Source organism: Dasypus novemcinctus, chromosome 25 (genome assembly GCF_030445035.2).
Source record: "Dasypus novemcinctus isolate mDasNov1 chromosome 25, mDasNov1.1.hap2, whole genome shotgun sequence".
NCBI lineage: Eukaryota > Metazoa > Chordata > Mammalia > Cingulata > Dasypodidae > Dasypus > Dasypus novemcinctus.
In genome coordinates, this window is record NC_080697.1 from 886,424 (window position 1) to 1,030,602 (window position 144,179).

Sequence of the window (144,179 nt, forward strand, 5' to 3'; positions counted from 1 at the left end):
AAACCCACAACTTCACTAATAAAAAATAAATATGCACACAACAATATATGCATTATAAATACAAAATAATTTCTATTTTCTAGAATTTCATATAGGTTGAAATATGCAGTATGTAAAAAAAAAAAAAACTGCATGAGCCATGGTACAATCTGACAGAGATCAGAATGTCAGGAATCAGGTCTTGGTAAAAGTTTGCCACTAAGTGCTAAGATAGTTTCCCTTGTTAGCCTCTCTGTCTGTGGGAGAATTGAGCCCTCCGTGCCCCCACACTGTTCACCACTAAGAGTGGAGTTGGTGTCTGGAAGCTGAACCTCCTTCTGAACATTGATATGGAATTTCAAGAAGAATTAATACAGCAACAGCTTTTTGTATTGAAGAGCCTAAGAAGTAAATACTTTTTATAATCCTGTGTAATGAGCCCATGATTCTGAAGTATCTGTCAAGGTACATCAAAAAACTGAGAAAATGTATCTTCAATCAGCAACAATCACTACCACTTAAGGGATGATAGAGAATGTTGAAGGTGGTGAGTTTTTTTCTGCCATTCAGAAAAGTCATTTATTTGAGCTGTTCAACCTGAAAGATTTGCCACCTCCCTTGTCATCCTCTCATCTGTCCCATTCTTTCATAAAGAAGAAAGTTGTGGATGCTGATAAATATTTATGCCATCAGGTATTTTTTGTTCCTCCTTTGTTTTCTTCAACTCCAACCTGTATTAATTTTACATTGGAATATAGAGCTTAGCTGTGGAATATGTTGTTACATTTCTTCTTTTTAGTGTTTCACCCAGCATTTCTTTAGGAATCCTAATACAGGTTTTCTTTCTATCCTACATACAGATATTGGAAAATAAAACTCTGTAGAAAACTCAAGTTATTTCAGTAAATGCATCAGAAGTGGCCAAGCTACAGCTGCCTGAACTTGATGCAGGGTTTTTGTAGTACACTTTAGCTTTATTGAGGAACAAATATTTCATGTCTTGTAATTTTAAAATTACATGATGTCTCCTTGGAATAATGTAACTCTTTTTGTTCTTGGGAACTAATTTAACAATGAGATTGTTTGGCTTTAGAGTTAAATTTCCCTTCAGGAAGCTCATGTCAGTGTTATGAAAGTGAAGTTGAAGATCAGCAGGCACAAAAGGAAAGTGCTTGGCTTAAGATCCAGAAGGAGCAGCTGAAGAGCAGTTACTTCCATAGATTGTGCAAATTGGGAAACTGAAAATCAGTAATTTTTGAATGGCTTTTCTTACATCTGTTTTGAAGGATTCTGTTCTCAGGTTTTCAAACCTTGAAGTGTGGCCCCAGGACCAGGTTATAATAAAGTATTTTGTAGGAATGATTAACATCTACAATTAGTTGACTGTACCTAAGGTAGAATATTTTCTATAGTGTAGGTGGACCTCCTTCAATTGGGCAAATGCCTCAATAAAAGTGAGATTTCCTAGGGAAAAACAAATTCTGCCTCAAGACAGCAAATTCAGCTCCTGATGATTTTCCAGGCTGCCAGCCCAAGGCCAGCTCCCACATCCATAGGAGCCGATACCTTACAATAAATCCCATAACATACATGCCACACACAAATATGCATATCTATCCATACATATACACATAGATATATGTATACATGTGTATATATACATTCACTTTCATATGTGTGTGTGTATATATGGTCTGTGGAGGACCTTGACTGAAACAAGAATCTTCATATAAGCCTACTAACTTAGCTAGTGATTATTTCATCAAATATGGTGATCACCCCTTTAGAAGAATGTGTGAGAGAAAGCATATGGTGAGAGGGACATGGAGGAAAAGAGCCCGTTCCCCTTCTTTCACATTATGAGAAATTATTTAAACTCTAAATAGCAGTAACATCACAAAAGAATATATTTGGAAATATGGATACAAATAGCAGAAAAATATGTGAAAGACTTGAACATGGTAAACTCAAATTAGGGGTTGAGAGGTGGGAATAGGGCCCTCCTGTTTTTAGTGTAAGCCTTCTATCTGTGTTTTACAAGAGATCCATATTATTACTTTAAAATGTGATAGTTATTTAAGGCCACATACAGTATGATCCCCTTTATATGACATTACAGAAAAGGAAAACCAAAGAAATGGTAAACATATCATTGGTTGGCAGAGGTTTGGGGTGGAGATGACAGGTTGAATAGGCAAAGCATCTGTAAGATACTTTATTTTTTTATATTATCTTTATTTTTTAATGTTACATTAAAAAAAATGAGGTTTCCATATACTCCCCACCCCCCTCACCCTACTCCTCCCCCATAACAACAATCTCTCCATCATCATGAGACATTCATTGCATTTGGTGAATACATCTCTGAGCACCGCTGCACCTCATGGTCAATGGTCCACATCATAGCCCACACTATCCCACACTCCACCCAGTGGGCCATGGGAGGACATACTGTGTCCTGCAACACCACCCAGGGCTATTCCAGGTCCCCAAAATGCCCCCACATCACATCTCTTCCTCCCGCTCCCTACAATAGAGTATGGATAAGATTGGACTTACTGATATTCTATTCATGAACTATTGTGATTAGTAATCAAAGAAAGTGTGACATTAATGTGGAGAAAGTGGCCATGGTGGCTGTAGGATACTTTAATGGTAAATAATTGTCATTAAGCATTTTCAAAAGCCATAGAATTTCATGGCACACACTGTGAATCTTAATGTATGTAAAATAAAAAAAAAATACTTTTGGGAACTGGGGATCCCAGGATGGAAGGTAGGTCATGACAATAACATCTAAGTCTGTAACAAATCTCTAAAAGTGACTCTGCAGGTGATGAGATCAGTGAGTGAAATCTGTAAATTTAAAAGGACCTGTACTAAAGCATTGAATTCTAGTTGATACTATTACTTCCCACAGGGCCTTGGTTAATTAACTCTAAATCATTATACTCACACAATCAAACACCTGAGTTGGACCTTAAATAGATGGCAGTGAGTGGAGCCAAGTTTCTTGCTGCTGGAGTAGAAGGTTACAGAAAAGCAAAATTGGAGAAGGTAGAAGATCCATATAATAATGGATTAGAGTTGAACACATGCTTAGCATAATGTACACCCATAATGATGAACTTTGTTTAGCATAATGTACATCCAGATGGTTTCATGAAATCATTTTTATTTGCATATACACAATTTAGTATTCATTTCCTTATGCCATCTCTTAAGAGGTGAGAGAAACAAGGTTACCTGTGTAGCAAAGAGCACACTTAGCCTCCTGATCTAGGTTTTTAATATCTTCATCCAGTGAAAGGATCCAGGGATCCTTGGAGAAACGGCTGATCCTAGGACTGATGAAGGAAATATATAAAGTGACCCTGCATATCTTAGAGTTCAAGAAAGAAAGAAAGATGGTGCTAACCCAAAAATAAGCCCTGTGAGGATATTAGGTAAGTGCAACATGGAAGTGAACCAAAGAGCTCCCAATGGCCAAAGTGGGAGGGATGTGAGTAAAAAATTGAAATAATATAGTAAAATTTAAAACCAAAATGTAAAATAAATAACCATGAGTCAAACAACATAAATAAGTAAAAGAAGTTTATTAGGGTAAACATCTAGGAAAGTTGAAAGGAAGAGGAAACTGGATGGCACAGGGAAGACCTTCAGACTGTATCACAGATCTGACTCTTTTTCAAACTATTATGGTGGCAGCCTGCTGACTGCTTTGAGAGGCCACTTCAAATATCAATATAATTGTCCTGTAAGGCAAAAGGGTCTTGATTTATATCAATTTGATCTTATTTTTCCCCATATACATTTTGTCTTTACCACATTTCTCTGGACCCTGATTTATATTTCAGTGTGTTCTACAGCTGTGTGTCTATATGTGGTGAAACAAATTGACTTCTGATCTCAGCTAGAGAGCTCTGAATTTAACTGTGTGCACATTCTCACAATTATTTCTTTACCTGGTAGAAGCTGAATGTTAATATAATAGGAAGTCAGCACCTTAATGTTTGAAACCAGATTTGAAATCTCTAGGCCCAAAAGCTCTCAGCCTTTGTTTAATTTCTGTAATTGATGAAACATTGTGAGTGTCAGAGTGCAAATCATTTCATTTGAACTCTGAGTAAGGTGAACATCCAACATAGAGCAGATGTTTTGCAAGATTCATTCTTCATGTACTTTATCTCTTCATCCCCAAATAGAGCTTATAAAACCAATATTACCCCTGTCTTGTATATAACACAATTGAGGTTCTTGGTAGCCTCCAGAAAAATGTGGTGTTAGGAGCTGAGACCTAGGAACACGGGCAATGAATAGGCTCCTGCGTGACATGTTTGTGGGCATGAAGCCCAGAGTCAGGGCTGCCTAGAGGCTGTAGGGGACGTGGTGATGGAGGTCCAGCTGGGGCAGTCCATGAAGGCCCTGAAAGACCCACAGAGTCTCACTCATTCTGGAGGCCAAGGCAGCCTCTCATTTCAGCCAGGTCCTGCCTTCACTTTTGGCTTCACTGGGGCATAAGAAACCCAGGCAGACAAAATATCCTGTCAGAACCAAATTAATTTTCCTAAACCAATAGGGAATTCTTTCACACTGATCCAAAACCTTCAGAATCCCAAGGGAAATAAAAATATTTATTTCAGATTATGAACTAAAGCCTTTAGAGCAACAATGAAATTTTCATCAAGAAATTTCTGGTTTTGAATCTTGCTATTTGAACATCCAAACAGCAGCTCTAACTGGTCTTCATGTTTGCCTCTAAGCTTCTTGCTCAAGCAGCTTCCCTGACAGGGATCACCTTCCAGGTTCAATTGCTTGAATTAAAGAAACATCCATTCACCTGTTCAACTCTTCCTTCCCTTCAATACCCTGTTATTTCCAGTGCAATTACATCTCCCTCTTTTGCACTCCAGGGCCTTCAACTGGTGCTTCCACTGAAGGTGATCACATGCTCTGTGCATGGCCTTGGCAGTGTCTCTCTTCTGAGGGTCACCTTAGGCTCTTAAATTTAGGGGTGTGTCTTATCCCTAGAACTGGGAACAAGGCCAAGTCGCCATACACAGCTGCAGAATGGATATTTCTATAATCAACCTTGTTTCTTGTTGTCATGAACACCTGCAGTATTGTGAGGAAACTGCCATCATGTGTCCTAAAACACTTGAGGAGAGTTACAATGTTATCAGCCAGATTGACCCCTACATTGGAAAACCCGAGTAGCAGCTGCCACACTTGCACACAAAGAATTCATATTGTTCAAATCCTCTTACCAAAGGCAGAGGGGGAGGTGGTGGGGGAGGTCTGAGAGGCCCCCAGGGTGGAGGAGGTGGCTCTGTCTCAGCATTGGTGGTGGAGGGCCTCCCACACAATGGGGCAGCCTTAATAACCAGCAGAGCAGAATGATGTGACATTTTGAAATACACTCACATGACAGATGAAAAAAGACACCACCAAATCTGAAACCCAGTAAAGCAGGTCAGTGACTGGCAACTTCCCCTCAGCCAGGTCCCAGAGAGCATCAGTCCCAGGAAACTGGACCCCCCACTTAGTCCCATGGACAGCTTAAGGCAGGGGTTCTTAACAAGGGGTTCATGAGCTTGAATTTAAATTTAAAAAAGTATTATTCTTGTGGGGACATGTCGATGTGGGTGTGATATATATATATATATTAAATAATACACAGTTTAGTGTGGACATTGTAAGAGGTCCCTGGCTTTTGTCCACCTGGCTGAGGGGTCCATGGGAACATAAAAGGTTAAGAACCCCTAGCTTAAGAGGAGAAAGACTAAAGGGAAACAGGGGAGAGAAATACTAGGATCACACAGCACTGCCTGTGTCTGCAAATGTAGGAGGGCAAATGGGCTCTCCTAGAGCCCTAACAGAGGTCATTCCAAACTAATAAAAGCCCACAGTCCAGGCAGACAGGTGTCGACTTCCAGGGCCCTCCAGCCTCCCTTCAGCAATACAGAGAAGCTCACTCTTTGCATATTGAAAACAGAGAATGAGAGAGGATGAGAGGGCCGTTCTCTACACAAGGAATGGAAGCTGTTCTTCAGAGTCTCTCTGCAGACCCCTCACTTCTCACCTCCCATTCTAGAACTCTGAAAGTTAAGTCTGACCAGCCTGCTCTGAGTCTCAGGGACAGAAACCCTGAGAGGAATGAGAGCCTCTGCTCGGGGTAACAGCTTGGATGAGGCAAGATGAGTTTCTTTTCCTTTCCATGAAATTTTCAGTACTCTTTTTTATTATTATTATCTTTATTTTTTTAATGTTACATTAAAAAGATATGAGGTCCCCATATATCCCCACCCCCCTCAACCCACTCCTCCCACCATAACAACATGCCCCTCCATCATCATGAGACATTCATTGCATTTGGTGAATACATCTCTGAGCACTGCTGCACCTCATGGTCAATGGTCCAGCTCTGCCTCCCAGGCCTGCTCCTTCTCTCTCTAACTTTTTTTTTTTTTTTTTTTTCACATACATCCTAATTTTATTTCTTCTTACAGCTTTTTTTTTTTAAATATTTATTTATTATTATTATTTTTTAATTACATCTTCCCCCCTCTGGAGCTACTGCCCTGGGGCTCTGAAATCTCTTGATAGACACATTACCTGGAGCCCTGTAGGTGACTGGGGAAAGGGTTTTCAGACAGAAAAATGAGAGGAGCTCAGCTATCATATTTCTGAATATCCACAGGTAACACTATTTTATGTGCAACCCAAGATGTAGGTTTAATTTTGCCCCACGGAAATATGACCTGGAAATTCTCCATGACTGAATTAAATGTACTTTGATTTCAAGGTGGAGAAGTCCCATGAGGATGTTCAGAGGACTTGGCGGCCCTAACAGTCATGCAGGTGTCACTAGAGCACATTGATGGGAACCAAATTTAAAGGTTCTGCTCTCCAGGACATAAGCAACTTTCTCTCCTCACTATTTCACTCATGTACATTTCTACTAAATTGTGTCTTTTCTTGTAATTCATACTAATTTTATAGAGGGAGAGGGAGAAGGGATTCTACAATAATGCAGTTTTCAGAGATGGGGCAATGATGGATTATGACATTTCCAATGAAATTATTTTGTTGACGAGCATTCAGAACTGCATGAAGCACACAGTGAAATTGAAAGATGAGATTTTCACATTTTCTGAGTAATGAGGATAAAAACAGTTTAAACAGAAAAATAGAAAATCAGCTTCTCCAAACGAAGAAAGATGGAAATTAACAGCAACATCAAAAATCACATTTTGGGAGAGGTGGGGCAAGATGGCATCTGAGTGAGTACACCTCATAATCTCTCCTGCAAAGCTGGAGAAGCAGCTGAGTAGGCTTGGAGTCCTGCTGGACCGGGATGTTTCGGGTGTTTGCAGGGCAGGAGGTGTCTGTACATCAATCTGGTGGGATGGTGACAGAGGAGATTCTTGTAAGAGGTAGAATTCTGGGTCTCCTTCACAGAGGTCGGGGTTGTGGGCAGGACCTTTCCCCCTGAGCACGGCAGCCCAGCAGCAGTGATTCCTAAAGGCTTTGCTGTGCTGAGGAGTTCCCAAGCACTGAGCAGGCTGTTTTGGGGGTTTGCAGGATGGGAAGTGTCTGGAAGTCGATTCAGTGAGACAGTGATGGAGGAAATTCTTGTGAGAGGTAGAATTTTGGGTTTCTGACTTGGAGGTGAGAGGTTCTGGCTGGAGCCCCTGCCCCTAGGGCTGGTGGCCAGGCTGTGGTGATCCCTGGGAAATTTGTTGTGTGGGGTGTTCCCAAAATTTGAGCAGGCTGTTTTGGGGGCTTGTAGGGCAGGAAAGGTCTGGATGTCGATTTGGTGACACAGTGACAGAAGAGATTCTTGCAAGAGGTGGAATTTTCGGTTTCTGACACAGAGGTCCAGAAGTTCCAGGCAGAACCCCTCCCCCTGGGGCTGGCAGCCCATCCACAGAGGTCCCTGAACTCTTTGTAGTGCAGCGGCACCCCGGAGGCTTTTTCGGGGACTTGCAGGGCAGGAGGTGTCTAGATGTCGATTTAGTGAGACAGTGACAGAAGAGATTCTTGTGAGAGGTGCAATTTTGGGTTTCTGACTCGGAGGTCAGTAGGCCCTTCTTTGGAGCTGGTGTTTCTGTGTGATGGAGCTGGACTCAGATGGGACTCTTTTCACAAGCCTTTCATGCTACTTTACTGGAACTGTAGTTGGTGCTGGGGTTTAAGATATAACTAGGGGATTTGAATCTCTGGACTGACAATATGATAGCCAGGCCCTGAGCCTCAACAGACTTCAGCTCCTACACTCTGATTTATTGGACTTACCCCACTCAGCTAACATGGAGTTGAAGAATGTCAACAACCACACAATGGAGCCTAGACTGCCTACAACTGAAAGCAGGAGGATTTCATCCAGTATTCATGTGGAATCTAAGCCCCCTCTTGACATAGATGTGGAATGGACACAACCAAACCAAGGTCCACAGGAAGGGGGAATACAGTAAGAATTAGAGTGGACTTAATGATATTCTCTTCATGAACAATTGTGATTAATAATCGAGAAAATGTGGCATTGGTGTGGAAAAGTGGCCATGGTGGCTGCTGGGTGCGGGGAATGGGAGGAAGAGATGAGATGTGGAGGCATTTTTGGGACTTGGAGTTGTCCTGAGTGGTGCTGCAGGGACAATTTCCAGACATTGTATGCCCTCCCAAGGCCCACTGGATGGAACGTGGGAGAGTGTGGGCTATGGTGTGGACCACAGGCCATGGGGTGCAGCGATGCCCAGAGATGTACTCACCAGATGCAATGGATGTGTCATGATGATGGGGGAGAATGTTACTGTGGGGGGAGTAGTGGGGTGGGGGTGGTGGGGGTGAATGGGGACCTCATATTTGTTGAATGTAATATTATTTTTAAAAATGAATAAATAAAATTTAAAAAAATTGAAAAGAAAAAAAACAGAAAAAAAAGAAAAAAAAAGAAAGCACTTGAAAAGATAAACAAAACCAAGAACTGGTTCTTTGAGAAGATCAATAAAATTGACAAACCCTAAGTGAGACTAACAAAGAAAAAAAGAGAGAAGATGCGAATACACAAAATAAGAAATGGGAAAGGAGATACCACCACTGACCCCACAGAAATAAAGGCTATCGTAAGAGGACACTTTGAAAAACTATATTCCAACAAAAATGACAATACAGAGGAAATGGACAAATTCCTAGAAACACATAAGCAGCCTACATTGATGAAAGAAGAAATTGATGATCTCAACAAACCAATCACAAGTCAAGAGATAGAATCAGTCATTAAAAACCTCCCAACTGATACCATGATCACGAAGGTGGTTTTCCCAGGGCAAGGCTTATCCATGGCACTCTGGATGTGCTGACCCCTGTGATTTCCCCAAATGCGGGAAACTCGACTGCATAATTTGTGGTAGTGGGGGACTGCATTCGCGCTCTCCCCTGTGAAAAAACAAAAACAAAAAACAAAAAAAAAACCTCCCAACTGAGAAGAACCCAGGGCCAGACAGCTTCACAGGTGAATTCTACAAAACATTCCAGAAAGAACTAATACCAATTCTAATGAAACATTTCCAGAAAATGGAAACAGAAGGAACATTACCTATCTCATTCTATGAGGCCAACATTACTCTAGTACCAAAGCCAAACAAAAATACCAGAAGAAAGGAAAATTACTGACAAATTTCTCTAATGAACTTAGGCGCAAAAATCCTCAACAAAATACTTGCTAACCTTATTCAACAACACATTAAACGAATTATACACCATGACCAAGCGGGATTCATTCCTGGTATGCAAGGATGGTTCAACATAAGATAATCAATCAATGTAATACACCATATAAACAGATTGAAGGAAAAAATCACATGATTATATCTATAGAGACAGAAAAAGCATTTGACAAAATTCAGCACCCTTTCTTTTTAAAAACACTGCAAAAGATTGGAATCCAAGGAAATTTTTTGAACATGAGAAAGAGTATATATGAAAAACCCACAGCCAACATTGTTTACAATGGTGAAATAAAAAAATCCTTCCCTCTAAGACCAGAAACAAGACAAGGATGCCCACTACCACCTCTTCTATTTAACATTGCCTTAGAAGTACTTGCTCGAGCACTGAGGAAATAACCAGATATAAAAGGCATTCAAATTGGAAAGGAAGAAGTAAAACTTACATTATTTGCAGATGACATGATCCTATACATAGAAAACACTTAGAGGTCGGAGGCAAATCTTCTAGAATTCAGAAATGAATTTAGTAAAGTTGTAGGTTATAAGATCAACGTGCAAAAATCAGTAGCATTTCTGTACACCAATAATGAGCAGGATCAGGAGGAAATCAAGAAACAAATACCATTCACAATAGTAAATTAAAAAATCAAGTATTTAGGAATAAATTTAACTAAAGATGTAAAAACCTTATACACTGAGAAATATACAAGATTGTTCAAGGAAATCAAAGAAGACCTAAATAAATGGAAGAATATTCCATGTTCATGGATAGGAAGACTGAATATTATTAAGATGTCTATCCTACCAAAACTGATCTACACATTCAATGCAATCCTAATAAAAATCAACACAGCCTTCTTTAAGGAACTAGAAAAACTAACTATGAAATTTATTTGGAAAGGAAAGAGGCCCCAAATAACCAAAGACATATTGAAAAAGAAAAATGAAATTGGAGGAATCACACTATCTGACTTCAAAACATACTACAAAGCTACAGTAGTGAAAACAGCATGGTATTGGCATAAGGAGAGACACACAGACCAATGGAATCGAATTGAAAGTTCTGATATAGAACCTCATATATATAGCCATATAATATTCAATAAAGCCACCAAACCATCTCAACTGGGAGAGAATGGTCTATTCAACAAATGGTGCCTGGAGAACTGGGTATCCATATGTAGAAGAATGAAAGAGGATTACCATGTCACACCTTATACAAAGATCAACTCTAGATGGATCAAAGACCTAAATATAAGAGCCAAGACCATAAAGACCTTGGAAAGCTGTGCAGGGAAACATCTACAAGACCTTGTAATAGGAAATGGCTTCATGAACATCACACCAAAAGCACGCGCAGTAAAAGAACAAATAGATAAATGGGACTTCCTCAAAATTAAAGCCTTCTGCACCTCAAAGGAGTTTGTCAAGAAAGTAAAAAGGGAACCTACACAATGGGAGAATATATTTGGCAACCATATATCTGATAAGAGATTTATAACTTTCATATATAAAGAACTCCTATATCTTGAAAATAAAAAGATAAACAAACCATTTAAAAAATGAAAAAAAGATTTAAACAGACACTTCTTCAAAGAAGAAATACAAATGGCTAAAAAGCACATGAAAAAATGCTCCAAATCTCTAGCTATCAGGGAAATGCAAATCAAAACTACAATGAGATACCATCTTACTCCCATAAGATTGGCAGCTACGAAAAAAAAACAGAAGAATACAAATGCTGGAGAGGATGTTAAGAAATGGGAACACTCATCCACTGCTGGTGGGAATGCAGAAGGATCCAACCATTCTGGAGGACAGTTTGGCAGTTTCTCAAAAAACTAACCATAGATTTGCCATATGACCCAGCAATACCACTGCAGAACCGAAAACAAGGACAAAAACTGATATATGCATACGAATGTTCATAGCAGCATTGTTCACTATCGCCAAAAGTTGGAATCAACCCAAATGCCCATCAACAGATGAGTGGATCAATAAAATGTGGTATATACACGCAATGGAATACTACTCAGCTTTAAGAGCAAATACATTACAAACACATGTGATAACATGGATGAATCTTGAGAACCTTATGTTGAGTGAAGCAACCCAGGCATTGAAGGACAAATACTACATGACCTCAATGATATGAAATACGCAAGCTGCCTCAGAGAGGTAGAGACTGGAAGATGGACTTACAGGAAATCGGGCGTGGAGGAAGGATGGGAGCTGACATCTGCACGGGTGGAATCTATGATGAGCTGGCGGTAAGTATGAGCACAAAGAAGTGATAAAATGGGGGGAAGGGGTTGCCTTTGGGTGGGGTTTTGCAGGTTTAAGGGGGGCTGGGGATGGGCGGATGGGTAAAATTGCCCAAAAAATTGGGGGGAGGGAGGGGTAACATGTGAACATAGGAGATTGTCGGGTGTTGGTTGAGAGTAAAATGCTGAGAAAACCGTATCATAATATAATTATGAGGGTTACCTGTTTAGGATGCTCGGAAGGGATGATCTGAAGCAGGACAGACTCCTAGGGAATATCTGAATGCTCATTTTGCCAGAGTGGGCTATACCATTGGGCAGAGACCCATATAACGAGAGTGAAGGTAGACCCACATCCGGGGGGGGGGCGGCCAATGCCATCAAATAGAGGAACTGTATATCTCAAGAGAAAGGGTGGCTCCCAGGGCATTAGGGCAGTTGAGCAAGTCAAGCCCTCAACATTTGTGCAAGTATCTCTGAACATGGCTCCTCAAGAAATGAAGATTGACTGCCACTCTGGGGCCCAAAGGGAGGGGGAAATCGATATTGAATAGATGGAACCAAAGTAAATGTGAGGGCAAAATAAGTGTTTCACAAAAGTACACAAGGATGGATATAAAACATGTAATATTACACCAAAAACATATAGGGCAAGACAGACTAATAATGTAAACCATAATGTAAAATATAGGATAACTAAAAATTTAGAAAATTGTATAGCCTAAAGTATGAACCACAATGTAAACACAAATGTTACCTTGCTTGAAAGCTATTGTCTCAATATCTGTACACCAGTTTCAGTAAATATGATATGAATAAGTTAAAAAATTATCACTGTGGAAGGGAAAAGGTTTTATAATGGATATGTGGGAGTACTGTATATCATATATATGAATTACTGTGATCTAAGGCTCTTGTAGAGAGAAGCTCAATAATTAGGAAAAAAGAAAAGAAAAAGATATGATGTAGAATTTTCCAAATCAGTATGTATTCTATATCTAACCTTTAAACTCATTGCTATATTCCATTTTACTAGTAAGGGAACCTAACATTATATTGGGCTTCACTTTTCAGGAAGTTTTGGATCACAGAGTGGTTCAACAATGGCAGCAGAGGAATACTGGTATGGGATGATTTTGACAGGTGATATATGGTTGACAGGGAGTTATACAGGGCATGTGTCCAGGGTGCATGGAAATGTTGTGATATACTCATAATGGAAACAATTAAAAACAACAGCTGGGGGGATACTGGGTTCCTGGCCCAGGGGGCCTCTGTCGTGGTCCCTAGGGGAGCACCCAGGTGCAACGGTAAGGACCGGTAAGGAATGAGGGTCCAACAATGAGCCCCTGATACTAATGACTATGCTTGTGAGCCTATACACCTGAAATAAGAACAAGGCCTAGAGCAGCACTGTGTCTAAGAGTTCCCTCCTGACAGCCTCCTTGTTACTCAAATGTGGCCAGTCTTGAAGCCAAACTCAGCATGTAAATGCAATGCCTTCCCCCCAGTGTGGGACATGACACCCGAAGATGAGCCTACCTGGCACGGAGGGACCACTACCAAGAAACTTGAAAATGACCTTGAATTAAAGGTTCAATGCAGACCAGCAGAATATCCCTGTCTACATATAATAACAGGAGTTAAAAATGCTGTTTGACCTAAAGTAAGGGGGAAATGGAAAAGACAAATGAGTTCATATGGCTATGAGTCTCTAAAAAAAGAGTCTGGAGGTTGTCAGAAGGATTGCCCTTATGCACACCTGAGCAGAGTCTCAGAGACAGATAAAGTAGATACAACCCCAGGTATTGGTCCTTTCGAGGGCTAAAGAGACCCACAGGTTCTATGGTCATGGCAGATGGGGTTCACTGCCATGTCAATTGGCCCTTCTTTGGAGCTGGTGTTTCTGCGTGATGGAGCTGGACTCAGATGGGATCTCTTTTCACAAGCCTTTCATGCTACTTTACTGGAATTGTAGTTGGTGCTGGGGTTTAAGATATATCTAGGGGATTTGAATCTCTGGACTGACAATATAATAGGGAGGCCCTGAGCCTCAACAGACTTCAGCTCCTACACTCTGATTTATTGGACTTACCCCACTCAACTAACATGGAGTTGAAGAATGTCAACCACCACACCATGGAGCCTAGAGTGCCTACAACTGAAAGCAGGAGGATTGCATCCAGTATCCATGTGGAATCTAAGCCCCCTCTTGACATAGATGTGGAATGGGCACAACCAAGCCAAGGTCCACAGGAAGGAGGAATACAGTAAGAATTAGAGTGGACTTAATGATATCCTATTCATGAACTATTGTGGATAAAAATTGAGAAAATGTGGCATTGGTGTGGAAAAAGTGGCCATGGTGGCTGCTGGGTGTGGGGAATGGGAGGAAGAGATGAGATGTGGAGGCATTTTCGGGACTTGGTGTCCTGGGTGGTGTTCCAGGAACAATTGCTGGACATTGTATGTCCTCCCATGGCCCACTGGATGGAACGTGGGAGAGTGTGGGCTATGGTGTGGACCACAGGCCATGGGGTGCAGTGATGCCCAGAGATGTACTCACCAGATGCAATGGATGTGTCGTGATGATGGGGGAGAGTGTTACTGTGGGGAGAGTGGTGGGGTGGGGGTGGTGGGGGTGAATGGGGACCTCATATTTTTTGAATGTAGTATTTTTTAAAAAATGAATAAATTGAGTAGAATTTGGAAAAAATAAAAAAATAAAAGCCAAAAAAAAAAAAAAAAGATACGACATAGACACTGAGGAAAAGACGGAAGTAGTTGCCTTGACAATTTGCATACAGGGCAACACTTATTGCAGTGATGGAAGGCAAAACATCAAAAACAAAGCTTTTGCATTTTTAAATTTTAGGTTATCCCAATTTATTTTTACTATAATTTTTCCAAATTAATATGTGTTCTATATCTAACCTTTATACTCATCGCTATACTCCATTTTACTATTAATGGAACCTGGCAATATATTGGGCTTTTCAGGAAGTTTTAGATCACAGAGAGGTTTAACAATGGCAGGGGAGGAATACTAGTGTGGGATGTTATTGACAGGGGACACATGGTTGGCAGGGAGTTCTACAGGGCGTATATGCAGGGTACATAAAAATGTTTGGATATTTTCATAGTAGATACAATTAAAAACAGCAACTGAGGGAGTGCTGAGTTCCTAGCCAGGGAGCTCTATCACAGTTCCTAAAGGAACAGCAGGAACAATCCCCCAAGTGCAACAGCAAAGACCAAAAAAGAAGGAAGGCCCAACAATGAGCCCTTGATACTAATGACTATGCTTATGAGCCTGTGCACCTGAAATATGAAGTAGGCATAGAGCTGCAGGGTGCCTAAGAGTTACCTCCTGAGAGCCTCCGTGTTGTTCAAATGTGGCCAGTCTCAAAGCCAAACTCAGCATGTAAATGCATTTCTTTCCCCCCAGCGTGGGACTGTCTCCCGGGGATGAGCCTCCCTCGCACCGAGGGATTACTACCAAATACCAGCTGATGATGTAACTAGAAATGACCTTGAATAAAAGGGTCAACTCGGACCAGCAGAATATCTCAGTCTACATATAATATCAGGAGTTAAAAATGCTTTTTGACCTGAATAAAAGGGGGAAATGGAAAGGACAAATTAGTTTATATGGCTATGAGTCTCCAAAAAGAGCTGGGAGTTTATCAGAGGGGTTGCCCTTATGCACACCTCAGCAGATTCCCAGAGACAGATAAAGTAGATACAATCCCGGGTCTTGGTTCTTCTGAGGGCTACAGAGACCCACAGCTTCTATGGTCTTGGTAGATGGAGTTCAGTGCCATGTCAGTTGGCCCTTCTTTGGAGTTTGTGTTTCTGTGTGATGAAGCTGGACTCAGATATGATCTTTTTTCACAAACCTCTCCTGTTATTTTTACCAGAACTGTAGTTGGTGCTGGGATTTAATATATACCCAGGGGACCTGAATCTCTGGACTGACCATATGCTAGCCAGGCCCTGAGTCTCAACAGACTTCAGCTCCTACACTCTGGTTTATTGGACTTACCCCCTCAGTTAACATGGAGTTGAAGAAGGTCAACCACCACACCAGGGAGCCAAGAGTGCCTACAACTGAAAGCAGGAGGATTGCATCCAGCATCCATGTGGAATCTAAGCCCCCTCTTGATATAGATGTGGAGTGGACATAACCATTCCAAGGTCCATGGGATGGAGGAATAGAATATGGATTAGAGTGGACTTACTGATATTCTATTCATGAACTATTGTGATTAGTAATCAAAGAAAATGTGGCATTGGTGTGGAGAAAGTGGCCATGGTGGCTGCTGGGTGTGTGGAATAGGAGGATGAGATGAGATGTGGAGGCGTTTTCAGGACTTGGAGTTGTCCTTGGTGATGCTGCAGGGACAGTTACTAGACATTTTATGTCCTCCCATGGACCACTGGGTGGAACGTGGGAGAGTGTGGACTATGATGTGGACCATTGACCATGAGGTGTAGCGGTGCTCAGAGATATATTCACCAAATGCAATGAATGTCTCATGATGATGGAGGAGATTGTTGCTATGGGGAGAGGAGTGGGGTGAGGGGATGGAAGTATATGGGGACCTCGTTTTTTTTTTTTATGTAATATTAAATAAATAAATAAAGGCAAAAAAATAAAAAATAAAAAAATATTAAGAAGAAAATCACATTTTGGTAGCCCATAAACTAAAGGATATCAATAAGGAATCAACTGCAGCACGCATTGTGAAGTAGGGGAGTGAAGGGTCTTCCTCCTCCAGTTCCTTCCAGAAATATAACCGTGCAAGCCCTTTAGTCCTTAACCTCTAAGGACTTACTGCTTCTGGAGGCATCTGTAATGGTGATCTCCTGGGACTGGCATTGCTCACACCGACATGAGGTGAGAGGATTTGAATAAAGTGATAAAAGTTTCCTGAAATAGCTGCTTACCGTTCAAAGTAAGACAGCACTTACCTTGGCCTCCTCTGTCCACCCAGCAGGGAATGAGCTTCTGGAGTTGCTGTTCCTCAGGGGAGCTGCACCGGGCTCTGGATTTATGAAGGCAGGAGAACTGCTGGGGGTTTCTTCAGATTTGGGTGGGAAAGAATAGCAAACCCTCCACCATCTTCCTCAGGCTCTTTACCCCCATTTAGGTTCCCACCAGAAGCCCAGGGTTTCCCAGATGCTCAGATGACCCCAAGAATGCAGGGAGGTCCCTTGACCCTTGAGGAGGGCATGGCAGGTCTCCCACACAGGTCCAAGTGTTTTTATAACAAATCAAGCAACTGGAGCCAGGGCAGGGCTCAAAGAGCTGGACATCAGCATGAAAACCAGCACAGCTCATACTCATCAAGCCATGGGGGCTTGGTAGTATATCTGTCTCTACATAACCTGACTTCCATCTGTGATCCAGGATTATATAAACATTTAAGAATTGAAATGGCCTTACAGACATTTACAAAGTAGTAATGGGAAAAGGAAACAACTATGAGGCATTAATAGTAAAATTGGAGGGCTACATTCATTAGGTAGAGTATGATTACCTAGAAATTTATAAAGCACTATCATTAATAGTAAAAAATTAAACCAACAAAGGAAATACAAAGGAACCATTAACAATAAATGAATGTTGGCTGTCTTCGAGCAGATTTTGTACTAGACTGTGTACACTTAGTGTGTGTTCACTAAGACACATCAAGAAAATGCTTCTCTAGGCAGACCAGAGATGCCACATTCTAAGAAGTTTTGTGTGATTTTTCTCAAAAGAAGGAAAAATAAACCCTTTACAAGGGGGAAGTGGGTGCTGACCCAAATTCCCACTACTGCCATCTCTCCAGTTGAGAGTATCCCCAAAGTCGAGGTGGAGGGTGTTTGCTGTCACTTGAGGGATGTGAGCTCACAGTGGATGGACCAAGGAGACCCTGTGGCTGGGGGACATAAGATGATAGTAGCATCTGATCCCCCTGAAGCATGCTGCTCTCTTTGGTAAGTGTGTGGAATTCTTAATTGCAGCAGAAATTAATTAAGGGCTCTCCAAAGGGTGCTTCCTACCTCTCTGTGGAGGGGCAACCACATCGGCATTCCCAGCACAAGTATCTTATTTTTCTGGGATATTTCCAGTCTGGAGTAAGGGAAAGAATACAATGGAATGAAAATCAGAAAACCATGCCCTTAGATCAAGAACATGCTTGGTCTTAAAAACACAAAAATGCATTGAAAAGAAAATGGATGTCAAAATCTTGTACCTGTAAGGTTTATGTGCTCAAGGATCATGATATATACAGCCTAGTCTCAGACATTTACCAAAATAGGTAAATGGATGGAGGGAAGGAAGGAAGGAAAGGAGAATCTTGTACCTGTAAGGTTTATGTGCTCGAGGATCATGATATATACAGCCTAGTCTCAGACATTTACCAAAATAGGTAAATGGATGGAAGGAAGGAAGGAAAGGAGAGGAGCAGGGAGGGAGGAATGAAGAGACAGAGGGTGACAGCAAATGTGCCAAAACATTCAAATTGGTGGGTCTGGGTTGGGGGACATGTTGGAATTCTTTATGTGGAGTTTGTTTTATTTAATTTGAGAGCAGTTCTGAAAGTATGAAATTATTTCAATTTTAATTTTAAAATAAAATCCTGTACCTGTGTTTCAAGTAGGCAGCTTCCTTTATCTGCTCAACCAACGCCTCTCTAAAGCATACATTTTGAGCTATGGGGTGAAACACATCCATGTTGAGTTGTGGTAGACTGTGCTCAGAAGGAAAGAAATGAAAAGAATAAAATCTTACCCAGCTATCATGAGCTTTCTCCTCATGAAAAGCGACCTGAGAAAGACAACAAATAACAAAGAAAACACACAGTTTAGGGTTCCTGAGGGCCATTATAATCACGTGCATGAAGTAGTGAAACATTCTACAACAGTCTGACTGGTGAAAGTTACCTGTTGTCTCAATGAGCTCTCTGCTTGCTGCAGGTTTTGTTCCATTTCTTCAATTCTTTGCCTACAAATGATGATTGATTAAGCAGGTAAAGCACAGGAATGCTGATACCATTCACTGATCTGCTTCTGTTCCCATGACCCACACAGCTGGCCCCTTGGAGACATTATCTCCACATGTACAAGCTCATGGCACATGATTATAAGAGCATAATATGATAAAAGCATTGTTCCACAGTTGCCCCACTTATTCATTACTGCCTGAAAGGTTCCAAGTGGTAGGCTATAATATTCTTACCCAGTCTCAGTATTTTCCTGATTATTCCTGATAGAATATCTTTCATCATAAAGCTTGATTCTTCCTTTACTAATATCCTTAGCATATTGCCTGGGGGTCTGACCACTGAGGCTATCAAAGGCACAATTTTAAGGCTCATGATTCACACTACACCAAGTTGCTTAACTAAATAATTATGGCAATTTACATCACTCCCAGAAATGTTTGCATGAACAACATTCCCATACACTCTAGCTAATAGTGAGGATCAGAAAATTGGGGATAGCTTTATATTCTTCCTTTGTAAGCTTATTTGTGTGTGTGCATATATGTGTGTGAATTCTCTGTGTATTCTGATAATTCATGGTTTGCACTACCCTTCCCAAACAATGTACAAAAGGTTAACAATAAAACATCTCAACTGTGGTTTTCTGAGCCATGGTATCTGGTAGGTGAACTCACATGCAGTGCTTGACTTTCTCTGCCACTACTTGTTTTGTTCTCTTCCTCTAAAAGTTGTATGTGGCATTCATGTCACTCATGTGCTTTGTGTTCCAGCTTCCTAAGATGGAAAAGAAAGGACTATACATAACTGAGGTTTTTATAGTTTATTCTGTTGAAACCACAGCACACAAAAATGCAGAGAAGTTTCTGGGGACCTGGGGGCGCTCTTTGGAGGTTGCAGCTGAGATGCTGGGGAGGGGGCTGCAGGGATGGGGCTGGAGAGGCCACCAGGGACTCAAGGAGGAAAAGAACCTTGTACCCTGCAGAGGGGGCTGGAGTCACTCTGCAGGGAGTGTCCTCCAAGACCTTCAGCCTGGAACAACATGAATTCCAGTGTAAATTCTGGATTGTTTGAGAAATGGAGAGTAGGAGGGAGACTGGGATAGGAAAGACGGGGTCTTTGGAGGGAGAGTAGGGCAGCATATGGGACTTAGGGATGGTAGAGAAACAATCGGTATCAGCAAGAAAACGATAGGTATTTAGGGAACCAAATAACCATATGAGGCAGAGATTAGTTCTTTAAAAACAGTGACTGAAATGAGAAACTTTCCCTCATTAAATGGGAATCTCAACAGAATTTGGTAAGTAACTAGGGGACACACAGTGAGATCAAAAGGAGAAATCAATGAGTGGTCTAGTGTCATGATTTAATGGCATAAGAGAATAGTGACCTAAGCAATGAAAAAAGAGAGCCTGTATTTCCTATGCAAGACTCATCTTCTCACAGACTACTGTATATTCTGAAAGGTAAAGTAGAGGAGCAAACACAAATAGTAATGCCCCCAAAAGCATATTCTCAAAGAAATTCAGTATTTTTGTGAAAGAACTAAAAAGCACAATAAATATGTATATTTCAAACATTAAATTTGAGAGATATATTGTGAGGAGTATTGAATTGCCCTAGTATATTCCCCAAGACTATATTCCTTGCCTAACTGTGGTATAATAATTGCTTGCTAAAGGACTTTGGGGGGTGGAGGAAGGTTATGAGCTGACACCTACATGGGTGAAATCTATAATAAGCTGGAGGGAAGTATTTGTACAGGAAAGGGATAATATGGAGGCATAATGATACCTTTGGGTGGGGCTTTGAAGGTTTGAGGGGGGGTTGGGATGGGAGGCTGGGTAAGATGGCCCAAGAAATTGGGGGAAATGTGGGGGGAACATTTGAACATAGGAGGTTGTCAGATATGTGGATGAAAGTATAATGTTGAGAAAACTTTTTCAAAAATACAATTAGGAAGGTTACCTGCTTAAAGGGGAGAATCTGACCCAGGGCAGGCTTCTAGGGAGTGTGTGAGTGCTCATTTTGTCATAGTGGGTTATATCATTGGGTGGAGACCCATAAATTGAGAGTGAAGGTATACCCACATCCTCCCTGGGATTGATGTTCTCAAATAGAGGGAAATGTATCTCTTGAGAGAATTGGTGGCAAGTATCTCTGAATATGGTCCTTCATGTAATGAAGATTGATTGTCATGGTGGGCCCTGAGGGGAAGGGGAAAGAGGTATTGAAGAGATGAAATCAGTGTAACTGTGGGGCAATGGAAGTATTTCACAAGATTATGCAAAGATAGATATAGAACATGTTAAATTACACCAAAAATGTATAAAAACCTATGGGCTAAAATGTAAATCATAATGTAAAATGTAAGATAACTAAAATTTAGAAAATTGTATTGTCTAAAATATAAGCCATAATGTAAACTCAAGTGTAGCCATGTTTGAAAGCCATTGTCTCAATTACTGTACATCCGTTGCAGCAAATATAATATGAACATGTAAAAAGATCATAGCTGGGGAAGGAACAAACTGTTGATGTTGGATATGTGTGTGTACTGTATATTGTATATATGAATTACTGTGATCTAAAACTTTTGTGAAGACAAAGTTAATAATTAAGGAAAAAAGAAAAAGAAAGGATGTAGACACTAATGAAGAAATGGAAGAAATTGCCTTGCCACTTTACATACAGGGCAATACTTATTGCAGTGATGAAAGGCAAAACATCAAAAACAAAGCTTTTCCATTTTTCAATTTTTGATACCCCAATTTATATTTGCTTTAATTTTTCTAAATTGGTATGTATTCTATATCTAACCTTTAAACCCATCACTATATATTTCATTTTACTATTAATGGAGCCTGACAATATAATGGGCTTCATTTTTGAAGAAGTTTTGGACCACAGAGAGGCTCAACTATGGCAGGGGAGGAATACTGGTGTGGGGTGTTATTGATAGGGGGCACATAGTTGGGAGGGAGTTCTCCAGGGCATGTATACAGGGTACATAAAAATGTTTGGATATTTTCATAGTGATTACAGATTGAAAGGACAACTGAGGGAGTGCTGAGTTCCCAGCCAGGGGAGGTCTATCACATTCCCCAATGGAATAGCAAAAATTCCCAAAGTGCATGCAGAAGACCAATAAAGAAGGATGGTCCAACAATGAGCCCTTGATACTAATGACTATGCTTGTGAGCCTGTGCACCTGAAATATGAAGTAGGCCTAGAGCTGCAGGTTGCCTAAGAGTTACCTCCTGAGAGCCTCCATGTTGCTCAAATGTGGCCAGTCTCAAAGCCAAACTCAGCATGTAAATGCATTGCCTTCACCCCCAGCATGGGACATAATTCCCAGGGATGAGCCTTCCCGTAGCAGCTGATGATGTAACTAGAAAATGACCTTGAATAAAAGGGTCTACTCAGACCAGCAGAATATCTCAGCCTACATGTAATATCAGGTGTTAAAAATGCTTTTTGACCTTGGATAATAGGGGGAAATAGAAAGGACAAATGAGTTTATATGGCTATGAGTCTCCAGAAAAGAGTTAGGAGGTCATCAGAGGGATCACCCTTATGTACTCCTCAGCAGGGTCCCAGAGACAGCCAAAGTAGACACAAGCCCAGGTATTGTTTCTTCTGAGGGCTACAGAGACCCATAGGTACTAGGGCCATGGAAGATGGAGTTCAGTGCCATGTCAGTTGGCGCTACTTTCAAGTTTGTGTTCCTGAGTGTGATGGAGTTGGACTCAGATGTGATCTTTGTTCACAAGTCACTCCTTTTACTGTTACTGGAACTGTGGTTGTCACTTGGGTTTGGTGTATACTCAGGGGACCTGAATCTTTGGACTCTCCATGTGATAGCCAGGCCCTGAGCCTCAAAAGACTTGCATCTCCTACACTCTGGTTTATTGAACTTATCTCAGTCAGCTATCAGAAAAGTGAAGAAGTTCAACCACCACACCAGGGAGCCAAGAGTGCCTACAACTGAAAGCAGGAGAATTGCATCCATCATCCACGTGGAATCTAAGCCCCCTCTCGATATAGAGGTGGAGTGGACATAATCATCCCAGGATCCATGGGATGGAGGAATAGACTATGAATTACAATGGACTTACTGGTATTCTATTCTGGAACTATTGTGATTAGTAATAGAAGAAAATGTAGCACTGATGTGGAGAAAGTGGTCATAGTAGCTGCTGAAGGTAAGGAGAGGGAAGAAGTGATATGATGTGGGAGCATTTTCAGGACTTGGAGTTGTCCTGGGTGGTATTGCAGGGACAGCTGCTGGACATTTTATGTCCTGTCATGGCCTACTGTTTGGACTGTGGGAGAGTGTAAACTACAGTTAAAACCACTGTGCATGTGGTGTAGCAGTGCTCAAAAATGTATTATCCAAATGCTATGAATGTGCCACAATGGTGAAAGAGGTTGTTGATGTGTGGGGAGTGGGGGGAGGGGGATGGGGGATATATGGGGACCTCATATTTTTTTAATGTAACATTATAAGAAATAAATACAAATAAATAAAATAAACAAACAAAAAGATTTATCCTTGATATTTGATTCTTTCAGTTGTTATTGAGAATGGGATTTTTTTCTTGATTTCTTCTTATGCTTGTTCATTGCTTGTGTATAGAAACACTACTGATTTGGGGGAATTGATCTTATACCCTGTGACTTTGCTGAATTTATTTATTTTCTGAGAGCTTTGTTGTGTGTTTTTCAGGATTTTCTTTATATAGAATCACAGCATCTGCAAATAGTGCAAATTTTACTTCTTCCTTTACAATTTGGATGACTTTTATTTCTTTTTCTAGCCTAATTGCTTTAGCAAGAATTTCCAGTACAGCATTGAATGACAGTGGTGATAGTGTGCATCCTTGTTTGTTCCTGATTTTAGAGGGAAAGCTTTCACTTTTTCACTATTAAGTAGAATGTTACTTGTGGGCTTTTCATACATTCCATTTCATGTTAAAGAAGTTCACTTCTTTTCCTACTGTTCTAAGTCCTTTTATCAAGACAGGGTGCTATATTTTGTCAAATGCCTTTTCTTTATCAATTGAGATGAGCATGGTTTTTTTTCCCCTTTATTCTCTTAGTGTGGTGTATTACATTAATTGATTTTCATATATTTAACCAACCTTTCATGTCAGGGATAAATCTCACTTGGTCATGGTGCATAGTTTTTTGTTTTTTTCTTTTTTTAAAAATTTATCTCTCTCCCCTCTCCCCAACCACCCTGTTGTCTGCTCTGTGTCCATGAGTTGAATGTTCTTTGTCCGCTTCTGTTGTTGTCAGCAGCACAGGAATCTGTGTTTTTGTGTATGTGTGTGTGTGTCATCTTGTTGTGTCAGCTCTCCGTGTGTGCGGCACCATTCCTGGGCAGGCTGAACTTTCTTTCATGCTGGGAGGCTCTCCTTACAGGGCACACTCCTTGCGTGTGGGACTCCCCTATGCAGGGACATCCCTGCATGGCACAGCACTCCTTGCAGACATTAGCACTGCATGTGGGCCAGCTCCACATGGGTTAAGGAGGCCTGGGGTTTAAATCACAGACCTCCCATGTGGTAGATGGCTACCCTATCCACTGGGCCAAGTCCGCGTCCCTAATTTTCTTAATATGCTATGGAATGAGGTTTGCCAGCATTTTTTTTTGTTTTTTTTTTTTGAGGATTTTTTCACTTATACTCATAAGAGATATTGGATTGTAGGTTTCTTTACTTCTGGTATTTTATCCAGCTTTGGTATAAGGGTAATGTTGGCCTAATAGAATGAGTTATGGAGTGTTCCTTCCTCTGCAATTTTTTGGAAGAGTTTGGACATAATTGGAATCAAGTATTCTTGGAAAGTTTTGTAGACATCCCCTGGGAAGTCATTTGATCCTGGGCTTTTGTTGGGAGGTATTTATTTTTCCTTTCTTTTGCTTTTTTTAGGAGGCACCAGGGATTGAGCCTGGAACCTCATACATGGAAAGCAGGAACTCAACCATTAAGATACACACACCCATATTTTGGGAGATTTTATCTTATTTCCTCATGAAATTTATTTCCATTGATAGTTTATGTCTTCATCATTTATCACTAGGATTTCTCCAGGTTTCTTAGCATTATATAATAATGCCATCTGTTGTTTTTTTATCTTTTTTTATTTTTAATTAATTTATTTATTTTTAATGTTACATTAAAAAATACGAGGTCCCCATATACCCCCCCTTACCCCACTCCTCCCATAACAACAACCTCCTCCATCATCAGGGACATCCATTGCACTTGGTGAATACATCTCTGAGCACTGTTGCACCACATGGTCAATGGTCCACATTATAGTTTACACTCTCCCCCAGTCCATCCTGTGGGCCATGGGAGGACAGACAATGTCCAGTAACTGTCCCTGCAATACCACCCAGGACACCTCCAAGTCCTGAAAATGCCCCCATATCATATCTCCTCTTTCCATTCCCACCTTCAGCAGCTACCATGTCCACTTTCTCCATCTCAGTGTTACATTTACTTCCACTACTAATCACATTAGTTCCAGATTAGAGTATCAATAAGTCCACTCTAATCCATACTCTATTCCTCCATTCTGTGGACCCTGGGATGGCTATGTCCACTCCACCCCTCTATTGAGAGGGTGCCTTGACTCCACTTGGAGGATGGATGCAATTCTCCTGTTTGCAGTTGTAGGCACTCTTGGCTCCCTGGTGTGGTGGTTGACCTTCTTCACCTCCCTGTTAGCTGGCTGAGATAAGTCCAATAAACCAGAGTGTAGGAGTTTCAAGTCTTTTGAGGCTCAGGGCCTTGCTATCACATGGACAGTCCAGAGATTCAGGTCCCCCAACTATACATTAAACCCCAGCACCAACCACAGGTTTGGTAAAAGTGACAGGAGAGGCTTGTGAACAAAGATCACACCTGAGTCCAACTCCATCACACTCAGGACCACAAACTCCAAAGTAGGGCCAACATAGCACTGAACTCCATGTGCCATGACCATAGAACCTGTGGGTCTCTGTAGCCCTCAGAAGAAACAATACCAGGGGTTTTATCTACTTCAGCTCTCTCTGGGACTCTGCTGAGGTGTGCATAATGGTGACCCCTTTGATGACCTCCCAACTCTTTTTTGGAGACTCATAGCCATATAAACTCATTTGTCCTTTCCATTTCCCCCTTTTATTCAGTGAGGGACGAAACGGGGTCCCTGTTAAGGGACGAGCAGTGTCCCTGTTGCAGGACGAGTGGGGTCCCGTTGTGGGATGAGCGGGGTCCCTGTTAAGGGACGAGTGGAGTCCCGTTGTGGGACGAGAGGGGTCCCTGGTGTGGGGAAGAAAGCCTTGTACGGCGTACGGCCGCTGAGGCTTCCCTCGGGGGCTCCGAAGGCGTGGAGGGCGCACGACCCAGGAAGAAGTCGCAGAGACAGGCTGATGGCACAAGTCTGGTTTATTGCGGAAGGGGATGCAGATTTATAGGATTGGGGAGTGGTGTGGCGGGTTCTGATTGGCTAGGGCAAATGCTGTTTCCATATAAGGCAATGTTCTGGCATTGGGCTAGTGATTGGCCAGTAGAGTATGTGCTAACTCTTGATAGGCTGAAGCTGTTGCTGGGCAAACAGCGTACTAAGAGATTAGGTTTAAGGGAGGGGGGAGGGGAAGTGAGAGCTGGGCTAGGCGGGAGATAGGAAGGGGGAGGGCAGTGCCGGCCAGCTGTTAGCAGCAAAGGCCTAGTCAGGTGTGGTCACCTTGTCTAGGCCCAGTGGGCAGAGGCGGTGTCACCTCTTGCCGCACTGTTTGCCACTGAGGCAAGCTGGGTGCCCCTCCTCCCACAATTCAGGGTCAAAAAGCATTTTTAACTTCTGATATTACATGTAGGCTGAGATATTCTGCTGGTTTGAGTTGACCCTTTTATTCAAGGTCATTCTCCAGCCACATCATCAGCTGGTACTTGGTAGTAATCCCTCAGTGCCAGGGAGGCTCATCCCCAGGAGTCATGTCTCATGCTGGGGGGAAATTACTTGCTGAGTTTGGCTTAGAGAGTGGCCACATTTAAGCAATGTGGAGGCTCTCAGGAGGTAACTCTTAGGCACCCTGCGGCTCTAGGCCTACTTCTTATTTCAGGCCCACAGGCCCATAAGCATAGTCATTAGCATAAAGGGCTCATTGTTGGACCATCCTTCCTTATTGGTCTTAGCCATTGCACTCAGAGGATTGTTGCTGTTCCATTGGGGAATGCGACAGAGCTCCCCCAGGCAGGAACTCAGCACTCCCCCAACCATCATTCACAACTGTAACCATTATGAAAATATCCAAAAACTTTTATGCACCCCACACATATGCCCTGGAGAACTCCCTCCCAACCATGCACCCCCCACCAATAACACCGCACAGCAGTATTCCTCCCCGACCACCATCGAACCTCCCTGAAAATGAAGCCCAATATATTGTCAGGTTCCATTAACAGTAAAATGGGATATAGTGATGGGTTTAGAGGTTAGGTATAGAATACATACTGATTTAGAAAAATTAAAGTAAAAAGAAATTGGGGTATCAAGAAATTAAAAATATTAGAAAGCTTTGTTTTTGATGTTTTGCCTTCTATCACTGCAATAAGTGTTGCCCTGTATGCACATTGGCAAGGCAACTTCTCCCATCTCTTTCTCAGGTCAAAATGTTAGATTAAAAAATATAAGAGGTTCCCAGGGAAATTTTTGATTACTGATTCAATCTCTTTACTAGCAATTGGTTTCTTAATATTTTCTATTACTTTTTGAGTCAGTGTAGGTAATTTGCACATTTCTGGGAGTTTGTCCATTTCACCTAGCTTATCTAATTTATCGGCAAACAGTTTTTGATAGTATCCTTGTATAGTACCTTTTATTTCAGCTCGGTCAGTAGTAATGTCTCCCTTTTCATTTGTGATTTTCATCATTTATATCCTCTTTCTTTTGTTCTTTGTCATCTAGATAAAGGTTTGTCAATTTTATTGATCTTTTCAAAAAAAGAAATTGTGATTTTGTTGATTCCCTCTATTTTTTTTTTCTCTTTCATATATCTCCACTGTAATCTTTGCTATTTCATTCCTTCTGCTCACTTTAGGGTTAGTTTTTTTCTTTTGTATTAGTTCTTCAAGTTTTGAGGTTAGGTCTCTGTGATGGTTAGGGTAATTTTGGTCAAGCAAGCACTGGGCTAATTTAATACAAGGACATTTATGAGCTTTAGTCATCAGTGAGTTTACTGTATAGATGGCTGATTATATCTTCAATCAACCAGGGAGATTGCCATCAGCAATGAGTAACAATTTATCCAATCAGTTGAATGTCTTAAAAGGGGAAGTGATTTAAACATTCACAGATAATTTCCCAGCTCATCTTTGGACAGTTAACCTCTCCCAGAAACTTATCAAAGACCTTCATTGGACTTTCATCAGAGTCCCTGGTTTGCAGCCTGTCTGTGGAAACTGGACTTGTGCATCCCCACAGTCATGTGGGAGACTCTTACAAAATCTCATACTATTTACAGATACCTCCTGTTGATTATGTTCCCTAGAGAACCCTAATAGTCTCTGATTTGAATTCTTTCTTCTTTTTTAATGTAAGCACTTAGAGATATAATTTCATCTCAGCAATGACTTTGCTGTGTCCCATAAATTTTGGTATGTTGTACTATCATTTTCATTTGCCTTAAGATATACCTTAATTTCACTTCTGATTTCCTCTTTAATCCATTGATATAAGAGTATGTTTTTTAATTACCACACATTTGTGAATTTTCCATTTCTACTTCTGTTACTGTTTTCTAGCTTCACTCCATTGTGGTCAGAGCATATATATTATATGATTTCAATATTTTTAATTTATTGAGATTTGTTTTGTGACCCAACATATGCTATATCTTGGAAATGATCCATGTACCTGTGAGAAGAATGTGTATTTTTTGTTGTTGTTGGGTGAAGTGTTCTATATATGTCTGTAAGATCTATTTGTTTTAGTGTATCATTCAAGTCCTGTACTTCTTTATTGATCTTCTGACTAGATGTTTTACTCATTACTGAGAGTGGTGTGTTCAAGTCTCCTACTATTAATGTAGAACTGTCAAGTTCTACCTTTAAGTCTGTCAGCATTTGATTCATATATTTGGGGTTTGCTGTTAGCTGCATACCTAATTGTTACATCTTCCTGTTGAACTGTCCCCTTGATTAGTATATAATGACCATCTTTGTCCCTCATAGCTGTTCTGACTCAAAGTCTGTTTTACCCAATATTAACATATCCCCCCCAACTCTCTTTTGTTTACTAATTCCATGGTATATTTTTTCCATCCTTTCACCCTCAACCTACTTATAATTTTGAATTTAAGGTGAATCTCTTACAGACAGCATATAATTTGATCATGCTTTTTATCCATTTTGCCAGTTTCTGCTTTTTGACTGGAGAGTTTAATCCATTTACATTTAAAGTTACTATTAATAATATAGGACTTTCTTCTGCCATTTTGCTATTTAACCTCCATAAGTCTTATAGTATTGTCACTCATTTCTGTTAATACCGACTGTGGTAGCTTGAGACTATAAATTTCAAAAAGAGAATATATTTGTAATCTGGTCTGTTCCTCTGGGTATGATATATTTTGATAGTATTAGATTCAATTGAGATGTCTTTGATTAAATTATGTTAAGATTAGGGCTTTGATTTGACCACCTCAGTAGAGTAATAACTCAGTTTAAGTTCCTTTCCTCTTGATGGACTATATAAATGGGCACTCACTCAAGAAGATACACAGAAGATAGACAGAAGACGAAAGAGAAAATTTTGTCAGTTTCGATCCTGGGACCCTGCATAGAGCAGAGGCATTCACCTGATAGTTTGCAATTGAAGAGCCCAGAGCCCTGAGCAGCTGAGAAGGCCCAGAAAGAAATGAGCTCTCCAGCCTACAGCTGAGGTCAGGAAGAAGCTGGGCCCATGGAGCTTTAAGAGGAAGAGGAAGACTGAACCCTCACAGAGATCAACAATCAACTTGCTTCAACACGTGGCAACAGTGTTGGCAAAAGTACCTTGAGTTGGACTCTTTAGGGCAAAGTACCTTGAGTTGGACTCTTTAGAGCCTTGTAAATATAAGCTTTTACCCCAAATAAATACCCTTTATAAAAGTAAAAGATTTCTGGTACTTTGCATCAGCACCCCTTTGGGTGTGAATTATTTGTTACAAATTATGAATGAATATCATAAAAATCTTACTACTAACTATAGTCCTACCTTAAATTTAGTGTATTTGCCCTGCCAACCTACCCTATTATTATTTTTAAAATATACTTTTATGACGGAAGATTTAAACTTACAAAACAATCATGCACATGTGCAGAATCCCCAAACAACACCCCTCCATCAACATACCACCCTGTGGTGGAACATTTGTTACAGATTTTGAGATAATATCATCAAATTATTATTAGGTCCACAGCGTACATTTTTGGCACACTTTTTCCACACTCCCCCATTATCAACTCAGTACATCTTTGGCATAGGTGAATGAATATTACATTATTATTCTTAACAACAGATCAGAGGTCACTCCAGTTGTACTTTTCCCATACATCTTCATATTCCCACCACCCTGCAGTAGCCATGTACATCTGCTTTAGCTCACAAAGAACCCTCTTGCATCTGTACCATCACCCACAATTCACATCCACCTCTGGGTTTACTGTGCTATTATTCAGGCCCTAGATTATTCTCTAACTTTCTGTTAACAGTCATTTACATCCCTAGACCACCATTTTCAGGCATATTCCCATTTATAAACCAGTTGTTAATCATTATAATGTGTTACCATCAACTCCATCCATTTAACACCTTTACAGTAATGTTAATTAATACTTCTGCATATATTAAACATTAGTAGTCCATCTCAGTCCTCCTCTTATCTTCTGTAAGAATCCACCACATAACACCAAGTCTTGATATTTTCGTATATTTTCTTCTAGAAGCTTTATGGTTCTTGCTTTTGTATTTAGGTTTTTTTTATCCAATTTGAGGGATTTTTTAAAATAAGGTGTGAGATAGGGGTCCTCTTTCTTTCTTTTGGCTTTGGATATCCACTTCTCTCAGCACCATTTGTTGAACGGACTGTTCTGCCCAGGCTGGGTGGGCTTGACAGGCTAGTCAAAAATCAACAAACAAACAAACAAACAAAAACCCCACCCTGCTGTGATCACATAAGGATACCCAATGGACATCAAGATTAGATACAATCTGGGTACTTCTCAGATTAATATCCATTTTGCTTTCATTCAATACTAACACAAAATATCAAAGGAAGTAACACCTTATACTGAAATCAAGAGTATATTGGTGCAATTATATTACAGATTTTGATGCAACTTCTCTGTGGATAAAGTAAAGACTTCCAAGAAAAATCCTGACAGTTTATAAAGCTGCATGCTTATTCTGTCTATCCCCTTGCTTTCAACAATGAAAGTCATTTTAGAAATGTGTTTGATTAATGTAAAAATTGTGCACTTAGGATGAATATACTTTCCAAATGTGAAAAACAAAAAAGGAAAGATATGGAAAAGGGAGAAATCACTGGATAAAACTATCAATGTTACAGGAAATAGGCATATCAAAAAATAAGGAAATTATAAACATAATTTACCTTTGAGGTGGAGGTAAAATATTGAATTAAATGCCTTCTGCATTAAATTTTTGAGACAATATTTATTTTCAATGAATGCATCTGATTTCCAGCCACAACTGTAAATCTTATATATACTGATTAATACTGTAGAAATTTCATCTTAAGTGGTTTTAAGCAACATGCAGTATCAATAATTGATAGTAAAAAAAATAAAAAATGGATTCATGAAATATTACCAGTGCAATTTATCTGAAATTGGAAGTAGGCTTGATAACTTTTCTTAAAAAAATAAAGGCCCAGAGTGTTTTGTGACAGACATTCCAGTAAGATGAAATTAATTAAAAATGATTTCAGATAGTTAAATATGGCAATTCTCTCAACTGAAAATGAGATAAGGTAAGAAATATACTTTTAAATATTACTGATGAGTGTGCTTATGTTCAAGTCAGAAAGGTTGCATTGTAACAAAACCTGGTTTAGGAATAAGTTAAATATTTAAACTTAAAACAATGTTGTGAGTTTGAGAACCTACTCTTTACTCTTCTAGTAGTTTCCTACTTAAAAACTACTCAGAAAAAACCACCACAACATTAAAACAATGTTCTGTAACTTATGTATGTAGGATGTATAGAATGTGTTTTAATTATTAAAGAAACAGAAAATAAAAAAAATAAAAAATAAAAAAAATAAATAAATAAAAAGAAAAAACCTGTATACAGAGCTGCATCCTCCCCTTCCCTGGGGTCCAAGAAGTCTCATGTCTCTGACTCATTCCCTGGAAGGTCCCATCATTTTGGGGATCAGTTCCCACTGGTTTCCCTTTCTGTGAATTTGTGTCCAGACTTGCCCCCAGAAACAATCCTGAACAAGTAAAAAGACGACATGTCCGTGATTCTGAGGCGCAAGCCCCTCGATCGTGTACGTATTTAATAAAATTAGTCCTGTAAATTATTAAACAAAAAAGTCAACCGTAAAACAGTTGGAAACGGTCCAGAAGGTGGAAGGTTCTGTGATCCCTGTTTAAGTAAAGTGTTTCAAGAGGAGCCGCGGGAAAGTGCCCTCAGCCCTCGGGGCCTGACAAAGCGACTTTTCTTTTTTTTTTTTTCTTTTTTTCTTTTTTCTTTTTTGTCAATTACCATCTGTTTTTTTTTTTTATTCTTTTTTTAAAAAAATATTACATTCAAAAAATATGAAGTCCCATTCAACCCCCCTGCACCCACCCCCCACTCCCCCCCATAGCAACGCTCTCTCCCATCATCATGACACATCCATTGTACCTGGTAAGTACATCTCTGGGCATCGCTGCACCCCATAGTCAATGGTCCACATCATAGCCCACAGTCTCCCACATTCTATCCAGTGAGCCCTGCGGGGATCTACAATGTCCCGTAATTGTCCGTGAAGCACCACCCAGGACAACTCCAAGTCCTGAAAATGCCTCCCCATCTCATCTCTTCCTCCCACTCCCTACCCCCAGCAGCCACCATGGCCACTTTCTCCACACCAATGTCACATTTTCTTTAATTACTAATCACAATAGTTCGTGAATAGAATATCAGTAAGTCCACTCTAATCCATATTCAATTCCTCCATCCTGTGGACCTTGGAATGGTTGTGTCCATTCCACATCTATGTCAAGAGGGGGCTTAGATTCCACATGGATACTGGATGCAATCCTCCTGCTTTCAGTTGTAGGCACTCTAGGCTCCATGGTGTGGTGGTTGACCTTCTTCAACTCCATGTTAGCTGAGTGGGGTAAGTCCAATAAATCAGAGTGTAGGAGCTGAAGTCTGTTGAGGCTCAGGGCCTGGCTATCATATTGTCAGTCCAGAGATTCAAATCCCCTAAATATATCTTAAACTCCAACACCAACTATAAAGCGACTTTTCAATCCACTATCCATGCGCACCAACTTGGTCCAGAGGTGCGGCCGCACCTCCACAGAGGCAGGTCCCGCAGGAACAAGGCACTGGATCCACCTGTGGCCTCCGCGGATGACTCTGACCCCCCCTCCCCCGCGGTGCCAGCGGCCAGAACCGGCAAGTGCGGACGCCCTCCGCCGCCGCGCCCCCTGGCGGCCGACCTGGGAATCGCTCAAACTCTCAACGCCCAGGTCTCTCTCTGCCCGCGGCGCTGCAGGTGCCCTGCTCAGGGCAAGCCTGCTTGCTGGGCTGCCCCTTGCCTGTGAACAGCGCCGGGAAAACAAGGAAATCTGCATGCATTTTAATCATTAGCCCTCTCCCCCCCTTTAGCAGGATGGAATGCCAGGATAGACTTCAGATTTCCACAGAAAAGAAGTGCTGTCACCAAAACCCACGAGACACAAGCGACCTGCTTCTGCCACCAGATTCTCCATCAGAGCTACAAACTCTTCGACAGAGGACTTCAGTACAGCTTGGAATTCGACCGTCCTGGATAAATTACTCTCCAACCTTGACTGCAATCAGTAACCTCCAGCAGTGAAGATGAAAGTAGAAAATCTGGCTTGTCCCGATTTGGGAACTGTTTATCCAAGGAATGTCGAGGGACTCGTTCTCTATCTGAAATCAAAGAACTTCAGCTGCTGTGCCTGAATGTTATCAGAAGGGAAACTGAATTGTGCTTTTTCACGTTTAACATACCCACTGAAAAATTAGGATGTAAAGGAGAAAGTTACCTTCAGGATTCCCTGTAATTTGCTCCTCTAGCCCCAGAAAGCAATCTGGCCTCACACTTCTGGATCAGCTGGAAACTAGCTGAAACCAAAATAATGGGATAATATTAGCAATATGTTGTACATCGTGAGATACAAAAGGTATTTATTGTTTTTTTTTCCCCTCTGTGTGGTCTTCAGTGCTTTCTTTATATATAATTTTTTTCAGTTTTCCCCCTTTGTTCATGCCCTGTAAGCAGGGCATGACCAAAGATGTTTCCAATCTCTCATTCACTACTAAATGTCACTCATATTTTATTGTTGATTTCATGGGTTGGCTGAAGTTTGAGATTCTCCTGATCTCATTTGACACACTGGTTTGTATCATTTGTAGAGTTACTGGCTGTGTAGTTGCATTTAAGTGTTGAGAGATCAGATAACGGCTGAGGAATATTATGATTAAGAAGATAACAAGTGCCCCTATGTTTACATCTCTGAACTAAGGTCCCCATGAACCACAACTCAGACCAATCAGATTCAGGAGGTGTGTCAACTGATTTGGCTGCTTCCCTAGCACGGGCTTCTGCTGCCACTACCTCTTGGTGAACTTCCTTTTGACTGTTTTTTACAAATACACAGCACTGGGTGCCCACCAGTGCACACACACCTCCTTGGGAAATCAGAATATAGTCTAATGCCAGTTGATTTTGTAGAGTCATTTTTGGAGTTCTGTTTCTTCATCAGCTAGTGACCTGATTGCTTGCCCTAGGTGGGCAATAGATTTTTCTAACTCTAAAACTACCTTTTCCAATAATCTTATGGTGTATCTTCCAACATAGGAGGTTGCTCCAGTGACAAGGAATTATACCAAAACAGAACACCCTGTGAGTGTAGCCTGAGTTAATGGGTTTTTCTAGGATCCATTTAGAGCTGTATCTCATCTGGCAATATCTCTTCATTCTAGAGTATGAGAAAATGCCACAAGAGCCCTTATTTGTCTAATTTTCTCCTTTGGAAGTATATCATAAATAGTCATTTGGGGAACAGCATAAGCTATGTAACTGGAAACAACCCAGTTTATGGAGAGTACTATAAGGGAATGGGATACTGGCTTGTTGAGCTAATTGGGTATAAATTCCAAAATGAGGGCCATAATCATCATGTTCATCATCCTCTGATATCTTGGTGCCACTTAACCAACAATTTCCCTTGTCTGATCCTTCAGCCACCAGAAATTTGTGCCTTAAGTGGAATAACTATTTATGTTATTAAAACCATGGAGAAAAATGTGTCTCTAAAGGAAATCTGGTTCCCACAGTCTACTCCTGACTCATGAAAGCCAAAGGAGTCTTGTCATATAGAAATTGAACATTGCCTATGCACTGTGCCATTGTTATCTGCCTGGTTTCTAGTAAAACAGCACATTCCTTGGGTTAAAGAGGGCACATTTTAATTCCAGTCTCAGGCACTCTTTAGTCACAGCCCAGAGTCATTCTGAAAAGGAGATCTAGCTGACTGGGTATGATGTTTCCTGACAGAGCAAAGTCTACAAGTGGAAGGGGTGGTTATTAAAGGACTACCTATTTTGACACTAGTGGAGGATGGGCACAGTCCCAGTAGTTACTTTTGTTCAAGGAAGGGGAATTGGGTAAATAGAAGATAAAAGAAAGTCATGGCAAAGGTAGGGTATTGTTGGGGATGGAGATTGGGCATTGTGAGGGGAATAGGCTGAGTAACAGAATGCTAGGCAGATGACTGAAAATAAGAGACAGGGAATAAAGAAATCCAGGAGGGGAAGCGAACATTGCTCAACTAATAGAGTGTCCATCTACCATACAGAGGGTCCAGAGTTCAATCCCCAGGATCTCCAGACCCATGTGGTAAACTCGTCCATGTGCAGTGCTGCTGCATGCAAGAAGTGCCATGCAATGCAGGCGTGCCCCCACATAGGGGTGCCCCATGAACATGGAGTGCATCCTGTAAGGAGAGCTGCCCTGCCTGAAAAAAGCACAACCCACCTAGGTGTGGCACCACACACATGCAGAGCTGGTGCAGCAAGATGATGCAACAAAAAAGACAGTTTCCCAGTGCCACCAGATAATTTAAGCGGATGCAGAAGAACACATAGAAAATGGACATGGAGAGCAGACAACACAGGGGAAGGGGAGAGAAATAAATAAAATAAATCTTTTAAAAAATCCAGGAGGGTCTTGATCTATAATCTTGGACATGACCTGCTTGTGTAAAAGCTGTCTACCTCATTGCTGTATGCTTCTAGAATCCTCCTTTCAATTTCAGTTTGAGGCCTGAAATGGCAGCAAACTTCCAAGTTCTTGGATCATGTTTCAGTTGTGACATGTGGAGCCAGGGACCAATTCCCTGTAGTTTTATTGCTGTAGTGATGGTCAATAAGACTTGATAAGGTTCTCTCCATCTAGGTCCTAAAACAGTCTTTTGTCAATGTCTCTTCCAGTATACCAGTTCTCCAGGTTGAAGGTCATATATAATCTACTGTGGAGAAACCTTGGGAAAGGAGCCTGGATTTCTGAATGGTGGAGTTGGGTAGATGCTATTAGTCCCTTACAGTAATTAGCAATTTCAGATTGTAATAGATTGGGGTCTGGTAGAGCAGGAGAAATAATGAGCTTCATGTGTATTACCATTATGACTTCAAAGGGGACCTGCTGGTGTTCTCTCAAGAGTCTAGGTTTTATGGTCATCAAGGTTAAGAGAAGAACCTTAGGCCAAGGCAGAGAGAGATTCATATAAATTAGCCAATTTACATTTTAAGATAGCATTCGGTCTTTTTACCTTTCCTGATGATTGAGGGTGTTAGAGACAGTGTAGCTTTTGGCTGATTGGTGAGACCTTATAAGGTTACCTGATTACATTTACAGTAAAGTGGGTGCCACTATCATTTGAGAGCATAACAGGAATTTCATAGTAGTTGTTTTTGTTTTGTTTTGTTTTTTGTTTTTAGCTGCTATGAGAGCAGTAGCCTTGTGACAAAGAAAGGTCTCTATCCATCCAGATATAGACATATGATAACAAGGACATGTTCACATCCCATAGACAGGGGGAGCTGCATAAAGTCCATTTAAAGATGTTCAAAAGGGCCCTGTTACTGGACATTTTTGGCCCAGCCCCAGCTGTACCCTTTTACCAGGATTATTAATTGACAGGTGGAACATGATTCATATACTTGCCTTGCTTCTCAAGTAAAGTCTGTTTGTTCTTGTTTTTTTTTTTTTTTTTTTTTTGCTGAGGTTGATGCTCTCACCTGTAATTGATTCAAGCACTTTCAGGGAAGCATCGTAGTAAAACAATGCAGGAGACAAGGAAATGTGGTTGTTTCTGGGTCACATAACATTTTTAAAGAATAGCTAAAATGATGACCAACACCATGTTGTGATCTAATATCAGGCAGATCAGTATTAGGACACCTCATGGACAGTGAGGACATTGTCAAAGCTCTAGGATATATGATTTCTGAAATATTTCATTCATAACGTTTTCCCATATGAATTTACCCAACAGAATGTTAGAAAATCCTCTTTAATTTGACAGTTTCCATGCAACTCATGACATATCAAATAAAACTCTTTCTAGCATTTCTCTTTATATAAGGTGAAAGAACAAATCCTTTGTGATTTTCTAGGGACCCTTTGGATAACCCCAGAGGCAGACTAAAATAAAAAAGATATTTGGGGCTTGACTTTGAGAAGGCAAAATGCCAAAATTTGTCAGGAGGTTTGAACAATTGGTTAAATCAGATAATATGTCACTGGTAAACCATAGTTGGTTCCCTATTTAACCAAAGTGACAAAAAATTTTTTTCAAAGTAAATGTAGGAGGTAACATGAGTGTAAGCAAAAACAAAACCTTAATTGTTTTAAAAGTGAGGTGACTTCTCTTAATAAGGTCAAATGTAAAGCACAGAATCTTTGCCTTCTGGGAAGATTACTCAAATGGCTAAGAAGTTCTACAACTTATTATCAACAGCTGACCACTAACCCAAGAAAATTTCATCATTTTAACAAACAGAAAACCAAATTCTAGTTTGGACAAATATACTCTTTGATATGAACAATTTTATAAATAAACCTACAAATCTTAGGACTATGACAATGTTCATTTCCACCACCTTCCACTGTTTCCACATCCTTTCAGATTTTGTCCTACACTTTTCTGTTTCTCATTCTGCAACAACCAGTCAACTTTGTCTTTTCATTTTTTACTTTAGGACTCAATTTAGGACAAAAAAAAAAAGTTTTTCCTTAACAAAAGCACATCATGCCTTACATATTTAAGTTCCCAAAAAGATATCGGAAATTGTCTTCAAACTGACATCCTAAAAATGTGCAGACTTTTGAAATAAAGTTTATTGGAGTAATAGCTCAACTTGGTGGGTTCCAGGGCTGCCTGGGCATCCCATAGGCCCCAGGGGTTTGAGTGTGTGTCAGTCTAGGTGTCTGAATCTGAGTGTGTATGTGTGTCCCTGGGCATGTCTCTGTATGTTTCGGTTGTGTAATCTGCCTGCATTTCTGTGTGTCTGAGTTGTGTTTGTGAGTGTGTGAGATTCGTATCTGGGAGGGTATTGATTATGTGTGTGTGCTTTCCCATGCGGCTATGTTTAGGTATCTCTGGGTGTGTATGTGTGTCTGCATGTTGCCAGTGAATGTGTGTCAGTTGTGCATATCTGTGTGTCTGTACCTATCTGTGTGTGTGTGTCTGTGTGTGCTCCTGCTAAAGTGCCTGTGTTTTGTATCTTTGCACGTGAATTTGCCCCTTTGGGAATTCCTGTGTGTATGTGTGTGCCCACTGTGTGTGTCTGCCCTGCGGAGTGTTTCTGGAGCCCTGAGTGTGTGTACCTGTGTGTGCGTGTGTTTCCATCAGGGTGTCTCTGTCCTGCTGCATGTGGGTCTGGGTGTGCATTCATGGGTCCCATACCAGTGTGCCCAGGTATGTCTGGGGGTGATTGTGCATCCAGGTGCATCTCTGTCTGACACAGGATAAAGGTTTCCATCGAAGTCTACTCCCCCCACCCCCACCAAGCTGAATTGCCTCTTCTGCCACAGAAAAGGCTAATGCCATTGGTTTACTAGGCTTCTAGCCAGCAGCCTTAGCAGACTTGTGGCAGTCAAGCCTGAGTCAGACCTGATCCACCTGCCCAGCTCACCTTCCTGGGGTACTCATATGGGGCTGCTACTGACTTCATGTATTGCTGCAGCTCCTTGGTGAGCTGGTCCTGGTCATGGGACAGGAACGGTGGAGTCAGGACAATACATGCCACCACCTGCAGGACAGGAGTGGAGCCTCAGGGTGAGGGCCAATAATTTATATATTTATGAAAAAGTAAATGTTATTGAATGACCAGAGCAGCAAGTTGATACTGAACCATAAAGTGGCTAAGGGCATTGTGGCTTTGGAAAAGAGTAGGACCAGCTTTAAACCCAATTTCCATTCCATACCTTGCAAAGTTACTTAATCTGTCTTAACCTCAGTTCCTTCTCAGTGAAATGGGGACAATAAAATTTCTTCTCTCGCAGTGTTTCTGTAAGAGACTCCATGAAATGATGCATGTAAGATGTCTGATTAGTTTCAACTTAAATTTTATTCCTCTCATGATTATATCACCATCATTCTTACTATTACTGTATGTATGGTTTTGTGTCTGGGACCTGGTGGATGTTTGATATATGTTGGTAGCTTATTATTATAAGGGTCTTGTATATAGTAGGCACTCAATAAATACTTGTTGACTCAATACATGCATTCTCCACAGTCAGATAGCTTACATTTCCTTTCTGACCCCTGCACTTATTAGCTGTGTGATTAGAGCAACTGCTTAATCTCTTTATTCATCTGTGCTCTTATCTGTAAATAGAGTATATGTTTTTAAAATTGGATTGTTTGCCTGCTAGTTTAAAAGAAAAGGGTAGGAAAAGAGTCGTTATATCATTCGGTTGTGGTGAGGGTTAACTGCGTTGACACATAGCAAGCACTCATTAAATATTAGCTGTCATCCTCCTCTTAATCAAAAGCATTTCAGGGTGACAGGTGAGGTCACAGTGCCCCCTCCCGCCCACTCGTGTAAGTGCACACACCCACTTTGCCCTCCCTCTACTCCAGGTCCTAGGCTGGAAGTTTCACCTGCTCTTGGTCAAGGTGGCCTCCCTGTCCTCTTGGTCACCTCCCCCCTAATGGGGTCCGGGCTGCTGCTGACGGCTGACTTAGCCACTGTTGGATGCTCCGCCAGGGCGTCCTCCACCTCTGCCGGCCGGATGCGGAACCTGAAGATCAATTGTTCTTTCCTTCCCGGGAGCTGAGGCAGAGCTAGAGTTGGGGTGACTTGGGCCCCAAATCTTGTACTCTGGGGGTCACATCTTCCAGAGACCCGGGACTTGGCTGTCGTGGGCCTGAGATGGAAGACGTTCTGTGCTAGGAAATACCACGGCTCAATGCTTCCCAGGGCTCCTGCCATCACCACCTCCAATGCTTTGTCCTCTCAAAGTCCTGGTGTTCGGCTCAAGCAGCTTCCACCAGCATGAAATTCCCTGGAAGTCTCAAACTTCATCTAAAATATTTGTGCAAATTCTGCATCCTATTCCCCACTATATCAGCGTTTATTATAGAAACTTTTAAAAATTCAATTTCCAAGAGATATTGTTGCACAGAAATGTCCTTTTAAAAAAAATCCTGGAGTCAGACAACCTCCATTCAAGTCTAGGCTTTGCCCTGTATTCTCTATGAGACTATGCAAAAATTTTTATTGCTCTGTGACTCAGTTTCCTGATCTGCAAAATGGGGGAAATGATAGCATCTATCTTATAATATTGAGGATGGATTAAGTGAGTTAAAGATACAAAGACTTTATCTAGTAGGTACTCCATATATGTTAGCTATTACTTTGTTTCTGTTGTGACATCTTGCACCCTATTTGAGGAGCACAAGATAAAATAAGCTCCCCAACCAATGGGGACCCAAGAACAACCTCCTTTCCCATATCCACCGCTTAAATTACCTGATGTCTTATTACAAGTCTGGCTCTCTTTTCAGTCCCTCTGGGTCCTTATTTTGCTTGATTCTTCTGGACACAGGTTGGGGGAGGTGCACAAGAAAGAGGACCCCTTGGTCAGGGCCCCCTTACATGCTTCTCTGCATGGAATTAGGCTGAGGGTCCCCTCATCAGTCCCGTTGGCATGACTTGGCAGGTGATATCCTATCAGACACGTGTGAGTGACACCCGCTGGTCCAAGGCTTGCCACACCTACCCAGAGGCATTGATGATGTCATCACTCCTCCCCAGCAACCAGAAGTAGCCCTCTGCATCCATACCTGCTTTGTCCCCGGTGTTGTAAAAGTCCCCACACTCCACTTTGGCTGTCTTCTTGGGGTCACCTTGCAAAGATAAGAGCACCCCTGCTGAAGGGGGTCAGTGTAGAGATGACGAGCCTGGCCCTGGAGCTCAGGTCTGGTCTCCACTCCTGCCTCTAGCTCCTTTTGCTACTTGGGCAAGTTTTGTTATCCTTCCAAATCTATTTACTTCCCAGGTAAGCACTCAATGCAGGTTACTGCTCAAGCAGTAGAAGTTATAAAGCTAATTCTCATGATTGTCGAAAAATAATTCACTTGTACATGGCACACCACTAACATTTTCAAGAGAACAGGAACCCTGCTTATTTTATCCACTGCTCTAAGCTCAGCACATATAGAGTTCTGGCATGTGAGTGGTCTCAGTAAACATTTGCTGAATGAATTTTCTTCTCCAAACACTGTCTCATTGATTTTCACAGAAATTCTATGAGGCTGGCCTTTTCTTTCTATTAGAGAAGTTGTGAGTTTGCAGAACCATCATGCATAAAATACAGGATTCCCATATACCACCCTACTAGTGACACCTTGCTTTGGCATGATACCTTTGTCACAGTTGATGAAAGCACATTTTAAAAATAACTCTACTATTAAATATAGTCTTCTAAAAAAATGCTCCTAAAAATAAATAGCCTAGGGTTTTACTTAAGGGTTAGACTGGTATTTTTTAAAAAGTAAAACTTTAAATTTTGAAATAACTGTAGATTTACATGTAGTAATAGGAAACTACAATAAGAGCCCATGTACCTTTTACCTTCTTTCCTCCAATATTAACATGTTGAAAAATATTTCAACATCACAACATAGTGGCATGGAATAGTCCACCAGTTATTCAAATATGTCCATCTTATTCATGCTCATTTGTGTGTGTGTATATTTAGCCCCGCAAAATTGTATCACATGCATATCTTGTTTCCCCCACTATGGCCAAGAATCAGACCAGTTCCAACATCACAAAAATCTCTGGTATTGATCTTTTATAACCACACCCATTATTCCCTTATTCTCTATCCCTTCACCCCCCATCCCCTTCCCTAGCCCCTGGTAATAAGTAATCCTTTCTCCATCTCTATAATTGTGTCATTTCAAGAATATTATATAAATGGAATCATCCAAGATTTGTGATTGGCCACTTTTAGCTCAGCATGATTCTCTGGAGTTTCATCCAGATTGCTACACATATCTAAATGCACATACCATAGTTTGTTTAACCATTCACCTGTTGAAGGACAGCTGGGTTGTTTCCATTTGGGTGTTATAATGATGAATAAATAGGTATTTTTATAGCCCACTTTAAAGAAGAGGAAACAGATGCTCAGAGAGACACAAGAGCTTGCTCAAAGTCACCCAGCTGACCAAATCAAGGGTTGGAATTTGGAGTAAATCTCTCTCCACAGCCTATGCACATGACTATTAAGCTATTTCTTGTCTTCATTCCTTAGGCAAAAGATGACATTGTTTAACAGGTACATGAAAAAACATTTTAACAACATTTAATCACATTCCTTTTGGTATTCTCTTCCAATTCTTCTGATTATATAGAAGAGACTCTGAAAAATTTACTCATCTCCCTTTGTTTCCCCAGGAAGAGGGTAGGTTTCAGAATAAGAGATTTTGGCAGGAAAAATTTAACTAGAATTTAAGAAAATTGTTTTGTTTGTATCACTCTTATGGTGATACATGACTTGAAATTTTGTCAAGTGATACTGTTTCCCATGTAGGGTCATCAGGTAAACTTTTCTTTTTTACAAGTGTTTCCAAGTGAAATAGATGATCTAAAGAGAAAGCTAAGGTAAATAGTAATAAGGATGGCTATGGATAGAGAAAAAAAAATAGTGGAGGTGGATGCGAATGACTGAAATTTAGGAAACATCACACCAAGTGTCCAGCAATGCACCCCCTGATGTGCCCCTGGAACTGCTGTGCAGTTCATTGGGCTGCTTTTTGATACCATTGGTCCCCTGGAAGGAACTTTCTTGATGCCAAGCATGGCAGGTTGGGCATCAGAGTGGAACCTGGAAGTTGGCCTTAAATATCTGCCTCTTTCTCTCAGAGCCTAGATTTCTTGAAGGTTGAGCCTCAGGGCCCCAGAGAAGCTTCCTGGAGGGAAATGTATCTCATCTCCCTCATAGAGTTGGTCAGACTTGACAAAGGTACTCAAGTGAGTGCTTTTAAAAAATACCATTGCTGTGGACTATCCCAGTTCAATTTCACTAGAACCTCTGAGGATGGACCCAAGCAGCTATGCATTTTTTGGTTTTGTTGTTTTAAGCTCCTTGAATATTGTCACTGTACAGTCAGGGTTGAGCATCACTGGTCCTGTACACATTTCTCTGTATTTTATTTTCCCTTTGATTCAAGCTTAAAGTTGTGCTCCTGAGATTGAAGGCTAGGACCTGCATGTTTGCCTTTGGGCAATGGTGTCACTAGAGGAGCAGTGCCCCCTTGAGGCCATGTTGACAGTGACATCAAGATCAGACATCTCAATAGATGGTGCACCAGTAACCATGACTTTGGAGAAAGGGGATGGCTTTAAAGGTCTGATCACCCTTCCATGTTCATTCTTGGAAGCAAAGAATTTCCCCTTTAGGACTACTACAAACTCAGGAAGGCTAAGGTTTGTTTTGATGACAAGTTTCAGCAGGTTTCTTTAGAGCTTGTCACAGTTTCCTATGATCCCTGGGTTTCTTCCCCCAAAGTGAAGAGTGAGGGCTTTGGGCTCAAAAGTCATGGATTTGACTCCTATGCTGGACCTGCCATTTGTATGATATTGGAAGTCTCACAATGCTTCCATGCAGAAGTTTCTTCCTCTGTAAAGTGGGGATAACACTCATGGAGGATCAGTGAGGTTAGTGACTGGTCCACACCCTGTGATTGCTAAGAGAGATGATTTGTACTGGAACCCAATCTACTTGACTTAGAAACAGGAGTTCCTTGGTACCCAAGTCTGTTGGGTCTGAAGCCAGTCTTTCTCCTCCTTAGCTGGCTCATAAGCACCAGATGGGTTGGAGCAAGAAGGGATGCGGGGATGAATGGAAAACTTTGGGGGTAGGGACGTGTCCATCAAAACAGCTTCACTGAGTTGGAGCGATGCAGAAGTCATGGGATATTTGCTTTAGTTTGGAGGCAGTGGCTTGGAGGCATGGCTTGGTCCAGTTATTGTCCTCTTAAATAGCTAATGTCTGGGAAACTCTAAGTCTGATTAGCCCATAATTGGAGAGAGGAGGGGATCTGTCACCTCAGGTCATAATGCTAGACTATTCTGTCTCTCCCCAACCCTGGAGCCACTGACAGGGAAACAATGACTCTGCCATTTGTGTGGCTTGCAGAGTGCCTGCTGCCTCCAAACACATTTCCTCCTATCTTCTGTGAAAGTGTCCAGATACCATAAATATGCCAGCCATCCTGTGTTGTGCCAAGGTCTCTATCAGAAAACACTTTAGGATTCCACAAACTTCACCTCTCAGGCTCCAGAGGTCTGAACCAAAGAAAGTAGGAAGGAGAAGCAGAATGGAGTCACTTTTACTTAGAGCTCCTTCACCAGCACATGCACATGTGCCCATATGGACACACCCACACAAGCCCCTGTCCCAGATGTGTGACCCAGCTTCCCAAGTAGTGTCCTGTTTCCTCCTGCAAAGGGAGGGAGGATCATAAGTCAAGTCCATGGCTGTGTTTTGCCATCTTGGTGTAGCCTGTGGTCCACTGGTGAAGAAGATGGCCATTGGGTCCATGGTTTTTTACTTAATACAGGTGTGTTCTGGGGATGCTGATCTGCAAAGGGATTTAAGACAAAAGAAGAGAAATCACATTAGCTGATTTTACATCTAGGAAATCAAAGTGTTAGAGGTTTGCAATAATTGAGCTGTAGCTCAGTTTCCCCTGAAATGCATTGGGAAAAGGCAAACCCCCTCCCCCATGCCTGAGGGCATGGCACTTTCCCACAGGTTAAACAAAGAAATCACATAGAGACAAGTATAAAGGAAGATAGAGATCTTCACCCTCTGCATATCAGAGGGAGATGGAGATCTTTACTACATCTACCTGCATATCAGAGGGAGAGGGAGATGGAAACCTTCACTATTTACAAACACTTTAAATCCCTACAGATCAAAGGAAACATCCACTCCTGCAGCATTCAGGGAAAATTTTCATCTCTAGGGCTTCCTATTGGTCCCTGCACCTTACTCTGCACCCTAATCCCCTTCCCATGAACTAATATTTCCCCATCTATTGATGTACTGCATAAATTCACATCTGCACTTTCCACAAGGGGGCTGTGGTGGGGGTCTGAAGTCTTCTTCAGGCCCCCTCTGTTGGAAGAGTTTCTCAATAAATACATTTTCTGCCTGTCGTCATTCAGTCTCAGTGTCCCAGTGAATGCCATTTTTCTCCAACAAAAAGGAAGGAACATGAAGTTTCCAGTCAGGAAACTGGAAATTTGCAATACTGGAGGCAAAACTGGCTCTTCTGGTCTTTGGCATCATAATGACCTTATGGGTGATTTTGACAAGTTGATAACCATTTCTTCATTTCAAAAATGGGGAAACACAGGGGTGTTGTTTGATTTAACAAACACTTCCGTGCCTCTTACTGTGTTCCAGACAATGTACTGAGATGGATCCTATGCTTATGGTTCAGATTTTGCAGATGAAAAAGCAGAGGCTCACTGAGGTTTGAAAACTTGCCTAAAAACACAGCTAGCAATTGGCAGAGCCAGGATTCAAACCCAGGCAGTCTGACCCACACTATATGCATTTAACCACACTGCTAAGCTTGTTTGATACACTAATTTTACAGGAATTTAATGGTAATCTTGGTGTTATAGACCAGCGATATTCACCAGACTCAGACTTTTAATAAAGTTCTAATTGAGTGCTTTATTAGCTGCATGGCAACTGCTTCATCCTACACAGAGGAGAGAGCAACCCTGAGTCTAAGGGAAGAGGTGTTTTTATAGCCTTTCAGGAGGGGGGGTTTACTAGCAAGCAAGCAAGCAAGCAGGCACAGAAGTGGAACACTGCAGTTAGCTGACGGTAGCGTATCTATTTTTTTCTTTTTTAAAAGCCCTTTTTTGTGAGCAGCCCCATGTTATTTATTGGTACTCTTCTTGGAAGCAGCCCTAAGCCCTAAGTTATTTATTGGCACTCTTCTTGGGAGCAGCCTAAGCCCTAAGTTATTTATTTATCTGAAGGCACTTGCAATTCCTATTTCCTAATGTAGTTCTATTCCTATTTCCCTAATGTGGCCTTACCCTTACAATGGAAGATGGGCAAAGAGTGAGGGAGAGAAAGAGTGGATGATATATATCTTATATATTTCTTATTATATATTATATAAGACATGCATATATACATCATTCCATATGATATGTTTCTGTCCTGGTGTGAGCTTGAGATGGAGGGCAGTCTGCCTTGATTTTTAGGAGCTTCTCCTAGACTGAGACTTATACAGGCTATGGTGGGGGCTGTTCATCTCTTTATAGATAACCAGAGCTGTGTGTTTCAGATGGTGAGAGCTGTCTTGTCTACAACAAGACCACATGGGATGGTTCTAAATGTAAGCTAGCTACTTTATATGGTGTTCAATCAAAGAAATTACAAACAACCCCAATGCTGTGTCTATTGGTCTTCCTGAGAAAGGATACCATGTGGACTCTGGGAGATTTAAGACATTTTTCAAGAACATTCTTGATTTTAACTGTTTTCACTTCATCTCTGACTTTAGACTCTTGCATAAGATGTGACTTTGCTAAAACATTTGCTTTTGGGTTTGAAGAAAAGAGTTTTAAAAACAGGTGTTACTTCAAGGAAACAAGCCCCACTGGGTGGAATGTGGGAGAGTGTGGGCTATGATGTGGGCCACTGACCATGAGGTGCAGCAGTGCTCAGAGATGTATTCACCTAATGCAATGAATGTCTCATGATGATGGAGGAGATTGTTGTTATGGGGAGAGGAGTGGGGTGAGGGAGTGGAGGGTATATGGGGACCTCATACTTTTTTAATGTGATATTAAAAAAATAAAGACAAAAAAAGGAAGAAAACAAGCCCATTATGATTTACATGTGTAATGTGAAAACTGCTGGAACATTTACAGAATTCGAGTTTTGGAGGTGGAAAGGGCCTTTTCTTTCTCTAATATTTCCCTAACTTTGTCCCTGTACCCAAAGGCAGAGAAGAATAAACACTTGCCACTCTGCCCCTGAAGGTTTCAAGATGCACCAAAGCTGCCTGCAAGCTGTGGCCTCAGTTTTTCTTGAAGTCTCAAGTTTCATCTTAAAAATTCATTTGAATCTTTCACTCAAATTCTTAATATATTTATTTTCTATAAAATTAATGTTTAGAGTATCCACCTACAAGGAAGATGTAACATAACAACCTTAGCACAGCCCAGGAGTGTGTACATTTTAATAAGAGGAACATAGAAGTTCAACTTCTTATTTTACAGATAAAGCAACTGAGACCAAGAGAGGGGAAGGAACTAGCCAAGGGCCACACAGCAAGTCAGTGACAGCTGGGAAGAGATAGTTTCTGACCTCCAGCCTGATGACCATCTCACCACTCACCCCTGGCTTCCCAGTCATTGAGATCAGATGGCTTTCATCCACCTTTCTGCAGAGAGCACAATCAACAGGCCAGAAATTCACTTAATCAGTGATGGAAAATTCTGCCCCCCTTTATGCCTGTGGTCAGATACCAGGGGCTTGACTTTTAGAGCAGGGCATTCAGAAGCCACAGAGTCCACCTCTGGGGCCAGAGTGTCTATAGGTCAGAACACCTTTGGCCTTAGATGCTAGGAGTTGATAGAGAATGTCCCTGGCCCTCATCTGGGTGGTCCCTAGCATGAAGGTGATCCCTGGGGATGAGAAAGGAATTGTTCATTTCCTGGTTATCTTCCATAGCTTTGGGTTTGAAACCTGGAGTGACTGCACAGAAATCTTGTAAGTGCTTGCACTGCAAAATGTTCTTTATGAACCAAAAGCACCAGCATCACCTAGGAGCTTGTTAGAAATGCAGAATCCCAGGCCTCATTCCAAACCTGCTGAAGTGAAATCTTCATTTGAACCAGATCCCAAAATGATTCTGATGCACCTTACAGTTGGAAAGCTCTGTCATAACCTTTTCTACCATAGATGTATCCCAACAGAAGACAGACAGGTGGCTCCTACTTTACACAACCTTCAGCAGGCCTAAGAAAATAGCTATGAGTAGGGCAGTACACCCCACATCAGGACTAGCTGCCTCTCTGCCCTTGGAATTCCTCTTCTCACTTTCCTCTCTTCAGTCCCTTAGTGCCATCTTGAATCTCCTCTCCTCTCTTCATTCCTCATTAGGAGTTAAGTAGTAACCACATTAACATTTGAACTTTCCCTCTATTTCTACCACCAACAATTAGATTAGATCTTCAGATGCCCCATTGGACTCTAGCCTCTCAACTTGATGCCCTGTCCTGAATTTTCCTGCAATCCCACCTTCTGTATTATTGTCTGGTTAATTTCTATGAAGAACTGATTTTTTTTCCCTCCACACTTCTTCCCTGCATTAACACATGTGTCCTCTCTCCAGGAAAACACAAAGCTCCCCATTCCAATATTCAATCACTGCCCACTCTCCATGTTTCTCTCCCACAATTCCTACTTTTTATTTCAAAAGGACAATCCTTCATAGATGTTCTTCCTGACTCTAGGCCTTTCTGTGTGCTGTGACTGTGGTTGGAATGCTTTCCTTTGTTACTGCTCCTTCTAAATTCTCATTAACCCAAAGGGCTTAACTCAAGTCTTGGTTAGCCCATGGGCTGTCTCTTAGTTCTACAGAAGACATGGTTCTTTCCCCCATCCTCCCTCTTCCTTTGCTACTTGCGGTCACCCCTCGGGCTGAAGTGTGGTTTGCTGGCCTGGCAGGGGAGCGGCCGCGGTAGGCCTAATTCCGCTGCCCCCATAATAGGGTGGTTGGTCGGGCCCACCGCCACCCCTGAAGGAAGCTCGGCATGGGCGCAGAGTGCCCTCGGGTCTCCCCTTCTCGGCAGCCATGCTTCCGTGGCCACCCCTCCTCCCAGATGGCGCCACCCGATGCCTTGTGGGGCGGCACCCTTCTTCTTCCTTCTCCCTGCGCGGGCGCAGGATTCCAGTCTGCCCTTTTCCCCTCCCCCGACAGCAGCAACAGCCAGGTGTGGGTGGAAAAATCCAGCCCGCCCTTTTCCCCTCCCCCGACAGCAGCAACAGCCAGGTGAGGGCGGAAAAATCCAGCCCGCCCTTTTCCCCTCCCCCGACAGCAGCAACAGCCAGGCATGGGCGGAAAAATCCAGTCTGCCCTCCACCCCAGCAACAGCAGCCACCAATCCCTAAACCCTGCCCCTTCCCCCAGCAACAGCGACAGCCAATCTCTAACCACCACCCCTCCCCCGTCCAGTACCGCCCACTGACCTTTCGCCGGCAACCAATCAGAACAGGGCGTGGCTTCGACCAATCAGCCTTCCCCAGCCCCTATAAAACTGTTGCCTCTCCCTCAGTAAAGTGGACTTGCGTGTTTACCTTGTCTCCGCGGTAGTTCTTCTGCCGTGCGCCCTCCAGTCCTGAGAGCCCCCGACAAGGGCCTGGCCTCCCTTGTCCCCAGTTCGTCGCCTGCTTCTCCGGGCGACCCCTTCGTCGCCGGTTTTGCCGGGCGACCCCGTCAGCCGAACCGCGCAACCCCTTGTGAGACCGATCCCTCGTCTGCTGCCGGACCGACCCCTCATCCCAGGCGGGACCGACCCCTCGTCCCAAGCGGGACCGACCCCTCGTCCAGAGCTGGACCGACCCCTCGTCCGCAGCCAGACCCCACCTCTACCGACCGAGCAAGCCGCCGCAGCTACTAATTTTTTATTTGACATGATCTTGCCAAATTAATAAACTATTTTAAGTGTGAGAGAATATGAGTATGAGAGAGACAGAGATAGAGAATATGAGCAACAGAGAGCTTGAGTTGTGAGCATGCAAGATGGAATGGTAGAATAAGAGAAGTTATTCAAAAAAGAATCCATGAGTCCCATACTGAATCTAAATTCAGTAGACAATAGATAGGCAGAAGAGACAGGTTAATAGATACTTAAAAAGTAGAAAGCAAGCTCCTCTTTAAAGAAGAATTCTAAGTAGTTAAATATGGAGAGGATGATAAAGATAGAAAATCACTGTTTAAAACCACCATTATAGTATTCAATTCAGTCAGGAATCTTCAATGGATATTAAAACTATTGGGTGAAAGGCAGTTGTGGAATACGGTATGCACAGTTTCATAAACATTACATTCAGATTAGTTATTACTTGCAATGGGCAAAAGAAGGCTTTACAAAGGATAAGTATGGCCAATACTACCTTACTCAAGTGATCAAATGAGATCACTGATGATGAAACAAACTAACTTCCTACACCCCATGATGTGATGCACTGAGAAAGTAGGACAATACACTTGTAGTGCTCTAGCATTGTAACCTAAATGTAATCATGAGGAAAGTCTCATAAATATAAACATAGGATCATTGTACAACTGCTTTAGACTCTTCAAAATGTCACTGCCATGCAGAAAAGACTGGGGGTCTGTTCTAGATTAAAGGAGACTGAAGAGAATGACAACTAAATGCAGTGCATGATAGTTGACTGGATTTTGGATTTAAAGGAAAAAAACATAGCAAATATAGATGACATTAATAGGACAGTTGAGGAATTCTGACAATAGATGAATATATTATTATCATGTTAGTCTTCTTGTATGATAATTGTATTGCCATTATTTGAAGGAAATAACTTTGCTCTTAGCAGATGCATGCTGCAGAGTTTATGGGTAAAGTGACACAATGCAACTGATTCTCAAATGATCCTATCAAAGAGAGGGATAAAGAGAGGAGAGGAAGAGAAAAACACACACACAGACAGAGACAGAGAGAGTGGCCACAAATCTGGCAAAAATGCTAACAATTGATGAATCTTTTAAGAACTGAAAACATCTAAGAATGTGCAAAAGAAAGAATGTAAAAGAGAGAAAGAGAATGCATGAGACTGAGAGTTGATGAGCATGAGAATTTGAGGAAAAAAGAGTGAGATAATGAGAGGGAGTGTGAGAAAGATTGAGAAGAAAAAAGAAAGAGGGAAGATAAGGTATGTTCTTTGCCAAATGACTGTTAATTCCTGGAGGACGGCAGGGAGGCTTGCTCTGTAGTGCCAGCATGAGGAGCTGAGGCCAGATCCTTGGAGCAGGGTCCCAGTGTCCCTGGACCAAAGGGCTCAAGGTCAGCTCTGAATTCCATTGGGGTCCCCTTGAATCACTGACCTGTTTGGATGCAGCCCACAGTCACCAGCCACCACACAGGCACTCAGAGAAGAAGCAAGGCCAGACCATCCCCAGGTTGCAGGCCACAGATCTGTGAGAAGATGTTGGCTACATGGCAGGTTAGATCTGTCATCTCACCAAAGCTCCACTTCACTTCATTCCCTTCATTATTCACCCACCACAGAGCTGGATTGGGAACTCTCCTGCCCTCCTGGTCAATGGCATACACAACATTTTAGCTCCTACTTCAAGAGAAAAAGGCACAGATTTGGTCAATCCACTGCCATGGTCACATTTCAGTGTGAACCAAGCTCAAGGGCTGAGATTCCATTTATAGAGCCAAGAAAAGTGGGAAGCAGGGTATAATCCATTCAACTATTTCTGGACTTGTGTAGCAACCAACCCTTTCCCCCACAATCATGCCAAGCCCCATATGACCAGGAACTGCCTTCAAGTCATCTGTTGAAGGTTTAAAACATCATTCTCTCATATGTCAGTCTTAGTCCCACAGGAACAGTGGGTTCCTCTTTGTGCCTCAGTTTTCTCAATTATGAAGTGGGGACAATACTGCTATTTACAGGTAGTAAAGTTTTAAGGGTTTTAATTAAATGAATAAAGTGTTTATAATTATGCCTGACACATAGTAGGTGCTCAACAATTATTATTATTATGGCAACAAAATAAGATAAAAGAGGGTAACTTAATTTCTCAATTTTAAGGGAATATTTAAAAGTCTTACTTTTGTATGATGAAATATGATAACATCAATACATATTTTCAGAATATTTTTTGTTCACAATATAATATTGTTAGAAAGAAAAAGTAAAACTATATATACAGAGAGACAAGAGCAAGATGGTGGCTGACTGAGCTTGCCTTGCGGTCTCTCCTAGGAAGAGGCAGCTGGGCGCCGCTGGAGGTTCTCCGAGAACAGGCTTTTTCAGGATTTTTGCAGGGCAGGAAGTGTCTGGACATCGATTTGGTGGGAAGGTAACGGAGAGGATTGGTTTATAAGATATAATTTGGGTTCTATTGCCCGGAGGTGAGACCTGCACACAGGTTGCCCCCTCCTTGGGGGTGGGTGGAGCTGCAGTACTGGCTCTGCGGCCTGCTTTTTGGTGGCTCTGTAGTGCTGGGGAATTTGCGAGTCCTGGGCGGGCTGTTGAGGGGTTGATGGGACGGGATGCCTTTGGGGATCGATTTGGGGAGACAGACGGTGTTTTGTGGTGAAGCAGCGGAATTTTTGATTGCGGACACAAGTAATAGCGCTTCCGCCTGGAGCCCCGCCCCCACAAGCCTGGCTGCCGATCTGCAACGGAATTAGATTGTTGGCAATAAAGGGACATAATTGGGAGGTTGTTACAGGGTGCGGCAAGGGAGGGGGACACGTCTGGAGGCCGATTGGGGAATATTTTGTGAAGCCTGGGAACTCTGGTTTTGTCAGAGTTTCCAACTGGAACCCAACCCATTGGCTGGACTTCTGATCTGCGTCATTAAATTGGTCGTGATGTAGAGGCACCCTCAGGTGGCCATTTTCTGGGATCACAGGGTGGGAGCTGTCCAAAAGCTGAATTGACGATATATTCACATAAAATAAATTCTAGTGAGTAAGTGAATTGCAGGGTTCAGACATAATATAGAGTTTGCGGATCTGACTTCCCCCATAGGGCTGGCACCCAGCTGCGGGGATCCCTGAGGGCTGTGTTACACTGTGGGGCTCCGAGTCTTCCTGTTGACCAGATTTGAGGTTGCCAGGTCTGAATCCCCTAAACTCTGGTGGCCCACACCCCAGAGACTCACACCTCTTGAGTCTTCAATATCTCAGACTTTCCACCCGTGAATCCATCACGCCCTGAGGTCCATCTGAGGTCCTTGAAAGCCCTAGCCTTCAACATATGTGTTTTTTCTTTATCGTTTCATTTTGTTTTGTTTTTATTTTCATTTTATCTTATTTTTTACTTTTTTTAATGTCCTAATTGCTAATATTGCATTATCCCCTAGTCTTTTCTCCCAGCGTATCCCCCAAAGTCTTTTTTTTATTCAGTTATTTAGGGTTTTTTTTTTTTTGCTGTTGTTGTTGTTGTTGTTGTAGTGGGTGTTGCAATTGTGATTCGTGTATATCTGGTTTTTTTCTTTCCCCTACCTGTTCCCCACCCTTTGCCCACCCCCTTTTTCTTTCTTCCTTTCTTTCCTTTTTTTTTTCTCTTTTTCTGTTTTCTCTCTCCTTCTTGTCCCTCATTTTCCACTTATTTTATTTTAACTTAATTATACAATAGGTGTTGCAGGGAACACCTCACATTTGCTGGGTTTTCTCATCCTCCACTGCCTCATTTCTGTGTGAAACGATTTAGGCTACCTACACTATCGCCTTTACCCTACATCTTGACATCCACCATCATCTACTGTCTCTCCTATATTCCACATCCCACCTCCCTTTCTTTGATCCACAAAGTGTCTAACTCTTAATTTCTAATACCTTTGTTTTGTTTTCTGTCTCTTATCCACTCTTGAAACTATTACCTTTCTTTTCTCTTTCTCGCTCTCACAAAAACAATAGCTTTTTAGTTCATACCATATTCCTCCCATATTCAGTCATCTACCTCATAATAGATACTCTACCTACTGCTATAACTCTACACAATTTACATGAATCTAACCTTCATCCTCCCAGTTCTCATATTCTTGCTTTGTTAACATATATCACAAATACTACTTTACACTTTTTGCTTGCTTACACAATTGTCTTTCCATGGCACTAATACTTTCCTTTAAAGTGAACTTAACAAGCAACAAGAAATTAGAATAAGAAGAACAAAGTGACAAAGAGAAGATATAACACTTACGCAAAAACAAGAGCTAATTAATCTCCAAGAGTAGACAAAGAAGCTAAGGAACTGATCAAACCCATCAAGATAAAATGATGACAAGACAGCAACAAAAATCTACAAACCAAACCAGTAATCAGGAGAACATGGCTGAATCCAATGAACAAAGTAAAAATCAGGAAGGGGAGCAGAACTTTGCACAAGCAATGAAAGATCTCAGAATATTTATCACCGACAAATTTGGTGAAATAAAGAAAGAGGTTAATAATATGCAGACAACACTTGGAGGGGAAATTGCAGACATACGCAAAAAGGTAACAGATATGATGGGAATGAACTCCACAGTTCAAGAAATCAAAAATACACTTGCAGCAAATATCAGCAGACTAGAAGAGGCAGAACAGAGAATCAGTGGTGTGGAAGACAGTACATCAGAATTCAAACAGATAGTAGAAGGGGTCGATAAAAAGATAGAAAAAATCCAGCTAGGACTTAGGGACCTGAATGATAATGCAAAATGCTCAAACATACGTATTATAGGTATTCCAGAAGGAGAAGAGAAGGGAAAGGGGTCAGAAGGAGTGTTGCAGGAAATAATGGCTGAAAACTTCCCAAACCTACTGAAAGAGACAGATGTACATATCCAAGAAGCACAGCACACTCCACTGGCCATAAACCCCAACAGGCCCACCCCAAGACACATACTTGTCAAATTATTCAATGGTCAAGACAAAGAGAAAATCCTAAAAGCAGCAAGAGAAAAGAAAACCATCACATAGAAGGGAAGCTCCATAAGATTAAGTGCTGATTTCTCATATGAAACCATGGAGGCAAGAAGGCAGTGGTATGATATAGTCAAGGTACTAAAGGAAAAAAATCTTCAACCAAGAATACTCTATCCAGCTAAATTAGCATTCAAAAATGATGGAGAGTTCAAAATATTTGCAGATAAACAGAAACTGAAAGAATATACCAACAAGAAACCTCCCATTCAAGAAATTTTAAGGGAGTTCTGCAGGAAGAAAGGAAAAAACAGGACAGGTAGAGTTGGAGGAGAGTATAAGAGCAACAAAAAAAGACAAAAATAGAAGGAAAAAATACAAACAAAATATGACAAACACAAATCCAATCAAAATATGGCTAACACAAATAATTCCTTGAAAGTAATAACACTGAATGTCAACGAATTAAACTCACCTATCAAAAGATTCAGACTGGGACATTGGATAAGGAAATATGACCCATCTGTATGCTGTCTACAAGAGACACATCTTAGACCCAGAGACGCATGGAGATTGAAAGTGAATGGCTGGAAAACAATCATACAAGCGAACAATAACCAAAAAAAGGCAGGAGTAGCTATATTAATATCAGACAAAATAGACTTTAAATGTGAAACAATTGTGAGAGACAAAGAAGGATACTACATTTTAGTGAAAGGGAAAATCTGTCAAGAAGATCGAACAATCATAAATATTTATGCCCCTAACAAGGGTGCCTCTAAATACGTGAGGCAAATGCTGGAAAAACTAAGTGAAACAATAGATACATCTACAATTATAGTGGGGGATTTTAATACACCACTATCAACTCTGGACAGAACATCTCAAAAGAGAATCACCAAAGAAACAAAACATCTGAACAGTATATTAGAGGAGCTGGATCTAATAGACATATATAGATCGCTACACCCAAACACAGCAGGATATACATTCTTCTCAAGCGCACATGGATCATTCTCCAAGATAGATCATATGCTGGGTCACAAAGAAAGGCTGAATGAATTCAGAAAGATTGAAATCATACAAAACAATATCTCTGACCACAGTGGAGTCAAGCTGGAAATTTGCAAGGGACAGAGGCCCAGATTTCACACCACGATTTGGAAATTAAACAGCACACTCTTAGAAAAACAGTGGGTCAAAGAGGAAATCTCAAAAGAAATCAATGACTACCTTGAAACAAATGATAATGATAACACAACATACCAAAATTTATGGGATGCAGCAAAAGCAGTACTGAGAGGGAAATTTATAGCCATAAATTCATATATCAAAAAAGAAGAAAGAGCAAAAATTGAAGAACTAACTGCACATTTGAAGGAATTAGAAAAACAACAACAAAGTAACCCAACAGGAAGAAGAAGGAAGGAAATAACAAAGATAAGAGCAGAACTAAATGCAATAGAAAATAAGAAAGCACTTGAAAAGGTAAACAATACCAAGAGCTGGTTTTTTGAGAAGATCAACAAAATTGACAAACCTTTAGCGAGACTAACAAAGAAAAAAAGAGAGAAGATGCAAATACATAAAATAAGAAATGAGAAAGGCAATATCACCACTGACCCCACAGAAATAAAGACTGTCATAAGAGGACACTTTGAAAAACTATATTCCAACAAAAATGACAATTTAGAGGAAATAGACAAATTCCTAGAAACACATAAGCAACCCATATTGACGAAAGAAGAAATTGACGATTTTAACAAACCAATCACCAGCAAAGAGATAGAATCAGTTATTAAAACTCTCCCAACTAATAAGAGCCCAGGGCCAGACAGCTTCACAGGTGAATTTTACAAAACATTCCTGAAAGAACTAACACCAATCCTGCTGAAACTATTCCAAAAAATCGAAACAGAAGGAACATTGCCAAACTCCTTCTATGATGCCAACATTACCCTAGTACCAAAGCCAAACAAAGACACCACAAGAAAGGAAAATTACAAACCAATTTCTCTAATGAACCTAGATGCAAAAATACTTAACAAAATACTTGCTAATCGTATTCAACAACACATTAAATGAATTATACACCACGGCCAAGTGGGATTTATTCCAGGTATGCAAGGATGGTTCAACATAAGAAAATCAACGTAATACACCATATATACAGATTGAAGGGAAAAAATCACATGATTATATCTATAGATGCAGAAAAAGCATTTGACAAAATACAGCACCCTTTCTTGATAAAAACACTCCAAAAGATTGGAATTCAAGGAAATTTTTTGAACATGATAAAGAGTATATATGAAAAACCTACAGCCAACATTGTTTACAATGGAGAAATCCTAAAATCCTTCCCTCTAAAGTCAGGAACAAGACAAGGATGCCCATTGTCTCCCCTTCTTTTTAACATTGTCTTAGAAGTACTTGCTTGAGCACTGAGGCAAGAATCAGATATAAAAGGCATTCAAATTGGAAAAGAAGAAGTCAAAATTTCATTATTTGCAGATGACATGATCCTATACATAGAAAACCCTAAGAGATCTACAACAAAGCTTCTAGAACTCATAAATGAGTTTAGTAAAGTCGCAGGTTACAAGATCAATGCACAAAAATCAGTATCATTTCTGTACACCAATAATGAGCAAGATCAGGAGGAAATCAAGAAACAAATACCATTCACAATAGTAAATGAAAAAATCAAATACTTAGGAATAAATTTAACTAAAGAGGTAAAAAACTTATACACCGAGAACTATACAAGACTGTTCAAGGAAATCAAAGAAGACCTAAATAAATGGAAGAATATTCCTTGTTCATGGATAGGAAGACTGAATATTATTAAGTTGTCTAGTCTACCAAAACTGATCTACACATTCAATGCAATCCCAATAAAAATCAACACAGTCTTTTTTAAGGAACTGGAAAAACTAACTATGAAATTTACTTGGAAAGGAAAGAGGCCCCGAATAGCCAAAGACATATTGAAAAAGAAAAACAAAATTGGAGGAATCACACTACCTGACTTCAAAACATACTACAAAGCTACAGTGGTGAAAACAGCATGGTATTGGCATAAGGAGAGACACACCGACCAATGGAATCGAATTGAAAGCTCTGATATAGAATCTCACATATACAGCCATATAATATTTGATATAGCCACCAAAACCTCTCAACTGGGAGATAGTGGCCTATTCAACAAATGGTGCCTGGAGAACTGGACAGCCATATGTAGAAGAATGAAAGAGGATTACCATCTCACACCTTATACAAAGATCAACTCAAGATGGATCAAAGACCTAAATATAAGAGCCAAGACCATAAAAACCTTGGAAAGCAGTGTAGGGAAACATCTACAGGACCTTGTAATAGGAAATGGATTCATGAATATCACACCAAAAGCACGAGCAGCAAAAGATCTAATAGATAAATGGGACTTCCTCAAAATTAAAGCCTTCTGCATCTCAAAGGACTTTGTCAAGAAAGTAAAAAGGGAGCCCACACAGTGGGAGAAAATATTTGGCAACCATATATCTGATAAGAGACTTATAACTTGCATATATAAGGAACCCTTATATCTTGAAAATAAAAACATAAACAACCCATTTAAAAAATGGGAAAAAGATTTAAACAGACACTTCTCCAAAGAAGAAATACAAATGGCTAAAAGCACATGAAAAAATGCTCCAAATCTCTAGCTATCAGGGAAATGCAAATCAAAACTACAATGAGATACCATCTTATTCCCATAAGATTGGCAGCTATGAAAAAACAGAAGAATACAAATGCTGGAGAAGATGTGAAGAAAGGGGAACACTCATCCACTGCTGGTGGGAATGCAGAAGGATCCAACCATTCTGGAGGACAGTTTTGCGGTTTCTCAAAAAACTAACCATAGATTTGCCATATGACCCAGCAATACCACTGCTGGGTATATATACCCATCAGAACTGAAAACAAGGACACAAACCGATATATGCACACCAATGTTCATAGCAACATTGTTCACTATTGCCAAAAGTTGGAATCAACCCAAATGCCCATCAACAGATGAGTGGATCAATAAAATGTGGTATATACACACAATGGAATACTACTAGGTTGTAAGAACAAATACACTACAAACACACGTGATAACATGGATGAATCTTGAGAACCTTATGTTGAGTGAAGCAACCCAGGCATTGAAGGACAAATACTACATGACCTCAATGATATGAAATAAGCAAGCTGCCTCAGAGAGCTAGAGACTGAACGATAGGCTTACAGGAAATCGGGGGGTGGAGGAAGTATGTGAGCTGACGTCTGCAGGGGTGGAATTTATAATGAGCTGGCCATAAGTATGAACACAAGAGATAAAATGGGGGCAAGGGGTTGCCTTTGGGTGGGGCTTTGTGGGTTTGAGGGGGGCTGGGGATGGGCGGAGGGGTAATATTGCCCAAAAAGTGGGGGGAAGGAGGGGTAGCATATGAACATAGGAGAGTGTCAGGTGTTGGTTGAGAGTAAAATGCTGAGATAATCGTATCAAAATATAATTAAGAGGGTTACCTGTTTAGGATGCTAGGAGGGGATGGTCTGATGCGGGACGGGCTCCTGGGGAATGTCTGAATGCTCATTTTGCCAGGGTGGGTTGTACCATTGGGTAGAGACCCAAGTAGTAAGAGTGGGGGTGGACCCACATCCTGCGGAGGACTAATGCCATCAAATAGAGGGAACCATATCTCATAGAGAAAGGGTGGCTCCCAGGGCATTGGGGCGGTTGAGCAAATTGGGCCCTGAACACTGTTGCAAGTATCTCTGGATGTGGCTCCTCGGGAAATGGAAGTTGGCTGTCACTGTGGGCACTAAGGGGATGGGAAAATGGATGTTAAATGTGTGGAACCAAAGTAAAAGTGGGGTAAGAGAGGAGTTTCGGGAGAGTACACAAGGATGGATATAAAACATGTAATATTACACCAGACTAATAGGGGTCGACAGACTAATAATGTAAACCATAATGTAAAACATAGGATAACTAAAAATTTAGAAAACTATATATCCTAAAGTATGGACCATAATGTAAGCACAGATATCACCTTGTTTGCAAGCTATTGTCTCAGAGTCTGTACATCACTTTAAATATGATATGAATAAGTTATAAGAATATCGCTGTGGAAGGGAAAAGGTTTTATGGTAGATGTGTGGGAGTACTGTATATTGTATATATGAATTACTTTGGTCTAGGAATCTTATGAAGAGAAGTTCAATAATTAGGGGGGAAAAAAAGAAAAAGATAGGATGTAGAATTTTTCCAAGTCAACACGTATTCTATATCTAACCTTTAAACCCATCACTATATGCCACTTTACTAGTAAGGGATCCTGACATTATATTGGGCTTCAATTTTCAGGAAGTTTTGGATCACAGAGTGGTTCAACGATGGCAGTGGAGGAATACTGGTTTTGGACACTATTGACAGGTGATATATGGCTGACAGGGAGCTATACAGGGCATATGTCCAGGGTGCATGGTAATGTTTGGATATACTCATAGTGGCAACAATTAAAAACTACAGCTGGGGGGGTACTGGGTTCCTGGCTGGAGGTGCTCTGTCGAGGTCCCTAGGGGAGCAGCAGTAGTCCCCCAGGTGCAACGGTAAGGACCAGGAAGGAATGAGGGTCCAACAGTGACAGCATGATACTAATGACTATGCTGTGAGCCTATATGCCTGAAATAAGAACAAGGCCTAGAGCACTGTGCCTGGGAATTTCCTCCTGACAGCCTTCATGTTACTCAAATGTGGCCAGTCTCAAAGCCAAACTCAGCATGTAAATGCAATGCCTTCCCCCCAGCGTGGGACATGACATCCGGGGATGAGCCTCCCTGGCACCGAGGGATTGCTACCAAGTACCAACTGATGATGCAACTGGAAAATGACCTTGAAATGAAGGTTCAATGCGGATCAGCAGAATATCCCTGTCTACATATAATAACATGACTTTAAAATGCTGTTTGACCTAATGTAAGGGGGAAATGGAAAGGAGAAATGAGTTTATATGGCTATGAGTCTCTAAAAAAGAGTCTGGAGGCTGTCAGAAGGAATGCCCTTATGCACAACTGAGCAGAGTCTAAGAGACAGATAAAGTAGATACAACCCCAGGTATTCGTTCCTTCGAGGGCTAAAGAGACCCACGGGTTCTATGGTCATGGCAGATGGGGCTCACTGCCATGTCAGATGGCCCTTCTTTGGAGCTGGTGTTTCTGCATGATGAAATCAGACTCAGATGGGATCTCTTTTCACAAAACTTTCATGCTACTTTACTGGAATTGTAGATTGTGTTGGGGTTTAAGATATATTTAGGGGATTTGAATCTCTGGACTGACAATATGATAGCCAGGCCCTGAGCCTCAACAGACTTCAGCACCTACAATCTGATTTATTGGACTCATCTCACTCAGCTAAGATGGAGTTGAAGAAGGACAACCACCTCACCATGGAGCCTAGAGTGCCTACAACTGAAAGCAGGAGGATTACATCCAGTATCCATGTGGAATCTGAGCCTCCTCTTGACATTGCAATGGACACAACCAATCCAAGGCCCACAGAGAAAAGGTGGCATTGGAGTGGGAAAAGTGGACATGGTGGCTAATGAGTATGGGGAATGGCAGGAAGAGATGAGATGTCGAGGCGCCTTTGGGACTTAGAGTTGCCCTGGATGGTGCTTCAGGGGCAATCACCGGACATTGTAAATCCTCCCAAGGCCCACTGGATGGAATGTGGGAGAGAATGGGCCATGATGTGGTCCATTGACCATGAGGTGCAGAGATGCCCAGAGATGTACTTACCAGGTGCAATGGGTGTGTCTTGATGATGGGAGTGAGTGTGGCTGGGGGCGGGGAGTGGTGGGGTGGGGGTGGTGCGGTTGAATGGGACCTCATATTTTTTTTATAGTAATATTTTTACAAAATCAATAAAAAAATAAAAATTAAATTAAAAAACTATATATACAATGTAATCCAAATATATGTTATAATAGTCATTCACTCATTAGATATTTATTAAGTCCTCATTATTTGTTAGGCTCTGTTCCTTGCCAAAAAGGATACAAGACTGAATAAGATAAACTTACACACATATATATATATATATATATGGTTTAAAAATCATGGTTCATTCTCTTTTCTTGTTTAATTAACTTTCTTATTTTCCTGACATTTTCTATAATGACCATGTTTTAAAAATACTTCATATTTTTATTCTCAGAGCAAAGGATATTCAGAGTAATAATTTAGGCAATCAAAAGCTTTTCAAGTGGGAAGAGGATTTGGCTCAACTTGTAGAGCATCCGCCTACCACATGGGAGGTCCAGGGTTCAAACCCCAGGCCTCCTGACCCATGTGGTGAGCTGGCCCACACACAGGGCTGATGCATTCAATGAGTGCCATGCCATGCACGGGTGTCCCCCACATAGGGGAGCCCCATGCACAAGGAGTGCTCCCCATAAGGAGAGCCATCCTGCACACACAAAAAAAGGGCAGCCTGCCCAGAAGTGGTGCCACACACATGAAGAGGTGATGCAACAAGATGACACAACAAAAAGAGAGAACACAGATTGCCAGTGCCACTCACAAGAATGTGAGTGGACACAGAAGAATAAACAATGAAGGGACACAGAGAACAGATGGGGGGAGGGGATAGAAATTTTTTAAAAAGCTTTTGAAGTAAAGAGAGAAAATCCTTTAAATGCCTCATCTCGTTTTTCACTCCCTGGAGGTCAACACTAGTAACTGGTGTATATTCTTCTAGATACTTTTTCCACCTATCTGCAAACATGCTTCTATTGTCTTTACCTGAGGTGATTGAAACAAAGAAGTCTATCTTATCTGATGTAAGAGAAGATAAGATTAATATATAAGTACTTTATATAGAGATATAAGATAATAGATATAAGAAAAATCTATTAGGAAAAGGCCCTGCAACATATAAAAAATATTAAAAAGTATAAAGGAACAGTTATGCACTGCTTTTATATGGAGAACAAGGTATGCAGTACTCTTGTAATCCCAGGTACTGGTGCTCCTGAGGGCTACTGAGACACTCAGGTTCTATGATCATGGCAGTTGGCTCTGGAGTTCAGTGCCTTGTCAGTGGCCCCTACCTGAGAATTTGTGTTCCTGAGTGTGATGGAGTTGGACTCAGATGTGAACTTTCTATACATTCCTCTTTTATCACTTTTATGGAACCTGTGGTGAGAACTGGGGTTGGCATATACCTAGGAGACTTGACTCTCTGGACTGACCATGTGCCACCTGGGCCCTGAGCCTCAGCAGAGTTGCAACTCCTACTCTCTGGTTTGCTGGACTTGCACAGTTTGGCTAACAGGGAGGTGAAGATTGTCAACTACCACACCAGGGAACCAAAACTACCTACAACTCCAAGCAGGAGAATAACTTCCATCAACCATATGGGATCTAAGGCCCTTCTCAATATAGAGGTGGAGTAGACATTGCCAACCCAGGGTCCACAGTATGGAGGAATAAAATATGGATTAGAGTGAACTTACTGGCATTCTACTATAGTACTATTGTGACTAGTAGTGGAAGAAACTGTAGCATTGATCTGAGAAAGTGGCCATGGTAGTTGCTGATTGCAGGGAGAGGGAAGTAGAGATGAGATGTAGGAACGTTTTCAGGACTTGGATTTGTCCTAAATGATATTGCAGGGACAGATGTTAGACATTATATATCCTATCATAACCCACTGAATATACTGGGGGAGAGTATAAACTACAATGTAAACTATACTCCATGGGGGGCAGTAGTGCTTCAAAATATATTCACCAAATGCAAATGAATGTGCCACAATGATGAAAGAGGTTGTTGGTGTGGGAGGAGTGGGGGTGTGGGGGTGGAGTATGTGGGAACCTCATATTTTTAATGTAACATTTTTAGTGATTTATGTATCTTTAAAAAAAGACAATTTAATTTTTAAAAATTGGAATGAATCAGAGAAGATTGGCATGGCCCCTGTGCAAGGATGACATGCAGATTTAACAGTTTAGATGAAAAGGACAAGTTGCTCCAAAAATCTTAGTAACCTTGTAGCTATTGAAGAAATTGAATATATTGTTCAAAACCTTCCTACCATGAAAATCCTAGGACCACATGGCTTTACCAGTGAACTATCATAAAATGAAACAGGAAAAATCTTACACTAATTCTTCCAGAATATACAAAAAATGGAAACATTTCCCAATTTTTTATCACTATTATAATCTTGAGTCCTCCAAGGGCATTATCACAAAAAAGTAAAGTTACCAACCAATCTCTTCTACGTATATTGTTACATAAAAGTATAATAAAATATTATCAAATAATTATAGTCATATATTAAAAGGATGAAACATTTTAAAATGGGGTATAGTCTAGATATTTAAGGAGAGTTTAACGTTTGATAAACAATCTATGCAATTTACTAGACTAATGGAAAAAGGGAGAAAAATCACATGGCCATGTCAATAGATGAAGAAAAAGCATTTGACAAAATCCAACACTATTCTCAAAAAATATCATAGAAGACTAAAAATAGATAGAAATTTCCTTGATTTAATAATGAATATCTACCAAAAACATACTGTAAACCTTATAATCAATGATAAAATATTAAAAACTTTCCTCTGAAATTTGGAAGGGGTCAAAGATGCCCAGTCTATTGAATGTCATACTGCTATTCCTAGTCAATAGAATAAGAAAAGAAAAAGAAATAAAAAGTATAAGGATTGGTAGGAAAGGTATAATGTTTACCTCATTCACAGATGCTATCATTATGCATTAAGAAAATCCAAAATAATTAATAGATGAATTTATATAATGAATAAATAGACTCAGGAAGATCAGTGGATAGCATCGATATGCAAAATCTATTGAATTTTTATTTACAAGCAACAAAGAAGTAGGAAATAATATTTTTAAAACAATTTACATATCAAGAAAAACAAATGTCTTGGAATAAAGTTTATAAAGGATTGCAAGATTTTAATGCTGGATATTATAAAGGTTACTGAGAAAAATTAAAAAAGATCTAAATAAGTAGAAGGATATATCATGCTTAGGGATTTAAAGTTTAGTATTATAATGTCAATTCTCCCCCAATTTTTCTATACATTTAATGAAATCCCAATTAAATTCTCAGAATATTGAGTGTGTGAGTGTCTGTGTGTGTAGATTAACAAGTTAAGTATAAAGATTTTTTTTTTTTATGGAAATGCAATGGGCCAAGAATCAGACAGGAAAATCTTGATGAAGAAGAAAAAACCTGGAGATTTAAAGGTCCAGATAATACATAATACAAATTAAATTATTTTGAGAATGTATTAAAAAGCTCCAGCAATTAAAGGTGCATGGTTTAGGCATAAGGATTAAAACTGCATGGTTTAGGCATAAGGATAGACAAACTGACCAACATAACAGAGTAAATGGCTAAGAAACTGTAAAACTCACATATATGTATATATATAAATCAGAGTAAATTGCTAAGAAACTGTAAAACTCACATATATATATATAAATCACACACACACACACATATATATATATATATATATATATATATATAAATCACATATGTATGACAAAGGTAGTGATGCAGTGTGGTAGGGAAGGGATATTTTCAATAAATGGTGTTGGATCAGTTGGAAATCTCATGGAAAACCCCTACCTCAGACCATACAAAAATAAATTCCAGAAGTATTGCAGATCTAAATATGAAAGATAAAACAAAATATTTCAAGGAAAACATAGGAGTGCATTTTAATGATCTTCAAGTAGGCAAAAATGTCTAAAACAAGATATAAAATGTGTTAATGGTAAAAATCCAAAAAAATCCTAAATTATATTACATTAATTAAGAAATACGGTTTACCAAAAGAGATCCAGTAAGTAAATTAAAAGGCAATACATGTAGTAGGAGATGATATCCACAATACATGTTCAACAAAAGTCTAAGATCCAGAATATATAAAGAACTTCTACAAATCAGTAAGAAAAATACTGAGCCCCCAATATAAAGTTGGAAAAATACTTGAATAGAGACTTTATTTAAATGGATAGTCAAATGAAAAGTAAATATATAAAATGGTGTCCAACCTAATTAGTAATAAAGAAAATACAAATTAAAATCAGTCAATGATATCACAATGAATCCACAAGCTTGGCAGATGGAGGAAAAGATAGAGAGGAAGAAGGAGAACATTAAGTGTTGATGAAAACAAGTACCACCAGAAATTCTCATACACTATTGGTCAGAATAAAAGTTGGCACAAACATTTTGGAAAACTATGTAGCAATATCTACCTAAACTAAATGTACACATGTATCATGTGACCCAGCATTTCTGCTCCTAAGTGTGTACTTACCAGAAACTTTTACAGCTTCTGTTTTGAATGTCCATGCAGGACTAAGTCATATCAGCCTTTAGTTGAAAACTCCAAAACTATGCACCAACTGTAGAGTGGATAAATAATTTGTGATCAAGTCACACAATTGGATACTTTATGGCAACAAAAATGAATAGCCTCCACACAATGGCATGGGTGCATCTCTACCAGTGACTAGATAAAGAACCCATTATTTGTCCAAAGGGAGTACATATTGTATCTTTCATTTATATACCATTCAAAATTAGGCAGAATTAAACTATACTGTAATAAGTCTGTGTAATAAGCTACTCTTGAGAGTGTGGGGTAAGTGTAGTAACTTGAAGGATTTGAAAGGGGGTTTTAGGGTGCTAGTGGTATTCTGCTCCTTATTTTGGGTTATGATATTTTCACTACATAAAATTTTTTTCACTATGTAAATATTTATCAAATATGTGCAATCTATGGATATATATTAACTTTAATAAAAGTAATAAAATATATCAAATATAACAAAAAGTAACCAATATCCTTGAAAGAACAGTGATTTGTGTTCCTAAGTTGGAGGCTGATGTATTCAGGAAAGCTTAAAGCCATTTTTCTAGGTAAATGAAACATTAATTACATTTTCTCTAAAGACATTTTGTGGGAGTTCTGTCCACAGATAATAAACATGATAATAGTTAAATATTTGTGTTTGCATTTTATGTGTGGATAAATGTTCAAGTCTAAAATCTAAATGTTAAAATAAACAAATAACTTATTTATTTATTTATTTATTTATTTATATAACAAAACTCCCTTGGCATTTTCTAAGTGTCAATAATTATTCTAAGTGATTTACTAATTAAGGATTACCAATTGGTATAATCCACATAAAAAAATCCCCTGAGGTAGACATTATTGTTATCCTCCTTTTCTGGGACAAAGAGGCATAGAAAGATGAAGTGATTTGTTCAATTCCAGTGTTGGGATTTAAAATCAGTGAGCCTCCAAGGTCAATAGCCTTAACCGTTATAACACGTTGCCTCTCAAATAAGAAAAAAAAAAAAGGTATGTCTAAAAATTTTGACATGCACACTAGTATGTTAAGAGTTTGTCTTAGAAAACTGATGCCTTTTTAAAAATAGTAATAACTTATTTATTTTTTCCAGTCTTCATGTGCTCCCATTTCTTTTTTCTTTCTTTTTTAAAATAATTTTTGTGTTTATTTAATTTTTTTACTATTTTTTATTGTTGTTGCCTATTTTTTGTCTTTGTTTTTTTAATATTATATTCAAAAAATATGAGGTCCCCATATATCCCCCATCCCGTCACCCCACTCCTCCCATAACAAAAACCTCTTCAATCATCATGGAAAATTCATTGCACTTGGTGAATACATCACTGAGCACAGCTACACCACATGGTCAATGGTCCACATTATAGTTTACACTCTCCTCTAGTCCACCCAGTGGGCCATGGGAGGACATACAATGTCCAGTAACTGTCCCTGCAGTACCACCCAGGAAAACTCCAAGTCCTGAAAATGCCCCCACATCACATCTCTTCTTCCCACCCCCTGTCATCAGCAGCTACCATGGCCACTTTCTCCACATCAATGCTATATTTTCTTCAATTACTAATCATAATAGTTCATGAATAGAATATCAGTAAGTCCACTCTAATCCATACTCTATTCCTCCATCCTGTGGACCCTGGAATAGTTGAGTACACTCAACATCTATATCAAGAGGGGGCTTAGATTCCACATGGAAGATGAATGCAATTCTGCTTGCAGTTGTAAGCACTCTTGGCTCCCTGGTGTGGTGGTTGATATTCTTCACCACCATGTTAGCTGAGTGGGGTAAGTCCAATAAACCAGACTGTAGGAGATGCAAGTCTGTTGAGGTTCAGAGCCTGGCTATCATATGGACAGTCCTGAGATTCAGGTCCCCTGAGTATACACTAAACCCCAGCACCAACCACAGGTCTGGTAAAAGTAACAGGAGAGGCTTGTGGACAAAGATCACATCTGAGTCCAGCTCCATCACACAGGAACACAAATTCCAAAGTAGCGCCAATTGACATGACACTGAATTCCATCTGCCATGATCATAGAACCTGTGGGTTGTATCTCCTTTAGCTGTCTCTGGGACTCTGCTGAGGTGTGCATAAGGGCAACCCCTCTGATAATGCCCTGATACTTTTTTGCAGACTCATAGCCATATAAACTCATTTCTCCTTTCCATTTCCCCCTTTTATTCAAGGTCAAAAAACATTGTTAACTCCTGATATTATACATAGGCTGAGCTATTCTGCTGATCTGAGTTGACCCTTTTATTCAAGGTTATTTTCTAGTTACATCATCAGCTGCTACTTGGTAGTAATCCCTTGGCACCAGGGAGGATCATCCCTGGGAGTCATGTCCCACACTGGGGGAAAAGCAATGAATTTACATGCTGAGTTTGGCTTCAAGACTGGCCACACTTGAGCAGCACAGAGGCTGTCAGGAGGTAACTCTTAGGCACCCTACAGCTCTAGGCCTAGTTCTTATTTCAGGTGCACAGGCTCACAAGCATAGTCATTAGTATCAAGGGCTCACTGTTGGACCATCCTTCTTTTTTGGTCTTTGCCATTTTACTTGGGGGATTGTTGCTGTTCCATTAGGGAATGTGATAGAGCTCCCCTGGCTAAGAACTCAGCATTCCCTCAGATGTCATTTTCAACTGTAACCACTATGAAAATACCCTAACATTTTTATATACACTGGATATATGCCCTGGAGAACTCCCTGCCAACCATGTGTCCCCTGTCAATAACATCCCACACCAGTATTCCACCCCTACCATTGTTGAACCTCTCTGTGATCCAAAACATCTTTGAAAATGAAGCCTAATATATTGCCAGGTTTCATTAATAGTAAAATGGAATATAGTGATGAGTTTAAAGGTTAGATATAGAATACATACTAACTTAGAAAAATTGAGGTAGAAATAATTTGGGGTATTAAAAAACTAAAAAATGCAAAAGCTTTGTTTTTGATTTTTGCCTTCCATCACTGCAATAATTTTTGCCCTGTATGCAAATTTCAAGGCAAATTCTTCCATCTTTTCCTCAGTGTCTATGTCCTTTCTTTTTCTTTTTTCCCCCTAATTATTAAGCTTGTCTTCACAAAAGTTTTAGATCACAGTAATTCATATATACAATATACTGTACTCCCACATATCCAATATAAAACACTTTGTCCCTTCCCCAGCAATAATCCTTTTACATGTTCATACTATATTTACTGCAACTGATGTACAGATATGGAGACAGTAGCTTTCAAACAAGTTAACACTTGGGTTTACATTGTGGTTTATATTTTAGACTATACAATTTTCTAAATTTTTAGTTATCTTATGTATTACATTATGATTTACATTTTAGCCTATAAGCCCCTATATATTTTTGGTGTAACTTAACATGTCCTATATCCATCCATGCATGATCTTGTGGAACACTCCCATTGCCTCCACAGTTACATTGATTCCATCTATTGAATATGTCTTTCCCCCTCCCCTCAGGGTCCACGGTGACAACCACTCTTCATTGCTTGAAGGGCCATCTTCAGAGATACATGCAAAAATGTTGAGGGCTTGACATGCTTGACTGCCCTAACCCATTGTGGGTTACCATTTCTCTCAAGACATACAATTCCCTCTATTTGAGAACATCAGTCCTCCCCAAGATGTGGGTATATTTTCACACTCATTGTATGGGTCTCCATCCAATGATATAACCCACTGTCACAAAATAATGAGCACTCACACACTCCCTAGTGTGTCCTGTGTCAGATTCTCCCCTTCAAGCCTCTTAAATAGGTAACCTTCCTTATTATATTTTTGAAAAAGTTTTCTCAACATTATACTCTCAACCAAATACCTGACAATCTCCTATGCTCATATGTTCCCCCCACATTTCCCCCAATTTCTTGGACAATATTACCCATCCTCCAATCACTAACACCCCTCAATCCCACAAAGACCCACCCAAAGTTATCCCTATGCCCCATTTTTCCCTTCCCTGTACAAATACTTACATCCTGCTTATCATAGATTTCACCCATGTAGGTATCAGCTTGCAACCTTCCTATACCCCTCAAATTCCTTTAAGTTTATCATCCAGTCTCTAGCTCTCTGAAGCAGCTTGGTTTACTTATTTTATATCAGTGACGGCATGTAGTATCTGTCCTTCTAGGCCTGGGTTGCTTCACTCAACATAAGGTTCCCAAGATTCATCCATGTTATCATATGTGTTTGTAGTGTATTCATTCTTAAAGCTGAGCAGTATTCCAGTGTATGTATATACCACATTTTATTTATCCATTCATCTGTTGATGGGCACGTGGGTTGATTCCAACATTTGGCAATAGTGAACAATGCTGCTATGAACATTGGTGTGCATATATTGGTTTCCGACATTGTTTTCAGTTCTACTGGGTATATACCCAGCAGTGGAATTGCTGGGTCATATGGCAAATCTATAGCCAGTGTTTTGAGAAACCACCAAACTGTCCTCCGGAATGGCTGGATCCTTCTGCATTCCCACCAGAAGTGGATGAGAGTTCCCATTCCTCCACATCCTCTCCAGCATTTGTAGTCTTCTGATTTTGTCATAGCTGACAATCTTATGGGAGTAAGATGGTAGGTACCTCACTGTAGTTTTGATTTGCATTTCCCTGATAACTAGAGATTTGGAGTATTTTTTAATGTGCTTTTTGGCGATTTGTATTTCTTCTTTGGAGAAGTGTCTGTTTAAATCTTTTTCCCATTTTTAAATGGGCTGTTTGCCTTTTTATTTTCAAGATATAGGAGTTCTTCATATATGCAGGATATAAGTCTCCTATCAGATACATGGTTACCAAATACTTTCTCCCATTGTGTAGGCTCTCTTTTCACTTTCCTGACAAACTCCTTTGAGGTGCAGAAGGCTTTAATTTTGAGGAAGCCCCGTTTTTCTATTTGTTCTTTTGCTGCTTGTGCTTTTGGTGTCAAGTTTATGAAGCCATTTCCTATTACAAAGTCTTGTAGATGTTTCCCTACACTGCTTCCCAAAGTCCTTATGGTCTTGGTTCTTATATTTAGGTCTTTGATCCATCTTGAGTTGATTTTTGTATAAGGTGTGAGATGGTAATCCTCTTTCATTCTTTTACATATAGATATCCAGTTCTCCAGGCACCATTTGTTGAATAGACCATTCTCTCCCAGTTGAGACAGTTTGGTGGCTTTATCAAATATTATATGACTATATATATGAGGATCTACATCAGAACTCTCAATTCGGTTCTATTGGTCTATGTGTCTCTCCTTGTGCCAATATCATGCTGTTTTCACTACTGTAGCTTTGTAGTATGTTTTGAAGTCAGGTAGTGTGATTCCTCCAATTTCGTTTTGCTTTTTCAATATGTCTTTGGCTATTCAAGGCCTCTTTCCTTTCCAAGTAAATTTCATAGCTAGTTTTTCCAGTTACTTAAAATATGCTGTGTTGATTTTTATTGAGATTGCATTAAATGTGTAGATCAGTTTTGGTAGGATAGACATCTTAATAATATTTAATCTTCCTATCCATGAACAGGGAATATTCTTCCATTTATTTAGGTCTTCTTTGATTTCCTTGAACAGTGTTATGTAGTTCTCTGTGTATAACTTTTTACATCTTTAGTTAGATTTATTCCTAGGTATTCGATTTTTTTATTGACTATTGTAAATGGTATTTCTTTCTTGGTTTCCCCCTGAGCTGGCTCATTATTGGTGTACAGAAATGCTACTGATTTTTGCACATTGATCTTATAACCTGCGAATTTACTAAACTCATTTATGAGTTCTAGAAGCTTTGTTGTAGACCTCTCACAGTTTTCTATGTATAGGATCATGTCATCTGCAAATAATAAAATTTACACTTCTTCTTTTCCAATTTGAATGCTTTTTATATCTGGTTCTTGCCTCAGTGCTCAAGCAAGTACTTCTAAGACAATATTGAATAGAAGAGGTTATAGTGGGCATCCTTGTCATGTTCCTGATCTTAGAGGGAAAGATTTTAATTTCATCATTGTAAACAATGTTGGCTGTGGGTATTTCATATATACACTTTATCATGTTCAGAAAATTTCCTCATATTCCAATCTTTTGCAGTGTTTTTATCAAGAAAGGGTGCTGTATTTGTCAAATGCTTTTTCTGCATCTATAGATATAATCATGTGGTTTTTTCCTTCACTCTGTTTATATGGTGTATTACATTGATCGATTTTCTTGTGTTGAACCATCCTTGCATACCAGGAATGAATCCCACTGGTCATTGTGTATAATTTTGTTTAATGTGTTGTTGAATACAGTTAGCAAGTATTTTGTTGAGGACTTTTGCATCTAAGGTCATTAGAGAAATTGGACTGTAATTTTTCTTCTTGTGGTGTCTTTGTTTGGCTTTGGTACTAGGGTAATGTGGGCATCATAGAATGAGTTAGGAAATGTTCCTTCTGTTCCAATTTTTTGGGAGAGTTTCAGCAAGATTGGTGTTAGTTCTTTCTGGAATGTTTTGTAGAATTCACCTGTGAAGCCATCTGCCCTGTGCTCTTCTTAGTTGGGAGGTTTTCGGTGACTGATTTTATCTCTTGACTTGTGATTGGTTTGTTGAGATCATCAATTTCTCCTTTCATCAATATAGGCTGCTTATGTGTTTCTAGAAATTTGTCCATTTTTCCTCTGAATTGTCATTTTTGTTGGAATATAGTTTTTCAAAGTATCCTCTTATGATAGTCTTTATTTCTATGGGATCAGTGGTGATATCTCCTTTCTCATTTCTTATTTTGTTATTTGCATCATCATCTTTCTTTTTTTCTTTGTTAGTCTACCTAAGGGTTTGTCAGTTTAATTGATCTTCTCAAAGAACCAGCTTTTGGTCTTGTTTATCTTTTCAAGTGCTTTCTTATTTTTTATTTCATTTAGCTCTGCTCTTATCTTTGTTATTTCTTTCTTTCTTCTTCCTGTGAGGTTACTTTGTTGTTTTTTTACTAATTCCTCCAAATGTGCAGTTAGTTCTTCAATTTTTGCTCTTTCTTCTTTTTTGATGTATGAATTTATGGCTATAAATTTCCCTCTCAGTACTGCTTTTGCTGCATCCCATAAGTTTTGGTATGTTGTGTTATCATTTTCATTAGTTTCAAGGTAGTTATTAATTTCTTTTGAGATTTCCTCTTTGACCCACTCTCTTTCTAAGAGTGAGCTGTTTAATTTCCATATCTTGGTGTGAAATCTGGGCCTCTGGCCCTTGCAGATTTCCAGCTTCATTCCACTGTGGTCAGAGATATTATTTTGTATGATTTTGATCTTTCTGAATTCATTGAGCCTTTCTTCATTGCCTAGCACATATGCTATCTTGGAGAATGATCCATGTGCATTTGAGAAAAATGTTTATCCTGCTCTATTTGGGTGTAATGATCCATATATGTCTATTAGGTCCAGCTCCTCTAATATACTGTTCATAGTTTTTATTTCTTTTTTGATTCTCTTTTGAGATGTTCTGCCTAAAGTTGATAGTGGTGTATTAAGGTCCCCCACTAAACTGTTGAGGCATCTATTCTTTTAGTTAATTTTTCCAGTGTTTGCCTCACATATTTGGAGGCACCTTTGTTAGGAGCATAAATATTTATGATTGTTCATTCTTCTTGAAAGATTATCCCTTTCACTAATATGTAGTATCCATCATTGTCTCTCACAATTGTTTCACATTTAAAGTCTATTTTGTATGATATTAATATAGCTACTCCTGCCTTTTTTTGGTTATTGTTTGCTTGTAAGATTGTTTTCCAACCATTCACTTTCAACCTTCTTGAATCCCTGGGTCTAAGATGTGTTTCTTATATACAGCATATAGATGGGTCATTTTTCCTTATCCAATCTTCCAGTTTGAATCTTTTGACAGGTGAGTTTAATCCATTGACATTCAATGTTATTACTTTCAAGGAATTATTTATGTTAGCCATATTTTTATTGGACTTGTGCTTGTCATATTTTGTTTGTTTTCCTTCTCTTTTTGTCTTTTTTGTTGCTCTTACACTCTCCTCCAACTCTGCCTCTCTTGTTTTTCTCTCTTTCTTCCTGCAGAACTCCCTTTAGTATTTCTTGAAGGGCAAGGTTCTTGTTGGCATTCTCTTAATTTCTGTTTATCATTTTTGAATTCTAGTTTAGCTGGGTAGAGTATTCTTGGTTGGAAATTTTTTTATTTTAGTACCTTGACTATATCATACCACTGCCTTCTTGCCTCCATGGTTTCAGATGAGAAATCAGCACTTAATCTTATGGAGCCTCCTTCATATGTGATGGTTCTCTTTTCTCTTGCTGCTTTTAGAATTTTCTCTTTGTCTTGAGCATTGGGTAATTTGGCAAGTATATGTCTTGGGGTGGGCCTGTTGGGATTTATGGCGTTTGGGGTGCGTTGTGCTTCCTGGACATGTACATCTGTCTCTCTCAGTAGATTTGGGAAGTTTTCAGCCATCATTTCCTCCAACACCCTTTCTGTCCCCTTTCCTTTCTCTTTTCCTTCTGGGATACCTATAATGCATATGTTTGTGCATTTTGCATTGTCATTCAGGTCCCTAAGTCCCACCTGAATTTTTTCTTATCTTTTTATTGACTAGTTCTACCATCTGTTTTATTTCAGATGTACTATATTCCATGTCACTAATTCTGTCTTCTGCCTCTTCTAATCTGCTGCTATTTACTGAGAGTGCATTTTATTTTTGATTTCTTGAAATTTGGTGTTCATCACCATCATATCTGTTATCTTTTTTCATATGTCTACAATTTCCTTTCCCAGTGTTTTCTTCATATTGTTCATCTCTTCCTTTACTTCATTAAGTTGGTCTCTAATACATATTTTGAGATCGTTAATTACTTTTCCAATGTTCTGCTCCCCTTCCTCGTTTTTATTTTGTTCATTGGATTTGGCCATGTTTTCCTGATTATTGGTTTGGTTTGTGGTTTTTCGTTGCTTTCTGGCCATCATTTTATCTTGATGGGTTTAATCAGCTCCTTAGCTTCTTTGTCTAGTCTTGGGGATTAATTAGTTGTTGTTCATGCTTAAGTGTTATGTCTTCTCTTTGTCAGTTTGTTCTTCTTCCTCTATTTTCTTGTTGCTGTCTAAGTTCACTTTGAAAGAAAATATTAGGGCCAGGGAAAGCAAAATGAGTAAGAAAATGTGTAAAGTAGTATTGGTAATAAATGTTAACAGAGCAACAGTGTGAGATCTAGGAGAATGGATATTAGACTCATGTAAGTTGTGTAGAGTTTTAGCAGTAAGTAGAGTACCTATAATGAGACAATCAACTGAATATGGGGAGGAATATAGTATGAATTAAAAAGCCAGTTTTTTCATGAGAGAGGGAAAGAGAAAAGAAAGACAATAATATCAGAGTGGATAAAAGACAGAAAACAGAACAAAGGTATTAGAAATAAAAAATCAGACAATTTGGGGGCCAAAGAAAGGGAGGTAGAATGTAAGAGAAACAGTAGATGATGGAACATAGAAAGATGTGGGGGAAAGGGGATAGTGTAGGTGGCCAAAATCAATATACACAGGAAAGCAGAGATGGAAGATGAGGAAACACAGCAAGTATGCAGCACTCCCTGCATCACCTCTTGCAAGAATCTCCTCTGTCACCGTACCACCAAATCGACATCCAGACACCTCCTGCCCTGCAAACACCCAAAACAGCCCAGTCCAGCAGGACTCTGACCCTACTCAGCCACTTCTTTGCAGGAGAGATTATGAGTTGCACTCACTCAGATGCCATCTTGCCCCACCTCCTGATATAGAATTTTGATTGCTATTGTGTTGCATTCATTCACACAGATTGAATGTATTTTTGGAAATTTTACTAAGGATTTAAGTCAAGTGATTCATGGGTATATAGAACAAGACCTATGGTTCCCATTCAATGTATGTATTTTTTTTAATTTTCTATTACATATTGACCTATAAATCCATAAATTAAAATATTTTAGGAGGTACACTGAATTGAACCCAGGACCTCATACATGAAAAGCTAGTGGTCAACCAATGAGCTACATCTGGTCTCCAAATCCATAAGTTAAATTTTAACTAATAAAAAATATTTGATTTTTTGCCAAGTAAATAAATAACCCTATAGTTCATGTTTCAGATTATTATATGATGGATAATAAACAGCACCTATTTAATATACATAATTAGTTGATTTTGAACTATGTATACAAACCTGAAACCATCAACAATTAAGGTGGTATGCCTATCCAAAAAGCCCAAAAGTTTCCTCATGCTCCTTGTAAACCATCTTTCCATCCCCTCTTCCCACTACACCATCTTCCTCAAACACTGTTCTGCAGTTTTACAGAATTTTATGTAATGGAATCTTGGGGAGGTGCATATTATTTTTTTGCTCTGGATTCCGTAAGTCAGCATAATCATTTTGGGATTTATCTATCTTGCTTTGTGTATTCATAGTTTGTTCCTTTTCATTGGTTAGAATAATTCCTTTGAATGATGTACTACAGTTTATCCTTTACCTTGGAAAGAGCTAGGACAGGATTTAACCCTTTTTTCATGATCAGAACAAAGTACTTCTGTGAGGTTGTCCCAGTGTATATCTGCATTTTCCAATTCAAAGCTGAATTAGTTTGAAAAACAAAAAACAAAAAATAATTCTGATCGTGCTTAAAAATGTTCAAACACTTAAGCTTTTAATAACAATTATGTTTGAAAGTCTACTTCAGAAGAACTATCACTAGCTTGTGCTAGTTTGGTTTTGCTAAGGATTCATAATATTTTATCATGAAAATTTTCAAGCAGACAGCACTGCTAATTCATTAACATTTATCTAATGTTGACTTATCACATCTCTTCCAATTCATTCATCCATCCATTCATCCATGCATCCATCCATCTGTCCTTCATCTATCCATCTTAACTTTGGTGACTTCTTTCATTTTTAGGAGGTACCGGGTAATAAACCCAGAACCTTGTACCTGGGAAGCAGATGTTCAACCAGTCTTCACATCTTAAATTGCTACATTATTATCACTCCTGGTAAATATTCTGTCATTAACTAGAACTCTATGTTGGCAAAATTTTTTAACTTAAAATTTACATTGAATGATATACACAAAACTTACATAAACATTCACGGAGTTTTGACAAATACATATGACAGAGTAATCCAAACCCAGGTCAATATATAGACCATTCCTACCCCCCAAAATTGCCCTCACACTCTTACCCAGACAATCCCTGCCTGCATCAGAGATTCCTTTTGCTTGTTGTAGAATTTCAAATAAATAGACACTTACCATATATAATCTTTTGAATCTGTCTGACTTCTGCTCAGAATAATGTTTCTGAGATTCATTCATGTTGTAGCCAGGATCCTTAAATTCATCCCATCGCCTTTCTGAGTCATGTCTGTTGAATGAAAATGTCTGTTTAACTCACTGTCTTCAAGGAAGTATTGTCACAGCATCAAGTTTAAAAAAAAATACCATTACATTCTGAGCAGTCAAGACCAATTATCAAGGCCATTGGATACTTTACTTCATTCACAGCAGAGTGTAGGGAATTAAAAATCAAGAATCATAAATCTCATCTTAGTGTCATCTTCATTATCACCATAAGTTCTATTTAAGCTCTAAAAGTTGATTACTTCTGAATAAATTCATTTCTCAAATGCGATTTTATGATTCACTGCCTGATGCTTATGGCTCTGATAGATATCAACGTAGCCAAAGAACACTGTGCCCAGTCTGAGATACGGGTATGGGTAGGACCCATGGTGACCTGGAAATTGCTCTCTACTAAAGGAAACATACACAATGTACAACACTGCTTGGCCCATGGGCAACATGAGGTGCCAACTTCCAGTCTTTCTTGGAATCCTGAATCCATTGGAAATGTTGGAGGGGTGTCATTAGCTCTTGGAGGCTGGTTTAGGGTTTCTGTGGTTGATTCTTTGTGACTGCTACCTTATAATTTCATTGAGGCTCCTCATTGTTTTTCCAGCTGTCTGAATATCTGTCTGATGGTTTTCATCCTGATCCTGATTTTTACAGAATTCCTAGGAAGCCTATCATTATTGGTGCCTACTTGGGAATTTCATCATTGGCCATTTTCATCTGGAGCTCTGTGCTTCCCATGAGTATAACAAGTGCCTCATATGTGTGCTTGGGCTTTTAAATAAACTGCCAAGTCTGTAACCTCCTATTTATTTTGCTTTTAGATTACTAACATGAATACTAGTTTATGTTTGAAATGTAAGCTAATGGTATGAAACTATCTAATCTTTTAAATAAGAACTCGCTTCTGGGCAAGATGGTCACTGAGTGAACTTGCCTTGGTGGTCTGTCCCGGGAGGAGATGGCTGGGCGCAGCTGCAGGTTCTCCAGGGCGGGGCTTTTTGGGGATTTTTGCAGGGCATAGGTGCCTGGACATCAATTGGGTGGAGGGGTGACAGAGAGGATTGGTCTGGTGGATATAATTTGGGTTCTATTCCCCGCAGGTGAGACCCGCGCATGGGCTCCTCCCTGTTGGGGGTGGGGGGAACTGCGGTCCTGCCCGGCAGCTCCGCTTTTGGATGGGTCTAAGGTGCTGAGGAGTTTGCGAGTTCTGGGTGAGCTGTTGGCAGGTTGATGTGGCGGTCGCCTTTGCGGATCGATTTGGGAAGACAGACGGTGTTTTGTTGTGAAGCGGGAGAAACTTTGGATTGCGAATACAAACAATAGCGCTTCCGCCTGAAGCCCCGCCCCCAAAAGCCCGGCAGCCGAGCTCCAACCCAAATAGGCTGTAGGCAATAAAGAGACGTAAATGGAAAATTGTTTTAGGCTGCGGTAAGGGAGGGGGACACGTCTGGAAGCTGATTAGGGAATATTCTGCAAAGCTTGGGAATTCCGGTTTTGGAATATGTTTTCAGTGTCACAGGCCGGTTTTCGGATCTGTACTAGTAAAGTGGCTGTGGTGTAGAGGCGCCCTCTAGTGGCAGTGGTTTGGAATCACAGGACAGGAGCTGTCCAAAAGCTGAAGTGAGATATACCCACACTAATGAGCGCAGCTAAGTAAGTGAATTGCAGGGTTCAGTCATAATATAGAGTTTGCCGATCTGACTTCCCCCAAAGGGCTGACACCCAGCTGTGGGGATCCCTGAGGGCTGTGTTACACTGCAGGGCTCCCAGACTTCCTGTTGACCAGATTGGAGGTTGCCAGGCCTGAATTCCCTAAACTCTGGTGGCCCACACCGCAGAGACTCACACCTCTTGAGTCCTCAATATTTCAGACTTTCCATCCCTGAATCCATCACACACTGAGGTCCATCTGAGGTCCTTAAATGCCTGAGCCTTCAACGTTGGCATTTTTTTTCTTTATTGTTTCATTTTGTTTTGTTTTTATTTTCATTTTCACTTATTCTTTACTTTTTTCAATTCCCTGATTGCTAACACCACATTATCCCCTAGACTTCTCTCACAGCGTATCCCCCAAAGCCTTTTTTTACTCAGTTATTTAAGGTTTTTCTTTTGTGGTAGGTGCCGGGTAGTGGGTGTTTTAATTCTGGATCATGTATATCTGTTTTTTTTTCTTTCCCCTACCTGTTCCCCACCCTTTGCCCACCCTCTTTTCCTTTCTTCCTCTGTCGGTTATCCACTCTTGAAACTATTACCATTCTTTGCTCTTTACCTCTCTCACGAAAACAATAGCTTTTTAGCTCATACCATATTCCTCCCATATTCAATCATCTACCTCATAATAAGTACTCTACCTACTGCTATAACTCTACACAATTTACATGAATCTAACCTCCATCCTCCCAGATCTCAGATTCTTGCTTTCTTAACATATATCACCAATTCTACTTTACACTTTTCCCTTGCTTACACAATTGCCTTTCCCCAACACTAATACTTTCCTTTAAAGTGAACTTAACCAACAAAAAGAAATTAGAATAAGAAGAAAAAAGTGACAAAGAGAAGATATAACACCTATGCAAAAATAACAGCTAATTAACCTCCAAGAGTAGACAAAGAAGCTAAGGAACTGATTAAATCTGTCAAGATAAAGAGATGACCAGAAAGCAACAAAAATCTACAAACCAAACCAGTAATCAGGAAAACATGGCTGAATCCATTCAACAAACCAAAAATCATGAAGGGGAGCAAAACTTTGCACAAGCAATGAAAGATCTCAGAACATTTATCACCGACAAATTTGATGAAGTAATGAAAGAGGTTAACAACATGAAGACATCACTTGGAGGGGAAATTGCAGACATACGCAAAAAGATAACAGATATGATGGGAATGAACACCACAGTTCAAGAAATCAAAAATACACTTGCAGCAAATATCAGCAGACTAGAAGAGACAGAGCAGAGAATTAGTGGTGTGGAAGACAGTACATCAGAAATCAAACAGATACTAGAAGGGGTCAATAAGAAGATAGAAAAAATCCAGTTAGGACTTAGGGACCTGAATGACAATGCAAAACGCTCAAACATACGTATTATAGGCATTCCAGAAGGTGAAGAGAAGGGAAAGGGGTCAGAAGGAATGTTGCAGGAAATAATGGCTGAAAACTTCCCAAATCTACTGAAAGAGACAGATGTGCATATCCAAGAAGCACAGCACACTCCACTAGTCATAAACCCCAACAGGCCCACCCCAGGACATATACTTGTCAAATTATCCAATGCACAAGACAAAGAGAAAATCCTAAAAGCAGCAAGAGAAAAGAAAACCATCACATACAAGGGAAGCTCAATTAGATTAAATGCTGATTTCTCATCTGAAACCATGGAGGCAAGAAGGCAGTGGTAAGATATAGTCAAGGTACTAAAGGAAAAAAATTTCCAACCAAGAATATTCTATCCAGCTAAACTAGCATTCAAACATGATGGAGAGTTCAAAATATTCACAGACAAACAGAAACTGAAAGAGTATATCAACAAGAAACCTCCCCTTCAAGAAATGCTAAAGAGAGTTCTCCAAGAAGAAAGGAAAAAACAGGAAAGGCAGAGTTGGAGGAGAGTATAAGAACAACAACAACAACAAAAAAGACAAAAAAAATACAAACAAAATATGACAAACACAAATCCAATCAAAATATGGCTAACACAAATAATTCCTTGAAAGTAATAACAATGAATGTCAACGGATTAAACTCGCCTATCAAAAGATTCAGACTGGGACATTGGATAAGGAAATATGACCCATCTGTATGCTGTCTACAAGAGACACATCTTAGACCCAGAGATGCATGGAGATTGAAAGTGAATGGCTGGAAAATAATCATACAAGCTAACAATAACCAAAAAAAGGCAGGAGTAGCTATATTAATATCAGACAAAATAGACTTTAAATGTGAAACAATTGTGAGAGACAAAGAAGGATACTACATTTTAGTGAAAGGGAAAATCTGTCAAGAAGATCGAACAATCATAAATATTTATGCCCCTAACAAGGGTGCCTCTAAATATGTGAGGCAACGCTGGAAAAACTAAGTGAAACAATAGATACATCTACAATTATAGTGGGGGATTTTAATACACCACTATCAACTCTGGACAGAACATCTCAAAAGAGAATCACCAAAGAAACAAAACATCTGAACAGTATATTAGAGGAGCTGGATCTAATAGACATATATAGATCGCTACACCCAAACACAGCAGGATATACATTCTTCTCAAGCGCACATGGATCATTCTCCAAGATAGATCATATGCTGGGCCACAAAGAAAGGCTGAATGAATTCAGAAAGATTGAAATCATACAAAACAATATCTCTGACCACAGTGGAGTCAAGCTGGAAATTTGCAAGGGACAGAGGCCCAGATTTCACACCACAATTTGGAAATTAAACAGCACACTCTTAGAAAAACAGTGGGTCAAAGAGGAAATCTCAAAAGAAATCAATGACTACCTTGAATCAAATGATAATGATAACACAACATACCAAAATTTATGGGATGCAGCAAAAGCAGTACTGAGAGGAAAATTTATACCCATAAATTCATATATCAAAAAAGAAGAAAGAGCAAAAATTGAAGAACTAACTGCACATTTGAAGGAATTAGAAAAACAACAACAAAGTAACCCAACAGGAAGAAGAAGGAAGGAAATAACAAAGATAAGAGCAGAACTAAATGGAATAGAAAATAAGAAAGCACTTGAAAAGTTAAACAAGACCAAGAGCTGGTTTTTTGAGAAGATCAACAAAATTGACCAATCTTTAGCGAGACTAACAAAGAAAAAAACAGAGAAGATGCAAATACATAAAATAAGAAATGAGAAAGGCAATATCACCACTGACCCCACAGAAATGAAGACTATCATAAGAGGATACTTGGAAAAACTATATTCCAACAAAAATGACAATTTAGAGGAAATGGACAAATTCCTAGAAACACTTAAGCAGCCCATATTGATGAAAGAAGAAATTGATGATCTTAACAAACCAATCACAAGCAGAGAGATAGAATCAGTTATTAAAAATCTCCCAACTAAGAAGAGCCCAGGGCCAGATGGCTTCACAGGTGAATTCTACAAAACATTCCGGAAAGAACTAACACCAATACTGCTGAAACTATTCCAAAAAATCGAAACAGAAAGAACATTACCCAACTCCTTCTATGATGCCAACATTACCCTAGTACCAAAGCCAAACAAAGACATCACAAGAAAGTAAAATTACAGACCAATTTCTCTAATGAACCTAGACGCAAAAATACTTAACAAAATACTTGCTAATCGTATTCAACAACACATTAAACGAATTATACACCACGACCAAGTGGGATTCATCCCAGGTATGCAAGGATGGTTCAACATAAGAAAATCAATCAACGTAACACACCATATAAACAGATTGAAGGAAAAAAATCACATGATTATATCTATTGATGCAGAAAAAGCATTTGACAAAATACAGCACCCTTTCTTGATAAAAACACTCCAAAAGATTGGAAGACAAGGAAATTTTTTGAACATGATAAAGAGTATATATGAAAAACCTAAAGCCAACATTGTTTACAATGGAGAAATCCTAGACTCCTTCCCTCTAAACTCAGGAACAAGAAAAGGATGCCCACTGTCTCCGCTCCTATTTAACATTGTCTTAGAAGTACTTGCTTGAGCACTGAGGCAAGAACCAGAAATAAAAGGCATTCAAATTGGAAAGGAAGAAGTCAAAATTTCATTATTTGCAGATGACATGATCCTATACATAGAAAACCCTGAGAGATCTACAACGAAGATTCTAGAACTCATAAATGAATTTAGTAAAGTCGCAGGTTATAAGATCAATGCACAAAAATCAGTAGCATTTCTGTACACCAATAATGAGCAAGATCAGGAAGAAATCGAGAAACAAATACCATTCACAATAGTAAATGAAAAAATCAAATACTTAGGAATAAATTTAACTAAAGAGGTAAAGAACTTATACACCGAGAACTATACAAGATTGTTCAAGGAAATCAAAGAAGACCTAAATAAATGGAAGACTATTCCTTGTTCATGGATAGGAAGACTGAACATTATTAAGATGTCTATCCTACCAAAACTGATCTACACATTCAATGCAATCCCAATAAAAATCAACACAGCCTTCTTTAAGGAACTAGAAAAACTAACTATGAAATTTATTTGGAAAGGAAAGAGATCCCAAATAGCCAAAGACATACTGAAAAAGAAAAATGAAATTGTAGGAATCACACTACCTGACTTCAAAACATACTACAAAGCTACGGTGGTGAAAACAGCATGGTATTGGCATAAGGAGAGAAACATAGACCAATAGAACCGAATTGAGAGTTCTGATGTAGATCCTCATATATATAGCATACAAACACAAGAGAGGGTCAGGTGTTGGTGGAGAGTAAAATGCCGAGAAAATCATATCAAAATATAATAAAGAGGGTTACCTGTTTAAAATGCTCAGAGGGGAGGGTCTGATGCAGGACGGGCTCCTGGGGAATGTCTAAATGCTCATTCTGCCAGAGTGGGTGACACCATGGGGTAGAAACCCAAGTAGTGAGAGTGGGGGTGGACCCACATCCTGGGGAGGACTAATGCCATCAAATAGAGGGAACTGTATCCCTCAAGAGAAAGGGTGGCTCCAGGGCATTGGGGCAGTTGAGCAAGTTAGGCCCTGAACACTATTCCATCTATTTCTGGAAGTGGCTCCTCAGGAAACGGAGGTTGGCTGTCACTGTGGGCACCAAGGTGGAAGGGAAAATGGACATTAAATGTGTGGAACCAAGGTAAATGGGGGGTAAGAGAGGTGTTTTGCGATAGTACACAAGGATGGATATAAAACATGTAATATTACACCATAACATATAGGAGATGACAGACTGATAATGTAAACCATAACGTAAAACATAGGATAACTAAGAATGTAAAAAACTGTGTATCCTAAAGTATGCACCACAATGTAAGCACAGATGTCACCTTGTTAGAAAGCTATTGTCTCAGACTCTGTACATCACGTTAAGTAAATATGATGTGAATAGGGTGTAAGAGTATTGCTGTGGAAGGGAAAAGGTTTTGTGGTGGATGTATGGGAGTGCTGTATATTACATATATGCATTGCTGTGGTCTAGGACTCCTGTGAAGAGAAGCTCAATAATTAGGGAAAAAAAAAAAAGAAAAGAAAAGTGCGGCGGCTTGCTCGGTCGGTAGAGGTGGGGTCTGGCTGCGGACGAGGGGTCGGTCCAGCTCTGGACGAGGGGTCGGTCCCGCTTGGGACGAGGGGTCGGTCCCACTTGGGACGAGGGGTCGGTCCGGCAGCAGATGAGGGATCGGTCTCACAAGGGGTTGCGCGGTTCGGCTGACAGGGTCGCCCGGCGAAGCCGGCGATGAAGGGGTCGCCCGGAGAAGCCGGCGACGAAGGGGTCGCCCGGAGAAGCCGGCAATGAAGGGGTCGCCCGGAGAAGCAGGCAACGAACTGGGGACAAGGGAGGCCAGGCCCTTGTCGGGGGCTCTCAGGACTGGAGGGCGCACGGCAGAAGAACTACCGCGGAGACAAGGTAAACACGCAAGTCCACTTTACTGAGGGAGAGGCAACAGTTTTATAGGGGCTGGGGAAGGCTGATTGGTCGAAGCCACGCCCTGTTCTGATTGGTTGCCGGCGAAAGGTCAGTGGGCGGTACTGGACGGAGGAGGGGTGGTGGTTAGGGATTGGCTGTCGCTGTTGCTGGGGGAAGGGGCAGGGTTTAGGGATTGGTGGCTGCTGTTGCTGGGGTGGAGGGCAGACTTGAGTTTCCCGTCCACACCTGGCTGTTGCAGCTGTTGGGGGAGGGGAAAAGGGCGGGCTGGATTTTTCCGCCCACGCCTGGCTGTTGCTGCTGTCGGGGGAGGGGAAAAGGGCGGGCTGGATTTTTCCGCCCACACCTGGCTGTTGCTGCTGTCGGGGGAGGGGAAAAGGGCAGACTGGAATTTTCCGCCCTGCGCCTGCGCAGGGAGAAAGAAGAAGAAGGGTGCTGCCCCACAGGCATCGGGTGGCGCCATCCGGGAGGAGGGGCAGCCGCGGAAGCATGGCTGCCGAGAAGGGGAGACCCGAGGGCACTCTGCGCCCATGCCGAGCTCCCTTCAGGGGTGGCGGTGAGTCCGACCAGCCACCCTATTATGGGGGCAGCAGCTTGGCCTACCGTGGCTGCTCCCCCGCCAGGCCAGCAAACCACACTTCAGCCCGACTGGTGACCGCATTTCCCCCTTCTTTTCAAATATGGGCCAGGATGGCAGCAGCAACAAGTAGCCGAGGCCCAAGAGGCAGTAAGCAATGAGGGAAGTGGGGCTGAAGAGGGAGGTGAGTATGACAGGGATATAAATGTACAATTTAGGGGGCGGTATCTTGCCATTGCAAGCAAGGGTGGCCAATGTCCAATTCTTGTTGATCTCGGTGGCTATAAGGTCCATCTGCTGTTAAAAGTCCCAAATGACAGCACGTTACAGGTAGTTGATCTCTTCTTGGTGGCGAAGAGCGGTAGAGGCAGACTGTATGATGGTCTGGAGGATCGCAGCGGTGAGGACAAGTTGCGTCAGGGCACCAGCGACGGTGGTGGCGGCAGCGTTGGGAGTGGTGGAGACGTAGGCGAGGACAATAAGAAGGCCAAAGTCTTCACGGGCGCTAGAGAGGCCGATGTTAATGGGGCGGGCCGACATGGGGCAGCCCAATCTGCAACGCAGTAGGGGTTCAAGCGAAAAAAGGAGGGGGGCGGGGGACGAGAAAGGACGCTTTGGATGGCTGAGAAGAGGAGTGAGGTCGAGACAGGAGGAAGCTCCGCAGAAGTATGGGGAGCTGTTAAAAGCAGAAATGTTATTAGATGCTAGAAAGCAGGCCGCAGGCCGGGGAAAGCAGGTTGCGGGCCGTTTCGCGGGGCTGGAGCTACTTGAGAGCGATGGCGGCATGGGGGGCCGTGGTTACAATCTTCTGGGGTGGTAGCGGCTAGACAGATGGTGGAAAATATTATCAAGAAAGCAAAGGTTATGAGGAAGAAATAGAGTATTAAAGTCTGTGGGGGAAGTGAGAAGATCATTTAGAGAATAGGGTTGAGAATGGTATGTTTAAGACAGAAGCTTTGTGGTTTGGAGGAGACTGCTTTATAAATGAAGGAGAATGAGGGCAGTAAATATAGTAACGATAGATAGGAAGATGACAGTGAGGAGGAGTCTTTGTTTAAGGTTCCAATCGTCCGGTGCAACAGTGGCTAGGCCGATAGCGAGGGGTGTTGCTAAATAGACAATGGCTGCAAAGACAAAATCATCTTCTGTTTCCTCAAAAATAGCTTTTCTTTAAATACTTAGTAGCATGCAATATTAGAAACCGTTTCCTAAAAGCAAGTTGGTAGGGGAGCTTGGTTGCTGTTAATCTTTCCTGTTATAAAATTACCTTTTATTATTATTATCATCAATTCAGTTTTATATATATATATTTAAGAATGACCTTTTGGAATTAGCCATTTAATACCTTAATGTAAGCTATTGAAGATAAATTTTATCTTTACAGAACACATTCCCTTACATAAAGTTATCACAATACCTTTTACACTTGCCGCATGCAAATTAAATTTCAAGAGTTTATGAAAAATTAGCCATCTTACTTTAGGACAAAATACGTCTTTTTGCAAAACTTATTACATTTCCGTTAGCATTTTTACAAACTTTTAACCTTTTTAATATTCATATAAGTTTTACATTCTTTATATTATCCTGTGAAGAAAAATAAGTTATTCATTTTAATCTAGGCAAGAACAACTTTTTATGAAGACGTACAGTTAATTTTGTTAATTAAGACTTACAATTTTTTTTTAATTGTAGATATCTTATTAACATTTAAACTTATGTATTAATATAATAAACTTAAGTATTAATATAAGCGCTTATTTAATCTTTGGCCATTTGAATAGAGCTCTTTTAAAGATTTCTTGTAATTTATATTTACCATCCGGAGGTATCACAATATACGTTGACATTGAACGAACAGACAGACAAACACAGAACAATTACAACACATTAACAGAAATATATAATTTATTTACAGTTGACTCATAATTCTTACTTTCTTGGTATAGCTGCCTTTAAATCTTTTTTTATATAGCATATCATAGATTATACCCTTCAAGATTTCTTGTGGACTTCATGTTGCCTGTAATAAGCCAGGAGGGAATCTTTTACCTTCCTGCTCCACAGCAAAAGTGACCCTATCTATAAGGCGAGTATAGGTGTCCGGGTCCCAAAGCTGACACGTGGTAAGCCACGGATTAAAGGGGAGAAGAAGGTCCCAATATACTTGAAGCTGTTTAAAAGAGATCTTACACCGGTGAGCGTCTAGGAGACCGGCGAGGGCCCGAACTTGTGGGGCTTGCTTAGCAGATAGGATGTTACCCATTGCTAATGGCCTTTTGGAGCCGATAAGAAAAGGGGCCCTTACCTTGAGAGCGCGGCGATGGGAGCCGAGGTGCGCGGTAAGACGAGGGGTCGGAGCCGGTGGGGCTCCGACGGTGGTCGCGGGCCAAGAGAAGGCCCTGACGAGGGGAGGGCGGGACGACGAGCAGTGGAGCAAGGCAAAGGGGAGCAAGCACAGAGGGGAGGAGGCAGAGGTGAAGGCAGGGGTGGAGGTGCTCAGGCACGCACTCCTGAGAGTTTTATTGGCGCCTCTTAATCATAGCGGGTCGGTATAAGCCCCCGACATGGAAGGAGAAAGCCATCCAGCAATTCTCCCAGACCGCCGTGGATCATATGAGGTCACCAAGGTTCAGGAGCAGCAATGCAGAGCGAAAAGATAGGGGTGAGAAGAGAGGAGAGCGTAGGGCTATGGTAGGGTTACTTCAGACGTGCAAGCGTGTGCTCCCGAGAAATCCAAGGCTCCTCTTAATCATAGCGGGTCGGTATAAGCCCCCGACATGGAAGGAGAAAGCCATCCAGCGATTCTCCCAGACCGCCGTGGATCCTATGAGGTAGCCAAGGCTCAGGTAGCAGCAATGTTGCACGAGAGAAGTCCCAAGGTGAGAAGAGAGGAGGGGGGGCTGCCAGGTTATGGAGTGAGGCTGTGGTGGGGTTGCCTTGCCCCACGTTGGGCGCCAACTGCGGCGGCTTGCTCGGTCGGTAGAGGTGGGGTCTGGCTGCGGACGGGGGGTCAGTCCAGCTCTGGACGAGGGGTCGGTCCCGCTTGGGACGAGGGGTCGGTCCCACTTGGGACAAGGGGTCGGTCCGGCAGCAGACGAGGGATCGGTCTCACAAGGGGTTGCGTGGTTCGGCTGACGGGGTCGCCCGGCGAAGCCGGCGACGAAGGGGTCGCCCGGAGAAGCAGGTGATGAAGGGGTCGCCCGGAGAAGCAGGCAACGAACTGGGGACAAGGGAGGCCAGGCCCTTGTCGGGGGCTCTCAGGACTGGAGGGCGCACGGCAGAAGAACTACCGCGGAGACAAGGTAAACACGCAAGTCCACTTTACTGAGGGAGAGGCAACAGTTTTATAGGGGCTGGGGAAGGCTGATTGGTCGAAGCCACGCCCTGTTCTGATTGGTTGCCGGCGAAAGGTCAGTGGGAGGTACTGAACGGGGGAGGGGTGGTGGTTAGGGATTGGCTGTCGCTGTTGCTGGGGGAAGGGGCAGGGTTTAGGGATTGGTGGCTGCTGTTGCTGGGGTGGAGGGCAGACTTGAGTTTCCCGTCCACGCCTGGCTGTTGCTGCTGTTGGGGGAGGGGAAAAGGGCGGGCTGGATTTTTCCGCCCACGCCTGGCTGTTGCTGCTGTCGGGGGAGGGGAAAAGGGCGGGCTGGATTTTTCCGCCCACACCTGGCTGTTGCTGCTGTCGGGGGAGGGGAAAAGGGCAGACTGGAATTTTCCGCCCTGCACCTGCGCAGGGAGAAAGAAGAAGAAGGGTGCTGCCCCACAGGCATCGGGTGGCGCCATCCGGGAGGAGGGGCAGCCGCGGAAGCATGGCTGCCGAGAAGGGGAGACCCGAGGGCACTCTGCGCCCATGCCGAGCTCCCTTCAGGGGTGGCGGTGAGTCCGACCAGCCACCCTATTATGGGGGCAGCAGCTTGGCCTACCGCGGCTGCTCCCCCGCCAGGCCAGCAAACCACACTTCAGCCCGACTGGTGACCGCAGAAAAGAAAAGAAAAAGATAGGATGTAGAATTTTTTCCAAGTCAACACGTATTCTTTATATAACCTTTAAACCCATCGCTATATGCTATTTCCTAGTAAGGGACCCTGGGCTTCAAATTTCGGGGAGTTCTGGATCACAGAGTGGTTCAACAATGGCAATGGAGGGATACTGGTATGGGATACCATTGACAGGTGATATATGGCTGACAGGGAGCTATACAGAACATATGTCCATGGTGCATGGTAATGTTTGGATATACTCATAGTGGCAACAATTAAAAACCACAGTAGGGGGGCTACTGGATTCCTGGCCAGTGGTGCTCTGTCGTGGTCCCTAGGGGAGCAGTGACAGTCTCCCAGGTGCAGTGGCGGGGACTGGGGGGAGTGGGGGTTCAACAGTGAGCCCCTGATGCTAATGACTATGCTTGTGAGCTGATGGGCCTGAAATAAGAGCAAGGCCTAGAGTAGCATTGTGCCTGAGAATTTCCTCCTGTCAGCCTTCATGTTACTCAAATGTGGCCAGTCTCAAAGCCAAACTCGGCATGTAAATGCAATGCCTTCCCCCCAGTGTGGGACATGACACCCAGGGATGAGCCTCCCTGGCACCGAGGGACCACTATCAACTACCAACTGATGATGCAACTGGAAAATGACCTTATACGGAAGGTCCAATGCAGATCAGCAGAATATCCCTGTCTACATAAAATAACATGACTTTAAAATGCTGTTTGACCTAATGTAAGGGGGAAATGGAAAGGAGAAATGAATTTATATGGCTACGAGTCTCTAAAAAAGAGTCTGGAGGCTGTCAGAAGAATTGCCCTTGTGCACAACTGAGCGGGGTCTGAGAGACAGATAGAGCAGATACAACCCCCAGGTATTGGTTCCTTTGAGGGCTAAAGAGACCCATGGGAGTTATGGTCATGGCCGATGGGGTTAACTACCAGGTCAGATGGTCCCTCTTTGGAAATGGTGTTTATGTGTGATGAATCTGGGCTCAGATGGGATCTCTCTTCATGCTAATGTGCTGGAGGTGCAGTTGGTGTTGGGGTTTGGGATATATTTGGGGGATTTGAATCTCTGGACTGACAGTGTGATGGCCAGGTCCTGAGCCTCAGCAGACTCCAGCACCTACAGTCTGATTCATTGGACTCACCACACTCAGCTAAGATGGAGTTGAAGAGGGACAACCACCACACCATGGAGCCTAGAGTGATTACAACTGAAAGTGGGAGGATTGCATCCAGCATCCATGTGGAATCTGAGCCTCCTCTTGACATAGAGGTGCAATGGACACAACCAATCCAGTGTCCACATAGAAAAGGTGGCATTGGATTGGGAAAAGTGGACATGGTGGCTGATGGGTATGGGGAAAGGCGGGAGGAGATGAGAAGTGGAGGCGTCTTTGGGACATGGAGCTGCCCTGGATGGTGCTTCAGGGGCAATCACCGGACATTGTAAATCCTCACAGGGCCCACTGGATGGAATGGGGGAGAGTATGGGCCATGATGTGGATCATTGACCATGAGGTGCAGAGGTGCCCAGGGATGTGCTTACCAAGTGCAATGGATGTGTCATGATGATGGGAATGAGTGTTGCTGGGGGGGGAGAGGTGGGGTGGGGGTGGTGGGGTTGAATGGGACTTCATGTATATATATTTTTTTAATGTAATATTATTACAAAGTCAATAAAAAATAAATAAAAAAAACACTAGGGCCAGCAAAACTGAAAAAATAAATAAATAAATAAGAACTCAGGCAGCGGACTTGGCCCAGTGGTTAGGGCATCTGTCTACAACATGGGAGGTCCGTGGTTCAAACCCTGGGCCTCCTTGACCCATGTGGAGCTGACCCATGTGCAGTGCTGATGGGCGCAAGGAGTGCTGTGCCATGCAGGGGTGTCCCCTGCATAGGGGAACTCCACACGCAAGGAGTGTACCCCATAAGGAGAGCTGCCCAGCACGAAAGAAAGTGCAGCCTGCCCAGAAATTGTGCCGCACACATGGAGAGCTGACACAACAAGATGATGCAGCAAAAAGAAGCACAGATTCCCGTGCCACTGACAACAGAAGCAGACAAAGAAGATGCAGCAAATAGACACAGAGAACAACCGGGGGGGGGAGGGGGGAAGGGGAGAAAAATAAAATAAAAAATAAGAACTCGGTGGACAAGACAACTACATAATCTTGATGAGAATACTTCAATTTATAAATCCTTTCTATCAAAATGAAGTAGTAATATTAAGCATTTTCTGTGCCCTTCATACAGTGTTAGTAGAATTGTGGACTACCCTGAAAAGCAGTTGAAAAATAGAGTGTGAGGCCTTTAAAATGTTCATATTCCTTTTATGCAGGATAAAATCCACATATGGTAATCAACCCTACTAAGTAAGAAACATGCATCAAAAGTCCTTGGAGGGTGACAATCGATAGCATAGTATTTACTGCAGTGAAATGTGGCAATAACCCTAATTATCCAAAGTCCAGAAATTGAATTTATCGATTCAGCCAATAGCCAGCTCTGACTTGTTGACCTAGATACTTTCTGGTGAATGATAGGGGCATGTCTTAATCCAAAGATTTTCCTTTTTCTTTCTTTTTTTAAGAGACTTTTTCAGCAACACAGATATGAATATCACTATGGCCATTTGATTTAACAAAAAATATTTTCAAGTAAATGATATGCATTGGCATATCTCTCATATAAATATGTGCAAATTTCATATTAAAGTCAATTAGACTGTGTTTGTTTGAAATAGTGTGGTCAGGTGTAGCTCAGTGATTGAGCACAGGATTCACAGATAGGAAGTCCTGGGTTCAATCCACTGTGACTCCTTACAAAAAAGAGTAATTAACAGATCTTTGGCTGAAGATAAGGGATTTAACTTAGTGTTCTTTTTCTGAAATTTATGAATTATCACAATTTAAACAGGTTATTCTATTTTTTCATATTTTAAGTAAATGAATAAGTTATTCTGGACTAAACAATTTTTGTAATTGCATTGAAATACATTTTGTCTTATCACGAACAAAAGATTTTTATTAGCAATATGTTTTGACATCATATTTAATTTTGATTTTCATTCTTCTAGGTAAAGCCTCAAATATATCAAGGTATGATTTTAGACTTATATTGTCTTCCTAATATTTTCTACATACTGGTGTTGATTTTGGTTCTAATTCAACAAGAAGGAAATATGGTGATTTCCGATGGCTGATTCATTGTTACCTCTCAAAATCTTACTATTCCTGGGCTGTCAGCCTGGATGACAGAATGGATGAAGGAGCCACTAGTGAGACAGGTGATGTGGAGGAGGAAAAGGTTTAGGATGATGTTGATGAGATGAGTCTGGAGTCTGCAGAGAGGTGTCTGGCACGACCTGGCTGTGGGAGCAAAATAAGATGATTATGATGGTACCTGTGCCTGTTGAGAAGTTAAAGCTCAGGCGTGTTCAGGACTTGCTAGGAAGACGTGTTTTCATAGAGGTTTATGCCAGATGCTATGCAATCCAGAGGGCCATTGATTCCAGACAGAATGTAGAGAATGAATCCAGTGTAAAATGGAGGTGATGAAATCTGTACATGCTTCATCGATGGTGACAGTTGAGTGGAGCTCTCTATAGGGCAAGATGACTGGGTGGCATGTCACAGGCTGCTGTTTATTATGGAGATGACAGCATTGTTGTCATCCCAGGAATGTGTCCTGAATGTGGCCTCAGGGCACCAGAGATGTCATGTTGGACAAATAGATAAGTATGCTCTTTGGGGTCAGGTGAGAGAATGAAGAGCCTGTCTGAGGAGTCTGCCTTCCTGAACCCTGTTCGAGATGCTTTGTAAGTGGTGTCTACCTATAAGCTGTGTGCTAGCTGTTTACCTGAATGATGGGAGATAATACTCTCACCTTGGAGATGAAAAATCTTGTGAACTCTGTATACCACGTGGTAACACCACGGTTCAAGCAGGGTCATCTGATTCCCAAACCAATGCTCTCCAGACCACCCCATCCTGGTGGTCATGAAATGTGATCAGCTGGCCTGCAGGACAACCCATGACACCTCTGAGTAGGTCCAGCAGGTGATGTTTCAGAAAGAATTCCAAGGAATTACAGTGTGTTTTTCTAAGTAGAAGGAGGCATGAGGTTTTCTTTTGTAAAGCCATGGCAGTGACATACTTATTATCTTGATAATTAGAGGACAGAGATATAAGTGGACAGTCTGCACAGGTCTTCTTTCTTTTATCTCTGACAATGGTACAACAATTTGAAGTAATCAAATTTTTTAAGAAGAAGAGTGCTTAGTGAAGGGAGATTTATTAGTCCAAGACAGTTTTACTGTGATTCTCAATCCAAGAAAAAAATTAAATATGAATCTCACTGAAATAGGATTCTTATTTTCATATTTTTAAAAAATCAATTTATGAATCATTTGCTAAAAATTTTTCTTTTAGGCATGATATTAATTTTAAGGAGTTTACACTCAAAGCACCAGATAATGAGTCTTTTTGCTAATAAACTGAGGTAATTCAATTTTATCAGATTTTCCAAAGAATTTTAGAGATTGTTTTCATCTCTTTTTAGTGAATTTACAGCAAATTTTGTGGAAGATCAATAACACATGGAGGAAAATACCATACTTACAGAAAAAATATCCAATTTAGAAAAAAATGTATAATCATCCTTTCATTTTCTTTTCTTATGGCTTTACCTTGAACATTTCCACCTTCTTGTTGTTCAGGTATTTTACTGTTTCATTTTTCATCCTGGTGGGGATTTTATTGTTTTATAAACATTAAAATTCAAAGCAGGCATTGTGTGTGCTGAGTAATGCTTTCTTTATTTCTGAGGAGTCACCCACTTGGAGATAATGTTTTGCAAACACTAACATTAATACATCCTAATTCTGAAGCCTTTATTGCATCTCTGTACAGATCAATGAATCAAAGAAATGGATTCAAGAAACAAAAAGGAACAGTAATATTCTCTCTGATTAAATAAATAAATTTAAGGTAAAAATCCCCTTTTCCTGGATTAGATTCTAAAGATAGTAGTTAAGGAAATGCGTAAGTACCACTGACCTCATTGTGCTGTGTTGAAGCTTAACATTGAAACTCTGGAAGGGAGAAATGAAATGCTGCGCAGCATCCTTGAGTGGACATGAGTCACTCTGCAGAAAGAGAGACTTCAGAATGCTAACAATCAAGACTTGGTAGGAGTTTTAGGACTCAGCATTACCATAAATTGACTTTTGTGTCTCTGTACATTGGGGGAATTGAGTCTTCTCCTTCCTTGTGCTGTCAACAAAAGTGAGAGGGGCTCTGAAAGCTGAACCTTCCTCTGAACATTGATCTGGAATACCCCTTAGTCTTTCCATTTTTTAGATCCTAGTAATTATTGATTTTCACAATCCTGAGAAATTGCCTCATCATTTGGCATGCTGTCCAACATAAGTAGAAGAACTGAGGAGTTGGGAGAGCTCCCCCAGGATTTGTAGGCAACTTGAGTGGTCCTCATCACTCTTAATGGAGAACAGAGAATTTAAAAAACATATTTTTAGGAGGTACTGGGGATTGAACCTTGGGCATTTTTTGTGCAAACTAGGTGCTTAACCACAGAACTACATCCACTCTGCAGAATAGAGAACTTTATAAGTGGTGAATTTTGTTTTTAATCCCCATTAAGGAAAGCTTTTCATCAAAGCCGTTTGACTTGAAAGATTTCCTACCTTCTTTGTGTTCACCTTGTCATCCAGCACTGTCCCTTGGGAAAAGGCGATGGAGGACCTAGAATAATTATGCCTTCAAGGATTTTCTTCATTTCTAAATTTTTTAAAACAATTTCATTACTCCAAAGAAAAACCCCACATCCCTTAGCAGTCCTTCCCAGTTCTGCATTAACACTAATCTAATTGTATCTTTAAACTGATTTATATTTATATTTTACATAAATGGAATCATACAGTATGTAGTACTTTGTGTTTCATTTCTTTCACTTAGCATTATGGTGTTTTTGTCTGATATTAAAACCTGTAGGCTGTGGGGGACAGGACAATGTGGAAGAGGCTTGGTGGGCATTAGCTGCTGCTTTTCTCTCCCCCTTGATTCAGACCAGGCCCCACTTTTTACTCTCTAGGCTTGGTGGTGGTATGGTGTGAACATGTGCTGTATTCTAGAATGGCATGATGAGTAGGGTGACTGGCCGTGAAATTAATTGCTCTGTCATGGTATTAACGTGGTGTAGGAACAGGCCACATTCAGAGGCTCTGGTCTCTGTGTGTGAGCATGTGGGTGCATGAGTGTGTCTCTGAGAGTGTGTGTGTGCAGGTATGTCTGCGTGTGAGTCTCCGAATATGTGTGTGTGGGTGTCTGAGTGTGTGTGCATGCACAGGTACGTGAGTGGGACTGTGTATCTCTGTGTGTGGCCAGCCTCAGGTGGTGCTGACAAGACACTCTTGGTGGGTATCTTCACCTCCTAGCTCCACCACATGCACTGTGTGTGTCACATGGTGTCCCCTGCTGGACAGCTTGTGGGCCACACTGACAAGGTTCCTCGGGTACTGTCTGGGTGTAGGGTATTGCCAGGGAGCTGGTGGGGTCTGACTCGATGCCTTTTGAAGAGAAGATCTCTGTGGCTACCTGGATGGCAGCTTCCTGCCTTGCTCCAAGCCCAGCCCTACTGCAACAGCCCTGTGCCCCTAATGGCTAAGGTACCATCTCAGGCATGTAATGGTGCCCAGTTGTCTGGTCAAGCAAACACTGGGCTAATCATGATACAAGAGCCCTTCATGGACTTCAGTGGTCAGTGAGTTTATCACATAGGTGGCTGTTTACATCCATGATCAACTGAGGAGACTGCCGTCATCAGTGAGTCATGCCTCATCCAATCAGCTGAAGGCCTTAAAAGGGGAAGTGACTTCAGCATTTGGAGAGAAAATTTCCAGCTCTATCTCAAACAGCCAGCATCTTCTGGGAACACATGAGGACCTTCATCGGAGGCCCTGGTTTGCAGCCTGCCCTGTGGAATTTAGACTTGTGCATCCCCCCACAGTCAAATGGGACAAGTTTATAAAATCTCATACTATTTACAGAGATCTCTTGTCAGTTCTGTTTCTAGAGAAGTGTGGGGTGATTCTTGAGAAACAGAATCTTAAAAATGGGATTTCTGAATTTGTTCTGTGATTTTTGCTGTTGGCTTTCTACTCTGATTAGACTCAAGGGCTCTGATGACTCCAGTAATCCAGAGGCCACTGGCAGGCCATGGCATGAGCTGGCCATAGAGATACACAAGATATCACCACTGGTATGACTACTTCCATGCTTGTAAAAGGCAAGAGGATCTGGGTGAGAGTGTTCTCAACATTTAACAGAGTTTGGTGCAGTTAAAATTATGGTGTTGGCTGACTGTTCCTAAATACACTGGATACAGTTAGAAAAGAAAGGGATGAGCTGAAGGCTTCAGACTTGCACCTTAAGCACTGCATGAAGGATGTGAAAGTTTTTGTTTGTGCTTTGAAGGAAAATATTGAGACCTTTGAAAACCAGACCCAGAGTCTCATTATGTGAGTAGCAGCGTTGCAACAGAAACTAAAATCTCAACTTTGCAGTGTGTCTCCTGTTACAGTGAGGGCATTGATCGGAAAGGAGGGGAACCCTGAGGATTAGGACAAAGGCATCTGGGATGATGATATCAATGGGGATGTCAGAACCCCAAATCCTGCTGAGTCTTTGCCAGATGAACCTGCAGTGGTCTGCCCTGAGGAGACCATGTACTGTCAAGCTTGCACCCCCAGCCTCCAGCTGCCCCTGGAGTGCAGACCTCCTCCCTGCCCTGAGGAAGCCATCACAGGTGCCACTGGCATAGCTCTTCCTCTTTGTGTCACCTCTGCTGCTTAGTTAATAATTTTCATTACTTTGATTTGTTTTAAACTTGGCTTTGTCCACAAGAATTTTGGTTGGGAGGCATAGATTTGATTGGCTGGTTATATATATATATATTTCTGGTAATAGTTAAGATAAATGCATAGCTGATGAATTAATGCATTCTGGGCCCCTAAAGCCTGAGAACCACCCCCGTTGCCTCTGCCTTCCTCAGGCACCCTTGGAGCTGCGGCTGTCCCAGCAGGATGCTGGCAGGGTCAGTAGGAAGTGGTTTCTGGCAGGGCCTGTGTGCTGTGCAGAGCAGCTCAGCCCTAATCACCATGTTCACTGCAAGACAGACACTTCCATCCTCTTTTTGTGTCAATTCCTGTTGAGATTCTGGGTGCCTGGGCTTCTGTCTAGTGTCGTTTGAGAAGCTGCCTTCCCTCAGCTTCCTGCAGTTTGCCAAAGGAGATGAGGGTGCAGCACGTGCGGGACCTGGGGAGGCACCACATGCACCTGCTGTCCTTCCACGCACTGCAGGAGCTGACAGTGGAGCCTGTCATTAAGGGGAGGCTTTGAGGATGCAGGGCCCCAGCTGACCCATGAAAAGGGGAGCCCAGCAGGAGGGAAGGAAGTGGGTGCACCCAGATTTGTTGCTGTCCTCTGGTACCGGTGAGTGTGGGTGCACCATCCTTAGGGCCCCTTGCAGGCGGATGCTGCAAGTCCCCCCACCTCCACAAGGCAAGACCACACTCCCAGTCTGTCCCTGGTCCCTTCTGCTGAGAACCAGTCTGCTGGGGGCGGGGAGGGGGGCACTGCCTGGCTCCATACCTGTTGGCCAAACAGTGCTCTCACGTGGTACAGCACCCGCCCTGCTGAGCACTAGAGCAGCGATGGGCGCCGTCAGTTCACTCAGGGCCAGTGTGCACAAAGACGCTGGGTCCTGCGATACACCGGGGCAGTGGGAGGGACTCACCATGTCTCTAGGGAGCTGAGCGGGCCATGCCATGGCAGTTGCACAACTCGGGGGAGTGTTCCCGTTCTTGATAAAGGGTGTGCGTGCAGGTGTTGGCTTCAGTGAAGCGTGCACATGCCCTTGAGAACTTTTTTTTTTCCCTGGGTAAGGTTTTTTTTTTTCCTTCTTTATTTTCTTTTAAATGTTACATTTTAAAAAGTGAGGTCCCCATACACTCCCCACCCTACCTACCCCTCCCCTTCCCCATCAATAACCTCTTCCATCATCATGGCACATCCACTGCACCTGGCAAATACATTCTGGAGCACTGCTGCACCACATGGACAATGGTCCACACTGTAGTCCACACTCTCCCCCAGGCCCCCAATGGGCCATGGCTGGGCACACAATGTTCAGCATCCATCCCTGTAGCACTACCCAGGACAACTCCAAATCCTGAAAATGTCCCCACACCATATCTCTTCTTCCATCTCCCTACCATCAGTAGCTACCATGGCCAGCATCTCCACATAATTACTACAATTTCTTCCCTTACTATTCACAACACCGGTAGAACACCTGTAAGTTCACTTTAATCCATACTCTATTCCTCTGTCCTATGGACCCTGGGATGTTGCTGCCTCCCTTCACCTCTCCTCCTAGCCTTTGTTATCTCTCTTTTCCAGCCGTTGCTATCTTTCACCGCTTACCTCATAGCTGCCTGCACAGCTCCGCCTATCCACTACCGCCCCGTAGTTAATACGCCCCCGTTCCTACCCCTCCCTTGACCCGACCTTATATAATCAAGTGTATTTCCGCAATAAAGTGGACTAGCTCACTCTCACAGGCTGTCTCCATGGTTTTTACCGCGCATCCCCCACACCTGGAGAACCTAGGCCTACGCGCTGGCCTAGGGGCTCACCGCTGAGCCGTGGAAGCCCGCCCAGTCCTCGTGGGTTGCTAACTCAAAGTAGCAAGCTCAAAATAGCAAGCCCACAGTTGGGGGCTCGCCCGGGATCCTTTCCTTCCACCGCCCTCTGGCCCCTCTCTGCTGCTGCTGCTGCTGTCTACAGGCGACCATTTCAGCTCTCCAGGTAGGGACCCCATTGCCGTCTTTTCTTCTCCCACTATGGGCGCCTCTCTCTCCTCACACCATACCCCTCAGGTTCGGCTTTTAGCCGCCCTGCTTGATACCAATGGAGTCCGCGTTTCCCTGAAACAGCTCCAAAAATACTGGGACCTGCTACTCCCTTTTAATCCGTGGCTCGCCACCTGCCAGCTCTGGAGCCCAGACACATACTCTCGACTCATAGATCGAGTCACCTCCACCATAGAGCATGAAAAGCAGTCTTTTCCGCCCGGCCTGCTGCCTGCTCTAGTAGCCATACGCGCCTGTCTCCTTGGTGCGCCGTCAGAAGCCATCCGAGACAAATCGGTTAAGCAACTCAATGACTATGAGCCCGATGATCCTGGCGACACAAATTCTCTGTCTGACCAGCTCGCCGCCGTTCTCGAGCGCGAACCTCCCCGCCCGCGCTCCCCACGACCCGCAGAAGCCGCTTCAGTAGCTCCTCAAAATAGCGGACTTTCTCCCTCTTCCTCCACCTCTGCCCAAAATGGTGCACTTCCGGCTTCTCCTTCACCTATATCCGAGCCCGCCGGCGGGAACAAAGGCGCTTCCTCTCACCTTTACCCGCCCCTCCCTGTCCCGTCATCTTCTGGCCCTGCCCCGGAAATAATGCAGCCGCCATCTTAGCTGGTGCCCAGAAATGACGTGACTTCGCCGCCATCTTGGCCGGCGCCCGGAAATGACGTGATTTCGCCGCCATCTTGGCCGGCGACCGGAAATGACGTAACTACACCGCCATCTTGGCAGGTGCCCGGAAGTGATGTAGCCGCTCCGCCATCTTGTCCAGCACCCAAAAATATCCCGCCGCCAGTTTGTTGCCGCCTTGACGCTGCTAAGCCATCATTCTCTCATCTGTTTCCCGCTACCGTTCGTCCCTCGCCACCACCGTATGGCAGCAGCCCCCCACCTGCTTCTAGCGAAGCACATTCTCCCGCCCCCCAGCTATACCCGCTCAACCCGCTGCCCACGCAGCAACGCCCTCAAACTTGGCTTCCCTTCACAGCAGAAGAAGTTAAAACTCTTCGTAAAGCCGTTAAAGAAGACGGCATTGATAGCCCATATGTTCAACAACTAATAGAAGAGTTAGGAGTTCAGCTTGTTCTTCCCTATGATTAGATTTCTCTAGCTCGTTCCATCCTTCAGCCAGGCCAGTTCCTTAAATGGCACGCTCACTATCAAGTAGCTGTTGATCAACAAGTAGTGGAAAATGTTCGAGCGGGTATCCAAGATCCAGCTGATGCCTACACAGGGGTTAACAACTATGCTGACCCTCGTTCCTATGTGAACATAGACCCAGAGTTTTGGCTCCGAGTGAAAGTTCTCGTTCAGCGGTCATTCTCTTTAATTTCCACCAAACAATCCACCAAGTTCGCGCAAATGCTCCAAGACTCGCAAGAAACCTTTCCGGCATTTGTCGCCCACGTTATCGAAGCATGCCAACGTAAAATTACTAACGAAGATGCTCAGTTTGCGTTAGCAAAAGAACTCATTCTTGATGGGTGCCTCGCACCCTTCCTAGCTGTCATCCTTCCTATCCGCGACAAGCCGATGCACGAATGGGTCCTAGCTTGTCGAGACATTGACCCACAGACTAAAGCACTTACTGCTGCCTTCGCTTCCGCCATGGCTGTCTCATCTGCTTCCACTTCTGCCTGCTTTTGATGCGGTCAGCCTGGTCATTTTGTTCGTGAGTGCCCTCAACCGGCAGCTCCCCGCCCTGCCGTAGCACTGCACAGACCAAGAGGTCCCCCCACGCCATGCCCGCGCTGTAGTAAAGGGTATCACTGGGCCCACGACTGCCGCTCAGCGCAACGTTTTTCTCAGCCTTTAAACTTCCAGCGGGGCAGGCCTCAGCCCCTCCCCCAAGAGGCCCTCCACAAAGCTCCAAAACCCTAATGTGGACCATGCCTATCAAACGTCACCAAAAACCTTCACTAGAACTTAAAATAGAGGGACAATGGCTTGACGGACTCTTAGACTCGGGTGCTGAAATCTCTTGTATTCCCTTCGAAATCGCCGCTTTTAATCACTGGCCCCTCGAAACTGGCCCTCAAATCATCGGCGCCACAGGAGCTGCTACTTCTTGGAAAACATTTCAGCCTCTGCATTGGAGCGACCGAGAGGGTAATGAAGGTCAAATTCGTCCACTCGTCCTCTCTTCAGTCCAAACCATCCTGTGGGGAAGAGATGTACTCAGCCAGCTAAAAGCTCGAATCACCACAGAAGCCTTCTTAGCTGCACCGCCCCCCCCCTTATAGGGGCCACTGCTCCTGTTTCAAAACCTGACCCTATCCCTCTAGAATGGGACACAGAGGAGCCCATCTGGGTCGAGCAGTGGCCCTTGCCAACTCACAAACTACAAGCTCTCTCTGCCCTCGTTGAAGAGCAACTACAGGCAGGGCATATTGAGCCGTCTACCAGTCCCTATAACTCGCCAGTTTTTGTCATCAACAAAAAGAACACAAGTAAGTTTCGCCTCCTCCACGACCTTCGAGAAATTAACAAGCATATTAAGCCAATGGGGTCACCCAGCCTGGTTGCCTGCATCCCACTGCAGTCCCCCAGCATTTTTATGCAGCCACTATTGACATCAAAGATTGCTTTTTCTCCATTCCTCTTCACCCGCGAGACTGTCCACAGTTTGCGTTTACAGTCCCGCGTACCAACAATCAAGGAGCAGCACTCCGATTCCAATGGCGAGTACTACCACAAGGCATGCGGAACAGTCCAACTATATGTCAGCTCTATGTCAATCATGCCATTGAGCCGCTACGCTCTAAGTTCCATCCAGAGCACACATACATCATCCACTATATGGATGACCTTCTTTTAGCAGCAAGTTCTAACACACTTCTCAATGATTTACTTTCTGCAGTTATGACGAACCTCTCAAGTCTTGGATTAATAGTGCAACCTGACAAGGTCAACCCCCAGCCACCTTTCCAGTTCTTAGGCTTTCATTTTCATCAATATATTCGGCCCACCAGCCCACAAATCCATGTTTCTGATCACATGATGCTGACTGAGCTCCAACGGCTTTGCGGACAAATCAATTGGCTTCGATCAGCACTCCCCATCACAACAGCGCAAATGCAACCCCTTTTCGAGCTCCTGCAGACTAAGTGCAGTCCATCCGCTGCAGTCGTTCGCCCCATCACCATCACCCCAGCTGCCAAAGAAGCCATCCAACAAGTAAATGCTGCACTCCAGCAATGCCGCCTAGAGCGATTCTCTCCCGATCTCCCAATCCTTGCCTTAGTTTTGCCAACACCAGTCACCCCAACGGGTCTCCTATGGCAAGATGGTCCTCTTCTCTTTCTACACACGTCAAAAAGTAAACTCCCAAAAATCTTCCCATTTACAAGGGCTTGGATCACATTAGCCACTGACTTAGTACTTCTCTCCATACAAACGTACGGCGTCCCGCCACACACCATTGTTTGGCCCTTTGATGCAAAAGAAGTTACTTCCCTTATCATGAATAATGCTCAAATGCAGAGCCTGATAGAGTTCTTTCGTGGCTCTTTCGACAACCACTATCCTCATCATCCACTGCTGCAAGGTGTATCTCAATTAGCATTTTTCAACCCGTTCAGTCCGCTGCCCGCAAGAAAGCCAATCCCCTTTGCCATCACTGCTTTCACTGATGCCTCAAAAAGGGGCTTCGCTGCTGTCATATATGTGCCAGGAAAGCTTGAGCCACGACAGTTGATGTTTGCCAATCACCTTTCTGTTCAAGTAGGTGAACTCTTAGCTGTCGCTGCAGTCCTCAATCTTTACCCAGACCAGCCTCTCAACATCTTTACAGACAGCTTGTACACCTTACAGGTATGTCGCAGCCTCCCACTTGCTACCTTTCTACCCAGCGACTCATCTATAGACCAAGCACTCACCTTTGTACAGCGACTGCTTGAAGAAAAGCAACAACCCTGGTTCATCGCTCATATCAGAAGTCACTCTGGCCTGCCAGGACCACTGACTCAAGGAAATGCCCTTGCTGACGCCTTAGCGTCCGGCCGCCATGTATACCCAGCTGCCATTCGAGAAGATTCCATTGACAAAACAAGACTAGGAGACTTCGTCAACCAAGCCAAACTTTTACACTCTCAATTCCACTTCTCTGCGCGATCTATCCAGAGGCTCTTTCCAGACCTCCCCATCGAAACATGCAAACATCTTGTGCGTTCCTGCCGAACATGCGCACCTTTGCTACCCCTTAAACCCTTGCAGCCCCGCGGAGCTAATCCCCGCGGCCTGCGGCCTAACTCCTGCTGGCAGCTAGACGTCACCCATGTTAGTGCTTTTGGGCGCCTTAAATATCTTCATGTTGCAGTTGATACCTTCTCGCACCTATGCTACACCATGCCCCTCACAAGAGAGAGTGCCAAACATTGCATCAAAGCGCTTCGGCAAGCCATTCTATTCATAGGAATTCCCTGGGATCTCAAAACCGACAATAGACCAGCCTATCGCAGTGCCACCTTTGCCAGCTTTGTGCAGATGTACCACATCACACATCATTTTGGCATCCCCTACAACCCGCAAGGGCAAGGAATTATTGAGCGTACTCACCAGCAGCTCAAGCTACTCATTCAAAAGGAAAAAGCTTCCTCTCCCCACAAGGCCCCTGCCGACGTCATTACTGCCTGCCTTATCCATCACAATCTCCTGACCTTCGATGACAAAGGACTCTCCCCAACCCATAAACATTGGGGACCCATGTGGCAACCTTCGCAAGTTCCCCTTGTTCATTGGAAAAACCCCACCACAAACCTTTTGCAAGATCCAGCTCCCTTGCTAGCACAGGGGAGAGGTTTTGCTTGTGTCTTCCCAGACTCCGAGCCACAACCGCTCTGGGTTCCTGGGCGCTACATCCGGCCTGCCACCGACCCCAAAGTTCCACCGAATGATGAACACACTATGCCCTCCGTAAAAGACAACATTGACTGCGGAGGCCCAGATGTCGCCCCATTCGCTCAAATCCAGCACCAACCAGCCCCTCCCTGAAATGTTTATATTAGATAAGGGCTCTCTCCGAGTTTCCTTCTGCTGATTGTCCCTCCCCTATGAGGGCTCTCTTCTCCTTTCTTTGTCTTTACAGATTCCCCAAAAGGACTCACCTCTGCACAGTCTACAAGAAGAGCCTTATTGCCGCCTCTACAACCTGCTGCTGACAAGTGCCTAACCTCCACCGAAATGTGCCTTACAACTTATCAGAGAAGAACTCTCAGTGCAGATGCTCTTCCCACTCCCCTCGCACCCTCACCCACTTTTATACTTCTTTTTTATAGTCTTCATTTTTTTAACAATCTTTTCAGCTGTCTGTCTCGCGGCTACAGCCCCAGCAGATTGGAACCTCTGCCAACGCTTTCTCCTTGCTGTCGCCTTTCTACTTCTAATTGGCGTTTTCACCTCCCTCGTCGCCCTCCTCCCATGACCACCATGCGCCCCCAAGTAAATTCACTCGAGCCTACCTCTCCAACACCACCGTCCGTGAGAACCACACCAGCTCCTTCTCGCCGCGAACGACGTCGACAACGCTTCCTTGCCCGCCGCTTAAGCCGTCTTTCCCTTAAAAATGATGACCCCATCGAGCGCCAAGTTCTCCAGCTCCTCCAACAGGCCCGCTCTGTTCACACCCCCGCCTCCTGTTCCCCTACCCCTTCCCTACCTCATCCATCTCCTCATTCTCATGTTGTCTCTAGCCTCCTCTGCCCAAAGCTCCTCATCCCATCAGCCATTCAACTGGACCTTGCAGACATTCCCGGAAAAACGCATTCTCGCTTATAATGTTACTAGTGTCGCTCCCTCCTTTCTCACACACGTCTGCCCTCTTGCTGGAATTTCCTTCCGTCCCGAATGCCAAGTAAGCAACATCAGAAAAGCGAAAGCAGGCCACCACTCCTCCTCATCCTGTCGAGGCGGGAATACAGCATGCCTGCTTTCTTGAAACAACCGTCTCCTTGGCCCTCAATTCAACCCTGTGTCTGGTTTTTACATCTGTCCTGCTAGTGCTAAAGGTTGTCATGACCCATCACACTTCTACTGCCCCTCTTGGGGATGTGTGACCATGGCCCATGGATAGTCCGGCGCCCCCAACAGAGACCCGTATCTCTCTCTCCAAGTAGCCAACAATTCCCGTTGGGACTTCATTTGGCTGACAGTAAAAAACCCAAACGACGATACATGGCTGGCCGCTCGCCCCTATGGACTCCGGTTGTATATGAGCAACTATGATCGTGGCGCTTTGTTTGAAATCCAAAAGCGTGTTGTCTCCACCCCACCCTCTGCTATTAGTCCCAACCACATCCTTAACCCTCCTCCCTCACCCACTGTTCACCTTCTTCCGTCCTCATCTACCCCCCTCAAAATCTCTTCCACCTCGGCCGCCGTCGTCCCTTCTACAAGCCCCACTTCCCCCCCCGCTTCAGGTATACAACCACATCCTCTCATCCCCTCTAGTCCCTACTTCAAACTCCTAAACGCCTCCTATTCCTCTCTCAATGCCTCCCACCCCAACCTCACTCGCTCTTGCTGGTTGTGTCTTTCCCCCAGCCTCCCCCTCTATGATCCACTTGCTATCCCTTCACCACTCTTTACTTCCTCCACCGACGATTCCCCCTCTTCCTGCAATTAGAATCAATCTACTCATGTCCCACTCACTTTTACGCACATCTCTTCCAAAGGTTTATGCATTCACCCCCGTTCTTCCCACACTCCTAGCCTTACTGCCTGTACCAACTATACCTCCCCAAACATCTCTGCCAAATACTTAGTTCCCCTAAACACCACCCAATGGCTCTGCTCTTCCACCGGACTTACCCCATGCTTATCTGTTGCCACACTTAACAAGACCAAAGAAACGTGTGTTCTCATCCTCCTCACACCTCGAGTCATCTATCACACTCCTCTACATTTCTTTGAAGCCTTTGACCACACTCAAGAAGCTATTTACCTCCACAAACGCGAACCTATTACTGCTGTACTCACTGTCACTTCCATCCTAGCTACAGCTAGAGCTGCCACTAGTGTTGCAGCCCTAGCCACACAAGCCTCCGCCCTCCAAAACCTCAGACAAGCAGTAGACTCTGATATCATCTACCTCCGAGATGCAGTCAAATATCTTAAAGACTCCCTCAATTCCCTTTCAGAAGTTGTCCTGCAAAACCGCCGAGGCCTTGACCTCCTCCTCCTCAAAGAAAGTGGCCTATGTGCAGCTCTGGGAGAAAAATGCTGTGTCTATGCCAACTATACCAGTTTAGTAAACTCCAGCTTAAAAGAACTTGAAAAAGGTCTCAACCAACGCCGACTTGAACGAGCCCAAACTGCTAGTTCCTGGGGCTTCCTGCAGCCCCTCCTCCCCTATCTCCTCCCGCTAATAACCCCAGTTCTGCTCATCATCCTAGGTCTCACCGTTGGTCCTTGGGCCATTCGACGAATCATCCACCTTGCCAAAGATCATGCTGACAGTGTATTTTCCTCGTTTGTTCAAATCCATTACCACCGTCTTGCTACCTCTAATCTCGCTCCTCAATCTCGCCCTTGTCCTCGCCCCCCTTCCCACCGTACTTCCCGCCTGTGAAGCTGCTTGCTGTGAAACTCCCTGACCTTAGCCGCCGGCACGAGTTTGTTTCCCTCGGCGTAAAGGGCTTAGGTGCACCCTCCGCCCCCCTTTATTGCTATACGTCTGAGAGTCCTTCGCGGTTAAGCCAGCCACAGCGCTATCCACCCCAAAAAAGCGTGCGCAACATCATGTTAGATATTTCGTCTAGCACCGGCACGCACCGACCCTAAGGGCTATGCATACATTCTGGCCAAATGATATGTCATTTGCCCATCGCCAGTCAATTCTACCCCCTTTTTCTCTCACCCTCCACAGCCCATCCCCCTACTCTCTCACGCCCCTTTTTTTTTATAAAACAAAAGGAGCAATTGTTGCTGCCTCCCTTCACCCCTCCTCCTAGCCTTTGTTATCTCCCTTTTCCAGCCGTTGCTATCCTTCACCGCCTACCTCATAGCTGCCTGCACAGCTCCGCCTATCCACTACCGCCCCGTAGTTAATACACCCCCGTTCCTACCCCTCCCTTGACCCGACCTTATATAATCAAGTGTATTTCCGCAATAAAGTGGACTAGCTCACTCTCACAGGCTGTCTCCGTGGTTTTTACCGCGCGTCCCCCACACCTGGAGAACCTAGGCCTACGCGCTGGCCTAGGGGCTCACCGCCGAGCCGTGGAAGCCCGCCCAGTCCTCGTGGGTTGCTAACTCAAAGTAGCAAGCTCAAAATAGCAAGCCCACACTGGGATGGTTATGTTCAGTCCCCCTCTACATCAAGAGGGGGCTTATATTCCACATGAGGAGAACCAACACCTGGGTTTCCATCTGCCTTAGCTGTCTCTGGTACCCTGCTGAGGCGTGCATAAGCATCACCCCTCTGATGACCTCCCAACTCTTTTTTGGAGACTCATAGCCATCTAAACTCACTTGTTCTTTGCATTTCCCACTTTTATCCAAAGCCAAAAAGCATTTTTTAACATCTGATATTACATATAGACTGAAATATTCTGCTGGTCTGAGTTGACCCCTTTATTCAAGGTCCTTTTCTAGTTACATTTTCAGCTGGTGCTCGATAGTAATCCCTTGGCACCAGGGAGGCTCATCTCCAGGAGTCATGTCCCATGCTGGAGGGAAGGCAATGCCAATGCATCTACATGCGAGTCTGACTTAGAAAGTGGCTTCTAGGGAGTGTGTGAGTGCTCATTTTGTCATAGTGGGTTATATCATTGGGTGGAGACCTATACAATGAGAGCGAAGGTATACCCACATCCTGGGGAGGATTGATGTACTCAAACAGAGGGAATTGTATCTCTTGGGAGAATTGGTGGCTCCCAATGTGTTAGGGGAGTCAAGTATGTCAAGCCATCAACATTGTTGCAATTATCTCTGAATATGGTCCTTCAAGTAATGAAGATTGATTGTCATGGTGGGCCCTGAGGGGAGGGGGAAAGAGGTGTTGAACACATGGAACCAGTGTAACTGTGGGGCAATGGAAATCTTCCAGAAGATCATGCAATGATGGATATAAGACATGTTAAATCACACCAAAAATGTATAAAAGTTTATAGGCTAAATGTAAACCGTAATGTCCTTGAGAACTTTATCTTTCCCACATAGTCTCCAAAACCACGTTCACCATGATAAGTGTCAGGATGGGAGGTTGTCTGGCTCTGGGAAGGTCCATGAGTGCCTGCACCTGGTCTCCTGCTCACCTTCTATCTGCACCCCAGGTACATATCGCAAGGCAAGCCCTCTGAAGCCCAGGAGCTCATGTACTCAGGAGAGCTGCTGTTCTTCAGTCATCGACAGGTATGCATACTGCTTCCTCCTGTCTGTGAGTCCGCCGGCCCCAGGCACACTGGGCCATGGCTGCATTTGCCACAATGCAGAGGTGCTGTCCTCAGGGATGGCTCCTGGGTCCCTGCGTGGGCCCCGATTGAGGACAAGAAGCATTCAGGCTGCACTGCTGAGTGATATCGGGGCTTGGGGTGGACCTAGTGTCAGTCTGTTTGCAAGCCCCCACCTCGGGGACCTGAGCATGCTGCCCCACTCCCTTGCTGTTTCTGAGAACCTGCTGGAGCTGCCCCAACTGTGGCTGTCATTGGTTTGCCTGTGTTTGTAACAGAACAGTGCTGCAGACTTGTCCATGCTGGTCTTGGAGTCATTGGAGAAGGCAGAAGTCCATGTGACCGACAAGCTCTTAGGTGAAGATCTCTCCCCAGGTGCACCCTCCCAGGCCCTCCACCTGCACCTCCTCCTGTGGTGCTGGCCCAGGCATGCCAGCTTGTGGGACCTTGAAGGCTGGTAACTGGGCAGTGCCCCCAGCCTGGAAGCTGCCAGTCCATTTGACTTGTCTGCCGCTTCACTGGGTCACAGTCTCTGCTGGCTGGTGAGGAAGGCTCCCAATTTGTCCCAGAGCTTGGCTGGTGACCAGGCTGGTGTAGTTGGCAGGCAACTGGGGGACCTTTCTGCAGCTGCCCCCAAGGAAGACCTGAGATGGCCTCCTGGTCCATGCACACACCCGGAGGCTCGGGCAAAGAGAGGAGAGGAAAGAGGCTGTGCTCTAGACACTCTAGACCGCCAGCCTGGAGCGCCACTTCCCAGTGCCCTCCTGGGCTTCCTTCCCTCCAAGGTGCAGCTCCACCAGAGCTCAGCTCCCACCAGGCCTGAGCAAGAGCAGGGGGTGCCCATCCTCCTCAGGCTTGGGACAGCACATGCCTGCCCTGCAGCAGAGGGTCGACTGAGGACACCCACACTGCATGCAGGCTGAGGGAGCACGGGCACAATGGGGACATGTGGGCACACTGGGGATGTGAGCATGCCAGGGGCGCGGGGCATGCCAGGGACATGGGCATGCTGGGACATGGGGCACCTAATGGATACATGGGCATGCCGGGGACAAACATGGGGTGCTCTGGACACATGGGCATGATGCCACTTCCCAGTTGTCTTTCAAAGTTAAATTTTCACTGTTTTTAATAATTTTTTTGGATGAGCCCTTCAAAGACCTCTACTGTTCTTCGAGTAAGGGTCTGTGTTTGTGCTGTTTCTAGAAAACCTGGCAAAACTCTTTAGTTTGATGGACCCCATTTCTCCCAAGCATGTGGCCTTCGTGTCTTGAGCCCTGAAGTGGTCCAGCAGAGGGTCAGGGAAGCTGGGCCACCCCTGGCTGCACCAGATCCTGGCCCTCACCCTGTGGAAAGGTGAACTGGCACTGTCAGGTAGGTGCAGGGAGTGCAGGCGGACCACCAGGTGAGGTGTGGGGGCTGCCAGGCAGGTACTCGGGGGCCGCCAGGTAGGGTGTGGGGGCTGCCAGGTGAGGTGTGGGGCCCACCAGGCAGGTGCATGGGCCATCAGGAGAGATCATGGGGACTGCCAGGTAGGTGCACGGGGGCTGCCAGTTGGGGTGAAGGGGCCATTAGGCAGGTGCACAGGCTGTCAGGAGGGATCATGGGGGCTGCCAGGCTGGTGCACAGGCCACCAGGTGGGGCCCTAGAGCTCCTGAGACCAGGAGCATGGAGTCCCACTGGACCCTTGGAGTAGTTGGCCCAAGAGTGGCACAGGAGCACCAGATCCTAGAGGGTCTGGGACTGACCAGAGGGCAGGACCCCATGCACCTGTCCCCCCCCCCCATGGTGCCATCTGCTTCGCCCCCCTGGTCAGTTGACATCCTCAGCTGAGGTGGTACGAGGGGAGCCATTGTCTCTAGTGAGATGGGCGTGCTTGCTCTTGGAAGGAGAGCTGCCTCTAGGTTACATGAAGCCCCTCCAGGTCCTCCTTGCACCCTCTTGCTGTCCGCCCCAGGTCCTCTGGAACACTGCCCCCCACCCCAACTGGGGCTCGGGTGGCACTGAGCTTGCTCTCCTCACACCGCCGCCTTTACTGATTGAGCCTGGGGTGGGGCTCAGTCAATGAGGCAATGGGCCGTGTGTGTTATTTACTCTGGCTAGTGCACTTGTCTCCAGATCTGTGGCTTAGGGGCAGGAAAAGGTCCTCAAACATTTGCTGTTCCTGCCAGCAGGCTTCTAGAAAATCCTTTCTCGAGGTGGTTCTGTCACTGTAAGAGCAGCTCAGTCACGGAGTTACACACAGCCTCGCCAGGCTCCCGTGCCCCTGCGTGCCGTCCCTGAGCTGTTTGAGCTCCCCCTTGGGGAGGCAGGTACATTGGGGAGCTGTGTGGCTGGACAGTGGCAGCAGAGGAGGCAGAGCTTGCTAGCCAGGACATGGGGACCTGGAAGGTCTGGGCTCAAGGACGTTACTCAGGAGATCAGGCCAAGTTGCTCCGGGCACCGGGATCCAGGCAGCGGCTCCTCGTGGAGCAGCTGTGCTCTGACAAGTGATGTGACAAGTGGTGGAGCTTCGTGTTGGCCACAAGTCGTAACCCTGGAGTCCCTGTGCTCCCCTTCCCTCCACTCATCCAGGACAGTCCTTGTTTAAAACTGGTCTTTTTATCTTTATTTTTAGATGTTTAAAATTTTTTTTTCTAAATAGGAATCATTCATAGTTCAAAGTTCAAAAAAGTTGCCCTCCTACCCTGCCCCTCCTGGCCCTGGCCTGGCCGTGTGGATGTTTCTTTTGCTTCTGTGCTGCCACGTCACACTCACACAGAGTCCCCGTGCTCTGCACGAGTGGAGCCATGCTGGGCACACTGTACTGCTCCTCAACTTTTTTTCCCATTTTAAAAACTATTTATTGAAGTGTATCACTCATATGAATATGCATAAGCAATAAGTATGAAGTAAAAGTTGTGAACTTAACAAAATAACATGCATAACATCATGCAGGCTCCCATACGTCACCCTCACATGTCACCCCACCACCAGTACCTTGCATTGTTGTAAAACAATTGTAACAAAATCTGAAAGCATCTTCAAAGTATTACTGCTAACTATAGTCCCTGTCTTACATGTGCATTTTTCCCCCAACCCACCTTTTTTTTTTTGGTTCATAAATCATATAATTCATCTAAAGTGTGCAGTCAGTGGCATTTGGTGTAATCACTGAGTTGTGCATTATCACTTAATACAAAAGCATTTTCATTTAAAAAGAAAACAAAAAACCAAAAAACCCACTATCATCCTCATATATTAGTGCTGCTAATTACAAACCCTGTGATATGCTTTCCATATTTCTATTCATTTCCAAACAACTTTTTACCAGTTCTGTACAGATTAAACCTCAGCTTTCCATTCTCTAACACATTCTATTCTGTGTTGACTTACATCCTAGCTTAATTCCATGACTTTGCTCATAATATTTAATTCATAATAATGAAGTCATACAATATCCTTTTGTGTGTGACTTGCTTCACTCAACATAATGTCCTCCAGGTTCTTCTGTGTTGTCATATGCTTTATGACTTTGTATATTCTTCCAGCTCCATAGTATTCCATTGTTTTTTACAACACTGTTTTTCCATTCATTGGTTGATGGACACCTGGGTTGTTTCCATCGTTTGGCAATTGTGAATAATACCACTGTGAACATCAGTATACAGATATCTGTTCGTGTCACTGCTCTCAGTTCTTCTGGGTATATGTCCAGTAGTGGTATTGCCAGGTCATGTGGCAAGTCTATATGCAACTTCTTTAGGAGCTGCCAAACAGTCCTCTGTAGAGGCTGTACCATTCTGCATTCCCACCAACAGTGAGTAAGTGTTCCTATCTCTCCACATCCTCTCCAACACTTCAAGTTCTCTGTCTTTTTAATAGTGGCCATTCTGTTGGAGTGAGATGATATTGAAGCTTTGATTTGCCTTTCCCTATTTGCTAGTGAAGTTGAATATTTTTTCATGTGTTTTTTCACCATTCGTATTTTTTCTTTGGACATCTGTCTATTCAAGTTATTACCCATTTAAAAATAATAATTTATTGAAGTATATCACTCAAACATAAACATACATAAACAGTAAGTTTATAGTAATAGTTGTGAAATAAATTTATTGAAGTATATCACTCAAACATAAACATACATAAACAGTAAGTTTATAGTAATAGTTGTGAAATAACCAAACATGTATAACATACAGGACTCTCACACCTCACCCTACCCTCAATACCTTGCATTGTTGTTAACCAACGATTGAAGAACATTGTCAAAATATTACTGCTAATCAAAGTATTTTCCCCCAACCTACCCTATTATTATTATTATATTTATATCATTTATATATGAATATACATAAACAATAAATGTATAGTAAAAGTTGTGAACCTATGAAGCAAACATGCATAACATCATACAGGGGTCTTATACATCGACCCTCCACCTCTTACTAGTAGTCATAGTCCTCATCTTACATTTGGTGTGTTTTTCTCCAAAACCCCCCATTATTTTTAAATATATTTTTTATGACAGAAGTTGTAAACTTATAAAACAATAATGTACATGTACAGAATTCCCAAACAACACCTTCTCTATCAACACGGCACACCGTGATAGAACATTTATTACAGATAAGACCATCTGATTGTTACCACATCCTTAGTGTACATTTGGCTCACATTTTCCATATTGCCCCATTATCAACACAGTATATCTTTGGCATAGATGCAAGAATATTATATTACTACTACCAGCCACAGTCCCTAGGTCACTCCAGCTGTATTTTTCCCATGCTTCTCCACATTCCCACCACCCTGCAATAGTGTTGTACACTTGCACTTGCTAACACAGGACAGTCTTACAGCTATACCATCAACCACAGTTCTCATCCACCTCTCGGTTTACTCTGTTTTTCAGTTCCTACATTACTCTCTAGCATTCTGTCATTTGACATTTACACCCTTAGACTACCATTTTCAGCCACCTCCCCATTTATAAACTAGCTGTTAATCACTATTTGTTACTATCCTCTCTATACATTTCCACACTTTTACTGTAAAGCTAATTAAAACTTCTACATACATTAAACACCAGCAGTCCATCTCAGTCGTCCTTTTTTCTCCTTTAAGAATCCACTCAGGTCTTGAAGATATTTTCCAACAATTTATTCTAGAAGTTTTACAGTTCTTGCTTTTATTTTTAGGTTTTTGATCCATTTTGAGTTAATTTTTGGATGAGGTGTAAGATAGGGATCCTCTTTCAGCTATGGATATCTAGTTCTTTGAGCCCCATTTGTTGAATGGAGTGTTCTGCCCAAGCTGTGTGGGTTTGACAGGCTAGTCAAAAATCACTTGGCCATACATGTGAGGGTCTGTTTCTGAACAAATGATTTGGTTCCATTGATCTATGTGTCTGTCGTTATGCCAATATCATGCTATTCTTACCACTGTAGCTAGGTAATATGACTTAAAGTTTGGAGATGAGGGTTCACTTTTCTGTTTTATGATGTTTCTGGCTATTCAGGACCCCTTATTCTTCCAAATAAATTTGATAATTGTGTTTTTAATTTTTTAAAAATGCTGTTGGAGTTTTTATTGGGATTACATTGAATTTATATAACAATTTGAGTAGAATTGACATCTTAATAATATTTAGTCTTCCCATCTGTGAGCATGGAATATTTTTCCAGTTATTTTGGCTTTTAAATTTTCTTTTAACATTGAGTAGCAGTTTTCTGAATACAAGTGCTTTACATTGTTGTTTAAGTTTATTTCTGACTATTTGAGTTTTATATGTCATATTTTATTTTCACCACTCTTTTGATAATTTTAGTTACTTTTATTGATCTAATCTTCATTTCTAGACTGTCTTCCATGCCTCTCTCTCCTGTCTTTTCTTTTCAGGCACACCCTTTAGTATTTTCTGAAAATCTGGTCTCTTGCTTAGAAATTCTCTCAGTTTCTGTTTATCTGTGAATATTCTAATCTCGTCCTCATTTTTAAAAGACAGTCTTGCTGGATATAAGATTCTTGGCTAGAAGTTTTTCTCTTGTAATATCTTAAATATATCAGACAACTGTCTTCTTGCCTGCATGGTTTCTGGTGAGAAATCAGCACTTAATCTTACTGGGCATCCCTTAGATGTTATGTATTGCTTTTCTTTTGCTGTTCTCAGAATTCTCTGTCTTTGGCATTTGACATTCTGATGAATATGTTTCTTGGAGTTGGTCTATTTGGATTTTTTCTAATGGAGGTATGCTGTGCTTCCTTGACAGGGATATCTATGTCCTTCAGTAGGGTTGGGAAGTTTTCTACCATTATTTCTTCACATATACCTTCTGCCCCTTTTCCCTTCTCTTCTCCTTCTGGGACACCCATGACATGTATGTTTGCATGGCTTTTGCTGTCATTTAGTTCCCTGAGACCCTGTTCAATTTTTTTCATTCTTCATCTGTTCTTTTATATGCTCACTTTCAGAGTCCATTTCTTCAAGCTCACTAATCCTTTCTTCTGCCTCCTCAAATCAGCTATTATATGATTCCAATGTATTTTTAATTTCATTTACTGTGCCTTTAATTCCCATAAGATCTGGTGTTTTTCTATGTATGCTCTCAAATTCTTCTCTGTAACCATTCAGTGTCTTTTTAATATCCTTAATCTCTTTAGCCATCTCAATGAATTTGTTAAGGAGATTTGTTTGAACATCTTTGATTAGTTGTCTCAACTCCTTTATGTCATCTGGAGGCTTATCTTGTTCCTTTAACTGGGCCATATCTTTTGTTTCTTGGTGTGGATTATAATCTTTTAGTTGGTATCTTCACATCTGGCTTACTAGGGTATTTATTCTGGGTGCAGTTTCTCTCTTTATTTTAGGGCTTCTTGCCCTTTCTCCTTTGTTGTTTGTGCAGTAGGAGCCAAGGTTGTAATTGGTGCTATAGACTGTGGAGGCTCAAGCTGTTCTCCTTGCCAGGAACCAGTGAAGCTTCTTCCAACTTTCTCCTCTGCCAGGGGTAGGGACAGAGTCACAGCTTTGTGTAATAATCCAGGTCATACAGGCTTAGACTGTAGTTGCCCAGAGAGACTGATGAAGCTTCATGTCCTTTTCTCCCCTGTCTGGGGCGGGGATGGAGCTGCAGGTGTGGGCAGCAATCTATGCAGTGGGGGATCAAGATGACCGCAGTTGCCCTGGTAGACTTCCGCTTATTCAGTCTGTGCCAGCCAAATATACCTGCAGTTACTGGATAGGCTGGTGCAGGGCTCGCCAGCCTCTTCTCTGCCAGAGGTGGGGCTGAAGCTTAGGCTTGAGCTGCAGGTCAATCTGGGTGGAAGAAACTGGTCTCTACTGATTTTCAGTCAGCCTGGCTTTCCCTCATGCTGGGGGCAGAGTAAAAATGGTGGCCACCAGCCTCTTTCCAACCTGAACAGGTTCAAACTTTACCTCTTCTCAGGGTTATACTTTAGCCAGCTGAATTTACTAATCAGTGGCTGGAATTGGTGGCCAGTCATAATTTTCCCCTGTTTTGGGGAAATGTAGGTTCAAATTCCAGCCACAAAACAGCTCCTGAGTTGGCTTGCACCACCAGAGTAGGATAATCACCAGCCTCCATGGTGTGGCCTGTATTTTCCTGGAGAGACTGGCACAGATCCCCCAGCTTCCTCCCTTCTGGAGGTAGGGCTGGGGCTTAGGCTAGAACTGCAATCTTATCTGGATGGAAAGAAGCTGGTCCCTACCAGCACTGTGATTTTCAGTCTTCCCTGTGTCCCCTCGTGCCAAGGGTAGAGTTAAAACAGCAGCTACTGGCCTCTTTCTGACTTGGACAGGTTAAATTTTAGCTATTCTTAGGATTATAGTTTAGCCTGCTGAATTTACACATCCATAGCCAAATGCATAGCCAACTGTCTCTTCCTCCCCCATATTTGGGCAGTGGACCTTCCAATTCCAGTCACAGAACAGCTCCTGAGGTGGCCAGGCACTGGCCTCAGTGGTGTGGAGTGCTCTACTTACGAATATTCTCTGCAGATGGGCAGTCTCCTCCTTCCATTCTTTCAAAGATATTGTAGGATGCTCTTCTGATCTCCCTAGCACAGTTTTTAAATCACAGTGTTGCCATTGTGATTCTTCTATTTGTCCCCTCCCTCTCTGGGCAGTGTCCAGCCTTCCTTTGGTGTCCTAAACCCTAGACAACTTCTTCCCAGGCCATTTCCGCCCTTCCTCCAGCAGTTCTGAGAGAAGAGAGTCCCATGGATCTCTATTCCACCTTCCCATTGCTTATTTTATTTGCATCTTCTCTTTTTTTATTTGTCAGTCTAGCTGAGGGTTTATCAGTTTCATTAATCTTCTCAAAGACTTTTGAGACTTTTGGTTTTGTTAATTTTCTATAGTTTTTTGGTCCTCAATTTAATTTATTTCTCCTCTAATCTTTATTATTTATTTCTTTCTGCTTGCTTTGAGATGGGTTTGCTGTCATTCTATTTTCTGCAATTCAGTCTGATCTTTGATTTTAGCTCTTTCTTCTTTTTTGAAACAGGCATTTATGGCTATAAATTTCCTCTCAGCACTACCTTCACTAAATACCATAAGTTTTGATTATTTGTATTCTTGTTTTCATTCCTCTCAAGCCATCTACTCATTTCATTCCCAGTTTCTTCTTTGACACACTGATTGTTTAGGAGTGTAGTGTTTAGTTTCCAAATGTTTGCAAATTTTCTACTTTTCTGCCTATTATAGATTTCCATTTTCATTCCATTAGAGAATGTGCTTGGTGTAATCTCAATCTTGTTAAATTTATTGAGAGCTGTATTTTGGCTCAACATACAGTGTATCCTGGAGAAAGATCCATGAGCACTTGAGAAGAATGTATAACCCGCTGATTTGGGGTGCAGTGTTCTGTATTTATCTGTCAGGTCCAGCTTGTTTTTCATATTGTTCAAGTTGTCTGTTTCTTTATTGATCTTTTGTCTAGTTATTCTGTTTATTGATGAGTGACAAATTGGAGTTTCCACTATTTTATAGACATCTGTTACTTTCAGTTTTGCCAGAGTTTGCCCCATGTATTTTGGAAGCACCCTGGCTAGGTGCATAGATATTGATGACTGTTACTTCTTCCTGGTGTATTGGACCTTTTATTAATATATAATGGCCTTCTTCTTCTCATTGCTTTTTTACATTTAAGGCCTGTTTTGTCTGACACCAGTAAAGCTACCCCTGCTCTCTTTTGGTTACTATTTGCATGAAGTATCTTTTTCCAGCCTTTCACTTTCAGTCTGTTTGCATCCTTGGGTCTAAGGTGAGTCTCCTGCAGACAGTATATGGATGGCTCAAGTTTTCTTATCCATTCTGTCAGGCTTTGTCATTTGACTAGGGAGTTTAATCCATTAACATTCATTGTTATTATGAATGTTAATGTTAATGAAATGGTTGAAGGCATTGCTTCAACAATTTTATCCTTGGCTTTCATATGTCATATTTTATTTTTGTCCATCTTTTTACCTTTTTGGTTACCCTTTTCAGCTGGTCTTCCCTTCTGCACTCTCCTCCAAACCTCTCTTTCATCTTATCTTTTCTGGCTGCAGAACTACTTCAGTGTTTCCGGCAGAGCCAGATTCTTGTCTATGAACTCTTATAGTTTCTGTTCATATATGAAGTCATCTCTTCGCAGTACCGTTTGCAGACTCTTCTGGCTCTTCCTGTCCATCTGCATCCTGGCCCTTACTGGTGGGCATTTCTGTGGGTACCAGATACATTTCCTTTGAAAACAGTTCTTGGCTGTGGGAACTGCTGGGCCCAGAGTCTGTTTATGGTAAAGAATTTTGCCCCATCTGCCGAACCGCCTCGGAAGTTGGCCTGGCAGGAAGCCAGGAGAGAGGCCCTGATGCCACCGTGTGCCTTTCCTTGCAGGGAACCTCCTGAGCAGCCTCATGGGCTCCTCGGAGCAGGAGGAGGGCGAGGAAAGCATGGACGACAGCAGTTCCATGGAGCTCGACAGAAGCTGCCCACTCCGACTGCGCGGAGACACCCTGGGAACTGCAGGGCAGTTTCAGAACACGAGGCCTGCGGCCAGTTTCCAGCAAGAGGGGCTCTTCACCTAAGGCCAGCATGGCCAGTGTCCCTGTGTCTGGTCTGTTATTTATGTGAGGGTGGCCGAGGGCTGCCTGGCCTGCCTGTCACTGTGCTGACCGGGACCTGGGATCGAGCGTGACCCTGGCTCCCAGCGGCCTCCCTGGTGTCCTCACTCAGATTGATGCCTAATAAAGCACAGGTCTTGCTGCGACAGCGCACTTGTCCATCCTGGTTTCTGGTCTCCTTTGGGCAGGGTGAGGGGCACCACGACCTGTGCCACCTGGTGAGTGGGGAGGTGACACAGCTTTGCCTTTGGTGCCTGGTGCCTGTGGGCAGGGGAAGCAAGCGCCAACCAAGTTGGGCCTCTGCAGTCTTGCAGATGACCAATCTTGTTTGTTCATCTCGTTTTTGTTCACTCTGCAATCATGCTGCTGTCCCTTCAGTGTCCGCTGAGGGCAGCCAGCCCTGCCCAGCCACCCTGGGGTGAACAGAGCAGCATGTGCCCAAGGCTTGTCCTGGCAACTTCCTGTGTGGCCATCGAGCTGGGGTCTGGCCTCTGTCCCACATGCACCCCACAGGGCCACCCCACTCTGAGCAGAGTGTGCCAAGGCCTGCTGCTTGCAAATACCACATTGCCACTTTTGAAATGTCATTTTTGGAAAAGGGATCCTGTGGGACTTTACATTTCTTTCATAATGCAATATTTATATTTATTAGGCAATTTTGATTCCTTTGACCTGGCATTTTAGGTTTTAACCAAATAACCAGTCCAGGAACGAGCAAATCTGCCCTTCATCACCGAGGCTCTACCAGATGTTACCAGTATAATTACAAAAGGGGGAAACGCTTTATTTTTTCACAGTTAAAATAAAACTTGTAGATTAATACACAGTGATCATGCATGGGAAGGAGGGAAATTTAAAGGAAAGTTTTGTGTTAATTGTAACATTTAAATAAATACATTTATGGAACTGGACTCAGATGTGATCTTTTTTCACAAGCCTTTCCTGTTACTTTACCAGAATTGTAGTTGGCGCTGGGGTTTAATATATACCCAGGGGATCTGAATCTCTGGACTGACCATATGATAGCCAGGCCCTGAGCCTCAACAGACTTCAGCTCCTACACTCTGGTTTGTTGGACTTACCCCACTCAGCTAACATGGAGTTGAAGAAGGTCAACCACAGGGAGCCTAGAGTGCCTACAACTGAAAGCAGGAGGATTGCATCCAGCATCCATGTGGAATCTAAGCCCCCTCTTGATAGAGATGTGGAGTGGACACAACCATTCCAAGGCCCACAGAATGGAGGAATAGAATATGGATGAGAGTGGACTTACTGATATTCTATTCATGAACTATTGTGATTAGTAATCAAAGAAAATGTGGCATTGGTGTGGATAAAGTGGCCATGGTGGCTGCTGGGTGTGGGGAATGGGAGGAAGAGATGAGATGTAGAGGTGTTTTCGGGTCTCGGAGTTGTCCTGGGTGATGCTGCGGGGACAGTTACCAGACGTTGTGTGTCCTCCCACGGCCCACTGGATGGAACGTGGGAGGGTGTAGGCTATGATGTGGACCATTGACCATGGGATGCAGTGGTGCTCTGAGATGTGTTCACCAAGTCCAGTGAATGTCCCATGATGATGGAGGAGATTGTTGCTATGGGGAGAGGAGTGGGGTGGAGGGGGTGGGGGGTATATGGGGACCTAATATTTTTTGAATGTAATATTAAAAAAATAAAGAAAAATATAAATATATATATTTTTTTAATTTCTCCCCCTCCCCCCCCCCCCCGAGTTGTCTGTTCTTTGTGTCCATTTGCTGTGTGTTCTTGTTTTGCCCACTTCTGTTGTTGTCAGCTGCACGGGATTCTATGTCTCTTTTTTTGTATCATCTTGCTGCAAAATAAATACTTTGTACTGGAATTGTGGCACTTGGGCTTTTCTGAGTGAGCTCCTGGCTGGGCCGCATCTCCAGTGCAGACCCCAAGCTTGCTGACATGGGGCTAGGGCTGGGGTGGAGTGCAGGGTTGGGGGGCTCAGGGCTGGGGGTGCAGAGCTGAGGGAGTCAGAGCTGGGGGGCAAGGCTGGAGGGGGGGCACCGGGTGCCCAGACCCTCGGGGGCGCAGGGGTTGCAGACTGAGGTGGGGGCCCAGGCAACCCAGCGCTGGTGACAGCTGTGCCTTGGCCCCACTGCTTGGAGACCCCGGCCTGGTTGCATCTCCCCTGGTTCCCGCACACCCTGGCCCTCCTGCCTGCCTTGCCCCCCCCCCCCCCAGGTCCCAGCACACTCTGGCCCTCCAGCACAGCCTGGCCCTCCTGTCCCTCTTGCCCCCCAGAGGCTCTTGTCACTCAGCCCAGACTGAGACGAGGCCAGACCTTCCCTCCAGGCAGAGCGGCTGGCAGTGGCTCGGGGCCCAGGAGAACCGCCCAGCCGGCCTCAACATGCTGCACCCCATAAATGCCCCGTATGAGCTTAGGTCCAGCTGACGGTCACTGTCACGACCCCTTTTTAACTGTTGTCCTGACTCTCTGACCCGAGAGAGAACCCCCACCTCTCCCTCACTCCTTGTGGGGACACTGGTTCAGACCCCTCGTCCCTGCTGCACCCATGGGCCGAGCCCACCGTGGATCTGCTCCCTGTGGGCATCCCTCAGGCCGGGCGGAGCTCGCCCTCCTGGAGCTCCTTCCTGTGGCGTCCTGTGGGCCCGCCAAGGGGCAGGAGCCCTGGTCCAGCTCCCTGCCAGCTGGAGGGGCCCCAAGAACGTTCTGGAAGGTAACCGCAGGCCACCACAGCTCCACGGAGGCTGTCCGGGGCCAGTGGACCCCTCCTGGGACCACCCCCGGGGCTCGACCTGTCCCAGCACCAGGCATAGGTGGCCCCAGGGCCCAGAGGAGCCAAGCGTGGAGGCCTCGTGGGGCGCGTGTGGGCTGTGACCACCAGGCAGCCGCCCCTTGCCAGGGAGTGGGGGGTCAGATTCAGAGGCCTCCTGAGAAGACAGGGGGCAGCGAGACTCGGGGGGGAGCAGGACGCTGTGCCAAGGGTCTCAGGGCGACTGGGTGGGCCGGGGCTGCTGCAGAGTATTCAGAGCAGGTGGGTCGCTCAGCCGGCCGCTGGCACCGAGGGGTCCAGACGGAACCTGAGGCCCACCTGGCCCCCACCCGCAGGTGCTGACCAGCCATGACCCCAGCCTCGGAGAGGGGCTGAGCCCGTGCTTGGAGGGTCCTGGGAGCGCCGGGCACGAGGGGGAGGGGGCCGGACTGGGCGCCGCGGGGCTCGTTTCTGCGACCCGTCGCTGTCCTCCTGGTGGTGTGGAGGTTCACGGAGGGTCGTCCACGAAGGGCACCGTCCACGACCAGCGGGACCTGTGTGCGGGCCGGTGGGGCCAGGACTTCAAGTCCTGAGCCTGCGGGACTCAGAGGCGCCCTTCCCAGTGACGCCGCCAACGCCACGCTCGAGGCGGGAAGGGAGGCCCCAGGCCGCCGTCCACCACGACGACCCCGAGAAAGCCGGAGAAGAGGGTCCAGGGTCCGAGGGAGCGAGCGGGGGCGACCGCAGGGGACAGTGTGGTTTGGGGCGAGAGGAGTGGGGCCAAGAGGCAGAGGGAGGCAGCGGCCCCGCAGCCCTGCAGCGGGGAGAGGAAGGAGCCCCGGCCTGGGCCCCCGGGCCCCGCAGGCCCCCGCCCTCTCCTGTCGCCCCCGCTCTCCTGTCGTCCCCCTCTCCTGTCGTCCCCCTCTCCTGTCGTCCCTCTCTCCTGTTGTCCCCCTCTCCTGTCATCCCCCTCTCCTGTCGCGCCACCCTCCCGTCACCCCCGCCCTCTCCTGTCACCCCTGCCCTCTCGTCGCTCCCCCCTCTCCCGTCACCCCCGCCCTCTCGTCGCTCCCTCCTCTCCTGTCGCCCCCCCTCCTGTCACCCCCGCCCTCTCTCGTCACTCACCCCTTTCCTGTCTCCCCCCATCGCCCCGGCCCCTCCTGACGCCCCCCTCTCCTGTCGCCCCCATCGTCCCGCCCCCTCCTGTCGTCCCCCTCTCCTGTCGCCCCCGCCCTCCTGTCGTCCCCCTCTCCTGTCGTCCCCCTCTCCTGTCGCCCCCCTCCTGTCGCCCCCCTCTCCTGTCGCCCCCCTCCTGTCACCTGGGCGTGCGCAGCCGGTGGGGGCGGCTCGGGCTGAGGACGCCGCATCTGCACCGCGAGGGCCGGGTCGCTCCCCAGGTTCATGAGGTTGGGGCCGTGCGTGGGGGGCGGGTGCGGCCAGGGGTGTGGGGAGTGGGGTGAAGGGCCGACACGTGGGGGCTCAGACCTTCCCTGGCTGCTCCTGACCCCGGGGCAGCAGCCAGTCGGGCCTGCAGTGCCTCCCCTGGAGCGGGTGGCCTTGAGCGCTTTGCCCTGGGTGTGACCCTGACCTGACCCTGACCTCACCCTGACCTCACCCTGACCTGACCTGGCCCTGACCTGACCCTGACCTGACCCTGACCCTGACCTGACCCTGACCTGACCTGGCCCTAACCACTCCCACAACCCAGCTTGAGCCGGCCTGCTCTGTGCGCGGCAGCCTGCTGGCGTTTCTGGAGCCCACTGTGGCTTGGCTCCGAGGGTAGGGGCTGGCAGGGACCGTCCTGCCACGACCCCAGAGGGCTCTGCCGAGGCCCTGTCTCTGAGATCAGGGGGTTTGCAGGGGTCGGGCTCGCCCCGGGGTGGGGGGAGGAAGAGCCCCCCAGCCTCCCTCTCCCCACATCAGTCACCATGCTCTCTCCAACCTCAGCCTAAGGCTCCACGCCTCCTAACCCTAACCCTCACCCCGTGGAAAGCTGACGGTGGAGCCCAGGAGTGAGCAGGGCTCCTTGTCCCCAACAGTGCCACACGGCACCACTGGGACCCAGGCCCCTGTCGGCACCCAAGGCTTGGGCCTCAGGTCGGCTGGCACGGGTAGGGCATCACCAAACATTGTGCTTACTGAAAAAGCCAGCCACAACAGGCCAAATATTGTATGATATCTGTTATGTGAACTACTCAGAATTAGCAAATTCGTAGAGACTGAAAGAAGACTAATTACCAGGGGGCGGGGCAGGGGCGATGGGGAGTTAATGGTAATTGAGTGTGGCTAGAAACAGTGGTGAAAGTTATGTAATATTATCAGTGCATTTAACATAACAGTATTTTCCACTTCAAGTGGTTAAAATGATTTTTATGTATATTTTACCACAATTAGAAATAAATGGCCAGCCAATGTTGCTCAAGTGCTTGAGCGCTGGCATACCACATACAAGGTCCCAGGTTCAATCCCCAGCCCCAGTACCTATAAAAAAAAGGAAGAATATAAATAAATGAAAAAGTCAGCACAATAACCACATTAATAAAATGAAGGGGGAAAAAAACATGATCATCTCAATTGACAGGAAAAGCATTGGAAAATTCTAAAACATGTCCATGATAAAGAAATTCAGAAAGTAGGAGCAGAAGGGAACTTCCTTAAACTGATAAAGGGAATTTAGGAACACCCTCGGTTGAAATTAAGGTAAATGAGGAAAAACAAAGATTTCTTCCTAAGGAGCAAGACAAGAATGTCTGTTTTCACAGCTTCTGTTCAACACTGTACCAGAAGTTCTAGACAGAGCAATTAGTCAACAAGAAAAGTAAAATGCATCCAAATTGTAAAGAGAAGTAAACTTATCTCTATTCATACATAATATGATCTTAGATGAGGAAAATACTAAAAAATCTACAAAAACCTATTAGAGTTAATAAATTCAGCAAAGTTGCAGGATACAAGATCAACATCAAAAATCATTGGTATTTCTCAGAAAAACAGGAATAGAAGGAAACCTCCTCAACATGGTAAGTCGCATATATGAAAAAACCCACTGCTAACATCACACTCAATGGTGAAAGACCGAAAGTTTATCCTCTAAGATCAGGAACAAGACTAGGATGTCCTGTCACCACTTTAACCAACCTTGTACTAGAAATTCTTGATGGAGCAATTAGGCAAGAAATAAAAGGCAAGGCATCCATATTGGAAACAAAGAAGTAAAACTTTCACTATTTGCAGATGACATGATCTTATATGAAGAATGTTCAGAAAAATCTACAAATAAAGCTATTAGAGCAAATAAAAATTCAGCAAAGTGGTGGGGTACAAGATCCACATGCAAAAATCAGTAGCATTTCTATATGCTAGTAATGAGCACTCTGAGGAGGAAATCAAGAAAAATTCCATTTACAATAGCAACTAAAAGAATCAAATATCTAGGAATAAATTTAACCAAGGATGTAGAGATTTATACATGTAAAACTATAAAACTTTGCCAAAAGTAATCAAAGAAAATAAATAATGGAAGGATATTCCATGTTAATGGATTGGAAGACTAAATATTGATAAAAAGTCAATTCTACCCAAAACGAATTTACAGATTCAATGCAACCTCAATAAAAATTCCAACAGTCTTTTTTGTAGAAATGGAAAAGCTAATCATAAATTTATTTGGAAAGTTAAGGGACCCCAAAGAGTCAAAAACATTTTGGCAAAGAAGAAAAAGTTGGGGACTCACACTTTCTGACTTTAAAACTTGTTGCAAACCTACCATGGTCAAAACAGCAGGCTATTGGCACAAGGATAGATACATAGCCCAATGGAATTGAACTGAGAATTCAGAAGTAGACCCTCACATCCATAGCCAGTTCAGCAAATGGTGCTGGGAGAACTGGATATCCATATGTAAAAGAATAAAAGAGGATCATTATTTCAAACTATGTACAAAAATTAACTCAAAATGGATCAAAGACCTAAATTTAAGAACCAGGACTATAAAACTCCTGGAAGAAAATGTACAGAAGCATCTTCAGAATATTGTGTTGGGAAATGATTTCTTAGACTTTATACCCAAAGCACAAGCAACAAAAGAAAAGATAGGTAAATAGGGCCCCATCAAAATAAAAACTTTTGTGCCTAGAAGGACTTTATCATGAAAGTGAAAAGACAAGCTACTCAATGAGAGAAAATATTTGGAAACCACATATGTGATAAGGGTTCAATATCCAGAATAAATAAAGAAATCCAAATCAACAATAAAAAGACAAACCCAATTTAAAAATGGGTGAAAGACTTGAATAGACATTTCTCCAAAGAGGATATACAAATGGACAAAAAAAAAAAAAAAGAGAGAGAGCACATAAATAGACATTCAATATCATTAGCCATTAGGAATATAAAAATAAAAACCACAGTAAGATACCATTTCACACCCACTGGAATGGCTATTAAAAAAAAAAAAAACCCAGAAAATGACAAGTGTTAGAGAGGATGTGCAGAAATAGAAATGCTCATTCAGTGCTGATGGTGGGAATGGAAAATGGTACAGCTGCTGTGCCAGGCAGTTTGGCAGTTCTTCAGAAAGTTAAAAATAGAATTACCATATGATGTGGGCAATCTCCCTTCTAGGAGAATTGAAAGCAGGGACTTGACAGATATTTGTACACCAATGTTCATAGTGGCATTATTCACAATTGCCAAAACATGGAAGCAACCCAAGGGTCCATCAACCAATGAGTGGATTAATAAAATGCAGTATATTTATATAATGAAATATTATTAGCCATAAAAAGGTATGAACTTTTGATACATGTGACAACATGGATGAATCTTGGAAACATCATGCTGAGTTAAACAACCCAGATGCAAAAAGACAAATATTGTATGAACTTTTTGACATGAAATAATTAAAATAAGCAAACTCATAGAGTCAGAATGTAGAATATGGGTTACCAGGGGATGGGTTGAGGGCAGGGAAAGGGTAGTTAATGGTTAAATTGTACAGAGTTTCTCTTTGGAGTGATTGTAAAGTTTGGTTTGGTAATGGAGGGTGGTAATAGTCACACAACATGGAGAACAAAGAAAACAGTACTGAACTGTCTATTTGAATATGGTTAAAAGGGGGAATTTTAGGTTGTATATATATTGCTAGAATTTTTAAATTATGATATATAATTTTAAAATTAAACATAGACTTACCATATGACTCAGAAAGTTTATTCCTAGATATCTGCTGAAGAGAAATGGAAACATGTTCCTACAAGAACTTGTACAAGCATGTTTATGGCAGTATTATGCATAAATGACAAAAAGTGGAAACAATCCACATGTCCATCAGTGATGAATGGATAAATAAAATGTGGAATATCTAACAATGAATATTATTTGGCAGTAAGAAGAAATGAAGTGCTTACAGATGCTACAATATGGAAGAACCTGTTCATTGCATTATGCTAAGCTAAAGAAGCCACAAAAGAGACCAGGTATTGTACAAGTCTATGTATAAGAAATGTCCAGAATAGGTGAATCCATAGGGACAGAAGGGGATTAGTCCAGGGCTGGGGAGGTAGGGAAGGAATTGGGGTGGGGGGGAGTAACTGATAAAAGAGTGCAAGGCTTCCTTTTGCGGTGAAAGTTGAACAACTCTCTGAATATACTAAAAAGCATTGAATTTAATACTTTAAATGAGTGAATTGTATGGTATGTGAATTATATTTCAAAAAAGTTGTTAAGAAGGAAAAATATTTGTATTTCTATGCACTAGTATGATGAAATAAAAAACGGAGATTAGGAAAAAAATTCTATTTACAATAGTATTAAAAAGAATAAAGTACTTAGGAATAAATATATACAAATTACATACAAATTGTGAGGTATAAGGGTGTACACTGAAATCTAGAAGAAATTGCTGAAAAAAAAGGGAAGACCTAAACTGGAAAAGCATCCTGAATTCTTGCCTGGGAGGCCCATGCCCTCAGGTCCTGCCTCTCCACCAGGAAACCGTTCTTCCACCCCAGTGGCACAGACCAACTTTCCCTGTGGCATTTCTCCTCCCCAAGGAATAAAAAGGAAGAGGAGGGAAGAGGACCTGGCCCAGTGGTTAGGGCATCCATCTACCACATGGGAAGTCTGCAGTTCAAACTCCAGACCTCCTTGACCCGTGTGGAGCTAGCCCACATGCAGTGCTGATGTGCACAAGGAGTGCCGCACCAAGCATGGTGTCCCCGCGTAGGGGAGCCCCACGCACAAGGAGTGCGCCCTGTAAGGAGAGCCGTCCAGCGCGAAAGAAAGTGCAGCCTTCCCAGGAATGGCACCGTACACATGGAGAGCTGACACAGCAAGATGATGCAACAAAAAGAAACACAGATTCCTGTGCTGCTGACAACAACAGAAGCAGACAAAAGAAGAATACACAGCTAATAGACACAGAGAACAGACAACCAGGACAGGGGGATGGGGGGTGGGAAGGGGAGATAAATAAATAAATAAATAAATACCTTTTTTTAAAAAAAAGGAAGAGGAAGGCAGAGAAGGAGGTGGTGACCGTTTAAACCTGCCTGGGCTGGAGAGGAGGGGTGCAGGGGCCACCCAGGGCTCTGGGTCTCTCGCAGCAGTGGGCAATGTGGGCACACACTGTGTCTGCAATTCTTTGGGGAAACCTTGCACTGATTTTCCCACGTGGGCTTTAAACTTGAGGGGTTGGCCTGACTTGGGTGTCAGCTCAAGCTGGTCATGGTGACCTTTGCCTTCAAGGAGTCAATGGTCACTGAGCAGCCATTTCCCCTCAACTGGAGAGCAGTGCCTTAGCTCTTCTATTTTTTTTTTTTAATAAAAACGTACATTTCTGATTTAAATGTACTGGATACACATAATTTTTTTAAAAATCATACAATATGTTCCACAATATATTTGGTTCATAGTAATGCAATCACATAGTATTAGTCCATTTGTGTCTGGCTTGCTTCACTCAATGTAATGCCCTCCAGGTTCATCCATGTTGTCTATTCTTTATGACTTCATTTCTTCTTATAGCTGCATAATATTCCATCGTGTGAATAGACCACAGTTTGTTTAAGCAATCTTTGATTGATGGACACCTGGGTTGTTTCCAACTTTTGGTAATCATCAGTACTACCACTATGAACATCGATGTGGAGTTATCTGTTCATGTCACTGCTCTCAGTTCTTCTGGGATACACCCAGCAGTGGTATTGCAGGGTCATGTGGCAAGTCTCACCTCCATCTTCTTTAGGAACTGCCAAATAGTCCTCCACAGTGGCTGTACCATTCTACATTCCCACCAACAGTGGATAACTATTCCTATCTCTCCACAGCCTCTCCAAAACTGTTCTCTTTTTAATAGTGACCATTCCGATAGGTGTGAAATTGACATCTCATTGTACTTTTGATTTACATTTCCCTAATCATTAGTGATGTTGAGCATTTCCTCATGTGTTTGTTGTTTGTTTGTTTGTTTTTTTGCCATTTGTATTCCTTCTTCAGACAAATGTCTATTCAAGTCTTTTGCCCATTTTTTAATTGGGTAGTTTGTCTTTTTATTGTTGAGTTGTAACACCTCTTTATATATCCTGGATATTAAACCCTTGACTGACATGTGATTTCCAAATATTTTCTCCCATTAAGTGGCTGCCTTTTCACCCTTTTGACAAAGTCCTGTGTGGTGCAAAAGTGTTTAATTTTGAGGAGGTCCCCTTTATCTAGTTTTTCTTTTGTTGCATGTGTTTTGGGTGTAAGGTCCAAGTAACCACTACCTACCACAAGGTCTTAAAGATGTTTCTGTATATTTTCTACATATAGTTTTATGGTTCTGGCTTTCACATTTAGGTCTTTGATCCATTTTGAGTTGATTCTTATATAGAGAGTGAGATAGGGGTCCTCTTTCATTCTTTTGGCTATAGAGATCCAGTTCCCCCAGCACCATTTGTTCAAGAGACTGTTTTGTCCCATTAACTTTAGCATGGTAGGTTTGTCAAAAAACAGTTGTCTGTAGAGGTGAAGGTTTATTTCTGGGTTCTCAGTTCTGTTCCACTGATAGATGTGTCTGTCTTTAGGCCAGTACCATGCTGTTTTGACCACTGTAGCTTTGTAATATGTTTCAAGGTCAGGCAGTGAAATTCCTCCCATGTTGCTCTTCTTTTTTAGAATGCTTTTGACTATTCAGGTGCACTTTCCCTTGAATTTGGTAATCACATTTTCTAATCCTGTAAAGTAAGCTGTTGGGATTTTGATTGGTATTGCATTTAATCTATAAATCAGTTTGAGTAAGATTGACATATTCATGATATTTATTTTTGAATCCATGAACATGGAATGTCTTTCCATTTGTTTAGGTCTTTAAAATTTTCTTTTACCACTGTTTTCTGCATATAGGTCCTGTACTTCTTTGGTTAAATTAATTCCTAGGCATTTGAGTCTTTTTGTTGCTATCGAAAATGGAATTTCCCCTTTGATTTCCTCCTCAGATTGTTCAGTACAAGTGTACAAAAACATTCCTGATTTTTGCATGTTGACCTTGTATTCTGCCACTTTGCTGACCTCATTTAATAGCTCAAGTAGCTTTGTCATGGATGCTTCAGGATTTTCTAAGTACAGGATCATGTCATCCACAAACAGTGAGAGTTTTTCTTCCTCTTTTCCTATTTGGAAGCCTTTAATTTTTTTTTTCTTGTCTATTGGCCTACCTAGAACTTCTGTGTACAATATTGAATAAAAATGGTGACAGTGAGCATCCCTGTCTTATTCCGAATCTTAGAGAGAAAGCTTTCAACCTTTCCCCATTGAGTATGACATTGGCTGTGGGTTTTGCACCCTGGTTAGGTGCATAGATATGTTTGACTATTATATCTTCCTGGTGGATTGTCTCTTTTACTAACATATAATGCCTTTTCTATCACTTCTAACTTTTTTGCATTTGAAGTCTATTTGGTCTGATATTAGTATAGCCACTCCTGCTCTTTTCTGGTTACTATTCTTTTTCCAACCTTTCACTTTCAGCCGGTTTATGTTCCTGGACCTATGATGAGTTTCTTATAAGCAGCATATGGACAGCTTTTTTTTTTTAATTTTTTATCCATTCTGTCAGCCTGTTTCTTTTGATTAGGGAGTTTAATCCATTCACATTCAATGATATCACTGTAAATGCACTATTACTTCCTCCACTTTATTCTTTGGTTTTCATATGTCATTTCTTTTATACTCTCCTCCAAGCCTATCTCTTCTTTTTCTTTCTTTCAGGTTCTAAGGCTCCCTTTAATATTTCCTGCAAAGGTGCATTCTTTTTTTTGCAAACTCTTTTAGTTTTTCTTTGTGAATATTTTGCACTCGCTTTCATATTTGAAGGACAATTTTGCTGGATAAAGAATTCTCAGCTGGCAATTTTTATCTTTTAGTATCCTAATTGTATCATATCATTGTCTTCTTGTCTCCATTGTTTCTGAAGAGAAAACTGTGCTAAGTCTTACTGGACATCCCTTGTATGTGATGGTTTGCTTTTCCCTTGCTGCTCTGAGAATTCAGTCTTTGACATTTGACATTCTGAGTAACATGTGTCTTGGAGTAGGTCTATTTGGATTTATTCTGATTGGTATATGGTGTGCTTCTTGGACACGTAAGTTTATTTCTTTTGTGAGAGTTAGGAAATTTTCAGCTATGATTTCCTCACATATTCTTTCTGCCCCTCTTCCCTTCTCTTCTTCTGGAACATCCATGACATGTATGTTGTTGCATTTTATATTGTCATTCAACTCTCTGAGTCCCTGCTCCATTTTTTCCATTCTTTTCTCTCTCTGTTATTTTTTTTCTTCAATTTTAGCTGCTCTGTCTTCAGTATCACTTATTTTTTTCTATCCTTTTGAGTCTGCTCTTGTATGCCTCAAATGTGTTTTTGAACTTACCTGTTATGTCTTTCATTCCCATGAGCTCTGTTACTTTTCTGTTCAGGATTTCATATTCTTTTTTGCACTCGCTCAGTGTCTTCTTGATGTCATTTATCTCTTTAACCAAAGACAATAGTCTTGTAACTCAATTTGATTTTGGAAATTTGTGCTCATCTTGCTGATTAGTTCTCTCAAATTCTACATCTCTTCTGGGGCTTTGATATATTCCTTTTCTTGGGCCATGTCTTCTGTTCTCTTACTATGGCTTGTGATTTTTTGTTGAAGTCTAGGCATCTCATTAGGACATAGTTTCCTTCAGATGCTCAACTTTCTCTTTTGTAGGGATTTAGTGTTAGGACGCTGTGTATTAACTCTGCTCTCTGATTCTTGGCTCTTCCTGGACTGTTAGGACTGTCCTGCTGGTGACTCGGAACCAGGCCCTGGACCCAGGAATTGGTTGCAGACCAGCTTCCTAGGCCCTTGGGGGGAGGCTATGGAGCAGGGAAAAGCCTCCTGCTTGTTTTTAACTTCCTCATGTGCACTTCCTCGGTCCGCCAGCAGATGGTGCTCATTGGCAGCTCAGCTGGTGCCTGGTTACAGTGTTTGCTGCACCGACTGGATCACGTGCTGGGGCTTCCTGCTTGCAGGCGAGGAGCCTGGTGGCGCAGACTCTCCCAGAGACAGCGCTCCAGCTTCCCCGGCAGCCCCCTCCTTTTCCCCTCCCTTCTGAGTCCTGCACAGTCAGTCCCTGTCGGGAGAGGAGGAGATGGAGTGGTACATCTCTAGCCCCTCGCAGGCTCCAAGGCAAACATGGTGCAGCCCCCTGGCCCGGAAGGGCCCCTGGGACAAGCTGGCCAGATCTGAGCATCAGGAGCTGAGCCAGCCTCGGCCTGTGCCCTCTCTCCCCTTTCCTGGGCTGGGTCCCCGGGACCCCTTAGTGTGGAGCTGCTAGCCCAGAGGCCTAAGAACTCTAAAGTGACCCTAGTGTGGGGTAGGGCCCATTTTAGCTCAGTTCTGGCATCAAAATTCCCGCCTTTGTCCCTCCCTCCTCTGGGCCGTGTCCAGCCTTCACCTGGTGTCCTGAACCGTCCAAGATCTTTTTCCAGGCTCTTTCAGCCTGTCCTCCAGCTGTTTTTCTGGAGAAGAGAGTCCCGTGTCTTTCTAGTCCACCGTCTTCTGGACAGTCTTCCTATTTGCATTTTAACTGCAGCGTTTCTCACAATTCTCGGACCCCCATGCAGATGCCCAGGGCCAAAGTCCCATCCTGGAGGCCACTCGTGTGCTTCCCTCCTCCTGGAGGGCCAACACCAGCCTGAGTCTGTGTCTGTGAATATGTATGTCTCTGGGTATATGCATACGCATGTGAATATGTATATCTTGTACATGTATGTGTCCATGTGTCCATATATCCTTATATGTATCTGTATATCTTTATGTGTACTTACATGTACATGCTTCTCTCTGGTGCCTGACATGATTTCTCTTCATCTCCTGTCCTTGTTGAGGGACCTAATGCCTCACTGAGCAGGAGAGGGTGTGTCTCCCTACTGGAGTGGGAGAAGCCCCGGGGCCCCCAAGCCACAGAAGGGTTAGGAACCCAGGTTGCAGGCAGCAGAGGGCCACCTCCTGCAAAATCAGCCTCCTCTGGACAGAAGCAGAGGTCCTGGGACTTGGCGGCTGCCAGGCTCCTCTGCAGGTGGGACTTCACCCCTGCAGGCAGCCTATTCCCTGGGGGACAGGACGGGCCTCTCTCTAGACACCACTTCTAGGGCATGTTGATTCTGCTTCATGGAACTAGACAATGTGAGCCTGCTGGGGCCATGTGGACTGTGGACCCCGAACCAGAACAAGACTGGGTGGGAGACAAGGGGAAGGACAGGGGAGGTTCTGTGCCAAGTTGCTCTCATTAAAGGGTCTTTCCTGGAAGCTGCTGGAAAGGCCAAGTTGGAGGAAGAGGGACGGGATGCATTTCACAGTGCCTTCTTGGAAATCGCTCCTGCAGGTGACAGACATCCAGATGGAGCTGGGGAGCATGAGGATTGCTGTGTGGCCTCTTGTGGTGTGCAGCCTGCATGGGGCACAGGGTCAGGCAGGCAAGGGCCTGGCCGAGGCACACACTGATGGGCATGGGAGCCTGTGCCAGTGGATGTGTGCACATGTGTGCCTTGTGTGTCCTTGTGCAGTGTGGGGAAGCCTGGGGAGGGGGACAACCAGGGCTCAGGTAGGTGAAGCTGGAGTGGAAACCCCAGACTGGGGCAAAGGAGGGAGGAGCTGAAGGAGTGTGGATGCCTGGAAGCCCTGTCTCCAGGTAGGACGGTTCTTGGCACAACTCCCACAGCCCGGTGCAGAGGACCATGGCATGTTTCTAAGGTTCCTGGGCAGCACAGCCCCTCCCAGAATGCTTCAGCCACACCCTCAACAGCAGGGCTTCCCGCCACATTGTCACCAAAGAGAACACCAAAGACAGAGCACCCTCATCCCACAAGGCGAGGAGCAGTGAGGGGCCCTGGGCTCCCTGAGAGCCGCATATGCCCTGGGTCCCTGGCTCAGGTGGAAGGCGATCAGCAGGGAGGCAGGTGCCTGGGAGTGGGAGATGTGGGGCTGTGGGGACCCAAGAGCCCACGGGGACAGCAGAGACCACTGCCCAGGGAGTCAGCCTCCAAACCACTCCCAGAAAAGTGGGGCTGAGGGTGGCCCTGACCCTTGGGTCTGCAGGTGCTTTCACCAGGAAGGAGCCACTCCCCCACCCACCACCCACCCACTGGATGGACTAGGCCCTACAACTGCTCAACATTTGAGAAGCATCAAGGGATCCCCACAAGTGTAAGAGGTTAACCACCATAGTCCAGATGTCTACTGTAAGAAACCACTTAGAACACCCTGTGGACTTTCAAGACGATGTACAATGCATCAGCGGGAAGTGCCTGAAAAGGCAGAAGGGCACCTGAGCTCTGCGGTCACTTTCCTTGGCTGGGGTGGAGGGAGGGCAGCTGTTTTTACACAAAGGTATCCACCCAGGCCACCCCAGCCTGCAGCACCACTTTCAGCCACCCGAGGAAGCCTGCAAAATTCATGTTCAGGTTGACCCTGTGACCCCCTTGTCCCAAGGACAAGGACATGTCAGGGGAAAGCCCCACCTGGAGCTCCTGGTCCTTGCGACCTGGTTCTGGCCATGGGCTTGGAATATCTCCCAGAGGCTGACAAGTTGCAGACACCCAGGGCCTCCAGGCAGCTGGGGTCCGGGGCAGTTGTGGCAGATGCTGGGTGGGTGGGTGCAGAGTCACCACCTGGGACATTTTCTGGAGCCTCATTTAACAAATGGGATAATCTTTCCCTGGTCACCCTGCTGGGCAGTTGGGAAGTCCCTAGAGACCATTTCTGGCCCACTTCAGCCTACAGATAATTACCCAAGTCCTCTGTGTGAACTGGACACCAGAATGGGGGTCTGGCCCTTGGGCGTGGGGGAAGCTTAGCTTTGTGGGAGGGAGTCTTGGGTCCATGGTTCTGCTGGGCAGGGGTCCCAGCAGGCCTGACCACTCTGAGGGCTTCACAGGGCAGGCCGTCAGCCCTGGGTCCTTGGTGTGGCCCCTGGGGTTGGGTGGGGCAGGGTCTGGCCAGATCCCTCTGCCTCAGGGAGGAAGGCTGTGGGGTTGGGAATCTGAGACCCCAGTAGCCTCAGGCCCTCCCAGTCCTCCTGGGGCTCTCCTTCTTGCTGACCCTTCCACATCTTGCAACTCATTTCCCTGGAAAACCTTGGGCTTGAGTTTGGAGTCTGAGTCCAAACTCACATCATCAGACAGATGTCTGTGTGCCCTAATGATTCACCAGGGTGGAATCTGCTTTCCCATTCATTCAAGCCTATAGAATCTGCTCTCCCTCAGCCATGGAATTCCTGTTAGGATCCATTCAGCCTTGCCACCAATCATTCTTGTTCTCCATCATGTTGACAGGGCACGTCCACATTCTCAAGTGGCACCATGTAAAGAAGATGGCATCTCAGGGCAACCTCACCTCCACACATGCTGAGCATGGGCTCTCATGGCCATGCACATGGCCTTTCTGGAAAGAGCATTTGGAAAACTTCCAAGACTGTTTATGAGGGCAGGGAAAGGTCACAGGACATGGGGAGGCTCACAGGGTGACCATACACAGCCCCACACTCATCTGGGGTTTGGGGTAAAAGGACCCTCCCAGAAACAGGCTCTGTTCTCAAGATTGCCATTTTGGGAGGCCCTGCATGGGTGCTGCAGGCTCATCCAATGTCCTGCGGGGCACCGTTCTTGTTACTTTGTTACCTCCGGGGTCCCTGAGGCTGTTTGCCTGGACATCACAGGTCTGTCTCTGCTTCTTTTTTTTTAAGAACTTCAGACAAGTTTTTAATTACCTAAAAATTGACAATAAAATATTACTTGACATACTTTAAAAAAGTGAATATTAACATCATATAAAAAGAGTGATGTTTCACTTTGACAAAAGGAACAATGCAAAAAGATAATATAATACTCAAGGGGCTTCAAATACTTAACACCATGGCTTTGAAAGATATAAAGCAAAAACTGACAGTTCTGCAAGAAGAAACCAACAATTACATCATCACAGTTGAAGACCCTCTCAGAAACTCACAGAAGTTTTAATAAATGATATTAGAGATTTTAACAAGGAAATTCAAAGGTTCAGTCTAAGAAAAATCTATAAAATGTGTCTGCTTCTTGTGCCTCTTAATGTCTGGTTTAACTGCAAAACTTGGCCCCTGGCAGTGTCCATAAAATGCACTGTCATGGCCACTTCCTAAGACCTCCACAAGGGTAAGCCAAAGGCAAGGTCCATGCCAGCCCCGTTCCTGGTGGGAAAGCCCAGCTTGGAAGCCGCAGTCGGTGAACTGGACCCAGATGTCTCCCAAGACCTCTAAGGCTCTGGGGACACCCAGAGACATCAGGCTGCCTTGTGCCTGAACATGGGGCAGTGAGCAGGGCCCCAGCCTCTAGGAAGCTGCCTTGGTGAGTGATCCACTCAGTCAGGTCTCGAGTGGGACACCACCAAGACTGACAAACAGGTTCATCCTCCCCGAGGGCGATGGGTGGCTCATCCAGCGACTCCCGTTGTGGTGTCCTCACAGGAATGGGATGACCTCCCTCCTGACAGCCTGAAAAGGAGGAGGCTGGTCTTTTCCTGCCACACCACCTGGCCACAGCGTGGCTGAGAATGACCTCTGTACAGGACCCTGAATTCCAGTTAAACCCATGTAAGAAAGAGGGAGAAGACAGACAGACCTGAGGGCCAGAGGCCACGTGGCCATGTCTCCTTAAAGGGAGCAGGAAATGCACTTCCAAAGCGGCCACTTTAAACCAGCTGAGGGGAGTGACTCAGGCAGGACCCAGAAACCCAGCCTTATGTCCAGGAGGGCTGGGAGAGGCAGGAGTGGTCCTGACTCCAGAGAAGGGCAGATCCTCTAGGAGCTCACCTTATCAGCCAGTCTGCCTCGGACATCCATAGGAAGCTGCAAAAAACTTTTCCTGGGCCCCCAGACTTCCATTAACTCACTTTTAGAAACAGCCTTTGTAATTTTCAATAGTCGAGACCAGGCCACCAAGATGCAGAAGGAAGGAGGGGAAGGCACAGGCCCTGAAACAGGCACATCTATTCGTCGCCATTAAAGGCGACGTCACCTAAAGGTGACCCAAGTTCAGGCTCCACGTCAGAGGAACCTGCTCAAGTGTGGATGCAGCCCTGGCCCCAAGCTGCCTTGCCCCAGGGAGGACCCCATGGAACGTCAACCCGCGGGAACCCCGGTGGACTCTGGCAGGGCAGGGAAGGTCATCAACTTCTTCATCAGTGCGGGAGCCCCTCACCTGGCCCCGGTCTGCCTCTCCGGCCTTCCCCAGCCTTGGCTGTGCCTCGTACAGACAGTGACTGGGAATCCAGACCTGGGCCATTCAAACACCGCCCCCACCTCCGGCCCATGGTTTTAAAACGTTCCTGCCTTTCCCCCTGCAACGCTCCAATCCTTCCGTGAAAAAGTCTCCCAGGGCTTCAGCCCTCACAGGAAGAATCTAATGGGGCACAGCCCCAGAGCCCTGAATCATGTCTCGTCTCTGGGCTCTGCACTCCATGCCTAGGAACTGCAAAGGGATTTTCCTGCAGGAACGAAGCTGCAGGGTCACGAGGTTTCTCCATGGACAGACACTGGGAGCTTGCGTCCAGGTGATTTCATAGGCAGGTCTTTCCCTAAGCTAAGTGCATAAAATCCTCTCTTCTGTTCTAATCTGTGCTTGCTTTACCTTTGTCAGTCTGCTCGTGCCTAGGAACTCGTAAGTGAGATTTGGGGTTCACCTGTTACATATTGGATAACAATGAAAGGTAAACTAAAAATGAGTCTTTAATGTAAATACTGTCTTTTAAATATATATATTTATTTATTACTCCTCTGCCCATTGTCTGCTCTCTGTGTCCACTCGCTGTGTGTTCTTCTGTGTCTGCTCATATTCTCATTGGGCAGCTCTGGGAACTGATCCTGGAAACTTTCAGAGTGGGAGAGAGGCGATCATTCTCTTGTGCCAACTCAGCTCCCTCGTCTGCTGCATCTCTTATTGTCTCTCCTCTGTGTCTCTTTTTTTAAATTAAGATTTATTTATGGGAAGCGGACTTGGCCCAAAGGATAGGGTGTCTGCCTATCACATGGGAGGTCCGCAGTTCAAACCCAGGGCCTCCTTGACCCATGTGGAGCTGTCCCATGCGCAGTGCTGATGTGCTCAAGGAGTGCCGTGCCATGCAGGGGTGTCCCCCATGTAGGGGAGCCCCATGTGCAAGGAGTGCGCCCCGTAAGGAGAGCTGCCCAGCACAAAAGAAAGTGCAGCCTGCCCAGGAATGGTGCCGCACACACGGAGAGCTGACACAACAAGATGACGCAACAAAAAGAGACACAGATTCCCAGTGCCGCTGACAAGGATAGAAGTGGTCACAGAAAAACACACAGCAAATGGACACAGAGAGCAGACAACCTGGAGGGTGGGGTGGGGAAGGGGAGCAAAATAAATAAAAAATAAATCTTTTAAAAAAAAAAAAACCTAAGATTTATTTATTTACTTACTTTCCCCCTTCCTCTCCTCCTGCCCTGTTGTTTTTGCTGTCTGTGTTTTTTCTCTTCTCATTTTCTCTCCTCTAGGAGTTGCCAGGACTCGATCCTAGAAACCCCCAATGCAGAGAGAGGCCTCTTGTCAACTGCACCACCCCAGCTTCTGGCTTCCACTGTGCCCCAAGTCTCCTGAAGTGGACATGGCTCAACTGATAGAGCATCCATCTACCATATGGAGGGTCCAGGGTTTGATTCCCAGGACCTTCTGGCCCGTGTGGTGAGCTGGCCCATGTACAATGCTGCTGTGTCCAAGGAGTGCCGTGCCATTCTGGGGCATCCCTGCATAGGGGTCACCCATGTGCAAGGAGTGCACCCTGCAAAGGAGATCCACCCCCACAAAGGAAACCCACCCAGTGTGAAAAAAGCACAGCCTGCCCAGGAGTGGCACCACACACACAGAGATCTGATGCACCAAGATAACACAACAAAAAGAGACAGTTTCCCACTGCTGCAGTATAAGGCAAGTGGATGCAGAACACACAGTGAATGGACACAGAGAGCAGACAACAGGGGGGAAGGGGAGAGGAATAAATCTTTAAAAAAAAAAAAAGAGAATCCTTAGTCTCACCAATGCCACCTAAAGTGGACAATTCTATTCCAGCCTTCCCCCCACACTCCCACATCTGCACCTCTAGGCTTTTCTTCACAACCTTAAAACACTGTACCAGAAATGAGACATTAGACCCAAAAAACTCATTTTCTATTTGACCTCTGTGTAGCTACAAAACAAATTGGATAATGAAACTCAATGGCCAGAAAACAGCACCTTCAATTTCCAAGTCTCTGAGACTTAGAGGACTTTATCTGGCACAATAGCAAGTGGTTCAAGAGTTCCTACTTTCAGGCTTTCCTCTTCCTTCTCTCCCTCTGCCAATCCTGCTTTACCTAACAGGTCCTCCTTCTCTGCAGTCACCCCTTCTTCCACACCCAAGACCTCCTTCTTCCAACTTCAACCCCCTGATCACACCCCACCACTGCCATGGCCCCAGCAGCACTCTCCAAGCTGCTCTATCCTCCTCCCATTCCCCTGTGCCTCCCCCTGAACTCCCTCCCTCCACCCTGCCTGCTGCCAGCTCACCAAAACAGGTGCAGATGATGACCCATTGGCATGCTCAGGTTAAAGAAAAAATATTAAAGCTAGAAAGAAATTTGTAGACTTCCAACTCTGCCTTAATAATATATCTCTCTGAGCAACTAGATACGAAGGAGATGTAGAAACTATAGAAGAATTTTGAAATCATGTTAAACTGCTTGTGCAAGAAAAAGCTAAATCACAAATACAACATCCTGCACAAGCAAAAGTGTTAAACAAAGCCCTGGTTAGTGAAATCAAGTTTTAACCTGCTAAGGAGTTAACTAGCGTAAGAGGAACATCCGGCAACAATTCCTCAATGATGTGGCTGTGAGTTAATGGGGGCTGGTGGAATAAAACTGCTGAAAGAGTAAAAAACTTAACAAAGTGAATATTTTATGTTTTGTTTCCATGCTAATTCTAATTAGGCCTGTATAGCAAAACTGATAAAATTAGTGTTCAAGTTTAGTAAATTTTAAACTGAATAATTCTATGATAGTGAATAAAAGAGAAATATCAGCAGCTTTTGTAAGCCTGCAATTAAAGGTGAATATTACTTCAACAATGTTTTAAGTTTTAGTCACATTTTATTTTAATCAGAATTTTTATCAAAGTGTTAAAAGGAACTTTCAGTTTTAAATCAATAGCTTACTCCTAAACTTTGAACCTAAGTGTACTCCTGAAGAGTGATAATCCAAAATACAAGTGTTAAATGCCTGTCTAAACTGCTAAAGTAGAGCTTAACTGTATTTATACTGCTCAAGTATTGCTAAACTGATTGCTGATTACTAATATGCAGGAAAGAGCTTGCATAGTACAGACAACATAAATTCCAGAAGAAATCCTTTTTTTTTAATATTACATTTCATTGTCCTGTCTCTCTCTTTTAAAGATTTATTTTATTTATTTCTCTCCCCTTTCCCCCCATTGTCTGCTCTCTGGGTCCATTAGCTGTGTGTTCTATGTCTGCTTGCATTCTTGTTATGTGGCACTGGGAAACTGTGTTGCTTTTTTGCTGTTGTGTCATCTTGCCATGTCAGCTCTCCATGTGTGCAGCACCACTCCTGGATGGGCTGTGCTTTTTTTATGTGGGGCAGCTCTCCTTTTGGGGTGCACTCCTTGCATGTGGGGTGCCCCTATATTGGGGACACCCCTGGTTGGCATAACACTCCTTGTATGTGGCAGCACTGCACATGGGCCAGCTCACCACATGGGTCAAGAGGCCCTGGGTATCAAACCCTGGACCTTTCATATGGTAGGTGGACACTCTATCAGTTGAGCCACAACCACTTCCCCCAGAAGAAATCTTAAAAGCAGTAAAATCAGAGAAGTGAAAACCTAGAAACCTTGAAGACAGCTATACCAAAGAAGTAAGAATTTTGAGTCAAATTAGTGAGCTTTCAGCTTTTGTTGGTGTGTCTTAACTCTTTTTGTGTTTGTCTGTTCAGTGCCAGTGTATATTTGAATAACTCTGGATGGTGGTATTAAATTCATAAGTAAAAATTCTTAAAAGAGCTCTATTCAAATGGTCAAAAAACAAGTGCTTTTGTTAATAAATTAGTATGAATGCTGTAGCAGTTTGATATGGTTATGAATTCCAAAAATAGATATTGGATTATGTTTATAATCTTGTCTGTACCTGGGTGTGATTGAGTTATGATTAAGGCTTTGATTGGGCAATGTCATTGGGCACTGAGTCCCTGCCCCTCAGTGGGTGGAGACTCACAGATAAAAGGCATGGCAGAGGACATAGTTGAGGGGTTTTGATGTTGGAATTTTGATGTTGGAGCCCTAGGAAGTAAGCTCACAGAGGAAAGAGAAGAAAGCCCCAGGAAGGGAGGAACCCTGAGCCCTGGAAGAAGCAAGGCCTGGGAAGGAGGGAAACTTGAACCCAGAGAGAAGCAAGACCTTGAAAGGGAGGAACCCAGGATGCCTGAACCCTCGCAGATGTCGGCAGCCATCTTGCTCCAACATGTGAAAATAGACTTTGGTGAGGGAAGTAATTTATGCTTTATGGCCTGGTTTCTGTAAGCTCCTACCCCAAATAAATAGCCTTTATAAAGACCAAACAATTTCTGGTATTTTTCATCAGCACCCCTTTGAATGACTAATACAGAATTTGGTACTGAGGAGTGGGGAAGTGCTTTTGCAATTACCAAAATGCTGGAACGGTTTTATAAATGGGTAAGGGGTATTTTTTGGAGGAATTGTGAGATGCTTGATGGAAAAGGCCTAGATCACTTTGAAGAGACTGTTGGTAGCAATAGGGATGCTAAAGAGACTTTTATGAGGCCTTAGAAGTAAATGATGAAACTATTATTGGAAACTGGAGGAAAGGCGATCTGTGTTTTAAAGTTGTGGCAAACTTAGCAAGAGTAACTTCTGGTGTTTTATGGATGGCAGAATTTGAAAATGGTGAACCTGGATATTTAGCTGAGGAAATTTAAAAAGTAGGTCCAGAGGATGCAGCTTGGCTTCTGCTTGCAGCTTATAGCAAAATTCTAGATGAGAGAGAGATGCTGAGAACTGAACTGTCAGGCACAAAGAAAACAGAAACTAATTTTGGAAATTCTAAACCTCTGGAAACCAAGCTCCTAGAATAAAGTGCCTCATTGGAGGACTTAACTAAACTTGAAACTTGTAAATCAATTATGTCAGAAAGACTCGTGGAAATTCTTACTATCTGATGGCATGGACCCCTGCTTCCTGCATGCTAAACCAACAAACTTTTTGAGAGAGCTGTATGAACAAAACCACTGTCAGCTTGGACTGAAAGAGACCTGGAAAGGAGAGATTGAAGGAGAAACAACTTTAAGAGGAAAACCATGGCAGCTGAGATCTGGAATTAAGACATCACCTTGGGCCAAGACAGGAAACCCACCCATGTGGACAGAGAGGGTGTTTGCCCCAGCAGTTGAAGAGAAGGGATGTTTCTTCCCAATGTTCTGAGAGAGTTTTGCTGTGCCAGAGTGCAGAGAGGGTGGAGCACATTCCCCAAGGATTAGAGCTGTTAAGATCAGCACCCCACAGGTCTGAGAGGGGTGGACCTGTCCCCCAAAGGTTAAGGAAGACCAGGTGGTCAACTCGTTGCTCTGAGAGGGTTGAGCCTGTTTGCCAAAGGTTAGGGGGAATGTTGTCTTCACATCACTTTACTAGGGGGTTTAAGACTCTAACACAAAGATTGGGTGAGGTGTGGCAATCACCCCAACACTCTCAGAGGGAGAGATCTGAGCTTGGTGGACACCCAAATGCTTGATGAGGGTGGAACCAAGAAAATGGACATTGGGCAACACTGTGGAAAGGGTGGGTTCCCATAAGGCCCCAAGGAGAAGAAATTATCATCTTAAGAATGACTCTCAGACTGAAATTGAATGGAGGATGCCCTGCAGGTTTACTGAACTG

The 144,179-nt window shown here is 43.2% G+C and overlaps 1 non-coding gene and 2 pseudogenes across 1 annotated transcript; 2 read left to right on the forward strand and 1 right to left on the reverse strand.

The window, feature by feature from the left end:
- The first annotated feature begins 9,258 nt into the window (after positions 1-9,258).
- On the forward strand, positions 9,259-9,420 carry LOC131276031 (U1 spliceosomal RNA). Its single transcript, XR_009183518.1, has one exon. It is a non-coding gene; the product is annotated as a U1 spliceosomal RNA (small nuclear RNA).
- A 24,035-nt stretch (positions 9,421-33,455) lies between these two features.
- On the reverse strand, positions 33,456-101,134 carry LOC101410659 (acyl-coenzyme A synthetase ACSM1, mitochondrial-like; annotated as a pseudogene).
- On the forward strand, positions 64,411-64,504 carry LOC111766376 (U6 spliceosomal RNA; annotated as a pseudogene).
- Positions 101,135-144,179: the final 43,045 nt, after the last annotated feature.